We start from the raw sequence: 144179 nt of genomic DNA on the forward strand, positions 1-144179 counted from the left end.
AAGGCAAAGTCACCAATCAACAGCACACCTTGTCCAATTTTTAGGATAGCGCAAGACAACGAAATGAGGTAGGGCAAAGAACAAAACACAACCCCCAGCAGGCCACACCGAAAGGAGCTGGGAAAGCGCGCCTTCCTATTGGACAGTGGTAAGGAGCGTGCACTTATGCCCCGCCCCAGAAGGCAATCCCCCTGCGCGCGGTGCACCGCGGGAGTGGAGTCTGCGGGACTGGCCGCTGTACTCAATCTCCCGGCTGGCAGAGCGCTGAAGACCGCGGCGCGGCGTCTTTGTGGAAGAAGCTGCCGGCGGGGAGGAAGTTCCGGTGTCCGCGGCGCTGGGTCGGTGGCTGCGGCCGAGAAGGAGGAGGAGGAGGAGGAGGAGCGGGCCGCGGAGGCTGAGCTCCTTCGGTAAGGGCCCAGGGCGCGAGAGAAGGTGTGCCGGAGCTTGCGGGGAGAGAGGCAGAGGACTGGGCCGCTCTGGACATAGTGGACCTGAGCGGCCTGGAAGCCGCGGTTTCGGAGTCGTGGGGTGGCCGCTGTCTCGCTCGGTAAGAAGAGAGTCAAGCGGCGGTGTGGTGAGGGAGGCGCCGCCCGCGGCAGGAACGCCCCAGAACGGTCGCGGGCCCTGGGCGGGGCCGGGCGCGGCGGTAGAATTACCGGTCCAACTGCGGAGCGGCCAGCTGTGGAGCTGGGGGCCGGCGCGTGGCGTGGCTCCATACTCCTAGTCAGCGGAACTGCAGGAGAGCTCTTTCTTCCTTTTTTTTCTTCTTGCTACTGATCTAGTTCTGAGGCATCGTTAGAGGATCCCTTCTTGTGCCCAACTCATATATTCGCCCGCAGACCCGGACAGACACTAGTGGGCTCCGTGGGACCGTAGAGCGCGAGAGTTCACGGCCTGGCCTGCCCGGCAGTGGAACCTGGAGGCGGGGGAGTGGCCTGGTGGGTTCTGTGCCCGTTGGACGAACGTGGGAGGGGAGGGATTTTTTTTTGTGGTCACGATTTAGATTCCTTTAGGCATTGTAAATATGTATTTTCCCCCAAACTTTAGAACTGATGTTTTATTAATGGGTTCAACTTTGGGAATTGCATTTTTTTTTTTTTTTTTGCAAGTAGAAAAGGCCTGTTTTGTAGGGTGCATAAACTGTGAGGGTAATTATATTGTTTGTATTTAGGTTGCTTGTGAAGTTCAGAGTAGCTGGATCTAAGTGAAGGAGCAGACTGATGGGTCTGGTGACCTGGTTCATTTTCTGAACTGTGGAGCATGCCCTAACTTTGTTTAGTTTCCAAATTCCTGTTGAGGATGCCATCAGTTTGAATGAGTTAAATATGTCACCGTTACCAAACTTGTGAGGATTGTAGGGAGGGGTGTGAAGAACTTGGTGAGAGACCACAGGACTGGCAGTGTGAAAAGTAACTAGTGATCCGTTGTGTTGGTGAAACACAAATTGAACCTAAGCCTTGTCTCCTTAAGTAGCACGCATCTAGGTATTGGACCATGGATCGGATTGCTCTGGACCGTTGTAGCACCCTTCATTATAATTTTTTCAAGGTGGAGGGACTGAATCTAGGGCCTCTTGCATGCTAGCCAAGTGTTTTGGTACTGAGTTATCCTCCAGCATTCATAGATTTGTTACAAGACACGGACTTATTTTTCTTGTCTTTAATACCATAAATTCTCCTAGCCCCTCAGATCAGGTAGAATTGTCAAGAGGTTACTAAATATTCTCTTCAGACAGAAATATGAGAAAAATTATACTCTTTTGCCAACATGTTTAATTGCATCAACTGATGTAATCTGGTTCAAAGTCGTATAGGGATTAAAATTTTTGGAAAGTTGCAAAATTTTATTTTATTTTATTTTATTTATTTTTTTATTTTTTTAATTTTTTTTTAAATTTTATATTTTGTTTTGGAGAATCAAGTCTTTTTAAAAATATTTTTAATAAGTTGCTGAGACTATCCTTTAACTTGTGGTCCTCTTGTTTCAGCCTTCTGAGTTGTGAGGATTACAGTGTGCACCACCATACCCGTTTTTTTTTTTTTTGTACATGGATTGAACCCCAGAGATGCTTTGCCAGTGGTAAATAAAGGGTAAAACCCCTTTATTTTTATTTTATTTTATTTAAAATTTTGAGGGCTGGGAATATAGCTCAGTTGGTAAAATACTTACCTAGCATTCACCAGGCCCTGGGTTCAATCCACAGAATCACCAAAAGAAAAAAAAAAAAATTGAGTCAGGGTCTTGTTAAGTTGAAAGGCCGTCCTCAAATTTGTGATCTTCCTGCTTTAATCTCCCAAGTAGCTGGGATTATAAGTGTGCACCACCATGCCTGGCAAAGTTGTGAAATTTTAAAAACCATGTTATTGGGCTGGGGATGTAGCTCAGTTGTTAGAGTGCTTGCCTCGCATGCACATGGCCCTGGGTTCAATCCCCAGCACCACACACACACACACACACACACACACACACACACACACAAAACAACAACAACAAGAACATGTTATTCTTTGAAGGAGTCTTATAGCTATAGACCAAGTAAATTTTCTTTTATTGTTTTTTTGGTAACAGGCCTTGAACCCAGGGGTACTTAACCATTGAGCCATATTCCCAGCCCTTTTTATTATTTATTTTGAGACAGGGTCTCACTAAGTTTCCTCTGGTCTTGCTAAGTTGCTGAGGCTGGCTTTGAACTTGAGATCCTCCTACTTCAGCCTCCCGAGCCACTGGGATTACATTGGTGTGTGCCACCATGCCTGGTTTAAAACCAAATTTTCTATTTGGCTCCCACAACACATTCATTTTGTTCACCTTGTTCATTCAGATAACTGACACCTATTGAGTGCCTTTTGTAAATCTGTCACATGTGCCTCTGCATAGCAAGAGTGTATAACTGTAGGGTCTCAGATAATCAGATAGGGATTAAATCCCTGCCTTCTTCACTTCACTAAGTCATTGGCATTGGGCAAATTGCTTAGCTTCTCTAAGCCTCCATTTCCTCACCTGGAATAAGATTAATAAATATTGTCACTTGATAGGTTTTTTGGGGGAGAGTTATGTAATACATGTAATGCCCACAGGACAGTGCCTGGTGCGCAGAAAGCACTTGTTAAATGTTAACTTTTTAAATTCAACTCATAAGCCATAGAATTTACCCATTTAAGGTATTTAATTCAGTAATTTTTGATGTACCAAATTACTTTTTAAAACTGATGTGTGGGTATCTATCTATCTATCTACATATATATAGTAACACAATTTACCTTTTTAACCATTTCAAAGTATACAATTTGTTGGCATTAGTTACATGCACAGTGTAGTGCAACCAGCAATACTATTTCCAAAACTTTTCATCACTGAAAACAGAAACCCTGTAGCCAGGAAGCAAGTAACTCCCTATTTCTCTTAACACCTGGTAACCTCTAATCTACTTTTGTTTCTCTGTGAATTTGCATGTTCTAGGTACAAGTGTAGATGTAGTGATACAATACTTGTCATTTTTGTGTCTGGTTTATTTCATGTGGTGTGATGGTTTCAAAGTTCCTCCATGTCAGTAGAATGTATCAGAACTTCATTCCTTTTTATGACTGAGTAATATTCTATTGAGCATATAGACCACATTTTGTTTATTCAGTCATCTGTAGCATACTGTTGGGTCATTTCTATCTTTTGACTAGTGACTAAATCTGCTGTGAACATTGATATACAAATATCTTTTTGAATCCTAGTTTTTTTTTTTTTTTTAACCCCATTATCTCTCCTACCTCTCCCTACCTTTTGGTGCTGGAGATCACATGGCAGGCAGTTGCTCTACCTCTGAGCTAAACTTCTAGTTCCATTTTAATTACTTTTAAGTTGTATAACTATCATCACCATCTAAGTTCAAAACTTTTTTTTTAATCTTCCCAAACTGATAACTGTATCCATTAAACATTAATTCCTCATTCTCTCTTCCCTTACAACCACCATTCAATTACTTTCTGTCTCTGAATTTGACTAGGTAGCTCATAAGTGGAATCATATATTTGCCTTTTATATATGTCTTACTTTACTTAGTGTAAGTCTTCAGGGTTCATTTATATAGTAGCATATATCAGAATTTCATTTCTTTTTAAGGCTGAATAATATTCCATAATGTATACACCACTTTTTAAAAATCCATGATCCACTGATGGACATTTGAATTGTTTCTACCTTTTGGCTATTGTGAATAATGCTGCTGTGGACATTTCTGTGTGAATATTTGTTCAGTTCCCTGCTTTCATTTCTTTGGGTAAAGACCCAGAAATAGAATCACTGTATTAAATGTTAATTTGTGTGTGTGTTTGTTATTATTATTATTTTTTAAACAATACTGGGGATTAAATCCCAATGTGAAAATACTTGAAGAAAAGACATTTAAGGAAATAAGGCTAAAAGAGGTCATAAAGGTGAGTGAGGCTTTAATATAATAGGAATGGCATCCTTATAATAAGAGAACTAGACACCAGGAGTGTACACACAGACCAAAAAGGCCATGTGAAGACACTGCAAGAAAGTCTGCAATCTAAGTAGAGAGGCCTCACCAGAAACCAACCTTGTGGATACGATAATTTTGGACTTCCAGCCTCCAGAACTGCAAAAAATTTGCCGGCTGCGGTTGTGGCTCAGTGGTAGATCACTTGCCTAGCATGTGTGAGGCACTGGGTTCAATTCTTAGTACCGCATATAAATAAATGAATAAAATGAGGGTCCATCAACAACTAAAAAAATAAATAAATAAATAAATTTTTGTTTAAACCATTCAATCAGTGGTATTTCATTATGGCAGTACTAGTAGACTAACATAGGTTCCACTTTCTTCATGTTCTTTGCCAGCACTTATTTTCTGGCTGTTTGTGTGTGTGTGTGTGTGTCTTTTTTAATATAGTAGGTGTGAGTTGGCCTTTCATTGTGGTTTTAATTTGCATTTTTCTAATGACTGGTGATTTTGAGTATCTTTTTAATGTGCTTATTGGCTGTTTCTTCTTTGGAGAAATGTCTGTTTATATCCTTTGACCTTCCCTACTCTCTATTGGGGATCTAACCCAGGGGCTCCTGAAAGCTGGGTAAGCACTCTACCACTGAACTTACGTTTTTTTTTTTTTTAATTTTGTTTTTTTCAGGGGCGGGGGGAGTATTCTAGAGATTTAACCCAGAGGCACTTTACTACTGAGCTACATCCCCAGTCCCCCTTTTTTTTTAATTAAAATTTTTATTTTTACAGACTGCATTTAGATTCATTGTACACAAATGGGGTATAACTTTTCATTTCTATGGTTATATACAATGTAGATACATACCATTCATATAATGGTTGTTTTTTTATTTTGAGATAGGGTCTTACTAAGTTGCTGATGCTGGTGTTGAGCTTGTGAGCCTCCTACCTCAGCCCCCTGAGCCCCTGGGATGATAGGTGTGCACCACCAGGCCTGGCTACCACTGAGCTTTTTTTTTAATTTGTTTTTTAATTTTTTATTTTTGTGATATTGGGGATTCAACCCAGGGGCACTCTACCACTGAACTATATCCCCAGCCCTTTTTATTTTTTAGACAGGGTCTTGCTAAATTGCCAATTCTGGCCATAAACTTGCAATCCTCTTGCCTCAGCTTCCTAAGTAGCTGGAATTTCAGGTATACACTGCCTGGGTGTGGTACATTTTTAATTAGAAAACTTTTTTCAGTACTGGTGATTGAATTCATGGGTGCTTTACACTGAGTTACATTCCAAGTCCTTTTGTTTTGAGACAGGGTCTTGCTAAATTGTGATCCTTCTGCCTCAGTCTCCCAAATTCCTGGGGTTATAGGCATGTACCCAGCTCATATTTCAGTTTTACACAATGAAAAAAGTTATGGAGGGTCTGCAGTTGTTCTTGCCTGGCCATGTGAGGCATTGGGCTTGATCCTCAGCACCACATAAAAATATAAAAATAAAGCAAAGGTATTGTGTACATCTACAACTGAAAAAAAAAAAATTAAAAAAATTTTTTAAAAAGTTATGGAAGTGGATGGTGATAATGGTTATACAACATTATGAATGTATTTTTTTAAAGAAAATCTTTTTTTAAATAATTTTTTTAGTTGCTGATAGACGTTTATTTTTATTTATTTATATGTGGTGCTGAGAATTGAACCTAGTGCCTCACACATGCTAGGCAAGTGCTCTACCCTTGAGATATACCCCAGTTCATGAATGTATTTAATACCACTGAATTGTATATTCAATAACATTAAGGGTTGTAACATTCAGTAACATAAGTTAAGGGTTGGGGATATAGCTGGGTTTGATTCCCACCACGGCAAGGAGAAAAAAAGTTAAAATGGTAAATATTATGTTATATGTATTTTTACCATAATAAAACAATTAAGAAAACAATGAATGAACCAGGCACAGTGATGTGTACCTGTAATCTCAACTACCCTGAAGGCTGAGGCAGGAGGATTGCAAATTTGAGCTAACCTGGCAATTTATCAAGACCCCATCTCAAAAATAAAAGATAACAAAGGGCTAGGGATGTATTTCAGTGGAAAAGTGCACCTGGGTTCAATCCCTTGTACCAAAGGCGGATGAGGAAAAAAACAAAAAGAATGAGAAATAGTAGAGACTCAAAAAACAATCAGCTACCATCATAATTCCAGTCATAAAGACTGCTGACCTACAATGGGAATGCTTTATTCTTACAATGTGCTGGTCAGCTATCAGGAAACCCAAGTTTATAGGTTCTGGGGTAATGTGGTTGTTGAATTGAAACTTAAAGCAATGGAAGTATCACTGGGATTATAGCCTGTAGCTTATGATGTTTGTCACCTCTCAGGACCAGCTGACCCATATTCAATGTGGAACCATTTTTCACTTAAATCTTCAAAGCTCTTATTTGAATATTTATTTGTCACCAAGATCTGCACATGCAGTGACTTCACCAGGGTCTGCATCCTAGCCTTCAGAACTTGCCACATGAGCCTTTCTGTTCCTTGCAATTGTAGCATTTGTTGAGGTTAAGATTTGGGTAGTGAGGTAGCAGGCTTCCATTTGTGTGTTAGATGACAGCCATAGTCTGCCATATTCTGAGATTGATATTTTAGTTTTTTTTTTTTTTTTTTTTGGTACTGGGGATTGAACCTGGGGTGCTTAACCACCGAGCCACATCTTCAGTCCCACTATACCCCTTTTTTTTTTTGATGATTGAAAATTTAATTCTATAACAAAGTATGATTAAGACTGAGTTGCTAAAAGCACATTTTCTTCACATTTATTCTTCCCTTTTTTTTTTTTTTACATTTTTTAGTTGTAAATGGACACATACCTTTGTTTTATTTATTTACTTTTATGTGGTGCTGAAGATTGAACCCAGTGCCTCACATGTATTTGGCAAGTGCTCTACCACTGAGCCACAACCTCAGCCCTTATTCTGCCCTATTAAAATCATGTTTCTCAAATCCTGCCCCTACTGATTACCAAAATTTCATAGTTTTACCTTGCAAATTATATATAATTAAACAGTAAACATATAGAGATTGAGTACAAATAAGGCCCACAAGGTATAGCTGTGTAATATATCTACAGTTAGGTTGGTCAGACCAGTTATATTTGAGAGCAAGAAAAAAATCAACTGGTTTCTGTTCAGAGCTGAGATAAACAAAGACTGGTTTCTTTGCTTTCAGGTTCTAGGACTAGAGATTCTGATGCATTTTATTTGTAGAAGTTGCTTGGATATGTTTCCAACAACATGGTACTAGAGCCCCTTTAACTAGGAATTTCCCAGCCCTTTTTTATATGTATTTCTTATTAGAGACAAGGTCTGGCTGAGTTGCTTAAGGCCTTGCTGAGTTGCTGAGGTTGTCTTTGAACTCCTGATCCTCTTGCCCCAGCTTCCAGAGCTGCTGGGATTTCATGCATGTGCCATCCAGCCCAGCCAGTGTTGTTTATTTTCAAACTAGTTGATAATAGTAGGTGATTTGTTATCACTCCTTAGTAGATTTCTGACATTATTGAGCTCTGTCCTGCTGTATTAGCCAACACTTTTTTCTGAGGTCTGATTATCTTCAACACTTTTGTTGTTTTTGGTACTGGGGATGGAATCCAGTGGTGTCTTACCACTGAGCCACATCCCACATTCCCATACATTTTGGTATATTATTTTGAGACATGTTCTCACTAAGTTTTTTAGGGCCTGCATAAGTTGCCAAGGCTGGCCTAGAATTTGTGATCCCTCTGCCTCAGCCTCCTGAGTCACTGGGATTACAGGCTTGTGCCATTGCTTCTTGCTGGGTTGTCTTTTGTTATTGAGTTATAATAATTATTTCTATAGTCTACATACAAATCTCTTAACAAATATGTAATTTTTACAAGTTTTCTCCCATTCTGCAGATTGCTTTTTCACTTAAAAAATTTTTTTTTTTTTAAAGATGGGGCTTGGTCTCACCACTGAGTTAGGTACATTCTCAGACCTGTATTATTTTTCTTAATAGTATTTTTTTTTTTTTTTTTGTAGATGGATACAATGCCTTTATATTATTTATTTATTTTTTTATATGCTGAGGATCCAACCCAGGACCTCACACATGCTAGGCAAGCGCTCTACCACTGAGCCACAACCCCAACCCACCTGTATTTTTTTTTTTTTTTTTGTGGTGCTGGGGATCAAACCCACCCACCGCTTTGTGCAGGGCAGGCACTCTACCAACTGAGCTATCTCCCCAGCCCCACCTGTATGTTTTTTAAACTTATACATCCTTATCCCGTATCAGTTAACATAGCTGCCTCATCATTTTCAGAGAGTTGCATAGTATCCCAATTTTACAAATATCCTCTATTGATGTACATTTAGGTTTTATGATCTCTAGTTGTTACAAATGCTATACTATCTACCTTTGTAAACTTGTCACCTTACACCATAAAGTCTAGAGAATGAATTCTAGAAGAGGAACTGGGAAGTCAGGTCATATACATTCAATTTTGTTTGAATTTTCCAGGTCATCTTATGTTATTTAGTTAATTTCTAACTTAATGCCATTTGGGTTGGAGAATATACCTTATATTGTATGTATCTTTTTATATTCGTTAAGATCTTTTTTATGGCCCAACATGTGGTTCATCCTGGAAAATGTCCCGTGTGAACTTGAAAAGAATGTGATTCTGCTATTTGGTGAAGTGTTTCATATATGTCTCTTAGGTCTAATTGATTAATTGTGTTGTTCCAGTTCACTTCTCTCTTCTCTTATATTCTGTCTGTTCAGTCTCTTCATCCTTTTTTTTTTTTTTTTTTTTTTTGTGGTGCTCGTAATTGAACCCAGGGCTAGGCAAGTGTTCTTCCATTGAACTAAATCCCCAGTCCTATTGTGGCGTTTTTGAAGTTTTCAGCTATTATTATAGAAATATTTCATCTTTTGATTTTTTTCAATTTTTGCTTCATATAATTTGAGGTTCCGTTATTAGGTATATTATATTTTTTTATTGCTCCATCTTCTTGCTGCATTGAACCTTTTTCTATTTTTCTTAGTACTGAGGATCAAACCCAGGACTTTGCACATGTTAGTGGGTCAGTACTCTAGTACTGAGGCACATCCCTAACATCATTGCCTCAGCCTTCTGAGTTGCTGAGACTACAGGCAGGTAGGTGGTTGAGACCACTCCACTTGGATCAATTATATTAAACCTTTTATTTTTATTTTGTTGCTGCTGAGGATTGACCTCAAGGCCTCATGCCTGCTAAACACTCTACCACTGAAGTGTACTGTCAGTCTCCCAGAACCTTTTAATTAATATATTATGTCTCTTATTTATTTTTGTGGTACTGGGGTTTGAACCTATGGACTCAGGCTACTAGGCAAGGACTGTATCACTGAACTATGTCTCCAGCCCTACTCTTTTGGATTTAACGTCTGTTTTGGTGCTGGGGATGTAGCTTATTGGTAGATCCCTTCCCTAGCAGAAGGCCTTGTGTAAGGCCTTGGGTTTGATACCCTGCACTGCAAAAGAAAAAGAAGAAATCCTATTTTGGCTAATATAATAGTCACCTTAACTTTCTTTTTTTGGGAGGAGGGGGTACCAGAGATTGAACTCAGGGGCATTCAACCACTGAACCACATCCCCAGCCCTATTTTGTATTTTATTTAGAGACAGAGTCTTACTGAGTAGCTTAGTGCCTAGCTTTTGCTGAGGGTGCTTTGAACTTGCAATCCTGCCTCAGCCTTCTGAGCTGCTGGGATTATAGGCATGTGCCCCATGCCTGGCCACCTTAACTTTCTTCTTTTTTTATTTTTTAATTTTTTTTTAGTTGTTGGTGGACCTTTATTTATATGCAGTGCTTAGAAATGAATCCAGTGCCTCCTCACACATACTAGGCAAGCACTCTACCAACTGAGCCACAACCCTGACTCCCTGGCCATCTTAACTTTCTTCTTTCTTTTGGCTACTGTTTGCATGGAATATTTATCTTGTTCCATCCCTTTTCAACTTATTTGCATCTTTAGAACTAAAGTGAGTCTTTTCTAAACAGTATAAAGTTGGGTGTTTTCTCTCCTTTTTTCCCTTCTGTATCTAGGACCTCATGCATGCTAGGTCCCCACTGAGCTACATTCCCAGTCCCTTTTATTTTTATTGTGAGACAGGATCTTGCTGAATTAGTGAAGCTGATCTCAAATGTGTAGTCCTCTTGCCTCATCCTCCCAAGTAACTAGGATTACAGGTGAACCCCCCATATATGGCCTTGGATCATGTTTTTGTTACTCTATTTTGTCAACAATCTCTCTCTCTCTTTTTTTTTTTTGTACTGGGGATTGAACCCCAAGGGTGCTGAACCACTGAGCTACCTCCCCAGCTCTTTTTTGTATTTTATTTAGAGACAGGGTCTCATTGAGTTGCTTAGGGTCTCACTAAGTTGCTGAGGTGGGTCTTGAACTTGTGATCCTTCTACCTCAGCCTCCGGAACACTGGGATTACAGGCGTGTGCCACCTTGCCCAGCCTGATCTATCTTAATAAGACAGTTTCAACTGTTTACATTTAAAATCACCAAGGGGGAAAGAATAATCACCAAGAGAGCTGGGGATATAGCTCAGTTTGTAGAGTGCTTGCCTCACAAGCACAAGGCCCGGGTTCAATCCCCAGCACCATAAAAATAAAAAAAATCACCAAGAAGCTGGGCGTGCCAGGTGTGGTGGCACATACCTGTAATACTAGCGACTCAGGAACCTGAGGCAGGAGGATCTCGAATTCAAAGCCAGCCTCAGCAAAAGCAAGGTGCTAAGCAACTCAGTGAGACTCTGTCTCTAAATATAATACAAAATAGGGCTGGGGATGTGGTTCAGTGGTTGAGTGCCCGTGAGTTCAGTCCCTGGTACCAAAAAAAAAAAAAGAAGTTGGGCACGATGGTGCTGGCGTGTAATCCCATTGGCTCCAGAGGCTGAGACAAAAAGGACTGAATATAGCTCAGTGTAAAGCACCCCTGGGTTCAATCCCAGTACAAACTAAATAATTAACAACAACAATTATTTTTATTAAATCTTCAAGGGACTTTTGCTATTTTACTATTTGTTTTCTACATGCCTCAAAGATTTTTTTCCTTTATTTCTTCTGTTGCTTCTTTTATATTTACTTTGTTTATTTGCTTTTAAGGCTAAACTTAGAATATATTTGTTAAAGTGATATAACCCTAAATTCTAGAAGAAATCACAGTTTCAAAACTTAGTTCACGAAGTCCAGAATCATGGCTCAGAGAGTTTACTCTGCAGCATAGCATTTACCCAAAACCAGAAATAATGCTTCACTGGGATCCCAAGCCAGGAACTTTGACTATGTTAGACAATCTGTGAAACCCACAAACTAATTAATTAAACCCCCTCTTGGAGGAAAAAAACAATATACTTCCAAATAGAAAGAGCATATTTTTAACCCTGAACACAAAATGGTTAAGAGGCTGACAGAGAAGGAAAAAATCTCTCAGAGTCTAATCGTACTTGTCACTCTCATCACTATATTACTCCTTTGCTCCGTCATTTGCTTCTTTTTCTTCACCATATTTTGATTTCCTTTTGATTTTGTGGTGCTGGAGATTGAAATCAGGGGTGTCCTACTTTTTTTTTGTACCAGAGATTGAACCCAGGGGCTCTGGTTTACCACTGAGCCATATCCCTAGCCCTTTTTAATATTTAATTTAGAGACAGGGTCTCACTGAGTTGCTTAGGACCTCACTAAGTTGTTGAGGTTGACTTGAACTTGCAATCCTCCTAACTCAGTCTCCTAAACTGTTGGGATTACAAGTGTCCACCATTGTGCCCAGCAAGGTGCCCTACTTTTGAATTGTTATTTCGAGACAAGGAGTTGCTAAATTGCCAAGGCTTACCTCAAACTTGCAATTCTTCTGCCTCAGCTTCCCAGGAAGCTGGGATTACTGGATTACTGTGGTTTTAATGTGTATATTCTAAAGATAATGTATATATTCTAAAGATAATTTTGTTACCTTGGAAATCATATATAACATTCTATAATTATAATGTGTTTTGAGTTTATATAAACATTCAGTAGCATATGAGAACTCTGCTGCAACACAACTCCTTCCTCTTCCCTATTATTGATGTTTTAGGTTATATCTTCATAAATTGTGCCACTAATAATCTGCAGTCATAATTTTTATGCATTTGTATGGGTGGTGGGGGGTGGGTACTGACTATTACTGAGCTACATCCCAGCCCTTTTTTTTGGGGGGGTGGGTACCAGGGATTGAACCCAGGGTTGCTCAGTCATTGAGCTACATGCAAGTTCCTTTTATTTTTTGAGGCAGGGTCTTGCTAAGTTACTTCAAAGCCAGCCTCACTTGCTTTGAACTTGGAATGCTCCTGCTTCATCGTCTTGGGCTGCTGGGATTGCAGGTATGCACCACCTTGCCTGGCTTCCCCAAACTTTTTATTTTGAGACAGGGTCTCATGAAGTTGCTGAGAGTCTTGCTAAATTTCTGAGACTGGCACTGAACTTCTGTGATCCTCCTTTCTCAACCTTTGGAGTTGCTTGGATTATAGGCATGTGTCATCACTTCCCGCTATGCATTTCTTTCAAATCATGTAGAAAATAGGGGCTGGGGAGATAGCTCAGTCGGTAGAGTGCTTGCCTTGTAAGCACAAGGCCCTGAGTTCGATCCCCAGCACCCAAAAAAAAAAAAAAAAAAAAAAATGTAAAAAATAAAAAATGAAGCTGTAAATCAAAGTTACTATGATACTAGCTTTTATAATTGCTTCTGTATTTGCCTTTACCAGGGATCTTTTTTATTCATATGGCTTTGAGTTACTATTTAGACCCTGCCCCCTTTTTTTTATTCTAAAGGAAATCCATTAAAAATAGCTTCAACTATTGTTTGTCTGGGACTGTTTAACATTTTTTTGTGACTTTTTTGATGGACAATTTTGTTGGATATATTCCTTCCTGTATTTAGGTTATCATTCCACTGCCTTTTGGCAGCTCCAAGATTTCTGATGAGAAATTGACTGATAATCTTATTGAGGATCTCTTGTATGTGAGGGATGATTTCTTTTTTGCTGCTTTCAAGATCGATCGATTGATTTCTTTCTTTTTTCTTGTGGTATTGGGGATTGAGCCCAGCACCTTTCAAATGCTAAGCAAGTACTCTACCATTGAGCTACATCCCCAGTTCTTTTTATTTTTAGAGTGGTCTAAGTTTCTCAGGCTGGCCTTGAATATGGAATTCTTCGGAGTAGGTAGGATTTTAGATGTATACTCTCTTGCCTGCCTAGGATTCATTCTTCCCTTTCTTTCTGTCATTCTTTTTTTTTTTTTTTGCGGTGCTGGGGATCGAACCCAGGGCCTTGTGCTTGCGAGGCAAGCAGTCTACCAACTGCTTTCTGCCCAGCCCCTTTCTGTCATTCTTTATATCCATTCATTCCTCCCTCCCTCCTGAGGGCTTTGTGCATGCGGTACCACTGAGCCACATATGCACCCTAGGATTCTTTTTCTTTTTTTGGTTTTAACCCAGGGACCTTTTATCACTGAGCAATGTTCCTAGTCCTTTTTTTTTTTTTTTTTTTTTTTTTTTTTTTTTTTAAATTCCTAGTCCTTTTTTATTTTGAGACAGGGTCTCACTAAATTGCTTAGGGCCTTGCTAAGTTACTGAGGCTAACTTTGAACGTGGGATCCTCCTGCCTCAACCTCTTGATGTGTTGGGATCACAGGTGTGTGCTACTGCTCCAGCTGTAGCCCTAGTCTTTCTTTGTCTTGTTGCAGTTTGATTGTGTGTCTTGGTATGAGTTTGTCTTATACTTTGTGAATTTATTGGATTTTCAAGTTCATTTCTTTCATCAGCTTTGGAGAGTTTTTTGCTTTTTATTTTTCATTTAATCAATTTTTAGTGAAAGTTCTATATGAGATTGCTTTATTTCTACATCTTCTCAGTTGTTTTTCCCTTATATCTGTCCTATTCCTACTTGGCAAAATTTGGCTTTCCTTTCAAGGAAACTTTATCTAGTGATAACTTTAACTGAGTGATAGCTCTCCTAGTGATAACCATGTTGCTAGGGTGAATGCCCACACAGATAGTTCTGTTTTTAGCCTTTTCCCTTCTTACCAGTTCAGTGTAGATGTTATATTTCTTCCTGTAAACCTAGACTGCTTTGCCAGTTTACTGACTCATATAATGCCCTTCCACAACCTGAACTTTTGATCTTTTCATATAGGCATGGATCAAACATTGTACTTCTATTGCAGCTCTTTGCAGAGAGAAGACATAATCTTCCTGTGCCTGTGGGAAGGTGCTTTGAAATGCCTTTTATTCTTCTTTCTTTGCTCAGAAATCACAGAAGGATTGAACTTCATTTGGCTGCTGCCACTTTAGCAGTGGCTAGAAAAGAGATGAACCACCATTATGTCTTCACATAATCTTTCTGCCTCCTTTTTTCTCCTTGGAATTTCCATAATGTATATGTGGGTCCATTTGTTGGTGTTCCCCAGCATGTCTTAGGCTTTTTTCACTTTGTTTGTTTGTTTGTTTATTTATTTATTTATTTATTTATATTGACAACTGGGATTGAACCCAGGGGCACTAAACCACTGAGCCACATCTCCAGCCCTTGTAATTTTTTATTTTGAGACAAGGTCTCACTGAATTGCTTAAAGGTTTTGCTGAGTTGCTTAGGCTGGCTTTGAACTTGTAATCCTCCTGCCTCAGCCTCCCCAGCCACTGGGATTATAGTCATGTACCACCATGCCTGGCCTTTATTCACTTTTGTTTATTCTTTCTGCTTCTCTGACTTAGTAATTTAAATTTTCCTATTTTAGCAAGGCACAGTGTCACATATCTATAATCCCAGTAACTTTGGAGACTGAGGCAGGAGGATTGGATCAAAATTTCCTTTGTGTGTGTGTGTGTGTGTGTGTGTGTGTGTGTGTGTGTTGCTGGGGGTTGAACTCAGGACCTCATGCATGCTAGGCAAGCACTCTACCACTGAGCTACATGCCTAGTTTCTTGGAAGATGGAAAGTTTGAGGCCAGATTGGGCAATTTAATAAAACCCTCTCTCAGAATAAGATAAAACAAAATAAAAATGGCTGGAGATATAACTCATTGGTAGAATACTTGCTTTGCATGTGTGAGGTTCTATGTTCAATCCACAGTACCACAAAAAGAAAAAAAAACCAAAAAACACAAAACCAAACCAAATCCCCAAAACTGCACAAAAATAAAACAACCACCTCTCCCCGTCTGCAGATTAGCTTTTTGCTAGAAGATTTTTTCAGCGCTTAGTTATGTTTTCTCTGAGCCCGGGGATCAGCCTGAAATTAAGTGTTAGTGGTGTTCTCATCTTGCTTGGGTTTTGTGTGACTTTCTAAATTTTCCCATCTACATGCTGCTTTTGAATGTCCTAATTTCCGAAGAATTTTATCACAGCTTTTCCACTGTGCCTTTACCAATGTTCTCTTGCCCCAGATATGAGTCTGTAGCCTGCTTTACAGCTTCATTAGCAGTGCCTGAACTTTTTCCTGAGTTAGGTGAAATAGAGAAAAGCATTTTGCATCAGTAGATACTCCCTGTACCCCAAAATAGAATAAGTATACATGATAATTTTGTGAATAAAGTTTGCTTTGCTCTTTAAGAAAGGGAGCTAGGAACTGGGCTACCACTGCTTCAAGACCACAGTCAATGCCTTGCTGGTGAGGAGGTGGGGAAAGGACAAGTAAAAAATGCCACAAAAATTTCTGTTTTGAAGATGACTTTTTTTGTTGTCATTTGTTTGTAGTCCTGGGATCCACCACACCCCTAGTTCTTTTTTTTTTTTTTTTTGAAACAGGTTCTAAGTTGCTGACACTGGCTTTAAACTTGGGCCCTCCTGCCTCAGCCACCCGAGTAGTTGGGATTTATAGGTGCGCACCACCTTGCTCAGCTGAAGGTGGTCATTTACTTAGTTACTCTAAGCCTTTGTTTTCTAAACTCAAAGTATTAGATGTTTTTCGATGTTTCTGTGGAGGAATGAGCATTGGAACTTAGGTATTTTGTTAATTTGTGGGTTTTTTTTTTTTTTTTTTCCCACTGTCTTGCTATCATTTTTTTGTATCAAATGTCTTTGAATTTGCAAAAGTTCTGTAATTTTGAAGTCCACTTTGTCTACTTTTTTGTTTTGTTCATTTTGCTGCTAGTTTCATTTTAGGAAACCTTTGCCAAATACATGAAGAGTTTTCAATTGCTAAAGAAAAAGTCCTGGAGATAACTCCTGAATTTGGGTTATATACATGTCTTTAAAGCAATCACTTTGGTGAAGGTAATAAACGATTCTGATTAGTTAGGTTGAGTGGTGTAGGATTAGCTATATGGACTGAGAATGAGGCTTAATGCTAAGATACTACTTCCAAAAATGAAGGGTATATGGGGCTAGAAAAATTAATAAGTGCTTATTTAATTTAATAAATATGAAATTCTTAGTAGTAATATGCTTTGAGTATATTAAAAAAGTTCAAAATGACTAAAATACATACTTTTCATTGAAAATGTATTTTTTGTCATTATAAATTGATACATAAATAATCAGGAGTGACCTCAAAAATATCCCCACTAATGTGTAGTCCCCCGTATACCACACAGAGATTGACTGGTTTGCTTTATGTTCTCAAGTACTTACTATTTTTGTGGTTTATTTTATACAGGTACTACTCTAAGTAGAGTTTGTTAGAAAAAAGGATCTACTTACTGAGCCCCTCCTGAGATAGAAAGAGATGTGGGGGGATTCTCGATCTGCTAACAGAACAGGACCTTTTCGGTAAGTTCTGAAATTTGAACATTGAAATTGTCAATATTTTAATGATAAATGTATAATATAACATTTTGGCCTACTATAAAGGGAAATGTTTTCTTTGTGGAGAAATAACTCTGCATTTTTAGAAATAGAAGTTATTTAAAAAGTTTCTAGTCATTTCTTTTTCATTTTATGGGTTGTTAGGGAATGAGAATGGAGCCCAGAACTTCCTATATGCTAGGCAAGTACTCTATCACTGAGCTATATCCTCAACCCATTGCTAATTATTTCTAAAGTGATTGTGATTGTGAGACTATGACGCATGCCAAGTGTTTTGTCTTATAACATTTTTTTTTCTTTCTTTTTCTTTTTTTTTGTTCCAGTAGTTGAAGCAGGGGTCCTTAACCACTGAGCCACATCCCCAGCTCAGCACCGCCCCCCCCCACACCCCCCCATTTTAGTTGTAGATGGACATAATACCTTTATTGTATTTTATTTTATTTTGGTACTAGAGATTGAACTTGGGGGCACTTGATCACTGAGCCACATCCTCAGACCTATTTTGTATTTTATTTAGAGACAAGGTCTCAGTGGGTTGCTTAGCACCTTGCTTTTTGCTGAGCTTGGCTTTGAACTCGAACTTGCAATCCTCCTGCCTCAGCCTCCTGAGCTGCTTTCATTACAGGCATGTGCCACCATGCCTGGTTCCTTCATTTAATTTATGTATTTATGTATTTTCATATTTTTACTTATTTAATTCATTATATTTTTATTTAATTCATTTAATTTATGTATTTATGTGTATATATATTTATTTGTGTGTGTGTGTGTGTGTGTGTGTGTGTGTGTGTGTGTGTTTGTGTGTGTGTGTATTGCTGAGGATTGAACCCAGTGCCTCACATGTGCTAGGCAAGCATTCTTGCACTGAGCTACAATCCCATCCTCCAGCCCATTTTATTTTTTATTTTGAGTCAGGGTCTTGTTAAATTGCTTAGAGCCTCAGTAAGTTGCTGAGACTTGCCTCAAACTTGTGATCCTTCTGCTTTGGCCTCCCAAGTCATTGGAATTATAGGCATGTGCCATCACGCCAGGCTCTTACTAACACCCCCCCCCCATTTTAAATTGGTGCATTATTATAGTTGTACATAATCTTAATACTTTTTAAACATTAAAAATGTTGCTACATATTTATTTTTATCTCTTATAGCAAAGTAATGCATACTCGGATAGTAAGGAAAGTTAGCAAAATGTACATAAATTAAAGTTCAATTAAGATCTCTTGGGAGTTACTGGGTATGAGCAAGTGGGGACCATCTTATTTATAAATGGAGGGGTGTGTGTTTGTGCGTGTGTGTGCGTGTGTGGTGTGTATTTTTTGCATGGTACTGGAGATTGAAGAGCCAGGGCACTTTACCACTGAGCTACATCTCTAGCTCTTTTTATTTTTTGTTTTAGGACAAGAGTACACTAAAGTGCCCATGCTGTCCTTGAACTTGTGTTCCTCCTACCTCTGGTTTATATTTTACATTTATAGTGAGTTAATTGTTTTCCTTTATTTTTGAGACAGAATCTTCCTGTGTTGTCCAAGCTGGCCTTGACTATCTGGGCTCAAGTAATGCTCCTTCCTCCGCTCTCTGAGTAGCTGGGATTACAAATATGTGCCCCTAGGCCTAACTCTGGAGTTAATTTTTTTTTCCCCCCAGTACTAGTGGATTCAACCCAAGGCCACTTTACCACTGAACTACATTTTTAGTCCTTTTAATATTTAATTGAGATAGAGTCTTGCCAAGTTGCCTAGTCTGGCCTTGAACTTGTGATTCTCTTGCTTTAACCTCCCAAATTGCTAGAATTACAGGCATGTGCCATGGTACCCAACTGGAATTAATGTTTTTGTGTGTGTGTGTGTGTGTGTGTGTGTGTGGTGCTGGGGATTGAACCCAGGGCCTTGTGCTTGCGAGGCAGGCACTGTACCAACTGAGCCATATCCCCAGCCTGAATTAATGTTTTTATAGCTGGTATAATACACACTGATGCACTGATGATAGTTTTTTTTTGTTCGTTTTTGGTTTTTGGTTTTCTTTTTTTTTTTTTTTGTACTGGGGATTGAACTCAGGGGCACTCAACCTCTAAGCTACATTCCCAGCCCTTTTTTGTATTTTATTTAGAGATAGGGTCTCACTGAGTTGCTTAGGGCCTTGCTGAGTTACTGAGGCTGGCATAGAACTCTCAATCCTCCTGCCTCAACTTCCTGAGCTGCTGGGATTACAGGTGTGTGCCACCTTGCCTGGCTAATTTTTAGTTTTGAGACAGGATCTCACTAAGTTGCTGAGGTCTCACCAAGTTGATGAGGCAGGTTTTGAACTTGTGATTTTCCTGCCTCAGCCTCCCAGTTTCCTGAGATTATATAGTCATGTGTCTCTGGGCCCAACTTTTTTGTATCTTTTTCTTTTTAGGGCCAAGGACCAAACTCAGGGCCTTGTGCATGCTAAGCAAGCACTCTGCCACTGAGCTAAATTCCCAACCCCTGTATCATCTTTAAAACAGATTTTTTTGGGGGTGGTGGGAGGGCTGAAACCTGGGGCTTCAGACATATAGGAAGCGTTCTACCACTGAGCCATTCCCCCAAATCTTATTTTTAAGGTTTCTTTCTTTTTTTTTTTTCCTCCAGTACTGGGCATTGAACCTGGGGTGCTTAACCACTGAGCCACATCTCCAGCCCTTTTTATTTATATTTTATTTAGAGACAGGGTCTCACTGAGTTTCTTAGGTCCTTGATAAGTTGCTGAGGCTGACTTTGAACTTGTGATCTTCCTACATCAGCCCGAGCCACTGAGATAATAGGCATGCGCCACTGTGCCTGGCTTACTTCTAAGATTTTTGACTAGAGGGAGATATAATTTATATAACTTTCTTCTTTTGAGTACTAATTTGAATCAAAAATAGGTATTTTGCCAGATTAGAATCTATAAAATACCGTTATTTATTTATTTATTTATTTTGTATTTTTGTGGTACTAGGGCTTGCACCCAGGGTCTTGTGCATACTAGGCAGGCACTACACCACTGAAGTACTTCCCTAACCCTTAAAATAGTGTTAAGACTCCTATATAGCTGGGCATTGTGGCACATACTTAAAATCACTTCAACTCAAGAGGCTGAGGCAGGACGTTTATAAGTTTGAGGCCAGCCTTGGAAACTTGGGGAGACCCAGTTTCAAAAAATAAAAAGCCTGGGTGCAATGGCACATACCTGTAATCTCAGTGACTCTGGAGAATGAGACGAGAGGATTGCAAGTTCAAGGCCAGCCTCAGCAATTTAATTTAGGCCGTAAACAACTTAGTGAGATTGGTCTCAAAAAATTAAAAGGGGGACTTGGGTTGTAACTCTGTGATAGAGCACTTGCCTAGCATGTGTGAGGTCCTGGGTTCGGTCCTCAGCACCACATTAAAAAATATAATAATAATATAAAGTATTATGTCCATCTACAACAAAAAATATTAAAAAATAAATAAATAAAAAGGGTTGGGGATGTAACTCAGTGGTAAAGCCTCTGGGTTCAATCCTCAGTACCAGAAATAAAATCAATAAAAAGTACTAGAGGTATAGCTTGTTGGTAGAGTGCTCCTCCATTTAATTTCCAATGAGGGGTGTGGGGGTGAATATCTTTATACAATCCCTTACTCTTGATCTACTTTGTCTTAGGAGGATAAAATAATCCTTAGGGCAATACTCAAAGCAGCAGTGTTGGATGTGTTCTGCTCAGAAAATGTTTTGGCACATAAACATACAAATTTTAGGTGCTATCCCTTGTCCCATGAATCTGAGGAGCCTTCAGTCTTTCAGCAGGCTAATTAATAGGACTTGAATGATACATATTTTTCTGTGTTACTAGTGATTGAACCTAGTGGTGCTCTATCACTGAGCTACATCCCCATCCCTTTGTATTTTTTATATTGAGGTGTTCTTGCTATTTTGCCAAGAACTTATAACCTTCCTGCTTCAACCTCCCAGATAGCTGGGATTTCAAGTGTGCATCACTGTACCTGGCTGTTGAATGATTTTTAAGTATAAGAGACACTAAAGCTAATTGTAACATCTTATTTTTGGTGTTAAATTGTGTTTCTTAAGAATACATTTAAACTTGTTCCTCTTATGATGAACATAACTAATGTTAATGGGAGCCAATGGAAGACATTGTGGTCTGAAAATTCATTAAATGTACCTCATTCTTGTGTTTAGGTTAGTGTAGAGTTCTGTTATTACTTTAAAAAGGGGTTGGTAGTGTAACTTTCTTGAACTGAGTAACCCAGAATTAGTTGTTCTTTGGATTTTTTAATAGTGGTATAATCTGAGCTCAGAAGTATCTTAGAATAGAAACTCTGTGTTCTGGAAGGAGAACTGAGTTGGTCTTGATCTCTTAATACTTTTGTTTTACTGCTAAACAGCAGATGACCTTTCAAATAATTTTATGCTTTCCTTTTTCATGTGTCCTTACCCAGGATTCCAAGTGCTTAATTGCTTACTTAAATTCCATAATATCTGACCAAAACCAAAATGAAGGTTAGGGAAAGGGAAGAAGTTGGGTAGTATGAAAGATTGGGCCAGATCTACTGAGTTCTGTAAACTGAGATTGTGAGTTTAATACCATACCTATTTTAAAATACATTTTGTTTCTTTGAAAAGCTAGGCATTGGTATCTGGCATGTCATTTTCTTTGTTTGGGACATGGGAATACTTGTTACTAGGTTGTTTCTAATTTTAAGCTCCTGGAAGCTCTTGCTTAGCTTAGATACCTTACAGATGATTTGTAGCATGATTCTACTTTCTGTGATACCCTTGGGTAGTTATAATACTAAGACCCAGCTGAGAGCACTTTCGGGCAGAGCCACTGTGGAACTGCGATTTAGATGCAGCCAGAGTAATGCTCATCTGATGAACACTGGTTTGCTCCTAATGGTGATGATATATAACCAGTGTTTCTTTGAGGACTGAATCCATTTTAATTGGGTGGTATCCATGCTGTAGTTGTAATAAAATATTTTGGGATGTTACCCCTAGATATAGCAATAGACACTTCCTAAAACTTAGTGTTAAGAAATTTATAGTGCATTGATTTTTCCAATGTATAGGAATCATCATGTTGACCTTGGAATTCTGAGTTCCCTGGCTGTAGGAAATGGACATTTTTGTAGTATGTCACCATTGTTAGCTTATCTGGTATTGCGGATTTTCCCTGTTGCAGGACTGGGTGAAAGCTTTTTCTGCAGCAGTCATGTTGAAAACCTTGTGTTGACTTTCCTCGTGTTCTGAAATGGGAGCATAAAAGTTTACTCCGCCACTTCGTCTTAAAATAGCAAAACTTTGCTGTTTTCTGCAGATCTAGGACCTTGTTACAGAACTCTGAAAAAAAAAAAAATGTTTAAAGAAGAATGTGCTGTGATTAGAGAAGAATATGCTGGTGTGTAGATTTCAAACTCTCTGGACAATATGAATAACACTGTCTTTGTTTCTACAGTGGGAGCCAAGAAGAAAGGTTTGCTCCCGGGTGGAACAGGGATTATCCTCCTCCTCCCCTTAAGAGTCATGCTCAAGAGAGACACTCTGGCAACTTTCCTGGCAGAGATTCACTTCCCTTTGATTTCCAGGGGCATTCGGGGCCTCCCTTTGCAAATGTAGAGGAGCATTCTTTCAGCTATGGAGCTAGAGACGGACCGCATGGTGACTATCGAGGAGGGGAGGGACCTGGACATGATTTCAGGGGGGGAGATTTTTCATCTTCTGATTTCCAGAGCAGAGATTCTTCACAGTTGGACTTCAGGGGTAGGGACATACATTCTGGGGATTTTCGGGATAGAGAAGGGCCACCTATGGACTATAGGGGTGGAGATGGTACTTCTATGGATTATAGAAGTAGGGAGACACCTCATATGAACTACAGAGACAGAGATGCTCACACTGTTGAATTCAGAGGTAGGGATGCTTCTAGGGGCCGGGGCACTTATGATGTAGATTTTAGAGGCCGGGATGGGTCCCATGCAGATTTTAGGGCAAGAGATTTATCAGATTTGGATTTCAGGACCAGAGATCAGTCTCGTTCTGATTTTAGGAATAGAGATATATCTGATTTGGACTTCAGGGATAAAGATGGAACACAGGTGGACTTTAGAGGTCGAGGTTCAGGTACTACTGATCTAGACTTTAGGGACAGGGATACACCACATTCAAATTTCAGAGGTAGACACCGGTCCAGGACTGATCAGGATTTTAGGGGCAGAGAGGTGGGACCTTGTGTGGAATTTAAAGATAGGGAGATGCCTCCTGGGGATCCAAAAATTTTGGATTACATTCAGCCTTCTGCGCAAGATAGAGAACATTCTGGTATCAATGTGAACAAGAGAGAAGAATCCACACATGACCATACAGTAGAAAAGCCTGCTTTTTGTGTTCAGAAGGGAGAATTTGAGCATTCAGAAACAAGAGAAGGAGAAACAAAAGGTGTAGCCTTTGAACATGAATCTCCATCAGACTTTCAGAACAGCCAAAGTCCTATTCAAGACCAAGATAAATCACAGCTTTCTGGAGGTGAACAGAGTTCAGATGCTGGTCTGTTTAAAGAAGGTGATCTGGATTTTCTTGGCCAACAAGACACTGATTACAGAAGCATGGAGTACCGTGATGTGGATCATAGGTTGCCAGGAAGCCAGATATTTGGCTATGGCCAGAGCAAGTCTTTTCCAGAGGGCAAAACTGCCCGAGATGCCCAACGAGACCTTCAGGTATGTTGATGAAGTGGATTGCTTTTTTCCTTTTTCATAAGGCTTTTCTAAAGGACTAAGTATAGAATATAGGACCTTTAGTCCTGATGTCTCATTGTACTACCATTAAAAAGCAAAATTTGTTCAGTCCCCCAGCACTGCAAAACAAAAAGACAAAATTTGGCTGGGCAAGCACCTGTAATCCTAGCAACTGAGGAGGCTGAGGAAGGAGGATTGCAAGTTTGAGACCAGCCTTAGGAACTTATCAAGCCCCTAAGCAATCTGGTCTCAAAATAAAAAATAAAAAGGGCTAAAGTTGTAGCTCAGTGGTAAAGCATTCCTGGGTTCAATTCCTAGTACCCAAAACAAAAACAAACAAACAACAACAATAAAAGGAGACCTTGTCTCAAAATAGAAAAAGTGGATTTTTTATTCACTAGTGAAATGTAGGAATATATATCTCTAAAGAAAGGGACCTTGGTTCAGATAATATTTTTTGAAGTGGGCGGGTACCAGGGATTGAACCCAGGGGCACTTAACCACTGAACCACATTGCCAACCCTTTTTATTTTTTATTTTAAGACAGGGTCTCCCTAAATTGCTTAGGATGTAGCTAAGTTGCAGAGGTTGACTTTGAACTTGTGATCTTGTCTCAACCTCCTAGTTGTGGGATTATAGGTGTGCACCACTGTGCCAAACCATATAATACTTTACATGTGTGTTGATTTATTTTGCTTTATTGTGCTGATTTAAATACCTTGGGACAATTTAGTTTGAAAGTAATTATTTTTGGGAAGTGATTCTCACAATTCTTCTATAGTTAATTATTATGATTTAGGATTCATTTTCTTATTTAAACTTGGACGACCTAGAAGTCTTTCTGCAGTCATGAAGGTGATGTTAAAAATTGTAATTTTGTTTGGGGTTGTGGCTCAGTGGTAGAGTGCTTGCCTAGCACATGTGAGGCACTGGGTTCGATTCTCAGCACCATATAAAAATTAAAAAAAGATATTAAAATTTTTTTAAAGTTGTAATCTGGGCTGGGGTTGTGACTCAGTGGTAAAGTGCTTGCCTAGCATGTGTGAGGCACTGGATTTGATTCTCAGCACTGCATGTGAATAAATTAAAAAAAACAAAAACAAAAACAAAAGAACTGGGCATGGTGCTGCATATCTGTAATCCCAGTGACTTGGGAGGTCAAGAGTATTGTGAGTTCAAAGCCAACCTCAGCAGAAAGTGAGGTGCTAAGACCCTGTCTCTAAATAAAATACAAAATAGGGCTGGAGATGTGTCTCAGTGGTCAAGTGCCACTGAGTTCAATCCCCAGTACCCAAAAAAAAAAAGGTTCATCAACAACTTAAAAAAAAGAAAAGTTATTATAAGTGGTTAACTTAATTAACTTTAAATGTTATGTTTCTAAGCAAGGAAGTTTACTTTTACATTTGCAATTTAATAAGAAAATGTTATCTTTTAAAAATATTTTTAGTTGTAGATGGACACAATACCTTTATTTTGTTTATTTAGCTTTTTTAAAAAAAAATTTTTTTAATGTGGTGCTGGGAATTGAACCTAGTACCTCATGCATGCTAGGTGAGTGCTCTACCACTGAGCCACAACTCAGCCTAGAAAATGTTATCTTTAAAATAGATTTTATCAATTTCTATTTTGGTTTCTGTTATTTTGGACAGTGATCTTAATATTACCTAATAATGAGTTTTGAGAATGTTAGAGTCTGGCGACCACATAATTATTATCTAACTCAGTCTGTTTTCAAAAGTAAAAGAAGACACTGTTGATTTACCTAGGCAATAAGCTTAACTAGGAGATAGGATCATTTAGTTACAGGAGACTTTTTCTCAAAAGTTAAATCCTTTCTATAATTTTTGAAATAGAGTTGGAGCTAAGACTTGTATAAGTATGAAGAGTACAGATTTCTCTGAATTATACTCTTCTATTGTATGGTTTCTACTTACAAAATCTTTTGGCTTTTTCTGAAATTTATTTGTAAGAAGTCATCTTTATTAAATGACATCTGGCTCAAATTTCTCTTTTTGCTATTTGCTCATTCAGGAAAAAAATACAGTTTTGAGAATAGTAGGGTTTGGTTTTTTTTTTTTTTTTTTGTATAAAAGTCCTATTGAGGGTTGTTTCTTTCTCTCTCTTTTTGGTGCTGGGGATTGAAACTCAGAGCCTGTGTACACTGAGCAAGTGCTCTCACTTAAACTCCCAACCCAGTATTGTTTTTCTTTATGTTCTATTTTACAATTTCAAAACTCCTTCACTGAGCCTGGGTTATAATTCACTTGTAATACAAGGATTTGAAGTCAATATTTAGAACTCAGAATAATACAGTCGTATTTTTTCATACCTTCACATGATTAAAGTCATTTTCATTTTTGATCCTGAATACCTATATTTCATGTTACTTCACTTTCACACAGAAATATATTTATTTGTGAAATAATTTTACATTCTGAATTTAAGGATCAAGATTACAGGACTGGCACAAGTGAGGAGAAGAAGCCTAGCAGGTTTATTCGATTAAGTGGGGTGCCTGAAAATGCCACAAAAGAAGAGGTGAGGCATGTGTTTTTTCTGTCTCTGTGTCTCTGTCAATTAAATTTTTAACTTTATTTGAAAAATTATGGATTCACAGGAAAGTACAAAGAAACATACAGGGAGGAAAAACATGTGTATTCTTTACCCAGTCTCCCCCAGTGTTAACATCTTGCATAACTATAGTATGTATAAACCGGGAATTGACTTTGGTATAATCCATAGAGCTTATTCAGATTGTACTAGTTATATATGTATTCACTGAGGCGAGGTTTGTAAAACCATGACAAATGGTAGCTATATTCAGACTGGTAATCATCTGGTAGGACGTATTATTTCAGGAATGCATAGATAGAGATGCTGATAGTGCTTGCCTAGTATTTGTGAGGCACTGGGTTTGATTCTCAGCACCGCATATAAATAAGTAAAATAAAGGTCCATTGACAGCTAAAAAAAAAAAAAAAAAAAAGCTGATTTATAGAGGTAAAAGCTAGAAGCTGCCTATCTGCTCAGTTGTAAAGGGTTGACTGACTAAACTTATGGCAGAACTTATGGAAGAATTGGTCAGAATATTGCAACAGGAGCTAACAGTGCTTATTCTGTGCCAGGCATTGTGTAATGCTTATAAGCATTAATTCTCATAATGTTCATGAATAGGTTTTTTTTTTTTTTTTTTTCTTTTTTTTTGTTGGGGGGGGGCGTGGATATCCTCCTCTTTTTTTCTTCTTTGAGACAAGGTCTTGGCTAAGTTGCTTAGAGCCAAGCTAAGTTGCTGAGGCTAACCTTGAACTTATGGTCCTCGTGCCTCAGCCTCCTAAGTAACTGAGTTTACAGGTGTGTGCCCTCCTGTCCAGTATGAGTAGGTATTCTTAATTCATTTAATGCAAGTGTTAAGTACTACAGGTTGAAGATTCCTTTTCTGAAATGCTTGGAATCAGAAGTATTTCAGATTTAGGGGCTTTGGGTTTGTGAGTTTTGGAGTAGACTTTACTGATTGAGCATCCCTAATATGAAAATCTGAAATCCAAAATGCTGCAAAATCTGAAGCTTTTTGGAATTTTGGATTCCAGATTTTTGGATTAAGGATTCAACCTATATTGTGTTCCAGGCAGGCACTGAATGATACAGCAGTGAATAATATAGAGTCACTGCCTTCATCAATAACACAGAAGCAAACAAAAGATAGGTAACATTTTGAAGCAGTGATACATTTTCTGAAGAAGACTAAAGGTTAGGGCTGGGGATGTAACTAGTAGAGTACTTGCCTAGCATGTACAAGGTCCTGGGTTTGATCCCCAGTACAACAACAACAACAACAAAAAGATATAGAATGTCACTTTAGATTGGGCAGTTAGGGAAGGTATCACTGAAGAAGTGACATTTGTAGTGAGAGAACAGCTCATTTGAATATAAAGAAAAAACTGATCAGACCAAATTACTGTGACTCTGGACTGGTTGAGCTTAGTGCATCATTTTATGTTTAACAGATAAAGTAGGCACTAAAAGATTACACAGCAAGTGAGCAGGAGATGCTTGGAAGGCATCTTGAGCTTGAGCCCTTGAAGGTTATGCTCTTCTTATTTTCTTATACACTTGGGAATTTTTGAATAAGCATGTTCTACTCATTCGGCACTTTTTGAATGTCTTGTGTACATGGTTTAATTTTGCCTTTATAAAATAATCATAACTTTATGTAGAATAAAAACTAGTAGGGAAAATATAAAATTCACTCTTTGAATATGATTTGTATTATTACGTGTAAATGCCAATTTCTTGTAGATTCTTAATGCCTTTCGGACTCCTGATGACATGCCTATAAAGGAGTTGCAGTTAAAGGAGTATAACACAGGTGAGTTTCTTTATCTGCATGTGGCCTTGGGTTAGGAAGGGTCTTTGTCAGATCTCTGCATCATGTGCTACTTAAAATTTTTTTAAAGAAACCACAATTAAGATTTCCAGAAGCTTCCTGTTGGTGCCTTCAAATAATATCCAGCTTTAGTCTTAGCTGGTTCTTTGTGGATGTTTGTCCACACATGGTCGATGAGGATGCATGTTCGAGTTCTTCTGAATTCCTATGAGATATAAAGTGAGTGTTGCAGCATCTGTTCCTGAATATATTTTATATAATTAAATTATTAAACTTTGTTTGTTCTTCATGGTGGTGGAATGCTTACATTTGAGTCTAGGATTTACTAATTTGTTGAATATAAAATTTTACATTTCCTTGCTTCAAAGTGAAATTTACCAGTTTCCACAGAGACTACCAATTAGTGTTTTCTTGAATTTTCATTCTTGCTTTGAGAACAAAATCCTGAAATAGCTGTTTTGTTGAAATCCATGAATAGATCCAGAAGAGCTTTCTCTTTGACCTCTAGTCTATGGTCTGATGAAACTTGACAGAATATACTCATAGTATTTCAGAGTATCAAATTTGGTCAGTTCTTTCAAATCTTATTATAGAAAAAGTAGTCAAAAGTGAAATACTAAGCACTCAAGGTTTTGACCAATATTTTTAGGACTGCATAATATGAAATGGTTTATAAAGTAATCTCTTAAGTGATCTGTTTGTAGAATTCAAAATTGAAGAAAGACATTAATCTCATAAAACATAGAATTACAGTAATCCAGCTAAGGAAATCTTCAAGTTAAAAGGATATATTATTTTTGAGGATATAGTTTATTTTTAAACAATTTACCATTAAATGGAATTTTTGCATTAGGTCGTTATTTCTTTAAATGGGATTCATAGAAGAAATTTATCCACAAAAGTAAATTTTATGCTTGAAAGAATATGGTATTTGTGTTAAGTTCAGTAAGTGTGTTTTTCTGCAGTTTGTGAATAAACTTAGAAATATTATTATCAGAAAGTCAATTATTTCTTTGTTTTAGAAACATCAACCCTGGATTTGAGACACATGACTAAGAGTAGTTACGTTGTTGTTCTTGCACATCTCAATTTCATTGGTTTTATTTATTATTTATTTATTTTTTGCGTGTGTCTCATATGTGCCTTTCTTTGGAAACAAAAGGTAGAATTTACAGGCTAGCGATACTGTTTAACTCTCAGAGTGATAGCCTCAGCTTCAATCTTGTGTCACAAATTGTGCTGTAATTAAGTTTTGATGTATTTGGAAAAAAAGTGTATTAATGTTTAAATAGCAGCAGTTCAAACTTCAGTTTCTTTTGTAGTCATTGACTTTCTATTTAAATTGTCAGATTTGTTAGCACAGTAAATTTTTTTCCTTTGTTTTTTAGATACACATGACAGTATGTTTTGACATATTATACATACATGGAGTATAACTTCCCATTCTTGTGGTTTTCATCATGTGGAAAAATTACATTGATATACAGGGTCTAAAGGGGAGGTTCTTAAATTTGCTGCCTGTAGTAGCTACTAGAATTTTAATTGACAGATAAAAAACATTTTATACATGTGAAATAATCCAGAACAGTGTTTTTTTATTAAAAAAGGCATTTTATTATATGAAGTGATATGTACTTTGTAATTTCTTTCTTTTAATGAAAGAATTGGTCCATGTTACCAATGTTAACATCTTTTTGTGAATGAACTTTTGAAAATTTCAGTCAGATCATGTTACTCCTATGCCTAAAACCCTCTAATGGCTTTCCATCTCACTTGGAAGAAATTCCCAACTCCTTATTCTGACATAACAAAGCCCTGCATGAACTGGCCCTTGGCTATTTGTCTGACTTCACCCTTTACTGCTTTTTACTTGCCCTGTTACACTGTAGCCACACTGAGCTTTACTCTGGCCCTTTACTAGTACATACTTCCTTCTGTGTCAGAGCCTTTGCTCTGCCCTTGATTTTGATCCTCACTTATCTTCTGGGGTTTAGTTCTTGTCTTCAGTTTCACCTTTCTGAAGCCTAACCTCACCATCTAATTTAAACACCCTGTAGTCATTTTTCATTATATTCTTGTGCATTGGTCTATCACTCTGATATTTTGCTTGATGGTTTTGTGTATCTTCATGGCAGCAGGAACCTTTTATGAATTGTTCTCTCCTGTTTCCCCAGTGCCTGGCACTTGGTTGGTTCTTAGTATACATGAAGTAGATAAGTATCTGTGATATATGTGGAGAACAGTTGTGATTTCAGGTGAAGAGCATTAAAGGGTAGTTTAGGTTGCATGGCAATACAACTTAGGTTTTGTATATCTGCCGAAGAATGTGTCTTGGAACAACCAGATGTTCTGAGAATTTTAGCATTTACTCGTTACAAGATCATGTGTAACCCACCAGATGTGGTGGCGCACACCTGTAATCCCAGCAGTTTGGGAGACCGAGGCAGTAGGATCATAAGTTCAAAGCCAGCCTCAGCAACTTAGCAAGTCCTAAGAAACTCAGTGAGACCCTGTCTCTAAATAAAATATTAAAAAAGGGCTGGGAATGTTGCTCAGTGGTTAAGCACCCCGGGTTCAATTCTAGGGTGTATCAGAAAGAAAAGAAGATCATGTGTAAACTCAGTGGTAAAGATGACTTTTATAAAGAAAAATGGCAGTCAGATTTTTAGAATAAAGAGTCCATGCTAGAGGATGTGCTCATAAAAGGGGAATTGTTGGGTAGAGTTCATCCTTTTAGTTGAAGTAATGAGCTCTGTAACAGAAAAGATTAATGACTATTCTCTGACTCTAGTAATGTGTTCATTTTTGTCCCATTTGGAGCTATGTATATATATAGGGTCACTAGGGTCCAGAAGCTGAGGTATTAAATTAATTTACAAATTTTTCTGGTTATAGAAATGAAATGTCGTAGATAGGTCATATATGAATTACTATCGCCTAAGGGGGTGAATACTCAGACATAATACTTGTGGAGCAAAATCTATGGCCATTCTAACAGGACTAAAATGAAGACTGTAAAGAGATTCAATGGGGGCTGGGGAGATAGCTCAGTCGGTGGAGTGCTTGCCTTGTAAGCACAAGGCCCTGGGTTCGATCTCCAGCACCATAAATATATAAATAAATAAATAAATGAATAAATAAATAAATAAATAAATAAGATTCAATGTAGGCCAAGATTTGCCTCAAAACACTTAGCTGAAGAATTAACAAAAACTTGATATCTAAGTGATTTGGGGATTTTGGAATTGTAGATAAGGGATTGTGATCTATATATGTCCTATATATTTGAGTTTTTCATTTGTCATTTGCAAATATATTATAACCCCCCTTAATTATAAATTACCTTGTTATAATTATATTTCTGGAAAAAGTATCAGAAATAAAATGATTTTTGGTGATTGGACTAATAAGCTGTGGTATATCGTATGTATGATGGAATACTCTGCAGCAATAAAATTGAAGAAGCTACTCATGCACATAATAGCATGGTTGGTTCTTGATGTTATTATGCTGAGTGAAAGAAACCAGACTCAAAAGCCTGTATGCAGTGGCATAAGAAGGAGTGAAATGCTGATATGTGTTACAACTTGGATGAGCCTTGAAAACCTTATGAAAGAAGCAGACAGAAAGCCATATATTGTATGGTTCTTGAAATATCCACAAAGAGAGAGAGCATGTGATAAGTGGGTTATAAGAGATATCTCTCCTCTAGGAGAGATAATCCTCTCCCAGAGGCTGGGCAAATGATGAGTGACTGCTTAACAGATATAGAATTTGCTTTGGAGTTATAAAAATGTTCGGAAACCAGATAGTGGTGATGGTTGCACACCCTTTTGAGTGTACTGAATGCTGTTGAATGTAGACATTAAAATGGTGCATTTTGTGTTATGTGTCACTTTTGGGGATGGGGTGTTTTGTTATGTTGCCCAGATTGCTTTCAAATTACTGGGCTCAAGTGATCTTGTTTTAGCCTCCCGGTGTCTGGGACCACAGGCATGTGTCACCTTATCTGGCTGTTTTTTGTTTTTTTCTTTTAAAGACTATACATTATGTGATTCTTCTTGTGATGTTCTGGAAAAGGTAGAATTTTAGGGATAGAAAATAATGGTTGCCAGAATGTTGGTGCTGACTGAGGTAGAAGTATGCGAGAGTTTTTGAGTATAATAGAATTTTTTTTTATCTTGATTGTGGTAGTGGTCTATCAATGTTAAATTCACTGACATTGGTATTACTATGGTTATGTTAGAGAAGTCAAGAACCATGATATATGAACTTTCTTTGGCTTAAAATAAATATTTGCTGTATCTGATAGGAGGGAAGAAGAGAGTAATATTAGAGGGGCAAAATGTTACCAAGTTAAATCTAGATAAAGTGGATTATGTTTTCCTTTTACTATTATTCTTGCAAGTTCTTTGTAATTTGGAAATTCCAATAAAGTGTAAAATGGAGCTAGGCATGGTGATGTACCCTTGTCATCCCAGCATCTTGGGAGACTGAATTAAGAGATCACAAGTTCAAAGCCAGCGTCAGCAACTTAATGAGACCCTGTCTCTAAATAAAATATAAAAAAGGGCTGGGGATGTGACTCAGTGGTTAAGTGCCTCTGGGTTTTAATTCCTGGTACCCCCCCAAAAAAAAAATTTGTAAAATGGACATAAAACTGAAATATCTTATTTTAAAATGTTATTTATTTATTCATTCATTTTGCCGAACTGGTGATTTAGACAGGGTCTCACTAAATCGCTGAGGCTTGCTTCAAACTTGGCAATCCTCCCATCTTGGCCTCCCTTGTAACTGGGATTATAGTTGTGCACCCCCATGCCTCATGCTGATTTATTTTATTTTTATTTTATATTTGGTACTGGGGATAGAATCCCAGGGCCTGGTGTGTGGTAGCAAGCACTCTGCCACTGAACTATAATAACTAAATGATGAGCAGAAACCTTGCAAGCTAAAGACTATAATGAATAGCTTCTATCAACAAGTGATTCTAAGAGTAGGTTCTAGATAGCAGCATCATATCCATTCATTTGTTAGAAATCCATATTCTCAGACTGTACCCTAGATCTACCAAATCACAAACTCGAGGTGGGGCTCAGCAATCTGTGGTTTAAAAAGGCCTCCAATTGATTCTAATGTACCCTGAATTGTGAGAACCACTGCATTTGATAACTGTTTAGATTCTATATTTTTGTACTGAGGATTGAATTTAGGGGTACATTATCACTGACCTACACCCCCAGTCCTTTTTATTTTTTGTGGTGCCGGGGACTGAACCCAGGGCGTTATGCATGCAAGGCAAGCACTCTACCAGCTGAGCTATATCCCCAGCCCTTAGTTTTTATTTTGATACAGGTTCTTGCTAAGTTACATGATAAATTGCCGAAACTGGCATTGACCTTGTGATCTTCCTGGAATTACAGGTGTGTGCCACTGCACTCAGCTAGATTCTTTATTCTAGAATTTTTTGCACACTTTAAAAATGACTCAAGCTGATGTGGTGGTTTAATCCCCAGTACCAAAAGTAAATAAATAAATAAATAACAATTAAAAAGTGGCAGTGCACATTTTGCAGTTTTTTTTTTTTGGCATTTATAGAATAAACAGGTAAACACTTTTAGTTTTAGTTTTTAGGTAGAAACTGACCATAGGCTGATTGGAAAATACTGCATTTACTTGTTGCATCTCTAAAACTTGAAAAGTTTCTGCCTTCCTCCAAGAGCCTTACCCAGTTTTATTACCACATTTGGAACATATGTTAATAGGTAACTTTAAGGAAAGATGGCTAAGCTTAAAAAAATAAAAATGTAAAGATTCCAGGAGGTGGATTTAGGGCCAGGTCAATCTTATGGAGGCAATGGATGGCTGACCTAGAGAAGAATTCCATGATTTGGTGCTGGAGAGATCAGGTAAGCTTGGGGAAGAGGGCCTGGAAGTTGGGTTAAATTTAGTCATTTTTTGGAATGACCTGAGGTTTGTCTTATTTATTTTAAAATCCCCCACCCAAAGACTTTTTTTCAGTAGAAAGTTCTGTTAATGAATTATGAGTATCTTGTGACCCTTAACTTCATTTTAAGGGATTACCTCTCTTATGAAAGATTACCTTTGTATTGATTCTGGGAATGGAAAACTTGTCTACTTTAATATACATACTTTTTGTTTTGTTTTGTTTTGTTTTAAAGGTACTAGGGATGGAACCTAGGGCCTCAAGCATGCCAGGCACATACTCTACCATTGAACTATATCCCCATCCCTTTTTATTTTTATTAATAGGATCTCTCTCAGTTGCTGAGGCTGGCTTTGAACTTGTGATCCTCCTGCCTCAATCTTCTGAGTTGCTGGGATTATTGGTGTGCCCACTGTGCCCAATCTGGTCATAATATATTTTGAACCTCATTAAGTGATATGTTGGCTGCTGCAGAATAGGGGTTTTTTGGACTCTTAAGGAAGTAATAGTTTAAAGTTACTGTGGACTGCAGGAATAATAAGGTACTAAACTTTAGTGTCTAAGGGAAGTGTGAGATTTAGTTCTGTCAGCTAGGGAAGGGAAGGGTGACCTAAGAGGAGTTCAAATGTCTTTTTAGGGCTTGATTAAGACTATTGACTTTTCAGGAATTGCTGATACTTCTTCCTTTCTTTTCCTTTTCTCCTCCTCCTCTTCCTTCCTTTGCCTGTTCCTTTCTTTTTCCCTCTCCTTCATTCTCCTCTTCCTTTTTGCTGTCCTGGGTGTCAAATCCAGGGCTTCATGCATGCTAGGTAAGTGTTCTACACCAAGCTACTTTGCAGCCCAGCTGCTGACTTTAAAGTATAGAATCTTAGTATTATTTGGGAAAGCAAGACTTTAGGATTACTGGTTTAATTTAACAGCCTTTAGTTAACTTTTCTGACATCTAGATGAAATTCACTTTCTTTCCTGGATACTAACTCATTCTTTAGCTTGAGCTCCTTTATTGAAACCCCTTAAGTTAACAGGGATTGGTTAGTTGGCAGTTTTAACACTATCATGGACTTTTATTGGCTCTCTGTATGCTACCTCTCTTTGGGACTTTTACTTGTTCAGTCTCATTCTTGATCTGAGAATGAGACATCTTTAAAACCCTCTTTATTCATAAATAAGGACCACCAGATTGGTGATTTTGAGTTGGTGACTTATGTTACCTTAGAAGTCTTTACCTAAACCACACATAACATCTGGAGTTGGAAAAGGTAGCTCTTTAGAGAATACAGCATGACAGTGATGAGCAGAACATTTCAACTGGTTTTTGCTTTTCTTTTTACTGATAGTGTTAAATTACTATTCTATTTTGGAGGGTAGTCCTTTTCTGAATAGATTTTGAAGTTATCTGTTTGATTTATGTGTAATATGATTTAGAAAAGGGACTGTTCTATGCTCTGCTACTCCTCTCTTCCTTTTTTTTTTTTTCTTATGTCCATCAGGATGTTTCCAGATTCACAGGAGATAATTTGCTTTGGACAGAGTATCTCAAAATACTGCCATACTTCTTATTTCTTTGTTCAGCTTTTTCAGTGGTAAAAAAGAAATGTTTAAAATCACAAAGTTGTGGGCCTGGGGTTGTGACTCAGTGGTAGAGCGCTTGCCTAGCTTATATGAGGCACTGGGTTTGATTCTCAGCACCACATATAAATGAATAAAATAAAGGTCTGTCAACATCTAAAAATGTTTTTTTTTTAAATCATGAAGTCTTTTGGCTTTCAGCAGAGCACAGTTTCCTCCCTCTCAGAGGTCTTATACTTTTATTTATTTATTTTTTCTGGTGCCATGTAAGAAAATCCAGGGGCTGTGGGTGTAGCTTAGTGAATGAGCTCATGCTTAGCATGTGTGAGGCTATGGTTTACATCCTCAATACGCACACAAAAGGAAAAAAAATAACAAAACAAAAAATCTGGGTTCTTAAAGACTGGGTAGTTGGAGTAATGGTAGGAAAGAGGAGCATGTTCAATTGTTGGGTGTTTTTGGTTTTTGTCTTTTCTCAGATTAAATGCTATACCCATGGGCTTTCAATTCCTCTTTAAAGTAATCCCTTTTTAAAGTTTGTATTTGAGACCACACCAGTCTCACCTGAACACAGAATGTGGCCCTAGGGGACATTTTTAGGAGTCTGCTCAGGCTCTGGCTGGGTAGGAGGGAGATGTTTTAGGACAAGTTGTTGCTCCCTTCCTTGTCAAGGGATAAACACAGCAGAGAATCTCATAAATGTAGCAGTTTTTCCTGGGAGAAAATAACCAAGTTCACATGACTGCCAAAGTGTGCATTATTTAAAATAATCAAGGGACTGGAAATATATTCTGTGGTAGAATGCTTGCCTATTATCTGCTACACTAATAAAATAAAAATAAAATAATCAAGGCAGAAACCATGTGGTCAGCCTTACTATTAAAGAAGATGTGGTCCTGAGCACCAAAATCTTGGCAGTTGATAAAGCCAGGAAGGCACCAGTTAAAGAAGTTGCCAGGTTTTGCATATTCTGAAATATCAGTTTTGAGACACAGGCAGATTATAGTCTCTTCCTCAGACCCATTTAGCTGAGGTGGAGTTTGCCTCTCTGAGGTTGAGGAAGGTGTTTGAAACTCTACAGAGTTTACAAACCTCTGTGAGTTCCATTACCTTGTGGATTTCCTTACCCTTCTCTAGGTAGAAATGTTCCTGGCTTCTCTAGTCTGAACTGACCTGTTTTGCCACATGTTCAGGTGTCTTCTGCTTAATGGTCAAGGTTTTATAATTATAAGTGGGATTTCCTGTGCTTTTTTGGTGATTAGAATAATTTACTGAAGTTTCCTCTATTGGAGTGATAAGAAGGGCCATTAATCAGTCCCTTTAGTGCAGGGACCTGTTTAACTCACAGCCTCATCCCAGAGAAGGGAAGTCATTAATATACTTAGATTAAATGAGCAGTGGACACAGAACATCCACAAAAACTATTTACAGGATTTTAAAATGCATTGACTTCTTCCTTTAACCTTCCCTTTTTTTTTTTTTTTTTTTTTTTTGCGGTGCTGGGGATTGAACCCAGAGCCTTGTGCTTGCAAAGGCAAGCAGTCTACCAACTGAGCTATCTCCCCAGCCCTTTGTTTTGTGCTCATACCTTCTAGTTTACCGTCTCTACCCTCAGAATGTGAATTGATTTTTACCTGTTCCTTGTTTCTTGATTAGGTTATCACGTAGTTCTTCTATCTGATTTAAATAAAATCCTTCCTGTAACTAGATAGTAGTGGTAGTTGTGCTACTTTGCAACTATACTGTTGAACTATAAGGTCTTTTTTTTTTTTTTTTTGTACCTGGGATTGAACTTAGAAGTGCTTAACCAATGAGTTTTTTCTGTTTTTTATTTGAGACAAGGTTTTGCTAAGTTGCTGAAGGCCTTGCTAAGTTGCTGAGGCTGGCTTTGAACTTTTGATCTTATGATCCTCTTGCCTTAGCCTCCTGAGTCACTATGATTACAGGCATGTGACATGCACCCAGCAGTGAACTATACACTTTAAAAGGGTGAATCCGTAATGCGTGAATTATGTTTCCATTTAAAACAAAAAACTTTCTTGAAAATTGGCTGACAAGTCACATAAAGGTTGATTGAGTTCTTAAAAGATTTTTTAATGAATAAAGAGAATATTCAGAATTTCAGCTCAGATACTAAAGTATTTATATCATCCTGATAAAGTTCATAAATGATTGTCCCTAGTTTTAGTTGAGTTCATTATTTTATACCTAGAAAATATTATATTTTCATCTTAAAATATAACAGTGCTCTTTAACCTTGAAAAAGATGCAATTTATTCTTTGGTGTTACCCACCAAATAAGTGCCATCTTGATTAGTATGTGGATCCACCTCTGTATTGTTATTTGTTAATTGATTCATTTGTCTAATATCTGGGTGATATTGAGATGCTAGATATATGCTGGTGAACATAGGCACTGCAATATTTGACTGTAAGAATCCTCAGTTTTTGTAGAGAATGGGTATCTGGGATGAATGTTCTGTATTCTTTTTCTGAACAGTTCACAGCATCTTCTGTTTTTGTAAAGGAATCTGGAAATTCTTATGCATCATAGATTCTTTTTGCCTGTAAGTTTGAAGAATTTATTGCTCTAGATAATTATTGATGAAAAGCACTTGGTCTTTTCTAAGCCTACTACAGGATGACAGTAGGACATGTCTTGATTGTTTTTGTGCTGCTATAACAGAATATCATAGACTGGGTAATTTATAAAGAATTTTTTTTTTCTTATAGTTCCGGAGACTGGGAAATACAAGGAACCTATGTCTGACAAAGGTCTTCATGCTGTTTCAGTCCATGGTGAAAGATGGAAGGGCAAGACAGGGAGAAAGTGAGAGGAAGGGGTTCAAACTCATTCTATTAGGAACCCATTCCCAAGATAACTAACCCACTCCACAATAACATTAATCCATTTATAAAGGCAGAACTCTCACGACCTAATTACTTCTTTATATCCTCATCTTCCAACTTTGTTGTTTGGGGCATCAAGTTTACAACACGTGACCTTTGGGGAACACATTAAAAAAAAATTCAGACATTTAGGAGCAACAAAATTTAAAAGAATAAGAGAATAATACCTACATGAGTGCTTGGAGGTAATCATTAGATTAATAAGTATTTAACTTGTGTTAGCCTTTGAATTTTAGAGAGAAAATTTTCTGGAGTCTCATAGAAAATGATCAGAAAATAGAGAAAAATGCATATAGATGGACATAGCTTTTTGGTGTGTTCACTGAAAGAAGGCTCATTTTACCTGTGATCCAATGCATATTTTTGTTTAGGTTTATGAGATGGGGTTTTGCTATGTTGCCCAGGCTGATCTTGCACTACTGAATTCAAGCTGTCTTCTTGCCTTAGCCTTCCAAATAGTTGGGATTGTAGGTGTATGCCATTTTGTCTGACTACAGTGCTTCTCCCCCCCTTTTGTAGTACTAGGCATTGAACCCAGAGTTGCTCAACCACTGAGCTATATTTCCAGTCAATTTTGGTTTTTGTTTTGAAACATGGTCTTGGTAAGTTGCTTTTTTGGCTGACCTTGAACTTGCCATCCTCCTGCCTCAGCATGCTGAGATGCTGGGATTACAGGTACGCATCACTGTACCCACACCAATTCATTTGTTTTTTGAAGGTAATATTTTCAACCTTAAAATGTAGTTGGTTTATAAGAATTGTAAATTCTCAGAGAGGAGCTATTTTATACATAGTAGACCATGGGATACTTTTAAAAGTGTCAGTATTGGGGAAGTGTCGCCCCCCTCCCCCCAATTCTTTGTGGTGCTTGAAAAAACAAAAAAGCAGCTTGAGATGTTTAGAGCAATCTGAAACCTGATTTCCAAAGCCATCTCGAAATATACCTTACTAACTTGAGTTAGGGAAATGATGATATTTCATTTGTAGAACTTAATTCTGTTAAAAGAATGTTGGTTTTGCTGTGGGAGTCCCTGTTCTTAATAAAGCAGGATTTGGCCTGGGAAGAGAAAAAAAATATTCCTTAACTTGGTCTATGTCTTCTGTAATTCATTCAGTGGCTTTAAGGGTAGAAGGAGCAGGGAACTCAGAGTAAAACAAAACAAAATATTCCTTCTCCTGGGCTTACTTTGGACATCCACACATGCTTTTGCATTTATCAAAAGTGAAACATTGGAGGCTTGAAATGTGATTCAGTGGTAATAATGTGCCTTCCCTGGTATGCATGAGGCTGTGGATTCAATCACCAGCACTGCAAAAAAAAAAAAAGATTGTAATTATAATAATACTAGTTGTCATGATTATCAAACACATGATAAAAAATCCGTTGGTATAGAAATTGGGAAAAGGGCTATGGAATAGAACTTCACAACTATGATGAAAAGTATATAGCTTGATAAGGTCATTTAAAAAAAATTAAATTGTCCCCAAATGATAGTGATAAAGTAGGAAATCATCACATCAAACTAAACTTCATTAGTTTTTTCCTAGTGACCTGTATCAACTGGGTTTATGTCACAAACCAAACATTTTCCTTTCTTGTCTCAAGAAGAAATTATCTGTTGTGTTGTCTTTGTAAGGGATCCCATGGAAACCACGCCGGATCACATAAGGGAGTTTATTAAGCAAACAGAGTGTCTCCCTGCAGGGTAAGAGAGAAAAGAGAATGAGAAAGGGTGCGCACAAGAAAGAGTATGAAAGCCAGGAGGATAGAGAAAGTGAGGAGGAGAGACAGAAGGATGAGAAAAGATGGAGGGGTAACTACAGTAAAGCAATTGAATTCCGCCGGGCTCACAGGGGACCAGCATCGGAGAAGGATACTTGCAAGCTGACTGATGAACCAATAGCTCGCTAGGATGTTCACAGATTGACAAGTGGTTGGGAGGCGGGGAAAATGGCTGCACTGGAAAGGTCAGGGGGAGCAGCTTTGTTACATTACAGTGTTTTTGTATTATGTGCTATAGAAATTCCTGGCTGCTATGTGTAGGTTGTGTGTAATTTGTTGGTTAAATACTATTTGTGGTGTGATGATATGTTTATTCATCCCAAAGGATAAACTAACAGGTGTAAAAGGTAGAAATAGAGCATTGAGTGTAGAACCTCCCAAGAAGTTTCTCCTAAAATATTTAATTTTAAAAAATGCAGTGGCTCTCGCTCCTTGCTTTCATGCTCTCTCCTCCTGGCTCTCCGTCTCCCTCTCCCTCTCCCTCTCCCTCTCCCTCTCCCTCTCCCTCTCCCTCTCCCTCTCCCTCTCCCTCTCCCTCTCCCTCTCCCTCTCCCTCTCCCTCTCCCTCTCCCTCTCCCTCTCCCTCTCCCTCTCCCTCTCCCTCTCCCTCTCCCTCTCCCTCTCCCTCTCCCTCTCCCTCTCCTTCTCCCTCTCCCTCTCCCTCTTCCCCTCTCCCTCCCCCCCTCTCTCTCCCCTCCCCCTCCCCCTCTCCTTCCCCGCCCTCTTCCTCTCCCTTTCCCTGCAGGGAGACAGTCTGCCTGTTTGCTTAATAAACTCTCTTATGTGGGGAAAAAAAAAAAAAAAAATGCAGTGACTGGGTTGGGTGGTACATGTCTGTAATCCCAGCAGTTTAGGAGGCTGAGGTAGGAGGATTGTGAGTTCAAAGCCAGCCTTAGCAACTTAGCAAAGCCCTAAGCAACTCAGCAAGACCCTGTTCTAAATAAAATATAAAAAACGGCAGTGCCCCTGAGTTAAGTCTGGTACCAAAACAAAACAAAAAAAAAAAACTCAAAAACCCAAAAAGCAAAAACAAAAAAAACTGTGCCATGCTAATGCTATTGTGTATTATGTTAAGGTAATAGAGTTTTCTCTTTCTCTCTCTTTTTGTGCTAGTCATGGAAATCAGGAGTTTGCTAATAATGAGCTACACCCCTAGCCTGAGAAAAGAATTTTGTGTTGTCATTTTTATCATTATAATTTAAAACACTGTATATTTTATTTATTTTTACAGATTGCATTTTGATTCATTGTACACAAATAGGGTACAGCTTTTCATTTTTATGGTTGTACACGATATAGATTCACACCATTCGTGTAATCGTACACATCCATAGGGTAATGATGTCTGCCTCATTCTACTATCTTTCCCTCCCCTACCTCCTTCCCTCACTCATTTCCCTCTATGAAATCCAAGTTCTTCTCCACCCCCCGTTGTTATGTATCATCATCCACTTACCAGAGAAAACATTCGGCCTTTGGTTTTTTGGGATTGACTTATTTCACTTTGCATGGTATTCTCTAGTTCCATCCATTTACCTCCAAATGCCATAATTTTATTCTTCTTTATGACTGAATAATATTCCATTGTGTATATACACCGCAGTGTCTTTATTCATTCATCTCTTGAAGGGCATCTAGGTTGGTTCTACAATCTAGCTATTGTGAATTGAGCTGCTATGAACTTTGATGTGGCTGCATCACTGTAGTATGCTTATTTTAAGTCCTTTGAGTATAAACTGAGGAGTGGGATAACTGGGTCAAATGGTGATTCCATTCCAAGTTTTCTGAGGAATCTCCATACTGCTTTCCAGAGTGGCTGCACCAATTTGCAACTTCACCAACAATGTATAAGTGTGCCTTCTCCCCCACATCCACGCCAACACCTCATATTGCCTGTGTTCTTGAAAATAGCCATTCTAATCGGAGTTAGATAAAATCTTAAGGTGGTTTTAATTTGCATTTCTCTAATTACTAGGAATGATGAGCACTTTTTCATGTATTTGTTCATCACCAGTATATCTTCTTCTGTGAAGTGTCTGCCCAGTTCCTTAGCCCATTTATTGATTGGGTTCTTTGTATTTTGGGTGTGAAGTTTTTTAAGTTCTTCATAAATTTTGCAGATTAGTACTCTGTCTGAAGTGTGTGTGTGGAAAAGATTTTCTTTCACTCTGTAGACTCTCTTTTCACCTTATTGATTGTTTCTGTTGCTGAGAAAAAGCTTTTTAGTTTGACTCCTTCCCATTTATTGATCTTGCTTTCATTTCTTGTGCTCTGGGAGTCTTGTTAAGGAAGTCTAGTCCTAAGGCAACATGATGAAGATTCGGGCCGTTTTTTTTCTGTTTGGTGCAGAGTCTGTGGTCTAATTCCTAGGTCCTTCATCTATTTTGAGTTGAGTTTTGTGCAGGGTGAGAGACGGGTTTGATTTCATTTTGTTACATATAGATTTCCAGTTTTCCCTGCACCATTTGTTGAAGAAGCTATCTTTTCTCCCTTGTATGTTTTTGACACTTTTGTCTAGCATGGGATAATTGTATGTGGGTTTGTCTCTGTGTCTTCTATTCTGTACCATTGGTCTACCTGTCTATTTTGGTGCCAATACCATGCCCGGTTTTGTTACTGTGGCTCTGTAGTATAGTTTAAGGTCTGGTATTTTGATACCTCTTGCCTCACTCTTCCTGCTCAGGATTGCTTTGGCTATTCTGGGTCTCTTATTCTTCCAGAAGAATTTCATGATTGCTTTCTTTCTTTCTATGAGGAACATCATTGGAACTTCGATTGGAATTGCATTGAATCTGTATAGTGGCCATTTTGACAATATTAATTTTGCCTATCCAAGCACAAGGGAGATCTTTCCATCTTCTAAGGTTTTCTTTAATATCTTTCTTTAGTGTTCTGTAGTTTTCATTGTAGAGGTCTTTGACCTCTTTTGTTAGATTGATTCCCAAGTTTTTTTATTTTTAATTTTTAAAATTTTTTCATTTGAGACTATTGTGAATGGAGTAGTTTTCCTAATTTCTGTTTCAGAGTCTTTATCATTTATGAATAGAAACGCATTAGATTTATGAGTGTTGATTTTATATCCTGCTACTTAGCTGAATTCATTTATTAGTTCTAGGAGTTTTCTGATGGAATTTTTTTTTTTTTTTTAATATTGATAGACCTTTATTTTATTCATTTGTTTATATGTGGTGCTGAGGATCGAACCCAGTGCCTCACACATGCCAGGTAAGTGCTCTACCACTGAGCCACAACCCCAGCCCCTGATGAATTTTTTGAATCCTGTAAATAGAGAATCATGTTGTCAGCAAATAATGATAGCTTGAATTCTTATTTTCCTGTTTGTATCCCTTTAATTTCTTTGGTCTGTCTAATTGCTCTGGCTAGTGTAAAACACTATATTTATTAGAAGATTATTATTTTTTCTTTTTAGTTTCTGGATTAATATGGAACCCTAGAATGTACTCACCTTGTTTATGAGGGAATGGATAAACAAATGTATATATAGATTTGGCGAAATGGAACATTTTGGGGGAAATCTTAACCAAGAATAGGCCTCTATTTATTTAAAAATGGCTACCTGGAGGACAAGTGTTGGTAGTAAGTTACCTAGAAACAGTAGTGTTTGCAATTGAACTTGGGTCTAAAGTAGGGAGAAAATAAATCTCAGGCAAATTGAGAATTAGATATATGAACTTACTTAGGAATGATGTTAGTGGAAAGCAAAGCTTACCTTCTCTGTCATGGAAGCAGAGAGATGGTGAAAGGTTTCTTTCCTCCTCTTGATATCAACCCATTCTTCAGACTCCACAGGTTAAAAACTCTTAAAAACTCTTAAAAACTCAGTCCCTCAGGACTACCTTTATTGGGGATAGGGGATGTAGCTCAGTTTTAGAGTGCTTGTGTGAGGCCCTGTGTTGAATTCTAACAGGGGGAAAAAAAACCTCACCGACAACAAAAAAAACCCTTACTTCGGACACCAGTTGCCAAAGTATCAGGTTTCAGGGCTGTCTGTACTTTTATCTGACTTGGCTACAAAGTTGATGACTCCCATAATTTTCCTTCAGATTCAGAAATTTGCTAGGACTCATCACAGAACTTGGGGAAACATTTAAGTTTAAGATAAGGAAAAGCCAGATGTGGTGGTACATTCTGTAACCCCAGTGACTCCGGAGGCTGAGGCAGGAGGATCACATGCTTGAGGCCAGCCTCAATAACTTAGTGAAGCTCTAAGCAACTTAATGAGACCCTGTCTTAAAAATAAAAATAAAAAGGATGAGGGTGTAACTCAGTGGTAGAAGGCTCTGGGTTCAATTTCCAGTACTGGGGTGGTGGAGCGGGGAAGATGAAGGATACAAATTAGTAGCCATATGAGGAACATAGGAACATAGGACAAGGTTCAGAAGAGTCCTGAGTGTAAAAAAAACCTGTGTTCCCACAGTTAGGGTGCACCATCCTTCCAGTATGTGAGTACATTCATCAGTGTGGAAGCTCTGAACTTTATGTAAAGAAGGTTTTTATGGAGGTTTCATTTCAGTGTGTGGTATGATCAATTAAATCATTGTGGGAATTGACTCAAGTCCCTATCCTTTCTCCCTTCCCTGGTAACCAGTCCTTATTCCAAGTGATAGGGGTCTACTAGGATTGGATTCTAGCAGGGGGGAAAAAAAAAGGTACTTCTATCAACCTGGGAAATTCCAAGGGTTTTAGGAGTTCTGTGCCAGGAACTAGGGACAGGGACCAAATGACAACCACAGATGGGGACCCTAATACTGGATGTGGCTGATACCTAGTGCCTTTAGGAGCATTGGTTATCTGTTGGATATAAGTGGCCCAGTGGGGTTGCTTTATAGCCCATCTGCAATGTTAGTGTTATGTACCTTACTTTGTGGTCTGGTCAAGTTTGAATTCTCAGAGAATGCCGGTTGTCTGATCCCTCTCTGGATGGTAGTTCACTTCGAGAATAGTAAGTAACTAGACCAGTGTGACTTGCCCTTATACTAAGCAAACTACCTTCCTACTAATACCTTTGTACAGTCTTCTCAAGATGTCTTAGGATCGTGTTAAGTTTCCTTTTGTGCTAGGGTGGAGACAATGAGAACTAATGTTTAGGGGTCATATTTTCCTTCCTAGTCAAAATGAAATAGCTTTGTGACCTATGAGGAAAACAGGTACATTATTAGTATATAATAGAAATTGGTAAAGAAATTCATGATGCCTCCCAGCTTCAAATACTAAAACTGGGGCATATTTGAGAAACAATAACACAGAAGTCTGATATTTGGTCCCTGATAGTGCTTTATAATTAGAAGCAATGAGATGCTTAAATATATTATTTTGTTGCACCCCTGAAACCACCCTGCAAAACAGTTGCCACTATTGCTCCTTTATATATGGAATAACTCAGATCCAGAGAGATGTAACTTGACTGACCACCATTGTGTGCTAGGTATTGTGCTAGGGTTAGGGATACAGAAATGAAAAGAAGACCCAGTCCCTAATCTGGGACCTCAGTTGTTTAGGTACCTCTGTATGGGCAATTTGTAGCAATATTGATGGTGTTCTTCAGTGATCCTTCTTCCCTGCCTGTAATATTATTCCTGTCAGGTTGAAGGGTTCTTGACTGGGAAGAAAACAGATTTGCAAGGACTCTTATTCTTCTCTTATTCCTTATGGCTGCTCTACAGGGTTCTGTGTAAGTGTGTGTATCTGAATAAAAGTTGAATGAGGGGGTGCTGGGGTTGTGGCTCAGTGGTGGAATGCTTGCCTAGCATGTGTGAGTCACTGGGTTCAATTCTCAGTACCACACATAAATAAATGAATAAAATAAAGGTCTTAAAAAGTAAGTTGAATGAGATCACTGGCTCTTCAAAGAATACCCACTCTCCCTTCCCCGCCTTTTTGGTGGCAGTGGGGATTGAATCCAGGGCCTTGTGCATTGTAGGCAAATGCTTTCCCACTGAGCTATAGCCTAGCTCATAACTCTCCATTTTTCTTGATGTAGAATAGACACTGCCATTCATTTTGCTACTGCCAAGGAATTGAATAAATTGAATAAAATGAGAATTTCCTAACAAATGTTACCTTGGGCCTAGGAAACTATCATAAGGATGAAATGACCCTAGGATTAATTTGGACTTTGAAATAAAAATAAAAAGCAAACTTTTTTTTTTTTTTTTTTTTTAATACTTTAAACAACACATTGGCAGAGTTTGGAGAACTAAATAACATAGAATCATATGTAGTTTTCAAGTAATCATCAGTTGCTTGTTTTAACTGTTTTATCATTAAGCTAGCAATCCTTATGTACATACTTGAGTGGGAGAAAATTGAAAATGCTTGTAAGATGTTAAAGTGATGGATTTCATGTGTACCAATTCTGTTCTTCCCAGATGATAGTTTGACATATAAATGAGATGTTTTCCTAATTTTTATTATGCAGGCTGCCAGGTTCATGTTTGCTTGAGGTTTTTAAAAAATTGTTTTTAGTTGTAGATGGGCACAGTACCTTTTTATTTATTTATTTATTTATTTATTTATTTATTTATTTATTTATTTATATGTCATGATGAGGATTGAACCCAATACCTCATATTTGCTGGACAAGCACTCCACCACTGAGCCATAACTCCAGCCCCTCACTTGAGGTTTTAACAGAGCAAAGTACCTACTGGAAATCCTGGATACAAGCCTTCTTTCTTGTATTGTTTCCATTGAAGGGAATTCAGATACTTGGATCAGTTTTGTTTTGGTGTTTGCTGAAGTCTCTAACCTGATATTTTACTTTTTTTTAAAAAACCTGTATTATCATTTAAAATAATTAGGAAAATGGAATCTATAGGTTCTTTATTCTCCTAAGACTTTTAATGTGCTTTAAATATTCTAAAGCTTTTTTCCCATAGAAATAATACTCCTTGTTTACAGGATAAAAGTGTTTTCTCCCCATCTTAAAGCTGTCAGTACAATAAATATCATCTCCCTACTGCCTTTGTACTTAAAAATTCTGATTCTTCCTTTACATTTTGTAGTTGATGTGTCTATTTTGGACTTTTTCAAAGTCAACGAATATGCTCTTTTTTTAAAAAAAATTTTTTTTAGATGCTGATGGACCTTTTAATTTTATTTACTTATTTATATGTGGTGCTAAGACTTGAACCCAGTGCCTCACACATACTAGGCAGGCACTCTACCACCGAGCCACAACCCCAGCCCCAACCAATATGCTCTTAATAGGAAATTGAATAGGACTTCTTTATGTTAATTGGGCTTTTCTTGATTTGTTTGAAGTTAGAGCTGTGTGTCTTATTTGCCTAAACAAATATTTCTTATCATTGTTGTGAAAGGTGGCCCTGTTATAGGGTAACAATTAACTCAAGCAATCTGGGTTTATATTTATTAGCATCACTGAATCAGCTTTTCTGTAGGGATATAGACTGAAAAGTTGTTATAGGATTGAATAGTAGTCATCAGGTCTTTGTTTTCTGTACCTTGTTCCTCCTTAACTACTTGATTTGCTTTGATCACAAATATATTTGGGGGGAACAGGCAACCATGGTTAATGAAAATAGAGATTTGAAATTTTAATGTTAGCATTTTAGATTTTCTTTTCCTTGCTTTTTTCTCATCCTTAGCTGCCCCCAAAAAGTATAGGGAACATTCATATTTCTTTTGAGATTTTAAGAAATAGGTTAGAAAATGGAGTAGGGTATGCTTTTTAATAGTCATATAAATAAGCCCAAAGACCCTTTAGCCCACCAGTCTTCTTGCAAGTTACGTTTGAAGGAAAAGGTAGCGTTTGTGGTAAAAATCTGTTTGTGATACTGTCAACACTAAGTTTACCATTTGATGATTTCAAATGGTTCCTAGCAATTTAGAATATAGGGTTGTTTTTAGAATATTTCTCTAGGTGGAATATCTTCTGCCTACTAGAACCTTTTCTGTGAATTATAAAATTACGTTTGGGAAATAAAATCCCTGATTATCCTATTATAGCAATACAATTGTAATCATTTTGGTATACAGTTGTGTTGCATTATATGCATTTTCAGATTTTTACATATTCATTTGTGTTTGCTTAAACCCTATTTACCTCCCTCTACCCGACATCCTGTTTTCCCTCTCATGGAGTGATCATGGAAGGTGGGGATGAGATTTAGCTATGGCTTCCATTGGTTTCCATTTCCAAGTTTCTCTGGGTGTGAGCATTTACTTTGCTTGCTGTGATTCTGTTATTTAAAGCAACATATTTTTCATACATTATGGCCCTTAAATGCAAGCCAGCCACTTCATCTGGTGTCGGCAAAAGAAAAATGATCTGTTGCAACGCTGGAGGAAAAACTGGCAATATTGGACTTACCTATGTTGAAAGATGGTATGTTGTTCTTTACCTTGGGATCTCCAAGTATGATTTGATAGTGCATGGTTTTCATCTCACATGCTGAATTTTGTCTCTAACCTCTGAGTTAGATTTAATTTTCATTGTATGTAATTTCAGTCCTTTAAAAAAAAATACACACTTGAAGTAATTATTCACAAGGATTTATTCATTTGTAAAGCTTTTAAAATATACTATATCAAGTATCTTTCCATAGTGTTATGTAATTTTTATAGCCATCATTTATAACAAGACATTTTAGTTGTCTTTTCAGAAGAATTTGGGAAGCCAATAGACTCATTTTTTTTGTGTGAATACTTTTTAACTTGCTTATTCAGGCGCATTCACACTGGTTCTGCCATATATTCTTTCTTCATTTTTTCCTGTCCTTTTCGGGGGTTTTTTTGTTTTTGTTTTTGTTTTTGTTTTTTGTACTGGGGACTGAGCTCAGGGGCATTTTACTACTGAGTTACATTCCCAGCCTTTTTTTGGGGGAGGGGCAGGGAGAGGGTACCTGGGATTGAGCTCAGGGGCACTTGAGCACTGATCCATATCCCCAGCCCTATGTATTTTATTTAGAGACAGAGTCTCCCTGAATTGCTTAGCACCTCATTTTTGCTGAGGCTGGCTTCAAACGCATGATCCTTCTGCCTCAGCCTCCTGAGCTACTGGGATAATAGGCGTGCGCCACCATACCTGTCCCAGCCATTTTTAATTATTTATTTTGAAACAGGGTCTCACTAAGTTGCTTAGGCTGGTTCAAACTTGCAATCCTCCCTCATTCTGCCAAAATTCTGGAATTACAGGTGCGTACCACCATGCCTGGCCAGCCATTGATATTTTATAATGGGAATGTCTACTGTGTTGCTAATTTCAATATTTCTTAATTATCAACAAGGAGTTTTTCTCGGGCATACGGGACCCTTTCTGTAACTGGGCTCTCACTTTATTTAAATTAATCTAGGACCTTATTAAAAGAATGAGATATCCAGTGTATGGTTAAAAGCATTCATTTGAATCTGGACTGCCTAGATATAAAGCACAGTAATGGTACTTACCATTAAGGTGACTTTGAGCACAATATCCTTTCTTTGCCTGCTTCCCTATCAGTAAAATGAAGTTTATGATATTTACCTCATAAGGTAGTCTCATGAATAGTCTCATCAGTCTGTGTAAAGTGTTCTGAAATTTTCAAGAGCCGTATTCCAACACGTTCTACATAAATATTATTTAATATTTTTGTCTTATGGCAATTCTGAAAGTCTTCATGGAACAACTGTGAGTTTTGAACACATGGAATGGATTCAAGTTTGGGTGCTTTTTTTTGTGGTGCTGGGGATTGAACCCAGGGCTTTGTGCTTGCAAGGCAAGCACTCTACCAACTGAGCTATATCCCCAGCTCTGGGTACTTCATTTTTTAAAAAAGTTTTAGGCAGTATAAATTTTGTTTTGTTTTTTAAAATTTTTTATTAAAAATTTTTTATACATGTATATAGAGTAATATCTATCTCAATCTACCATCCTTCACATTACTACCCACCCCACACCTTCCCTCAATCCCCTCACTCTCCTCTGTACAAGCCAAAGTTCCTTCTTCTTCCCTACACACCCCCACTATGGATCAGCATCCATTTATAAAAGAAAACATTTGGCCTTTGGTTTTTTGGGATTGGTTTATTTCACTTAGCATGATATTCTCCAGTTCCATCCATTTACCTGCAAATTAGGCAGTATAATTAAACCTGAAATTTCTGGTTTTTTAGATAGCTAAAGTTTCAAGCAGAAGAAATTGAGTGGGTGGGCTTATGAATTTAATATTATAATAGGGTTGATGTGCATGTTTTCCTTCACAGCAATTTTAGTTTTTGTTGTTTAGCAAAATGTGAATGTCATCATGGATCTTTTCTCTGTCTCTATTAACAGATTCTTTATTCTTCTGGGCCATAGCAGTCACTTCTTTAAGCATAGGAAGGAAACTTAAGGCTTGGCAATTTGGTGTTAGTTTCTCATGCTTTACATTTTAGTAGCTATGGAGAGGGCTGGTTTCTATTGGCCTGGGCACTCCTTGGAATCACTCTGTAGAGATAAATCAACATGTTCAAGAGCACATCTGTTTGTTCCATAGTTCGCTTTCTCTGGTTGTGGACATGCTTTTGTGTTCACAGTAGATATTTGGTGATAACAGTTATTTTAGTTCTGTCTTCTACCATGTTTCCAAATAATATTCTGAATCCTTTACAAAGTGGAGAATATTTTATGTGTCAGGTGTTCATTGAATTTGGTCAAGATAATTCACTTGAAAGGACTTAAATAACAAAGCAATTTCCGTTCATGACATATGTATAAATATGTACATTGTTTCTTTATTTTATTTCTTCACAGAGTTACTAATCAGAAGAGACTGATTTTATGATAAATTTAAACAAATTGTTAATTTTAATCTGTTGGTCTTAGTTCTAATCTTTTAGCCTAAACTTTGAAATTAGGATAGAAAATCTATCTTTCAGCCTAAGATACTGCTCACATTTCTAGTAGCTTTTGTTTCTTCTTCCTAAATGTCACAGGAAGGATAGTCCTATATCATTATAACATTTCATAGTGAACTTGAAGTGTTTAACAAGTCCAAAAGTGAAAAGTTATCATTATCATAATAAAACATTTTAAGCCATTCATTCCTCATAACAAGGAATCCTACCCATTTCATCAAATTTAATTTTTGTGGGTGGTTGTCCCTGAGATTGACCTTGGGAGTATTCTACCACTAAACTACATCCCCAGCTCTTCGTTTTCTTTTACTTTGAGATAGGTTCTCACCAAATTGACCAGGTTGCCCTCAAATTTATGATTTGAGGATTAAATTATATCCAGCTAAATTTGATATTCTTAAAGTTATACTTTTTTCCCCCTTTTCTTTTTCGGTATGGGGTTTGAACTCAGCACCTCAATGCAGGCTCAGCATGCTCTAGCACTGAGCTGTAACCCCAGCCAAATTATACTTTCTATTGCCCTAGGGTTTTTTTTTCCTTTGATATCTTGATTCAATGATTTCAGTTTCCTATTGTTCATATATACTGTGTGTTCAAAATTGTCATGGGTTTTTTGTTGTTTTACTTTGCCTAAGTTTTATTTCTCATCTGAACAAATCACATCTTTTCCTTGATGTTCCATTTAAACAGTGCCACTCCTAGAAATGAATATCTTTATCCTGTGAGGTAGTGGAGGAACTGTGGAAGCCACTTGTGGAATGTTACAATGACAAATGTATTTTTGTAGTCATATAGAAGGCAGTATTAGGGAAATGATAGGATGAATTAGTATCAGAGTTCAGCAACCTATAAATCCTATGACTTCCCAGTCTCTTGGGTCATGAGAGCTGTAGGCTCATACTACAGATGACACTTCTTCAGGATTAAGGTGAAGGCTGTTTTATAACTCTAATAGTGTATATAATTTTTGAACATGTTTTGATTGCTAGCACCTTTATCTTTCCCCCAGCTGGCCCCACTACTCGTCTTTGTCCATAAGCACAATTTTGGACCCAAGTATTTGTATTTATGCTTGTATACCTCCTTCCTTTCATAAAGATTTTAGCTGAAAGAGTTGTCTGATAGAAGGAAACAAAGAGAAGACCTGACATGGTCTCTCCCCTGCTAACCAGAAACATCCTGTGATATAGTTGCCTCAATCTGTCAGTATTTCTCTTTGAAGGTGGTTTCTGCTTGAAAAGTGGTGATTATTAGCATAACATCCAATTATTGCTTCTCCTTCTCTCTGGATACCTCCCCCTCCCCCGGATAATTTCCTGTTCTTGTTGATTTTGTTTTTTCAGAAGATTCAGCCTGTGGTTAAAATGTTTTGGGTTCCCACATGAACTTTCTGTGGGATTACCCGGTTGTGGGGCACCTTCGCCAGATCGACAGTGCTAAAGAGGGCAAAGATCTTCTTGGTTAATAGAAAAAAGCCAATTTGGGATGAATCAAAGTTCAGAAACATCCAGACTTTCTCCCTTCAGTACTTTTTTCTGTTTGGGGTAGCAGTTTTGCCTAGTGTAGGGGAGGGAGGGGCTAGTTGGGAGGACTTGTGTTTAAGGGGTTCACAAACAGGGGATTTAAGTGTGTCTTTTGTGTTTGCAAGGCACTAACACCACTCCCGTCTGTATTTAAATGCTGTCCCCAGGTTACGACTATGGCTATGTCTGCGTGGAGTTTTCACTCTTGGAAGATGCCATCGGATGCATGGAGGCCAACCAGGTTGCTTTATACTTCGGTCAAATGATGCTGGAAGGATTTTTTTTTTTTTTTTTTTTTTTTTTTTTTTTTTTTTTAATGTATTGGTAGGGAGGGTTTCACATGATTTCATTTTGGAGAGGTACAAGAAATCAAGTATCTTTAGAGCATGCCACGTCCAACCAAAAAGCAGTTATGAGGAGAAACTTTTTAAAAGTCTGGGAATGTTTCTCTAGAAGAGTTAATGGGTACAAAGAGTGTTTTAAAAACTAGAGCCCAATTGTGGTTGGACTGGGTTCCAAAGACTTTAGATGACAGGTCTAGAGTGCTTCCCTCTGAAATGTGGCTGAGATGGGAATCCTGAAGCAAAGAATGAGCCTTGATTATCCCCAAAGAACTGCCTGGCACAGCAATTCTAGGTCAGTGGTCACACCCAGACCAAAGGTGAATTCCACTGATAGTAACTTCTGTGGCACTAAGGTCCTGCCTGTATGTGCTACTTTTGGAAGAAGACCATCGGGAGGAGAGAGGAATGGATTGTGTCCATTGCATTCATCATTGTTCTTTGCCAGTTGGAGTTTCATATTCAAGTCCTTGACTGCATATAGTCAGAGCTGGTGAATCTAAATCTGTACTTAACTTATGTTTGATCCATCTGGAGCTATTCATCTTGTCACCTAGAATTGTAATCTGTATCTTTAATTGAACCCTGCCTGGTAGTTTTGGTGTGGGGATTTGGGTCGGGGTGGGGGAGTGAGGAATTGCTAAATAGATAGAATCTGCCTTGACACAGTGTTTCCTTGGGGGAAAGTAGTTTTCTTTATGGTATCTCAGTTTCTCCATCTGTAAAGTGGGAATAAGAAGCTCAGGAATATTGATTTTTTTATGTACCTACTGCCTTTTCCTAACAGTGGTATTGCATCTTAAAAGAAGGCTCTGCCAGAGAAAAGTAGTTATTACATGAGATTTCTTCCTCTTCTGTAGCCTAATGCCCTTTCATCAGCTTTGCTCCACTCAGCATGACTCATTTCACTGTTTCCTTCTTTGGCTCTATTCTGTCTTTATGGATATAGAAATGACATACTCTGAATGGGTTAAAATCAAGCATTAATTAGAAAACTTGTTAATGTATGCTTACTTCTTATTAGTAGTATAAGCACTGTCAGATCCTTAGAGAATGCCTCATTTAGGACCATATCCTCTTAACAGGGGTTTTTATTGACTTAACAGGATTCTTATTGACTATTCAATGTCCAATCATTGAGCAAATATTAATTTGTATCAAACTGTACTCCATAAAATTTCCTTATGAGGATTTTCTTATATAGTCAGCCCCATTTCCTAGATTTTTCTTCTTCCATTGCTGGCACTGCCACATGAGGGAATCCTCTCTTGCTGAACTGCGTAGGCTTCATGATTAAATCAGTACTCTCCAGGTGTTTTTTTTTTTTTTAAGTTGCCAGTGGATTATTTAATTTAATTTAATTTAATTTTATTTATATGCAGTGCTGAGTATTGAACCCAGGACCTCACACATGCCAGGCAAGTGTTGTACCACTGAGCCACAACTCCAGCCCCAGCACTCTCCGATTTTGAGGAGAATAAAGAAGATTTCAATCTGTATGCTCATGGTTTATTCAGACAGTCTATCCAAATTTGAGGACACTTTTTAAGTCATAAGCATATTATTTGTATCAGTTTTTTGTCACAGTAGTAAATTCTGGGAGTGGTGGAAATATAAATGAGGAGATGCCATCTCTTTTGTATTATTATTCTTTTTTTTCTTTTTTTAGTTGTTGATGGACTTTTATTTTATTTATGTATTTATATGTGGTGCTGATGATCGAACCCAGGGCCTCACACATGCCTGGCAAGTGCTATACCACTGAGCCACAACCCCAGCCCTGTATTATTATTCTTATGTGTTTTTGCTAGAGTGGCATTACTTTGTATCAGCACTATTTAATCTTTGATTTAAAAATATCAATATTTCTTTACCGTCTCTTCTCTCCATTCCAACAAAATATTTCATCTGAAGCATCCAGTTCTCTACACAATAGTATTAAATAGAACTAGGGCAGCCTTTTGTAAAAACAAGCTTTCTTAGGCACATTTTCTGTTGGAACCCCATCTGAGAAAATACTCATTTACAACAATAGCATTGAAAGGTTACTTATTGACATCTTACCCAACCCCCATCATTCTGGGAACACTCTAAGGCTCCCAGATCCCTGATAAATGACCCCTGCTCAGTGAACAAGCAGGAGCAGGGCCAGTAATCTTTCAATAATGAACTAGAGTCTTCTGACAGGTAGCAGTCCTTATGCATAGGATACAAAGTGGTGCTGCAGTATAATTAATTTTTTTTTTTTTTTTTAAATAGGAAACTCAATCCAGGGATGCTTTGTCACTGAGCTACATCCCCAGCCCTTTTCATTTTTTATTTTGAGGCAAGGTCTCACTTAAGTCTGAAACTGGCCTTGAACTTGGTGATCCTTCTTTGGGCTCAGCCTCCCCAAGTCTTGGTGATTGTAGGCATGCATCTAGCCAGGAATACAATTAGGAGGTAGCCTCTACCTTCTCGGACCTTATGGCATCTAGAAAGGAGATGAAAATCCCATAGAGTATTCTCTTAAACTCCAAATTTCTGTCTGATCTCATTTTCAGTATTCACTGGAGTTAATCCCCATTAAGATATCCTCTTCAATATTCTTATATAGTCAACCCCATTTCCTAGACTTTTATTTCTTCATTAATCATAGGACAGATTGCTGACACTGCCACATGATAGAATCCTCTCTTGCTGAACTACATAGATGTCATGTTAAATCAGCCTTTACCACATATCAGGTTGTGTGCATATTGTTTTGAAAGGAAAATTTTTGAGAATGAAATCTGGGAATTTTTCATACTTAGGTAATACAGTATAAAAATAGGGAGACAGGGATAGGGATATATCTCTGTGGTAGAGTGCTTGCCTAACATGCTTGTGGCCCTGGGTTCAATCCTTAGCACTGTCAAAAAAGAAAAGAAAGAAAGGAATGCATGTGGAGTCAAATGTTACTTCCTAGTTGGGCTATTTTTGTGTGTTTCTTAATCTCCTGAGGCCTCAGTTCCCTCTATTCCCAGTGTATCAAGGGGTTCTTGTTAGAATACTAGAGGTGCTGCGGGGAACAAGGCAGAGTATATAACTTTATTTTTAACTGGGGGAATATGGTATAAACAAGTTGATAAATTAAAATAATACAATATCCATAGTATTGAGAGAGAAAATGAAGCAAGGTATTGAAAGAATAGATGAGGTGGTCAGGGAAGCTTCTTGAGGAATGACATTACATTCTAGTAATGACTCTTGGTTAGGTTAATAATGTAGGTATAACACTTACCATAGCACCAGGTACTTAGTGAGCATTTGATATTATATAATTATGTTCTTTTTTTTTCTTCCTTCCTCTTCACATGTCAGGTAATTTGTAATCATAATTCTAGAAAAATAAATTTATATTTGAGGCTTATTAAAACTAATAAAATTGATATAGATTAAGCTCCTTATCACACAGTAGTTAAGGGTCTTGTGAAAGATATATTAGTATGGAGGAAGAAATCCTGACTTCAGAATGAATAAAGTAAGTGTTTATGATAGATGAAGTGTTTTTGTCCACTCATCTATTCTTCTTTCTTCCAAATTTTACTTATAGATCAAATTGGTACAGATCCTGAGTCATCAAAGATTTGCTGGGCATCTCTGAGAAGGGCCCAAGTGTGAGTGTATATACTTCTGAAGTTTCTGTGAAATGCTTTGAGTTTATTCATTTGTTTATTTATTTGTTTGGTCGGGGAGATAGGGTCTCATTGTTGCTTAGGGTCTAGTTAAATTGCTAAAGCCGGCTTTAAACTTGTAATCCTCTTGACTCAGCCTGCTGAGTTGCTGGGATTATTAAGTGTGTACCACTGCACCTGGCCGAGTTTCATTTTTCATAATTTTTCACTGTCCTCTTTGTGTGAAATATCTTTTATGTACCACTTATTGACCCTTACAGGTCTAGGGATGAGAATAAAAGAGACATCTACTAGCTTTCTTTGATGAATATTGTGGGTTCTGTGTGCAGTAGTGAAGTTGCTTAGAATGATAATCAGGGCCCTTGTAGCCCTTTTCCAATGTCTATGTGAAGATGTCAAACAGCAGGACTCTTTACAACAGTACTGAGTATTGTGGCTGGGAGGCATCTCTTAGCCATCAGCTGTCTGTCTGTCTGTGGAAGTAGTTTCCAGTAGGCATGAGGGTATGATTCATTTAGCTAATGCCTTTGTCATCTGTCTGTCTAGGAGAAAGGGGCAATCGGTGAACACTGTGGGGCAGGGACTTTCACCTTTTCTAGGAAATGTATGTCTAAAATTGTCATATGCCTTTGGCTTTCTTTTTGGTCTAAATTTCTGGGGATTGAGGATGAATATCTCTTTTTGCTGTGTATGGCTTTTTACTGGGATTTGGAGAAATGAGTAAGAAGCGTTGATCTCTCTCTCTCTCTTTTTTCTCTTTTGGTATGGGGGATTGAACCCAGGGGTGTTTAACCATTGAGCCATGTCCCCATCCCTTTGTTTTATGTTTTATTTTTAGACAGGGTCTCACTAAGTTGCTTAGAGCCTTGCTAAATTGCTGAAACTGGCTTTCAACTCACAGACCTCCTGCCTCAGCCTCCAGAGCCAGTTATTACAGGCATGCACCACAGTGTCCAGCAGAAGCATTAATCTTTTTCAGTGGATGCTACTTGTACTAGCTCCCTGAAATTGTTGGCAGTTAGGCTATAGGAAATAACATTTCATTTGCAGGTGTGATGCAAATTTTTGTCCAGATATTTACTAAAATACTCTTATTTTAAAAAACTGGGAAAATAATTATTTGGATTTTTTACTTATCTGTGTGTGACACAATCAGCCTGATTTTCTAAAATGCAAGGAAAAGGATGCCGTTATTAACATAAACATTCCTTTAGACACCAGTTTTTTTCTGGTGTGGAGAAAGAAAGCTATGAAATTCATGAAGTTTTATGAAATAGTATTTTTTTGTGTCAAAAAAATTAAAGAGAGTTTGGGTTATTGAAGATACCAGGATGGCCTGGATGTTTATGAAGGTATGTAAAAGGAGGCAAAATCTGAAATGTGGTCTTTTTTTTTTTTTTTATTAAGATTGGAATGCATCAGGGAAAAAGCTTACACTTTTGGGGATGGAAAGAATATTTGTGAGGCCATGATGGAAAAAAATTAGTGAAGAGAGCTGGTGCATGACTAATTCCAGCAACTTGGAATGGTGAGGCAGGAGGATTACAAGTTCAAGATCAGTTGGGGCAACTTGGCGAGACCTTGTCCCAAAATAAAATTAAAAAGGGCTGGGGATGTAACTCAGTGGTAAAACACCCCTGGGGTTAGATTCCCCAGAACACAACCAAAAGCCAGTGAAGACCCAGTTTTTTTGAAACTTACTCAAGGTGTTAACGAGATAATGCTATCTGAAACACTTCAGTACTGTAAGTTGTGTGAATTTCAGGAAACGAAAGTTCCCCACTAATCTGTGTAAATAACCATGTATTAGAGTTCTCTAGAGGAACAGAATCAACAGGAAGTATGATTACGAAAAGGTAATTTAATAGATTGGCTTATTCAACCAGAAACTGGATAGTCCACAATGGCAGTCTGCAGGCTAGAGAAACCAGTAGCTGCACAGTCCAAGAGGCTGAAGCCTCAGAACAGGAAGGATCAACGATTCTACCCTAGTCTGAGACTGAGGCTTCTGGAAACTCCATGGAGAATCACTGGCAGAGTCCACTTTGGAAGAGTGAAGAAGTGAGAGTCTGATATCCTCAGGTGATGGCAGCAGCAATCAAGAACCAATGCAAGAAGAATCAGGCTTGCATTTGCTGCTGCTTCCTTGTTCTTCCAGTTTTTATCCAGGCCACTGTCCTATTGGATGGTGCTGCACATGCTTAGGAAGGGTCTCCACTTCAGTTCGTTATCTTACATGTCAACCATTCCTAGACTCACCCAGAAGCCTCTTAATCATTGGCATCTCTTGATTCAATCAAGTTGACAATTCACATTAATCATCACAAACAAGAAGGTTGTAGTTTTACTTAAACAACTCTTATTCCAAAACTGTTTCACTCAGAACAATGTAGTGTCTAACCAGAACTCTCCTCTACAACTTGTGACTTGAGTCAAGCCATTTTGCCTGGAAACATCAATCCCAGTGCCTTCTGATTGCCCTCAGTAAAAGTATTGACAGGAACATGGGGAAATGCAATCTAAAAGAAGTGCAAACCAAGGGTTATGGAAGATTCTTGTTCTCAGGAGTGGGGTATTCTGGAGAATTAGTAGTGAATTTCAGGATTAGGTATTTGATTATGCATTTTGGTTACTCTCCAATGGGCATGAGACAGTGTAGTGTAATAGTTAAAACAGACTCTGGAAGGAAGCAAATCATGGTTGAGTCGTTCTGTCTCTGTCACCTTCTACTGTGTAACTTGGGCAAGTGGATTAATTTCTCAGTGCCTCAGTGTCCTTCTGTCCTTACTTCTAGGAATTAAATAAGTTAATGTATGTAACTTATTTACATTAGAACTGGTCTTGGCGTGCATTGAATGTTGAATGTGTGCTTTCTGTTAATCACAATTTCTCATCTGATTGACAAGAAAATCTTAGGTTATATCAGTCTGTCTTGGCTTCATGGAGTACATTGCTAAAAGAGGATTTGGTGGAAATGCCCAAGAGGATCTTTTCTTTTCTTTTTCATCAGTAGTACATCTTGTTTAGTCTGTTTATTGAGATTCAGGAGGACTGCTTCCAGGTCCCTTAAGGAACTTCTGCTTTAACTGTCAAGTTTTAAATACTTTCAAGAATAAGAGCTGGGGGCTGGGGATTGCAGCTCAGTAGTAGAGTGCTTGCCTAGCATGTGTGAGCACTGGGTCCAATCTTCAGCACTGCATATAGATAGATAGATAGATAGATAGATAGATAGATAGATAGATAGATAGATGATAGATGATAGATAGATAGATAGATAGATAGTCCATCCACAGCTAAAAAAAGAGTAAGAGCTGGATGCGGTGGTGCACATCTGTAAGCCCAGCAACTCAGAGGCTGAGGCAGGAGGATTGCGAGTTCAAAGCCAACCTCAGCAGATTAGCAACGCACTTAGCAACTCAACAAGAACTTGTCTGTAAATTAAAAAAAAAAAAAAAAAACGGACTGGGGATGTGGTTCAGTGGTTAAGCATCCCTGGGTTCAGTCCCAGGTACCAAAAAAAAAAAAAAAAAGAGAGATTAAAAGCCGGAGATAGATACTACTATATGCAGTATGGTTAGACCATGATGAAATCTAGCCTCTGGCCTTAAAATCCTAAACACATATAGTCAGCCTTTGGCTTTGCCATACCTCAGGTTCTCATTATAACATGTACTTCTCAAACTTGAAAAATAGACAATTATCCATTGACCATTTTAGGGGACCTTCCAGTATGTCTTCTAGTCTAGGATAAGTTTGTTATTTCTGTGGATTGACATAGTTTTATTTATTTTGTGGTACTAGGGATTGAACCCATGGACACTCCACCACTGAGCAGCTACATCTCCTTTTTAACATTTTTAATTTTGAGACAGGGTCTCATTAAGTTACCCAGGCTGGCCTTGAACTTGTGATCCTCCTACCTCAACCTCTCAGGTACTTGGGCATATAGGTATATGCCATCTCACCCAGCATTTAGTTTTTAATTTGTTCTAATTTAGAAATGTGTCTTGTATTTCAGTGTTGTCACGTATCTTTGAACTTGTATTTTTAACTAATGTTTGACTTTTTTATAAAAGTGGGATTGTATGAGGTGCTAATTTTCATTGTCTCATGGTTTTTTAGAACTGGATTATAGATGGTTGTAGAAAAAAAAAGCAGGATATGTTTAATTTTAATGAATTAACTGGAGGTTATTCAAAGGCATAGTTCAGTTTGTGGCCTTGATTATAACTTTGACTTGTGACCTTGAATACAAGGTGCTGTGGAACCTTTAAGAAGTAGGGATTGGTGGGAGGGCCTTAAGTCTTTGGGAGCATTCTCAAAAAATAACTCTCATGAGACCCCCTTGAGTTCTTGAGAGAGGGTTGTTATAAAAGGAACAAGACTGACCTTACTCAGTTCTCTGCTTCTTGGGTCAAGATGTGGCTACTTGATCCTACCATGCTCCCTCCATGATGTGGTACCATCTGTTACCCTCACCAGAGGTTGAACAAATGGGGTTGCCTGATCTTAAATTTTAAATATCCTAAAACTGTGAGCTAAATAAACCTCTTTACTTTATAAGTTAGCCTTTCTCCAGTATTTCACTGTGAGAACAAAAAGCTGACTAATATGGAAAATTGATACTGAGAATACCTCCAGATGATGCTGAGTTAATATTAATAGGACAGAAAAGTTTAGAATTCTGAATTCATTACTCTCTGGCTCTTTTGTAACTCTAAAACTCAAGTTTTCTCATCTGAAGGGATAATCATAGTACTCACTTTAGAGAAATTTTGAAGTTAGAGTATATAATACATATAAAGTAGTTGGCATCTGGTAATTGCTTTATACCAAAGAATGATTCTATAATTCTGAACTCTGGTTATACCAGTTCCTGTTTTTCTTTGGCTCCTATCCACCTCCTGGAATTCAGAAATGCTTGAAAAGCATCATTATTGCTTTGAATATCAGCTGAATCTTTTATAGTTAGTCCATATGGTGCTTTCGTCCAGTGCCTCTCTTATTTCATCTCATCTCAGAAATTGAGATGTCTGGGAGATAATGAGAGATGCTGAGTAGCACCTGCCCTGACAGCATCTGGGGATAAATTCATCCAGCCATGAGAGGGCATGGCTGTGTTATACCTCCTGCAGTAAAGAACCTTGTTTTTTGAAGCTAGCATTGGTAGGTAGTTTTTCTATCATGAAATTCTCATATAGACTGTAGGTGACAGTCATCCAACATGTTGAACTTGGAGGTTACAACACATCTTTGTTTCCCTTTCTCCTCAGTACCGGGTACTTAGGTATTGTCAGTCTAGCCCATAGAATTCTCTATCTCATAGATTATATATTTCTTATAAAGGATATTGATGGACTAATAATCATTTAGAATAATAATTATTTTTAATCTCACATGGTGAAATTAATAATGCTAATATTAGCTCGGCATGGTGGCTCACACCAATAATCCCAGCTACTTGGGAAGCTGAGGCAAGTTCAAAGCCAGATTGAGCACTTTAGCAAGACCCTGTCTCAAAATGAAAAATAAAAAGGACTGGGACTCTGGCTCAGTGGTAAAATGCCGCTGGGTTCAATTTCTGGTACCAAAAACAAACAAAAACAAGTTCAGTGCCAGCCTGGCAATGTAGTGAGATCTTGTATGAAAACAAAAGGGACTGGATTGTAGCTTAGTGGTAGAGTAGTTGGAAGTCTTTACATCTAGCAAATTTCTATATCCCAGCCCTACAGGATTAAATCCAACTAAAATGCAATATAGATTCATTTACCACCCCCACCCACCAAAAGAAGATTGTGTATCATTTGTGAGGAAGCTAGAGATTTAAAACTTGCACGGTAACACACACTTGCAACCTCAATGACTAGGGAGACTGAAGCAGGAGGATTGCAAGTTTGAGGCCAGCCTTGGCAATTTACTGAGATCATCTCAATAAGGAAAGTTCCCATTCCTGGGCACTGTAAAGTTTTTATAGGGACTTTATAAAAAATACAAAGGGTTGAGAATGTAGCGCAGTGGTAGAGTATCTCTTCATTCAAGCTATAGTACCATAAATTGAGGAATAAAAAGGAAATCCATTGGCTAATTTTTTTCATACAGATATTCCTGTAATCGGATGATATGTAGGTGCCAATATAATCTTTCCTGGTTTCCTGTAATTGCTATCCAAAGCTCAGATCCAGGAGAAAAAAGCAGAGCACAAGTGGGGTAGGTGCCTTCCTTATATATATATATATTTTTTTTTTTTAAATTATTTTTACAGACTGCATTTTGATTCATCGTACACAAATGGGGTACTACTTTTCATTTCTGTGATTGCGCATGATGTAGATTCATAGCATTCCTCTAATCATACATGTACATAGGGTAATGATGTTTGTCTCATTCTATCACTTTTCATACCCCTGCCCCCTCCTCCCTCTCAGTTCCCTCTAGAGGAGCCTTTTGTCAACATTGACATTGTGGCTATTATCTTTGACCTTTAGTAGAAGTTATTTTAATAAGGGGGAGACTTTATTAAGTTCATTTACATATATCATTCACCCATTTCAACTATATAGTTCTTTTATTTTTAAATAAATTTATCAAGTTCTGCAACCATCATCATAATCCAGTTTTAAAACATTTTCATGATCCTAATAAGATCCCAGTTCAGAGATGCATTTCCACCAACAATTTCAGACTTACAGGAAAGTTATAAAAATAGTCGAGGGTCAGGCACGATGGCACATTCCTATTATCCTAGTGACTTGGGAGGCTGAGGCAGAAGGATTGCAACTTTGAGGCCAGCTTGGGTAACATAGGAGACCTTTTCTCAAAATAAAGAATAAAATGGGTTGGGAATATAGCTTAGTGGTAGAATGTCCCTGTGCTAGACAGCTTTATAAGAAACAATAGCAACCAGGGGAAAAGGGAAGCAAATTCACTGCCCCTTCCACTGGTCTGAAAATATTTTTTGTATGGTAGTGATTTTGTTTTGTTTTTAGTGCAAATGAGTATTTATTCGAGGGAGAATAAAAGAAACGGGATTATGTAGTAGCAGCATTGCTCAATATTCATGCTAGTCGTGTATCAGAAGAACACTAAGACTGTTGGTCCTAACTTTTTGTAATTAGGTGTCTGGAAGGTGACTTGGTAGGGTCTGTAGCATTCTGATTGGTTGTGCCCTTGTAGCCTTTGAGTTGTAGTTTTCTGTAGCCTTTACTCAGTTCAATCCTTTTTTTCCCTTTTCTCTCCTCTCTGGAACAATGTTTTCCCTTTTCTCTGGGACAAAGGAGTTAACTAGAATTTTTAGAAATGTTTCCACCGGGCAATCCATTTCTATGGAGCAGCCTGTACTTTCCATCTTATTTAGAGAAGCCTTTTTAGGGCCCATTTCCTTAATTGCCTGCCTGTGTTTTACTATCTGACTATCCTACATATTCAAGTTCCTCCTCTGAAGAAGTGGCCCTTAACTGCCATTAGGGAAAAGGGGGACAACCACTCTGGCTACTTCAAGTTGAAAAGGGGCATTAGTAGGGGAAGGGCAGTTAAGGTCTTCCTCTAGAGACCTAGATGTATAAGAGCCCCTATTAGATGTAAGATTCTATTTTGGATTCCGGCTATAGGGCCATTTGTAGCTTGGGTGTCTTGCACATTAAGTTAGTCCAGAGGTTCATGGTTGCAGTGGATGGTGACTGGATAAGGTGTACATAGAGCAAGGATCATGCCTTCCAAAGAAGCTCCAAGTTGGGCACCAAGAGGAAATGAGATTTTCTGCTGTTAAATTGTGATTGGCAGGGCCTATTTCTATTAACAGCTCTTTCCACAGCAGACCACACCTGTTAGTATTACTACTGAGCAGTACCTCTGCCAGCCATTCAAGGCAGGGATTCTTTTTTCTTTGTTTTTTTTTTTTTTTTTTGTACTGAGGTTTGAACCCAGGGGTGCTTAACCATTGAGCCACATTCCTAGCCTTTTATATGTTTTATTTTGAGGCAGATCTTACTAAACTGCTTAGGGCCTCACTAAATTGCTGAGGCTGACTTTGAACTCATAATCCTCTTGCCTTAGCCTTCTGAGTTGCTGTGATTACAGGTGCCCAGCAAGGCAGTAGTTCTTAATGGGAAGGGAGGATGATTTTGACATCCTCTTCTCTCCCCAAAGACTGGACATTTAGTAATGTCTAGAGGCATTTTTAGTTGTCACAATTGGAAGAGGACACTACTGGTATCTAGCCAGGGATGCACTGAGCATTCTGCAATCAAATGATAGCCCTGCAACAAAAAGAATTATCTGATTCAAAATGTATTATTAAGGTTGAGAAATTCTGGTATAAGTGAGTTGTTTCATCAAAGAGAGGATGACCTGACTTGCTTGCTGTGGATTATCATAATGAGTCATCTTTTTCTTCACCTTCTCCCTAGTCCCAGAATGAGGAGTGGTAAGTAGGATTGAGAGTAAAATGAAAGTATAGACACAGCTCTGTTCCCACTCCAGACTGCCATAGTCATAAGCTTAGACCTGTGTCCTTGGGATAGGAGCTGTAGAACAAGACCTATTTTATGTGTGGACCAGAATAAGTTCTTGGAATAACCAAAGGTCATAGACATTTTTAGAACAAGCTTGAGATATCACTGAGGTGTTCTATCATCCAACAGATTTGCAGGGGAGTGGTCAGGAAGGGAACAGTTATCTGAAAAACCAAAGAAGTTAATTCACATTTCATATAGTTGTCCAGGGAAAATTTAAAAAGTGAATACTGATTTTCACAGCTTTTGTTATACTGTATCAAGCATTTGGATCTGTTAGATTATCTTTTCATTGGACTCTATTTTAGAGGAAGGTTACACAGAACCATCTAACCAGGGCCCACAGGCTAGACTATTTATAGAGACTGAACTCAAAGTAAAAGATGGTATTTTCTCTTAAAACCTAGCACTTTTCTATAAAAGGGACCTACTCTGTATAGACTGCTATATATAAGTTTTTGTGTATTTATAATCATGTTAGAAATAACAAAGCAACTAATTTTAACTTCCATTAACTTAATAATTGCTGAGTACCGTCTATGAGGCCCTGGGGCAAGTGGTATACATTTATTAATGAATTAAATAGACATGTCTCCTTACATTCTAGTGGGATAAGTCTTTAAAAATCTAAAAAGTTTTTAATATTTTTTTGTTTTTGTTTTTCTGGTTTTGGTGGTGCTAGGAATCAAATCCAGAGACTGGAACATGTTAAACATGCACTCTACTACTGAGCTACGTCCTCCACCCAAAAAGTTTTTACTTATTTATCTATCAGTTTGTTGGTTTGTTTGTCTGTTAGTTTGTTTATTTATTTTGCAGTGCTGGGAGTCAAACCCAGAGCTTCATGCATGCTAGGCAAGGGCTTTCTTTTCCCACTGACCTATATTCCCAGCCCTACTTTTATTGACAATAATTATGTATATTTATAGGGTACAATGTGCTGTTATGATACATGTATACATTGTAGGATATTGAATATAGCTAGTTAATGTATTCATCCCCTCATATACTTATCAATTCTTTGTGGTAAGAACATTTAAAGTCTACTTTTTTAGGAATTTCAGAATATACATCATTATTTACTATGGCCACCATACCATTCAGTAAATCACTAGAATTTATAACATAAAGTTTACAATTTTAGCCTTTTCTTTTTTCTTTTTCTTTCTTTTCTTTTTCTTTTTTCTTTTTTCTTTTTTTTTTTTTTACAACTCCAGGAATCAAATCCAAGGCCTTTTATTCTAGAACTGAGCTATATCCACAGTCCCCTGTTTAAGCCATTTTTAAGTGTACATTAGGTGGCATTAATTATACTCACATTGTTTTGCAACCGTCATTGCCATCCATCTCTAGACATTTTCATCTTCTGAAACTGAAACTCTGTACCCATTAAACTCCTTTCCCTTAGTCCCTGAGAACCATCATTCTGTGTTCCAATTCTATAAATCTGATTATTCCAGGTACCTCATACAAATGGAATTATACAATATTTATCCTTTTGTGATTAGAGTATTTCATTTAGCATGATGTCTTCAAGACTTATCCCAATCATAGCATGTGTCTGAATTCCCTTCCTTTTTAAGTTTAATAATATTCTATTGTAAGAATAGAACACATTTTGTTTATCCATTCATTCATTGAGTAGTACGAGTACTAGTTCTATAACATGGAGTTACAAATATATCTTCTAGTTCCTGCTTTCATTTCACTTGGGTATATTCCCAGGAGTGGAATTGTTGAATCATATGGTAATTTTATATTTTTTTAGGAGTTACATGTTCTTTTTTATAGCTGCATAGTACTCTGCCATGTGGCTAACCTTTCTTTCTTGGCCAGTGCTCTACTGATGGACATTTGGGTGGTCTTTGATCTCTTGCAATTCAGCAAATGAACCTTGCTAAGTTTATTTCTGTGGGGGTCTATCTGAATCATAAGTCCCCAGAAATGAACTTCTTGTATATGTATTTGTAATTCTGTTTGTGTGTGTGTGTATGTGTGTGTGTTTTTCTCCTTCCCAGTCCTGGGGATCAAATCCAGGGCTTTGGGCTTCTTAGGCAAGCAAGCACTTTACCACTGAGCTATATACCCCCAGATGTTTTAACTATTTTTAAGTTAAGTAGATTATTTTCTTCTTGTTGAGTTTTAAATATTTCTTTGTATATTTTGGATAACAGTCCTATAACAGATAAGTGTTTTGCAAATATTTTCTCCCAGTCTGTGGCTTGTCTTATTATTTTCTTGACAGTCACCCTCTCAACCCCTCACCATCCAATGCTAGGGATCAGAACCAGGTCTTGGTACATGCTGGACAAGTGCTGTACTCTTCATTCTGTGTGTTGTTCCTTTTGGGTTGTGTGTAAAGTCATCAGTAAACCATAGATCATGTAATTTTTCTTATCTATGTTCCCTTCTAAGAGTTTTATAGTTTTGCATTCAAGTATGTGATCTACTTTGAGTTAGTTTTTGTAAAGGATGTAAGATCACCTTTTCCTTCCTCCATGCTGGAGATACAACCCAGGATCACTGACCGACATCCCCATCCCCCTAAGGTCCTTTTTGTAAATGGCTATTCAGTTGTTCCAGTATCCTTTGTTGAATAGCCTATCCTTATTCCATTGAATGACCTTTACTCCTTTGTCTAAGATCATTCAGCTGTTTTTGTGTGAATTTTTCTGGGCTGTTTGTTTTGTTCCTTTTTTCTTTTTTGCATTCTTTTACAGTACCATGCTATCTTATTTACTGTAGCTTTATAGTAAGTCTTGAAGTTGGGTAGTGTCAGTCCTGACTTTGTCCTTCTCCTTCAGTATTGTATTAGCTATTCTGGGTACTTTCCTTTGCCCCATAAACTTTAGAATGAGTTTGTTGGTGTCCACAAAACAAGTTGCTGGAGTTTGATTGCATTGAATCTTTAGATCCAATTAGGAAGAAATCTTATCAATATCAAATCAGTCTTTCTATAAACTTGGATTCATTTATGTAGTTAATAAGTCTTGGATTTCTTTCATCAGAATTTTGTAGTTTCTCTCATATATCTCTTAGGCAAATTGTAAGATTTTTACCCAAGTATTTTCTGTTGTTGTTGCTAATGTAGTACTATTTTGTTTTTAATTTCAAATTCCAGTTACTTTTTCCTGTTATAGGAAAGCATTTGACTTTTGCATATTAATCTTGTGTCTTAGCCCATTTTATATTGCTGTAACAAAATTCCCGATGCTAGGTACTTTAAAGAAAAGAACTTTATTTGGCTCACAATTCTCTTATTTACAAAATCCAAGAAAGCATCATGGCACTGGTGTCTGGTGATAACTTTCCTGGCTGTGTCAAAACATGGTAGAGAAATGGAAAGGGAAAGAGCTGTTTGCGGAAGGAGCCGAGTGTGTGTGGGGGTTACCTTACTTTATAATAACCTCCTCTCTCGGGAATTAATTTACTCTTCTGAGACCCTTCCCAACTCCATGAGATCACCTTTAATCCATTGATAAAGGTGAAATTTCTCATGTCCTGATTCTGTCCCACTAGGCCCCAGATGTTTTAGGTTACCATCTCAAAACTGCCGCTCTAGGGAACCAATCTTCCAGCAGATCTTCCCTTTGGGGGGGACAAACCATATCTAAACCATAGCATCTTGTATCTTACAACCTTGTCATAATCACTTAGCTCCAGGATTCTACCCTGCAACCTTGGCACCCCATATTTGGATATTTTAACTAGATAAGTCATCTGCAAACAAAAACTGTTTATTTGTGGTGCTGGGAATAGAACCCAGGGGTGCTTTACCCCAGAAACAGGGTCTGGCTAAGCTGCTGAGGCTGACCTTGAACTTGAAATCCTCCTGCCTCAACCTCCCGTGTAGCTGGGATTACACTCGTGGGCCACCACACCTGGAAAAGATTGTTTTATGTCTTCCTTCCCACTCTGTGTATGTTTTATTTCCTTTTCTTCTGTTATGGTATTACCTAGGACTTCCAATACAGTGTTGAAATGGGGACATCCCCTCCTGGTTCCTGATCTGGTGGGGAAAGCATCTAGTTTCTTACCATTAAGTATAATGATAGCTGCAAGTTTTTTTTACAGATGTTCTATAGCAAATTGAGGAAGTTTCCACTATTCCTAATTTGCTGAGACTTATCTTGAATGGGTATTGGATTTGTCAAGTGCTCTTCTTCCATCTAATGTTATGCTTGTGTGCTTTACTTCTTTAATCTGTTGATGTGAATTTTTTTTTTTTTTTTTTGGCAGGGGATGGGGTAGTGGGGTTTGAACCCAGGGGCACTTAACTACTGAGTCACATCCCCAGCCTTTTAAAAAATATTTTATCTAGAGACAGGGTCTCACTGAGTTTCTTAGGACTTTACTGAGTAACTGAGAGTGATTGTGAACTCATGATCCTCCTGCCTCAGCCTCCCAAGCTGTTGGGATTACTGGCGAGTGCCACTGTGCCTGGCCACTAATTGATTTTTTAACATTGAACCAACCTTGTATAGCTGGAATACATCCATTTGGTTATGGTGTATAATTCTTTAACTTTGTTGGATTTGACTTGCTAATTTTTGTTAGAGAGTTTTGCATCTATGTTAATGAAACATACTGGTCAGTAGTTTTCTTGTGTTTGGTTTTAGAATTAGTCTTAATATTTGTCTCATAGATTGAGTTAGTATACCAGGCATGGTGGTGTGTGCCTATATTCCCAGTGACTTGAAAGACTTAGGCAGAAGGATCTCAAGTTTAAGGCCAGCCTTGGCAAGTTGGTGAGACCCTTTCTCAAAAAAATTAAAAAGACTGAGGGTATAGCTCAGTGGTGGAGCACCCCTGGAATAAATCCCCAGTACCACCAAAAAAAGTAAGAGAGAAAGAATATTTCCTCTGTTTCTTTTTTCTGAAAAATTTATAGAGAATTGGTGTAAATTCCTCCTTAAATGTTTGATTGGTTTTGTCATCAAACCTATATGGGCATGATGCTTTCTGTTTGGGAAGATTACTAATATTGATCCAGTTTCTTTAATAGATACAGCTCTATTCAGCTCATCTATTTCTTCTTGTGTAAGTTTTGATAAATTGTGTCTTTCTAGGAATTGTTCCATTTCATTTTGGTTATGGAATTTGTTGTGTAGAGTTTTTCAAAATAGTCTTTTTTTCTTATTTTAATATTTGTGAAATCAGTGGTGTTCGTCCCTTTTTTCATTTTGTTTTCTCTTTTTTGGTACCAGGAATTGAACCAAGGGGTGCTTAATCACTGAGTCATATCCCTAAGTCCCAAGGTTGGTGTTTTTTTTTTTTTTTTTTTTGGGGGGGGGGGGGCGTGCTGGGGATCGAACCCAGGGCCTTGTGCTTACAAGGCAAGCACTCTTACCGACTGAGCTATCCCCACAGCCCCAAGTTTGGTGTTTTATTTTGTTTTTTTGGACAGGTTTTTTTAAATTGCTGAGGCTAGCCTTAAACTTGTGGTCCCTGTGCTTCAGCTTCCTGAGTAGCTGGGATTATAGATGTGCTACCACATTTAGCTAATATTTCTTTTTTCTTTTCATGCAGGGGGAGGGAGAGAGGGAACAAAAGCAAGCTCAGCTAGTGTTTCTAAGTCATTAGTTTTTCCTTTATTTGTACCTATAGAAAAGATATGAGATCATAAATGTACTGCTAAGGGAATTAATCACAATTTAAACACACCTGTGTAACTATGTGCCAGATCAAGAAACATTTTTATCACCCTAGAAAGAAACTTTGTCCATTAGTGGTCACTGCCTGTTTTCTCCTACTCCTACCTGTATTACCCCAAGTCCTAGGTAGCTATTAATTTCCTGTTCCTATAGTTTTGTCTGCTCTGGATGTTTCATTTAAATGAAAGTATATACTACATGTCTTTCTTGACTGGCATATTTCACTTAGCATAATATTTTCCATTATATTCCAGTGAAATTCCAGGAATTTCATTCCTATTGTATGAATTAATATTTTAGTTCTTTTAATGTTGAATATTTCATTGTATTGGGTATATCACATTTTCTTTATCTGGTGGTTAATAGACATTTGAGTTAGGTCTACTTTGGACTATTTTGAATAATGCTACTATGAACATGTGTACCAGTTTTTTGTGTGGATACATTTTTTCCATTCTCTCAGGTATACCCAGGAATGAGAATAGTAAGGCTTTCAGTTTCTGATCAGGCACTGTCCCATATGGGTACCTATTAGTCTCTGTCTTAGAGTGATGGGATATTGAAAACATGTAATGCTTATAGATTGGATGGCAACATTTCATTTCTTGTTTAGAAGTCTTCAGGTCTTCAAAGTTACCATTTTGTCACCACATAGCCATCTCTCTTTGGGGTATGTTTTTATTTTGTTTTGTTTCTTTGCTTAACCAAATGTCTTAGGCACTTGCTGCTATGGCCTGGGTCAGTCTTTGTTATTTGTGTTTTGAGCATATCATGGGCTAGGTTTACAAGTGACACTTGAACAGTGAATTTTCTTCCTTTTTTTTTTTTAAAGACAGATTCTCTTGACTGGAGCCAACCATTAAATGACATATTTATTGCCACATAAATATCCCATATCATAATATGGGATGCAATAAACGTCCCATATCATGTTCATGTGGCCTATTGCCTGAGGTATTATAGTAGTTGAAAGGTGTAGCGGTTTCTCATTCTTCCTGTGTTCTATGAATCCAGAACAAGGCAGCATATGTTCAATTCTTCAGAAACAGGGGGATCAGTCATCCCAGAACCACATTTGAATTTGTTTCTGTCACATTTCCAGAATTAAATTAAGGCCAGAGAACACCTGTTTTGGGTACCTTATCCAGGAAAATGTTTCTTGGACTCTTCCTGAATACTTAGAAATTAAGGGGGCATTTCATTGTTAGGCATTTTTGTGTGTGATTTCCAGGTAGCATTTAAGTCCTGAGAAATATTGACTAAAGTAGTAAATAGCTAAACCAGACAGAATGCCTGGGTAGTGTCTAGCAAATATGCTCTTACCAGATAACACAAGATTGAAAAGTCCAGGAGGGTAGAGACTATTTATTTTTTAACTTTTTTTTTTTTTTCTTTACTACTTAACAGGCATAGAACTGGGCCTGGCAGCATATGACATCCTAAATAAATATTTGTTGATTAGGTTAATAAATGCTGGATAAATTATTTTCTGATTCTAAACTCCATCTGCATAAAGCCTTAGTGATTCTTTTAATTTCTGCAATATGTGTGAGACCCTTGTGCTCATAAAATATGCCACCTCCCAATTTGCTGAAAACCTTAGAAATAAGGTTTATGCCTTATTATCTTTAATAAATACTGTTTCTGCTCTGATAGAGCTGGCACATCTTGTTTGTTTTAGCTTCCAAAGTCTTGTCTGATTTTGTTCTTATTCCCTGGGGTGTCACAACTGGAATGACTTGGAAGGTGCAGGGTAGGTCAGGTAAGTTGTCAAGGGCCTTGAATATTTTAGTCTTTCATTTGAAGACCTGGAGAAACCACACGAATGTAACAGAATGAAAATGATACTTTAAAGAGACTCTTCTTTGGTAGTGTATAGATTAAGAGGAAAAACTTGGGAAGAGGAAAAGGCCTCTCAGAATGAAGAACAGCAATTGAGATGTAAGAAGTTGATGGTTTACAGTGGGGAGTAAGGATAAATGTGGAAGGAAAGGGTCAGATTTGAAAGAGATTGAACAGAGCATTTGGTAAAACTGGGTATTGGAGGGAGTTGTAAGGAAGAGGACAGATTTAAAGACCACTCAAAGGTTAGATGAATGTTAGTACCTTGAGCAGAATAAAGCACATGGAAAGAAAAGACATTCAGGAGGGAAAGTATTTGCTGACTGTGAGGTGACAGCAGAACCTTTAGGTCAACAGTAGAGATACAGAACTAGATTCTTTTTCTTTCTTCTTCAAACCTTCATGTTTTGACAGAGAAAACATGAAGATTAGTTTTTTTTTCTGCCAGGCCTACCTTAGCAAGAATAAGACTGTCTTGATTTTTACTTAATTCTGAACTTGTGTAGTTTATAATTTTCTCCCAAGTCACCTCCAGCTTTGTCCATTATATGTACAGTTTGTAATACACTTTATATCTGGGAAAATGTTGACATAGTTGACCTCTCAACATAAAGTTTCTTACTTCTTACCCTCTCTTTTGTCTTTCTTTACTTCTAGTAGTATTAAAGAACTTTTAATTTTTGTATTTCTGATAAGAATTTTAGATAGTGGGTCTGAGGGTATAGCTCAGTGTAAAGCCTCACCACACACACAAAAAGGAAAGGAAAAAAAATAATAATTATTTCAGATAGTGGTTTTGTTTGTCTTAAAATGTATTTATTTTATTATTCTCTTACTTTATTTTTTTATTTTATTTTTGTGGTGCTGGGTATTGAACCCAGGGTCACTATACCATTGCATCTGAAACTGGCCTTGAGCATGTGATCCTCCTGTCTCAGGCTCTCAAGTAGCTGGTATTACAAGAGTGTACCACTGTACCCAGTTTATCCTTCCACTTTAAAACATAATGTTCAAGGTTTTTGCACACTGTTGAAACTCCTGGGCCTAGTTAGTTGCTCAGAAAACATCTGTTGTTTAATAAAGAATATAAATCTTCTGGTGTAGGAGGTAGTAGATAAAAAGTCAGTAGAAATAATCTCTTCAGTGGTGCAACCAAAAGAATAGCTGCTGCTTCTCTTGGGATTCCTGCAAAACACAGCAGCCTTTGTGGTGTGCTTAGCAGTGTGGCCTCCTCAGTGTCTTAGGATGAGTGGGATTTAGTCTGCTCTCTTGTCTGTTCACCACCACGTCCCACAATCAACTCTAAAATAAAAAGAAATGGTTTGATTATGTTTATTCAATAAACAAAGCAAGTTAAGAAACTTTACATTTTCCACATGGATTTCATATACTACCTTTTTACTTCCCCTATGGCAACTCAGTTTAGAGACCTAGACAGTAAAGCATGCTTTTATGTTGAATTTAGAGTCCACCTTTTCTAGGAGAAAAGGGCTAGAGAGCTAAACAATAGTCAGCTCAGAATATAAAAGAGTGTTACAGAGATGATACATATCAGCTGCCCTTCATTCTGTGTGTGTGTGTGTGTGTGTGTGTGTGTGTGTGTGTGTGTGTGTGTATGGGAGAGGGATAGCCTCTCTTTCAGGACTGAAGACCCTTGCCCTGAATACCTCATCATTATTTTAGAGTCAACTGAGAAAATCATTAAGAAAAAACAACCTGTATCTTGTTTCTATGTGTGTTCTTTATGAGTACTGTGATTTAATTCCTGTGTAACTGGAATCAAATGAGAAAAGAGGGGAAAAATGAGATGGAGATTATAAAAACCTAAATTCTGGGGGTTATTCTGAGGACTATCAATGAAATATGTTCAAATGTAATTTTTAACTTCCACTAAGGTCATATCTTTGGAAGTAAAATATTTGTTAACCAGATAAGTAGACATTTGTGAAGAATGCCTTTGTAAATTGTATGTTGTTTTTTGAATGAAGATTACTATCTCTGATAAACAGTACTAGCCCTCAGCCATCAATAACCTCATTTTTCCATCAGTTGAACAAATCAACAAAAAAGGGTTGCTGATTTTTCATTCTGAGTTGTATTCACAGGGCTCACATACTTTTTTTTTCTTTCTGCCTTTTGCTCCTGCTGCCTCTGTCCTTCTGGGCTTTAATGGAAAATCTGTTATGTCACAGAGTAATCATATTCTCATAAAATATAACTGGGACTGAGCTTGTGTTGGCAAGCTTCAACAAAGATGTAAAACTGCTCCCCAGAATAGTTCTTTCCATTGTCTCTTGTACCTCTCAATATCTTAAGAATCCTGGAGGGTTAGTTATGAGCCAAGCGAAGCATATAGTAGAATCTTATTTCTCTGATATGAGTCCTTACTCACTGACCATTATAAAGTGAAATTGTGAAGTCTCTGAGAGCACTGATAAAAAAGGAAATGGGAGCCCAGTTTGGTGGCACATGCTTGTAATCCCAGCAACTGGGGAAACTGAGGCAGGAGGATTACCAATTTGAGGCCAGCCTCCACAGTTTAATGAGCGCTCAGCAATTTAGTGAGACACTGTCTCAAAATTTAAAAATGAGCTAGGTACTGTGGTGCACACCTGTAACCTCAGTGACTCGGGAGGCTGAGGCAGGAGGATCACGAGTTCAAAGCCAGCGTCAGCAACAACGAGGTGCTAAGCAGCTCAGTGAGACCGTCTTTAAATAAAATACAGATATAGGACTGAGGATGTGACTCAGTGGTCGAGTGTCCCTGAGTTCAGTCCCCAGTACCCAAATAAATAAAAAATAAATACAATAAAAAGTGGGTTGGGGATATAGCTCAGTTGGTAGAGTACTTTCCTCGAGGCCCTGGGTTCAAATCCCCAGCACCGCAAAAAAGAAAAAATATAATAATAAATTAAAAAATAAAAATTAAATGAACTGGGACTGTAGCTTCATGGGTTCAGTTTCTAGTACAAAAAAAAAAAAAAGTGTACTTAGAAATACCTCTTAGCTACTTTGACAAGTGAGGGATTTGGGCTTGAGAGGATTTTAACAGGCTTTAGTTTAATTTAAGATTAACACTGCTGATGCTGGTTGTGGTGGTGCATGCTTATAATCCCAGGGACTTGGGAAGCTGAGGCAGGAGGACCATGAGTTCAAAGCCAGCCCCAGCAATTTAGTGAAGCCCTAAACAACTTAAGAAGTCCCTGTCTCAAAATAAAAAAGGTGGAGGATGTGACTCAGTGATAAAGCACCCCTGGGTTAAATCCCCAGGACCAAAACAATAATAACAGCAAAAAACAATCCAGTATTTCAAATGATGTGGGGAAATTCCAATCTGCAAAAATGTTAGATAATAGAATATTAAGTGTGGACAGGCACCAGACACAGTGGCACAAACCTATAATCCCAGCTGAGGGAGGAATCTTAAAAGTTCCAGGCCAGCCTGGGTTAAAGGGGGGAAAAAAAAAAAAGGAATGTACTTCAGTGTTAGAGTTCTTGCCTAGCATGTGTGAGGCCCTCCATTCAATCCCCCGTACTACAAAAAAAGAATGGACAGCCACTAAAATAGGATTGCATCTTTCTACCTATTCATTAGTTTATCTCCCCACAGGTTACTTTCATAGGAAACACTGGCAGATCTCTGTTCGGTGATATCTGGAGAAAGAATGTGATAGAGATTGGGAGGGGTACAGTGTATATATGTCACACCTGTGCTTAGAACATCTACCTGTGTTTGACAACAGCTGAGAAATCAAATCAGATAAACTTGATGACTTTTATTCAAGTTTTTTTCTTTGTTCATATTGGACAATTGGCTATTTTTCATCAGTGATGTTAAAACCTTTTCATATTCTATAGCAGTCACTGGCAGCCTGATGTCTGTCTGTATGCCAGTTAAGAAGGATGACTGCCTGAGTTGAAGGGGATTCTGTAAAAATAAATAATTGCCTTTGTAATATATGAGGTAAAAGGAATCTCAAAGTTGACATGCCTATAGATTCTGCTGGTAGGGGGTGTTCCCTACCCTCTATTAAAGGTCATCCATCCACAGCTATTGAAATAGTATATTTGTTGTCTGTGAAGTACAAAGTGCTCCTTGCCTTAGAAATTCCTAAACCTGCAGATACCTCCAAGTGGTGAAGTCAGAGTTTACATAGTGAAATTTAACATTGCCTGGTTTTGATTCCTACTACTGTTCACTGTTCAAATGGCAACTTACGTGTTTTATGGATTGGGTGTATAGATGGATGCTATGACAGCAATATTTCAATCCAGAGCCACTGTGTGCTAAGTACTCTTGTCCTATGGACATAGTTGCTTCTATTCAGTCTTCCAGTCAGTCAATAAAAACTTATTTATTAATTAATCAGATACTGTGTTTGGTGCTAATAATAAAAGACCAACAAGATTTAGCCTGCACTCTTTTAATATCTGGACCAGCAGTTTGAAAACTAACACAAATATGCAGGTTCTGCTGTACATGGTGACTATTAGCCTTTAAGGAGTTTGAAGTGTGATGTGAAATGTTCCCATCTGGCAAGCAAGTAAGGTGAAATGAGTGACTGTCTGAATCCTGTATAGTCTCACCTGCTGATGATTATTGTCTTTTTGAGTACTTAGGGCTTGAAATAATCAACATTGCTGGGTGTGGTAGCACATGCCTGTAATTCAGGACCCAAGAGGCTGAAGCAGGAGGATTACAACAGGGCCTTGGCAATTTAGCAAGGCCCTGCCTCAAAACAAAACAAAACAATAATAACATTCATAGAGCCTTCATTATATCTTCCATGCTAAGCTTTTAATGTGTAATAATTTATATAATCTTTACTGCTACCCTATGAAATAGATACTGTAATCTCCACTTGACAGATAAGGACACTGAAACACAAAGAAGTTCATGATAGTGCTAAAGGTCATGGAGTGGAAGCAGGATTCAAATTTAGAGAACCTGGACCAGAGTCCATGCTCTTAAATGATTAAATGGGTTTGGAAGGGGACCATCTTAACCAACCTTTTGCATGGGTAGAGCTTGAAAAAATGGTGCTGCAGTGATCCTCCCTGCCTGAAGAACTTACTTTTCCTGCTTGTCTCCTGAGAACTACATTACCTGTTCTAATACTGAGCACAAACTGGTGAATAAGACTTAAGCTCCATTCTCTATAGTCCCGGATCAATCCAGCTCTGACCTTTGCCAGCTGGATGATCTGGCCTCTCTGAACATGTTTCCTTATCTGTAAAGTGGAAATGTTACTTCGTGGGATCAAGGGATTAAATAAGACTATGTACTTAGTGGTTTCTGGCCTCTGGGTAAGCACTTAATAAATGCTAGCAATTTTTATTATCGTTGTCCTTCAGCCTTGAGAGCAAGCCAGCAAGTAGTTTGTCAAAGACCAGTTTCTTAAGACCTATGTAGGTGGGAAAATCTACCCAGATTCCTTTGGTTTGACAAGACAATAATCTTATTCTGTGTATTTCTCTTGACTCTTTTGGTGTGAAAAGCAGAGAGGTAAAGCATTATTTGACAGATGTATGGATTCAAGCAAGAAACTGAGGTCCAATTGCAGAGAAATGACTTGTATAACTCAGAGCCCTGTCTGAGGAGACACAGAGGACCCTAGAGGGCGGAGAATGAACACAGCGCAGGGGCTAGTTCCAGAGTCGCATCCTCGGTTAGTTCGCTTACAAGTGTGGGTGACGGTTCCTTGTTAGTAGGCAGAGATTTTTTTCCTTTTGCTCCAATACATGTATGCTGGCTCATGTTTATTAAATCACATTTTTCCTGATGTTAAATAGAATTTGAGACATCCAAAATGGAAAGGCAAGGGAGCTCTGTAACTACAGGCTTGTTGAGCCCCTTTCCCACCTGTTCCTTTGCCACACTTTCCCAAAGGCTTATGTGCCAATGGTTGCTCCTCAGATGTCAGGGATGGCTAACTCTGTAAGTGCCAAGCCAGAGTGATGATGCTGCCGCCACCACTACCACCACCACCACCACCACCACCACCACCACCACCACCACCACCACCACCTTTACTGCTGCCGTCAGCCATTCACAGAATCCTGCTATAAGAAAATAATCTGCTGTGAAGCTTTCACCTTCCTCCTTTCTTCCTGTCTTCGGTGTTATACCTCTTTCTCCTAGTGTTTTTGCCATGCAGCCAGTGTTCTAAAGATAATTTTTAGGCACCAAAGTTACAGACCTTACTGCCTCTCTGAGGAGATGCAAGTTAGTGGTAGAAAAGAAGACAATTGAGAGGAGAGGGTTCCTACACCTCTGTGCTACAGAAGGGAGAGTTTGCTTCTTGATATTGTGCTAGCTCCTGAGCCAGGTAGGGGATTTGCTGGGGCTGGTGAGTGTGACTTCTGGATGAATAGTCTGGATCTAGCCTGCCCAAGGACAGCACCCCAGCCCACTGGAGCCAAGGCTGAAGACCGATTTCACTTCTCCCACTTGCCTTCCCTAAGCTTAAGCTTCCTCTGCCACACTGCCCCAAGTCTGTGGCTTAAAACAGCTATCTCCTTTTGCTGATGAATGAACACACACTTTATAAAATGTTTCATCTTGGGGACTGGAAAGGCTCTCTTGCCATCCTGTCTCTCTGTCTTTTTCTCTGAGGGTTAATGTTAATGACTTCTGTCTTTTTCTTTACAGGGAACTCTAATGATCCATGACAAAGAGGTCACCCTTGAATATTTACCAAGCACGGAATTTTGGTACTGCAAACGAGTAAGTACCAAGAATTGCTTTCTTTAAAAGGAAGCAGCCCACATAGCAGCTCTTCCATATCTCCAGGAATGCTGCCTGTTATCATGTATTACCAAGGACAAAACTCTGTTCCCTCTTTTCACTTCAGTTGAACTGAATGCAGGTCAGGGCAAGATCATCCATAATTTTTGTTTTTCAGCTGCTGCATGTGACTGGTGTTATGTTTGGGCTGCCCTGTAGAAACTTTCCCAAGGACATATCTGTTAATTATGAAAACCGTAACAATACCTTTATAGCCCCTATTCAGTTACACTTCCTGAGGGTGGACATAGGGAATTGGTTTTTGGAAAAGTAGATTTGAAGAAGGATGGTTCTGTGGGACTGGTACATTTTTGGGGTTTTCTGAGATTTCCAAGGGTATAGAACTTAACCATGGCATTTTATCTCCATTATGTACCATATTCCTTTAGAATGGCATATTAAATTTTTTAGGGTTATTCTTTTATTAGCAGTTCAGTTTGATTGTAGTGAACACTAAAATATAATTTTAGTTTCATTGTTACAGATTAGCTTAAAAAATAGAATGATTGTAAAAAGTTTAAAAGTTTCTGAACCATGATTCATTAAGAGTTTTACAGAACTTGGCAAAATTCAGTGAAAACTTTAGATTGACATTTTCAGTAGTCTGAATCAAATACAAACTTGGATAGCTATGATAATCATTAGCCTTAAATTATCATTTTTTAAAAAATTATTTTTTTTATTATTAAATACACAGAACATAAAATTTACCATTTTTACCACTTAAGTATATATTCCTACTCGGGTTGGGAGTTAAGGTATGAGGATTGTTTGAGCCCAGGAGTTCAAGGGCAACCTAGGTAACATAGCAAGATTCCTTCTTTAAAAAAAAGAAAAAAAGAAAAATCATTAGCATTGAGCACCTTCACAGTGTTGTGCAACTATCAACACTACCTAATTCTTAAAAAAAAAATTTTTTTTATCTCTCCTACAGGAATGGGAGGGGTGGTGGTGCTGAGGATTAAACCCAGAACCTCATACATGCTAGATCAACACTCTACCACTGATCCACACCACCAACCTCCGGTGTTTGTTTTGTTTTGTTTTTAATGTTCGTAAATAGTATTATTTATAATAGCCCAAAAGTAGAAACAGCTCAGATGTCTATCAACTGATGAATGGACAAATAAAATTGGTATATCCACAAAATAAAATGTTATTTGGCAATAAAAGAGAATGAAGTATTAATACGTGCTACAACCTTGGATAAACCTTAAAAACACTGTGCCATCCAAATATAGTGGTTCATGCTTATAATCCTAGCAACTTGGGATCCTGAAACAGGAGGATTGTAAGTTGGGGCCAACCTCAGCAACTCAGTGAGGCCCTCAGGATGTAGGGAGACTGTCTCAAAATAAAACAAACAAAAAAAGGGATGGGGATGTGACTCGGTGGTTAAGTGACCCTGGGTTCAATTCCTGGTAACAAAAACAAAACAAAGAACACTATGCCAGAAAAACTATTTCATAGTTTCATAGGGCCCAGTGGTAAGAATGGGAAGTCACTCCTGGGTTTCTTTTGGGGATGATGAAAATGTTCTATGGTGATAATTGCTTTATGCATTTACCAAAAATCATTGAATTTTATATTAAATATATGAGTTTTATAGTTTTTTTTTTTTTTTTTTTAGTATTTAAATTATATCTACTAAAGTTAGGATCCTGACTATGCTGTGTACCAGCTGAAGTACATGCTACAGTTGCTTTCATTTAGTAACAAACATCCCCCAAATTCCATCAGTTAAAAACAACAAACATTTTTTAACTCATATTACCTATGGGGGCCATGGTTCATTCACTTTGCTTCTATGCCACATAGCTTCTCAATCTAGGACCCAGGCCATTGGAATAGGCCCAATGTAGGACTGTGTTCTCCTGGCAGAGGGAAGGAGCAAGAGGTTCATTCATATAAGCAGTGAATCCCAAAGCTTCTGCCAGGTTTGGTGTAGGTCATGTTCATTCACATGCTACTGGCCAAAGCAAGACACAGTGGAGAAGGAAGTACACTTAGCCTATAAGGAGGCACTGAAGTCTTCTTGACAATGGATCAGCGTGTGTATGATTCATTTATAGGGAGGGAGCAATGAAATAACCAACTGTAATGACATTACTGAAGTTATTTAACCTCTCTAGACCTATTTATTACCTCATCTGTAAAATGGAGAGATAATAGTGCCTGTTTTGTGGGGGTTATGGGATTGTTGGAATCAGTAAGTAATAATGTGAGGTAGGTATGTGCTATTTAAGCACTAAATAGTACCTAGTATGTGGTGTTTAAGCATTATTTATCCACTGCTGCTACTATTATTGTTCTCACCTCTCTCCCATCTGGCAAACTCCTATACTACAAGGCCCTATTTGAATTGTACCCTCTTCATGGTTCCTTTTTGCTTCCTTGCTCACTTGATTATCTACTTATTTATAGTATTGGGGATTGAACCCTCGGGCACTTTACCACTGAGCTACACCCCCAGCCCTTTTTATTTTTTGAGACAGGTTCCCCCTAAGTTTCTGAAGGAGAATCTTGCTAAGTTATTGAGGTTAACCTCAAACTTGCAATCCTCCTGCCTCAGCCACCTGAGTAGGTGGAATAAGGCATGCAGCACAAGAGTGTTCCTGCCAGCAAATGCTCTGCCCTTCATAGCACTTAAAGCTCAATGGTGAAAGATCAGGGTTTTGGTGGTGGGGCATTGTAGTTGACTTTTTGTTCATAGACTCAGACAAGAAGAATTATGTTCACAGTACAAATGTCTTTCCTTCTTCTGGGCTACTAAATGTTCCCTTTCCATTAATGTCTTTTATATAACTGCTAGAGGCACTACCTGTATGTCTTCCTTTTTCCTTTCTTGCTCCTCATTATCAGTTTCACTTTCAATTCCTGCCAAAATATGAATGGGGGACTCCTTATCAGTCCAGAACCAAGTTTTGGGTACAGGCTATAAATGGACATGGTTTGGGGACAGTAGTATTCTTTAACCCATTTAGTAGTCGTGTTTATTCCTATAAAAATCTCTGTCCAGGGCAAACATCATGGGCTGCTTCAAAGTTTAGATGCTCTGTTAGACAAGCATCTCTTAAACAGTAGCTCATCAGATCTTTCCTGGCAACTTTGATAAGTGGGGCAATATCAGATTCTTTTTCAGCGGTATGCTTTATTTCTTTCATTTTTAGCAGGTGTTATTGTGTTGGATATTTATAAAGTTTTTAAAAATGTTTTTGGTCAGTTGAATTCTTTCCTTTTTCCTTACAGTGTAAAGCTAGCACTGGTGGGCATCGATTTTCATGTTCATTCTGCAAGTGCCCAAGGGAAGGTGAGCAGTAGACATGGTGGTTTTTATCTTACACACTGAACAAGACAAATATCATATTTTCTTGACTTTAAAGAATTGACATTCCTAAATACAGTTGATTTGTAATGCGTGTGTGTATGTCTGTGTGTGTGTGAACTGAGGATGAGCCCAGGACCTCAAGTATGTTAGCCAAATACTCTACCACTGAGGTAGACCCTCAGCCCTTTTTATTTTAAGACAGGGTCTTGCTGAGTTGCCCAGGCTAAACTTAAACTTGTGATCCTCTTGCCTCAGCTTTCCAAGAAGCTGAGATATAGGCATGAACTACCACATACAAATGTAAAGTGGAATTCAACTTCCAACTTCATGTGACCTGTTGAGTAAATGACATTGAATTTCAGAGTTCCGCCAGAGGGAACAGATGGGGTTGTAGACTTCTCAGTCTTTAGTGGCTAAGTGGGCAGCTGACTAGAGTTGGTAGTATTCTAATTTAGAATACATTTAAGGATTAGTTTTGAAAAAGAGTGTATATGGATTTGAATACAGTGGCACATGCCTGTAATCCAGGCTACTTGGGAAGCTGAAGCAAGTCTGAGGCTACTGTGGGCAACTTAGTGAGACCCTATCTCAAATTTTTTTTAATAAAAAGGTTAGGAATGTAGTTCAGGGGCAGAACACTTGCCTGGCATGTGTAAGGTCCTGGATTCAATCCCCCCCAGCACTACAAAACAACAACAAAAACTACATGGCATCAGTCTGTTTGACCAGATACACAAACACACACACACACTTCTTTGAAGTTCTTGAGAATCAATTGCTGTATTATTTTCTAATTTACATTTTTCATAAGCATTTCAGGATTATCAACAGAAAAACAGTAAATAACAATAAAAATATAAACATGAGAAAATAATTGGGACTGGGGGTGATATGTTTTTATTATAGAGGAATTAACCTACCAGCTTTACTGGGCAAGGTGATACACACCCAACAGCTTGGGAGACTGAGGCAGGTGGATCAAAAGTTCAGTCTGCCTAAGCAACTTGGCAACAAAACTTTGTCTTAAAATAAAAGATTAAAATGGTTTGGGATGTTTGTAGTTCAGTGGCAGAGTGGTAGAGTGTCCTTGGTACTGTGAGATACATAGATAGACTTGATTGATTAAAAAGCACTTCAATCCCCAGTACTACCAAAAACAATCAAACCTACCAGTTTCTCAGGCAATTACCCTTTTTTAAGATCAATTTTTATTGCCACATAGTATATATGAGATACAGTATGAAGAATTCAATACACGTATCTAGTATATGTGCACTTAAATTTTTTTCAGAGAACCTTTAGGTAAACAACTTTCAAGAAAATTATCAAAGGTTTCCTATACTCATAACTATTATATGCCTGTTTCTGATATTACCCCAAAGGTAAACCTCATAAAATCAGTTCAGTGCTGGGATTCAGTAGCCTTCTGAAGGACCTGTTCTGAGGTTACAGTTTACTCTGACTCCAAAGAGTTTCTTAATTAGACTTTTGACCCATAGCATATTCTGCTTACTAGTGAGAACCATAAAGCAGGTATTCTGAAAATTTGGGGGGAAAGATTCTACTTCCTTTGGATACCAAACCAACATGTGGGAAATGAAATAAACAACTGACATTTTTAGCTTGTTAGGTCACTTCAGATTGGGCAGAGTTGTGGTTTTTTTCTTAAAAACTTCCTAAGCTGTTTTTTATTCGTTTGTTTGTGGTATAGGGATTGAACCCAAGGCCTCACCATGCAGGACAAGTTCTGTACCTCTGAGTTACATCCCTTTTACATTATTTTTTAAGTTCTATTTTGAAACAGGGTCTTGCTAAGTGGCCCAAGCTGGTCTCAAACTTGTGATATTAAGCTGTTTTAACACATTAGTAGATGGTTTATGAAAACCTGTGGGCACCTTATGCATTAAGATGGTAGAGACAACTTTAACCTGGAAACAAGGTAGATATTCACTAGCTACCTGTCACTGCTATTAAATAATCTCTATATTATCCCCCATAGAATATCTTTTTTTGAGCCACGTGGCCTCTAGTAAACCCTCTAAGAATGAATTAATTACAAAAATATGCCCTAAGTAGACAAAAATTTTAAGTGAATCATTCATATTTTAAAGGATATCTGCTCATTGTAATAACTTACATATAAGTGAGCTATATGCAGGTAGGTTTATTCCTAGCTTTGCTGGAGAGGTGGAGCCTGTGATCTTTTTTTTTTTTTTTTTTTTGGTAGTGCTGGGAATTGAACTCAAGAGGCTTTATGCTTTTGAGGCAAGCACTCTACCAACTGAGCTACATCCCCAGCCTGCTGTGATCTTAATAGAATTTGAGATAGTTGTTTTAGTACTATAACACCAAAAGAAGTAAGGCTCCTAGCCAGGTGCAATGGTGCATGCCAGTAATCCCAGCAGTTCGGGAGGCTGAGGCAAGAGGATCATGAGTTCAAAGCCAGCCTCAGCAACTTAGCAAGGACCTAATAAGCAACTCAGTGAGACTGTCTCTCTAAATAAAATACAAACTATGACTGGGGATGTGGCTCAGTGGTAGAACACCCCTGGGTTCAATCCCCAGTCCAGGAAAAAAAAAAAAAAAAAAAGTAAGGTTCCTAGACATATCTTCAGGACATATACTTTAACCAAACCTCTAGCAATGGCCATGTATCTGATAATTTTGTCCCTAAATCTCTTCTTATTGGCTATAATAGTCAGACGGAGGGTGTCATGATGGATTTGTTATATTAAAGTATTGGTAAGTGATAGAAAGTTCATGAGTCTAAATATTTTAAATGCTTGGATTGTTTCTCCTATGAATTATTTCTCCTATGTCTTATTAGCATTACTGAAAGTCTTCCTAGGAACTGTTAGAGGGCTTTTGTATGAATTTCTGAGACAATATTAAAAGTATTCCAGTATTAGTATTTGGTAGCAGGTAAAAAAGAATCAAAGTAGTAGTGTTATTTGATAAAGTCTTCAAGGGAATTTCCTTCTGTTTTCTGTTCTATTGACAGAGACCAAGCAAGAATTAATAACCTACCCTCAGCCTCAGAAAACATCCATACCACCATCACTGGAAAAACAACCCAGCCAGTCCCCAAGGCCAGCTGATAAGGAACCTGAATCCAGGAAGCAAGAAGAAGGACAAGAACCACGCATGGGACATCAAAAGAGAGAAACAGAAAGATATGTGCCACATTCTCGAAGGGAAGGATTCACTTTCCGCAGAGACCGAGAGAAGGAGCCATGGTCTGGAGAGACTCGGCAAGATGGAGAAAGCAAAAGTAAGTATTTTGTCAGAGAGTGTACCAGACTGTGACAACCTCAGCTGCTTCCCGATACCTTAGGAGAACTGTGCACAACCTGGTTACAGAGGTGTTGCTTTCTGTTAACCTTACCGTACTAGGTGAAGAAATCTACATCCTTCAAAATAGCAAATTGCTGTACAAATGCAGTAAGGTGTGAGTTTAGATTTCCAAATATTGGTGAAGAAATATAGCATTTGTCTAGCATTTCTTTATAGAACCATCCTTGCTAGAACAAAGTAACATATGCTGTAAAAAAATGATCATCGAGGGCTGGGGAGATAGCTCAGCTGGTAGAGAGCTTGCTTTGCAAGCACAAAGCCCTGAGTTCGATCCCCAGTACCGCAAAAAAAAAAAAAAAAAAAAAAAAAAAAAAAAAAGATCATCGGGCTATTTGGGACTTATGATTTTCATCTTTTTCTCTCTTTCCTTGCGCCTCTCCCATCTGTGTGTGGTTCACTCAGCAATAATGCTAAAACGCATCTATCGTTCCACTCCACCTGAGGTGATAGTGGAAGTGCTGGAGCCCTACGTCCACCTCACTACTGCCAATGTCCGTATCATCAAGAACAGAACTGGCCCCATGGGCCACACCTATGGCTTTATAGACCTCGACTCCCATGCAGTGAGTTTCCCTTACACCTTGAAACGGTCTAGGGAAGGATGACTAAAAAACACTCTAAGAAGGTTTGATAAAGATGGGACTTCTGTATCCTTTTAATTTTCTTGTGCTACCTGCTATCTTAACCCCTCTTAAGAATTTTCTCCTTTGAGTTTAATGTATATTCAAGTGAGATGACTGACCTCAAAAGTTAGAACTTGGGCTGGGGTTGTGACTCAGTGGTAGAGCACTTGCCTAGCATGTGTGAGGCGCTGGGTTTGATCCTCAGCACCACAGAAAAATAAATAAAAATAAAGGTCCATCAACAACTAAAAAAAAAAAAGTTAGAACTTTGTGCTTTTCTGGTTTTCATAGTCAGTTTCTCCCTTGTGGCATGTTTATCGTTTCTAGCCTATTTGCTTGTGAAGAATATGAATTTTGATTCTTCTGAACCCTTTAAGGTTTTAGTGATTTAAAAAAAAGAAAGAAATTGTAGACTTGTTATGTCCAGTTACAAAATAGTTTTATACTTGATAACAGGATATTTTCTATTCAAAGTATGTATCAGATCTCATGCTTGAATTCTTTTTCCTATGGAAATAGTGTGAAAATAGTAATAAAAGTCTGATATTTCTCAGATTTAGTGCTCAAAAATCACAAGGGCCTTTTAAACTGGATCTGATGTGATGACTTTGCAACCTGTATTTCTAAAATTTATATCAGAAAATGATGTCTACTCTGATCACTATTCTAGTCCTTCATTGAGAGTTGCCTGGTTTGCCAATGTGCTCTTATGGTAAAATTATGACTAGAACAGAATGCTTAGTAAATTTCAGAGAAGGAAAATCCATGTTCAAGTCTCTTTCTAGGGATATAGTCTTTCCTTTCTTTGGGTTCAAGTGTGTCTTTGGTTCCCTAGGAAGCTCTTCGTGTAGTGAAGATCTTACAGAACCTTGATCCACCATTTAGCATTGATGGGAAGATGGTAGCTGTAAACTTGGCCACTGGAAAACGAAGGTATGGCAGAGGGCTGAAGATACCTTCTACTGCCCCCTCTTCTGTTTCTGGGAAGAAACTCCTCTTCCTGGCTGGAGAAAAGTAAGGCATGGTGCCTTCCTAGTGTGGGTTGCTTCAGATATGTGCTTATACGTTTTCTTTTTCTGAAGCCTGCCTTGTTCTGGCTGTAAAATCATATTCATTCTTAAATAGTATTTCTAGGTACTTGAGGCTTTTTGCTTTTGACTACCTGGTATCTTTGGGTCCCGAATGATGGTACAATCTTGGATGTGCAGAAAAAAAGTCTTCATATATCTTTGTTGTTTGGAATCCTAAGTAAAAACTGTCCTGATACCCCACTCTCCTGACCTTGATCATATCCGCATAGAATTAGGAAATCTAATTCCTCTTTATTCCTTCGCTCATCTTGACAGAGGAGTGGTAGCTGGGAAATGGCCATATCAAGAGACAGGCTTACAGAGATGGGACAGATCTTGTTCTTTCATCCTCTACTCAGTCACTGTTCTGTTTTAGCCAGTAGCTTTACAGGTATCCCACTGCTCTTCCCCTCAAGACTGTCTGGGTTAGTTCCTTTCCCTTCAAAAAAGGGAAGAAGAGTTTCTTACTAAATCTGCAGGATTAGGCACTTCTCAGGTGCCTTTTGATAACAGCCTTTGACATGTTATGTTATTTGTTGCAGAAATGACTCTGGGGACCATTCTGACCACATGCATTACTATCAGGTAGGCTTTAATATGGGGGAGTGCTCTTTTAAAATCTTCAGGTGATGAGCCAGGCACAGTGACGCATACCGGTGATCCCAGTGACTCAGGAGACTAAGGAGAAAGGAGGATCTCAACTGTGAAATACCAACCCTTGCAACTTAGCAAGACCCTGTCTCAGAAAAATAAAAAGAACTGCAGTTATAACTCAGTGGTAGAGCACCCTTGAGTTCAATCCTCAGTACTACAAAAAAACCCAAAAAAAGAAAAACAAAAAATACTCGGGTGGTTGAAAGGATGATTTCATGCAGTGGGTGACTGTTAAGGTGTGTGGTTCTTGGATAGTTCCATAATTTTAACTTGCCTTTCTGTGATAGGGTAAAAAATATTTCCGAGATAGGAGGGGAGGTGGCAGAAATTCAGACTGGTCTTCAGATACAAATCGACAAGGACAGCAGTGTAAGTAGCCTTTATTTTATTTATTTTATTCTTTTTTGCTCAACTTGCTACTCATTACTTAAAATCTATGTGGTCACAAAGTTAGCAAGAAAGGCTAGTGATTGGGGGAACTCATCCGGTGAGAGTACTATCTAAAGATTCTATACCTGTTTGGATTGACCACCCTAATTTTAGGTTATTCCTTAGTAGGGGCTTCATTGGACATTGACTAACTTTGGCTCTGATTTTATTCCTTGTAGCATCATCTGACTGTTACATATATGATTCTGCTACTGGCTACTATTACGACCCCTTGGCAGGAACTTATTATGACCCCAACACCCAGGTGAGTTTTTGGCTTTGTTTATTCTGCCAGCAGTCCTTTTATGAAAAACACCCATAATTTGTCATTTTGAGGAATTTATATTCTGGATTCTCTGGATGCTTATTGCATGAAAAGTGGAAAGGTTTAAATCTATGGAAACTGAAATCTTACCTAAATGGAAAAATCAGTGCCTTGTGGCATTACAGGTAAGATCAGTGCTGCTCTTGGAAAAAGTGGATGATGGGGTGGTATGTATGTATCTTGACCTCTGGAAGGACTGATATAGGCTGTTAGGTTTGTGAGTAAGAGAGATTATCTTCCATCGAGGGGAACTAGGCTCCTTAGACCTGAAATTGCAGGAAAGTAAACTATTCCTTAGATTTACCTCTTTCCCACCATATTGCAGCAAGAAGTCTATGTGCCCCAGGACCCTGGGTCACCTGAAGAAGAAGAGATCAAAGAAAAGAAACCCACCAGTCAAGGGAAGTCAAGTAGCAAAAAGGAAATGCCTAAAAAAGATAGCAAGGAGAAAAAAGACAGAGGAGTAACAAGGGTAAGAGGACTTGTGTATCTGCTTTTACCACATGATTACAGATTTAAATATAAGATTTATGGACAGTGATCCAGGTTTGAGGTATAAAGTTCCTTAAAAATTAAGCTGAGCACAGTGGCATTCACATATAATCCTAGCAACTCTGAAGACCCAGGCAGGAGGATCACAAGTTTGAGGATGGCCTGGGCAACTTAGTGAGACCACCCTGTCTCAGGGGGGGAAAAAAAATTAAAAAGGGCCGTGAATGTAGCTTAGTGGTATAGTGCTTACCTAGCATGTGCAGGGCCCTGAGTTCAATCCCCAGTACGGAAAGAAAAACAGAAAGAATGAACTCTGGTGTAGGCAATGCCTTCTTCTCACATGTCTTATAGCCCCACAGTACTACTCTCTCCTTTTTACAAATGGAAAAATTGGATGGTAGAACAAAATGATTCAGTTCAAATCCCCATGCCTCAGCTAAACAAATGTTTACCTTTCTGCCTGCCTTTTTTAGTGCTTGACTCAGTATACACATTTTTCTCTAGGTATAATTGTAGCAGGATATACCGTTCTGTGTTTTTTTTTTCTTTATTAACTTTGGGTTTTATCATAAGTATTTTTCATGTTTATATCATGAAAATAATCCTTTATTTTCAATGTTTCTATACTTAAAATTCACAATAAACTATTCCTTCATTTTCTTGAGAAGTCCTTCATTATCTCTTTCTAATCTTAAACTATTATAATATGCAGCATTTATCATTTTATTTTTCCTTTTTTAAAAAATATTTTTACTTGTAGATCAACATAATACCTTTATTTTATTATTTAGTTTTATGTGGTGCTGGGGATGAAACCCAGTACCTCACATGTGCTAGGAAAGCATCTACCACTGAGCTATAACCCCAGCCCCTATTTTTCCTTTTGAATTACTTCTTTAGAATAAATTTTCAGAATCAAAGATGATAATGCATTTTCACATGCAATATAAAGTCATATTATTTTCTGAAACATTATATTGATTTATCCTCATACCAGTTACATATTAGTGAAAATAGATTAATTTTCTTGTGGTATAATTCATAACACCTTTTTCTTTTCCTTCTAATACTGCTAGTCATTTAGTGAAACAGAGAAAGAGAAGAAAGTATGTATGTATGTTTGTTTATCTAAGAATTTAAACTTCATAGCTTAATGTTTGGATTCTTCTTTTGCCATTAATCTTTCTAATTGTATTCTCAGTCATTTGTAAAATGAGAATATTTATGCCTATCTAGAAAGGTTGTAGTAAAAGGTGAAAAAGATAATAAATATACATGTAGTAGTCATATAATATATGTAAATGTTATATTTTTTAACATATTTATTTTTGTAGTTGTAGATGCACACATTCTACCACTGAACCATACCCCCACCTTTAAATGTTTTATTTGTAAAGGCTCTATATTTCAAAATCACTATAGCAACATTACAGAGGTTTGGAGGTTCAGAAAATATGCCCAATTTCAACAGGTTTGACTCTTAACCCTTTTTTTCTTTTTGAGTGAGTATCATATAAGACTTCAGAGAATGGGAATGTAGCTCAATAGTAAAGCTAGCTTACCTTGCATGCTCCAGGCCCTGGGTTCAATCCCCAGTCCTGAGAGGTGCAAAAATTACCTCAAGGTTTGGTCAGTTTCAGGAAAATGCCAGCGAGGGAAAGGCCCCTCCAGAGGACGTCTTTAAGAAGCCCCTGCCTCCCACTGTGAAGAAGGAAGAAAGCCCTCCTCCAGTAAGGCTAATGTGGATGCCCTAGGGGTAGGGCTGGGTCTGGTTCTTCGTGGGAAAGGAAACAAAGGCTGATGCTTCACTCTGGGGTTGGTCCTGCCACTCTCTGTGTCTCAGAAATAAGGATTACCCTTGAGGTATGAGGTAAAATTTCTAGTCTGTTAATAAGGGTGTCTGTCTTCTTTCTTTCTACTCTGCACCGTTTTTACCTAATCAGATGTCTGTCCTTTTTAGTTAAAATCTTGTTCTTGTTAGTTCTTTTCTAAATCCCCAAGGAAACCCATTTTCCTGGTATCTATGTTTTATTCTTTTTGGTGTCACTTATTAAGGATCTTAGATGTGGAGTACACTTGTGGTCATTTTCATAGTTGGCCTGACTGGCTAAGATGCTAATATATTGGTACCCATTTTTAAATACCTTGAGGTGAGTGGTAGTCTCAATCTAATCACTAATGATTCCAATTGAGTATAAATATATATCAGTAGTGGCCATGTTTTGTTTTTTTTTTTTTTTTTCCAATTGATGATAGGCCAGTGACCACGCATCATTATTAAGCAGTTCCTATAAGGTACTCTTTGCCTACTCCACATTATTAATTCAGCTCATTATGGCATCTCTCCTAACCATGTCTTTACCTTACTCAGGAGCCAGATCCATCTAGCTGAGTGCTTATGACTAAAGTTGTTTCTAGTCCACCTCCTAAATCTCCTTCACTAGAGCCTTGGTGAAATTCATCTTTCCTTTTTCCATGGGTTACAGTGACTTGGAGATGTTCATCACTTCCTCTTTGTAATTTTTAAATTCTTCTGCTATTTTCTATGCCACTTCCCTTCTGTCTCCCTCAGTGATCAAGGAACAAGGAAGGTCAAGCTCTAGGCATGTTGCTGCCACCTGGGAAGTGAACAGCACAGTCATTGGGCCTAGTTTGAACCCAGTTCAAACTTTACTTTAACTAAAAGAGAAAAAAAGACAGGAAATACCCATATTGAAACATCCAAAAAATAGGCCCCCAAAATGTAGCTTGAGTTTGGTGTTGATCCCTGGCCACCTTCTTTCAGCCGAAGGTGGTAAACCCACTGATTGGCCTCCTGGGTGAATATGGAGGAGACAGTGACTATGAAGAAGAAGAGGAGGAGGAACAGACCCCTCCTCTACAGCCCCGCCCAACACAGCCCCAGTCACGGGAACTGATGACTAAGAAGGAGAATGAAGAAGACAAACTTACTGACTGGAATAAACTGGCTTGTCTGCTGTGCAGAAGACAGTTTCCCAATAAAGAAGTTCTAATCAAACACCAGCAGCTGTCAGATCTGCACAAGGTATTCAAGGAAGGAGCCATGACCTTTCAAGTTTTTGATTCTTTGCATTGATGGGTATTACAGAGAAGCTTATACTGTCCTTCCTTAGCCTGTGATATCCCCAGTTTCTATTATTCAGTCAGTTCAGTTCAAGAATTAATTATCTTCTACATTTTGTTCATGTGAATTAATGCATAGTTCACATCTGTGCACAGTTGACCTCAGATAAGACCCTTCTCTTTGACACTTACCTGGTTCTATCCAGCTGTGATGGTGTGCAGTTTTCCCCATAAGTGAGTCAGATTCTGCCATCTCTTCATGTAGTGACTATTATTATAAGCCACAACAAAAAGAGCTATGTGGGGGTATTAAACTGACATACATTGGTCCTTTCCTGCAGTCTTCCCATTTGCTTGTACTTACTAAGGAGCTAGCCAAATTATAAACAAACCCCTGGATAAACACATGTTCTCAGAATAATTTCTTTTATACTCCTTTTCTAGCAAACATTGAAAGAAAAGATGTGAGGGGAATAGATTTAGGTTTTTTCTCAACTTAAAACCCAGAATCATACATAATTAAAAGCTGAAAAGTTCTTCTTTTGGTATAAGTATGCCAAACACTTTTCCCAACCTGTGCCCCCCAACCCCCAAGGCTATGCAAAACTCCTAGGACTCTGAGAAGCTCCTAAAAATCTCTGGAACACACTATCTCCCACGTACCTTTGATCTTCTGGAATTCTGAGTTGTCTCATTGACACATTTGAATTTCAGTTCTCTGCTAAAAATGCCAATGAATGGGAAAAGAGATGAAAAGTAGTGGTCAGGACAGAGGATGAGTCCACAAATTAAACCAGCCCTAGGACAGTGGACTGTATTACTTTTCCTTTTCTTGAGGTCATCCAGTATAAAGAACCACCTGTTCATTCAAGAGCTGTTTTGGACTCCCTACAATTCATATATATGCCCGCATTCTTGTATAATGGCACTATGCTTGAGAAGTATGTTTGTTCCTTCAGGACCCTGGTGCTCCTTTTCATGCTTCTCTGGGGCCTTGAAAGAGTGACTTGTGTCTAGGGATACTGGATGATAGAGGTGTTAGGCAGTGTGTGGGCATGTAGTTTTCTTCACTGGTGCACTTGGATCTCCTCTCCCATTAATTTTCACATTAGTTGGAGAAGAAAACCAAATTTGTCTTCCATATCTTGGAGAAAGGTACAATGACATTCCCTTATGTGTCACTCCATTTAACCAATCTGTGCAACAATCCTGCATTAGAATCTGGGTTCCCCATTGATGAGACCACCATAAGACCAGGTAGGGCTTGTTGCTTGCATGGTACAGCGATCATTTAGAAGAATCCGCAAATGAGAAGAGGTACAATTCTAAAACAGATATTAAGAAAGGCCTAGAGTCATTTCTCAGACCATTTTCCCCTAGACCTATATTCTTAGATTCCCTTCTTTTCTCAGCAAAACCTGGAAATTCACCGGAAGATAAAACAGTCTGAGCAGGAGCTAGCCTACCTGGAGAGGAGAGAACGGGAGGTAAACTTTGGTGACATGTTACCTTAACCCCAGTTGTTTTTTGTTCTCTGGTATAGACTTTATAAGCTATACTGATCCCCCCTTACAAGAAGACAGAAAACAAGGAGGCCCCAAAACATGTTGTATATGTTCATTAAAATTCATTAAATCCTAAATTAAAATGGATTCATTTTGTTGTTTATAAATTATATATATATATATATATATATATATGAATAAAGTTGTGTGTGTTTTTTTTTTTTGAAAGATGGTGTTAGATTCTCACATAGGTCAATAAATAGCATTCTTTCTTGCCCAAATTTTAAATCAATTGGGAAACTAAAGGAATATTAGCACCATTGAAATAGAATTTTTTATTGTTAAAGGCTAAGTTGCAGTACGTAGTTTAGTATGAGAGCCACTTAGACTTGCTATCTAGACCACACAATTAAGTAGTGTCATGACCTCAGGCATAAGTTCCACCAGCTCAGGGCAGATCATATGTGGTGGTTAAGAATCCTTCTCTGGAGAGACCTCTGGGAGATTATCTCCTTCTTGGAAGGGAAAAAGACAGCTGAGCCAAGCATGCCAGTTAATTCTTTTCAAATTTGCCAGCCAAAGAAGTCACTGTATTCTCTATAAGAATGTGAAGGAGTGAGAGATTACGGGAGTTCACATTAAAAGAAGTGTTAGAGCTGGGTGTGGTGGCATATATCTGTAGTACTAGCATTTGGGAGACTAAGGCAGAACGATGACTTGAGTCCAGCCTGAGCAGCATAGCAAGTCCCCTTTCAAAGAAAGAAAAAGGAAAAAAAAAAATGTTATCAGGTTCTCCACTTCCCAGCCTCCTTAAGTGGAAATCTCAGGTCTGCTTTTCTGCTCAACTACAGGGACGGTTTAAAGAGAAGGGAAACGATCGCAGGGAAAAGCTCCAGTCTTTTGACTCTCCAGAAAGGAAACGGATTAAATACTCTAGAGAAACAGACAGGTAAGACAAACTCTTGACTCAGCTATGGCCTCAAGACCTAATTGTAAAACCATCTGCTTCTCTTAAGTGTACCACTGCTATCTCTCTCAAGGAAGTGAGGCTATTAAAAACAAGTTTTGTCTGATTTCCCTGAGCCTGAGATCCACCCTGGCCTTTTGACTACATGTGTTTACACCAGAAATATGTGTTTATGTGAAAGGTTGGCTGGCTTCTTCAACTGCTCAAAGCCAGGGCTGGAGTGGCTACAGTCAGGCACCTGTAATCTCAGCAACTTAATGAGACCCTTTCTCAAAATTTAAAAATACAGATAGTTCCTAAGTTATAAGCCCAAAGTTACATGGAATCTGTTGATAATCCATTGTATACAGGTACTATGTAAGTACAGGTATACTCAAGTGGACAACACATGTAACGTCTGACAGTGTGAACACATAATAGAGAAGGTTTAGAGATGGTATGTCAAGGAGAGCATTTCACTTAGCGGGAATGACATATAGCAGGGATGGAAAAGTTCATGCTGCATTTGAGGAGTTACAAGGAGTTTGATGAGGCTAACCATTGGTAGCATGTTATTGACTGACAGGAAATAAAGCAGATGCAACAGATAAAAGCCAGTTCATGAAGTTTGTACTCCCTAAACACCACACACGTTAAGGTTTGTTTCCATAAAGACAGTGGGAAAGCAAGGCATGGTGGTATACACTTTAATCCCAGTGACTAGGGAGGCTAAGGCAGAAGGGTCAAAATAAAAGGGACTGAGAATGTAGTTCACTGGTAGAGTGTCCTGGGTTTAATTACTGCCAAAAAAAAAAAAAGTATTGGGACATCTTGGAATGATTTTAAGTACTGTGTTCATTTACCTTTGCATTTTAGAGAGATCGTTGAGTGAGTGGAAGATGAATTCATAGAAAAACTAATGCTGAGAGCAGGCAGTGAGTATGGCAAGGAAAATGAGTTAGAGGTATCAAATCCATCAGTGTTTGTGATCAGTAGATTATCTGGGGAGTGGGAAAAGTTACTGATGATGCTCAAGTTTCCATCGTGTGTTTACCGGGAGAAGGGGCAGTTACGACCTTGAAAGGGAGAAAAGGGTGACAAGAGGATGCATGAGCAGAGAGGAGTAGTCATTTTTAACGAGAGACTTGAGCAGGTCTCTTTGTTGGTAAGCTAAAAAATCAGCAGCTGGAGATTGTTACTATCTATTTCCTTACTATAGTAAGGAAAGGAAATGATTGACAGAGCAAACCCCAGAGGCGGCAGACAGGGTCTGAGGTCTTGATAGTTCAGCTTAATTTGAGCACAGTCCGCAATAAGAGAGACCAATGTGTGTGTGTGTGTGTGTGTGTGTGTGTGTGTGACTGAAGGTTGAACCCAGGGACACTTAACCACTGAGTCACATCCCCAACCCTTTTTAATTTTTGAGATAGGGTATCATTAAGTTGCTTAGGGCCTCACTAAATTACTGAGTCTCTCTTTGAATTCACGATCCTCCTGCTTCAGCCCTCTGAATCACTGGGATTACAGATATGCGCCACTGTGTCCAGCTTATATTTTTGTATTATGACCCAATAATCGAGAGAGAGAGAAAGAACTGAATAAGAAGCCTTCATGTAAAATACTTCCTATTATGTGTAGTGAACTCTGATATTTCTTTTTTTGTTGTTGTTGGGGGGGATTGAACTCAGGGGCACTCAACCACTGAGCCACATTTTGTGTTTTATTTAGAGGCAGGGTCTCACTGAGTTGCTTAGCACCTCGCTTTTGCTGAGGCTGACTTTGAACTCACAATCCTCCTGCCTCAGCCTCCCTAGCCACCTATTCTTTAATTTTTTAATTTTTTTATTTTAATTTAAATTTTTTTTTGGCGGTGCTGGGGATCAAACCCAGGGTCTTATACTTGTGAGGCAAGCACTCTACCAACTAAGCTATATCCCCAACCCTTTAATTCATTGTTTACCACCAAAATGACTTTTGTAAACAGAAATCTGTTCTTTTAAAACTTGCCCTTTTGTGAACATTGCCTAGTAAGAGACCTGAGTTCCATTCCTGACGGATGAGGTGCAGAGGCCTAAATTAACTTAATTTCCAAGCCTTTTTACAGTCTGGGCCTCAGGTTCCTACCAGTTTTCTGGACAAATTGTGTTCTAGCCTCAGGTTTCTACTAGTCTTCTCCTGGACAAATTGTGTTCTTCCACTTTTCCTTGCTTGTGTCTTCTTTTACTCTCATATTTTTTCTAGATCATTAATCATTTGTCAAGACCCAATTCAGAATGTACAACCCTTCAGAGATTGTGCCCCATTTTGTTTCTCTAACAGATATCCACATCCATTGTCAAACCCTTCAGTATTCTGTAAGCATTTGTTGTCATAATTCTCACATCTTTTTCCATGAACAGGGCCAAATCATGGTCATCTCTGAATCCCCAGGCACCCAAAGGTGTTGTTTCATACATTTTATAAAAGACAGATCTGAACCAAAAGAACAGAGGATTTTGTTAGACTCACTAGCAAGTCAGCTTGAAATGATTGTGTATGTCTGCTTCTCTTAACAGTGATCGTAAACCTGCTGATAAAGAAGACCTTGACACTAGCAGCAAAGGAGGCTGTGTCCAGCAGGCCACTGGCTGGAGGAAAGGGGCAGGTTTGGGATATGGCCATCCTGGATTGGGTTCGTCAGAGGAGGTAAAATGGTTTTTATCTTGTTGGAGACTACTTTAGCCTAAAATCATAACTTTCTCTTACTTTCTGGCCCAGCGAGGTATCCTTTCAGCTAGGATTTTTCTACTGCTGACCTAAGATATGAGAGCTCAGGAACCCAGTTTTGATCACTGGGTTATAGCTTGGCATGCCGGGTCCTTGATGGTTTGATTGCAGTGGGAAGGGGAGGGAAAAGTTGGAATGAAGTTTGTACTCTTACAGCGAGCATGTGGTAGCGCAGTATGGGAACCTGATCGTTTGAAATTGAGGGTCATTTGGTACAAAGAACCAGGGAATCAGCAATAAAAAGTACAAGGTGCTGGGCATGGTGGCACATGCCTGTAATTCCAGCAACTTAGAAGACTGAGGCAGGAGGATTGCAAGTTCAAAGTCAGCTTCAGCAATTTAGCGAGATTTTGTCTCAAAATTAAAAAATAAAAAAGGCTGGGGATGTGACTTAGTGGTTAAGCACCCCTGGGCTCAGTCCCTGGTACAAAACAAAACAAAAACAGAGGCGGCTTCTAGAGGGATTGTAAGTAGTCTTTGATGACTAAAATTTGAGGAGCATAAAGTCAGTCCTGGTTTCCAGAAAGGACTTTGCTTCTCATATCTCAGTGACAGCCTCGAGAAAAGAATAAGAGGAAACATTGTCCATTATTTATTGACTTGGTTCCTCTCTGAAAATGCCAACCATAGAAGATTGACTTATCTCTTTCCTACAGAGCTTCTCATGTCTCTGATATTGAAGCCTGTACCAGCAGCCATGTTATCACCATCCTTATTTGTTTTATAATGAAATTTTCTTTTAAAAGTCCCCTATAACCTTCTCCTTTCTGAAATGCTTGTGGTCAGAGATCAACCCTGAGACTGATTAATTCATAGACCCCCACCTTACTGTCTTGTTTTGCAGACCGAAGGCCGGATGAGGGGATCTGGAGTTGGCACTCCAGGAAGAACCAGCAAGAGACAGTCCAATGAGACTTACCGAGATGCTGTTCGAAGAGTCATGTTTGCTCGGTATAAAGAACTTGATTAAGAATGGAGACAAGTCCCAGAGGACACACCTCCTTTTTTGTCTGTCTGTCTCTCCTTTTGTTTTGTTACTGTTCTTGCTGCTAGAACTTTTTTAAATAAACTTTTTTTCAATGTGATTACTTTTTGTTAAAATTTTCTCCCAAAGATAGGTAGAGGGTGAACCTAATGGTAGGAGAAAGAGAATGCCCATCTGAAGTGTGGGCCCATCTGAAGTGATGTTGAAATGGTGACTAGGGCTGCAGTGATCCCTGGAATGCTGCATGCTATCATTGTGAGTGGGCAGGTGGTTGTGACCTTCAAACGGCTTGTGTAAATACTGTCAGATTTCTAGACTTTTGTTTTGTTTTGTTTTTAATCTAATCAGTGAAATAGCGTTTCATTATTTGTTTTTTTTTGTTTGTTTGTTTTGTTTTTGTTTTTTTTAACTGCTGAGGCAGAACATATTTCCATATGTTGGCTTACAACTCATTAGAGGTTTTTTTGTTTGTTTGTTTTTTTTGTTTGTTTTTTTTTTTTTTTTTTTGGTACCAAGGATTGAACTCAGTGGTACTCAACCACTGAGCTATATCCCCAGTCCTATTTATTTGTATTATATTTAGAGACAGGGTCTCACTGAGTTGCTTCTAGCACGTTGCTTTTTTGCTGAGGTTAGCTTTGAATTTGTGATCCTCCTGCCTCAGCCTCCTGAGCTGCTGGGTTTACGGCATGCACCACGGCACCCAGCTCATTAGAGCTTTGAAACAAAGCTCTGAGTTCCATCCCCAGCATTTAAAAACATAAAAGTTCTCTTCTGCCAAACACAGTGGTACATGCCTATAATCCCAGGGACTTGAGAGGCTGAGGCAGGAGGATTACAAGCTTAAGGCCGGCCTGAACAACTTAGCGATATCTGCAGCAACTTAGCAAGAACCTGTCTCAAAATGAAAAAAAAAAAAGGACTGGGGTGTAGCTCAGTGGTAAAGCACCTCTAGATTCAATCCTCAGTACCAAAAAAAGTCCTCTTCTGACGTCTCCATGGTTATGGGGAAAAGGACAGGCAATATGAGAGCTCATTTTCTGAGTACCTGCTGGGTACTCGGTGCTTAACACTGATAACAAAATGTTGGCCTAATAAGTACCACCATTCCTTTCAAGCCACTGCCCTAACTCTCCTCTGTAGAGCTAAAACTCTTCAAAGAGTTATCTGTTCTCTTCTAGATCCTTTTCAAGTTTCCCATCATAGCATTTCACAAAAGGTTTGCTTCAAAAGTGAGCTTGAAAAACAAAACAAGACAAAAACTTTGTAGTTTAAAGGCCAAGTCTATGAGGCTATTAGAACTTTTAAAAATAATTATTCAAGGTAATATAATAGTGCTAAGAATTGTACGTTGCACATGTCTTGGGAAGAATGTTAAGAGAACTGAAAGTTTTAAATAGCACTTTTACGGTATGAGGCAGGAGTCTATACACTTTTTGGAAAAAGCAGAGATTCGCTGCTTTAGGCTGTATGGATAAGATGATCTCTGCTGCCAACTATTTAGCACTGCTGTTGTTGTAGAGAAAAAGCAGCCATACAAGAGTGACTATGAGTCAATAAAACTATTTCTTTACTCACAAAAATAGGTCACCGGGGGCTCAGTGGTAGAGCACTTGCCTAGCATGTGTGAGGCACTGGGTTGGATACTCAGCAAAACATATACATTTAAAAAAAAATCCATTGACAACTAAAAAAAAATATTAAAAAAAAATAGAACGTGGGCTACAATTAGTCTGCAAATTGTAGTTTGCCAGTTCTTGGTCTGAGGGCATAATCTGTATGCATAAAGTAGGACCAAGAAGAGCTGAAGTGTACTCTAAAAGGTGGGGGATTGAGCAGTGAGGACTGGGAGATGTAAAGGGGGTTGTAAGCTAAGGAGAAAACATTACCAGCAACAGAAATTATAAATATGAATTAAATTGTTTGCCATATTATTTCCAGATGTTATTCCCCTCTCTCATATTGGAGATCAAACCCAGGGCCTCACACATAAGACACAAGCTCTCTACCACTGAGGTATATTTCCATCCCTTTTTTAAATTTAATTTTATGTTTTAGATGGTCTCAGTTACCCAGGTTAACTTCAAGCTTATAATCTTCTTGCCTCAGCCTCCAAAGCAGCTGAGATTACAGGCATGTGCCACTGTGCCTTACCCCAACTTCTCTTTATCTTTAATAAATCTGTTAAGCCTCCAAAAAGGAAAGCAAAAAATAAAATCAGGAACAACGCATTAGCTTAGAAGTTGAAAACTGCAGTTTCTGGGACTTGTTTCCACAAGTGCTGCATTACAGAAGATAGGCCATCTGAATCTTTTAGCCCTAAACACATAGTACTCAGTACTCAGAGCCCTCTGGTCAAACTGATGGTCTGTAAGTTCATACGTGATGCTTTTCAGTACTCCATATTGGTCCCTTTTTGGAAACTGGTTCAGTTTTATCCTGGATAGGCTAAACCAGATTTTCCTTCTAAACTTGTGATTTACCTCACTGGAACTGGGAATACAATCTTTTTTTTTTTTTTTTTTTTTTTCTTTTTCTTTTCAGTTGTCAACGGACTTTATTTTATTTGTTTATATGTGGTGCTGAGAATCAAACCCAGTGCCTCACACATGCTAGGAAAGTACTCTACCACTGAGCCATGACTCCAGCCCAAACACAAGCTTTAGAACCCATCAAATGCTTCACTATTGAAATTGTTAACCCCAGTTATTGACTGCTCAGTAGAGGCACTATCTAGTTATTAAATAATTGATTTTGAGAACTTAATCTGCTTACCACTGGGGCTTATAACAAGAGTAGTGTTGGTCTCTGCTCATGGGACTCAGACCACTGGTAAAAATGAATATTGAACAGTGACTGATGTGATAAATACCTCAAGGGAGAAGTACAATGAACTATCGGGATGATATGACATGGACTTAATCCTTGTTTGGTAACAGCAACATCTTCCCTGAAGGAAATAGTTTAAGTTCCAAATTTCAGAGACTAGGGCTGGGGATATAGCTTAATTGGTGGAGTGCTTGCTTCATATGTGCAAGACCCTGGGTTCAATCCCCAGTACCACAAAACAAAAAATCAGACTAGTCTGACCCATTGCTTAGGTGTTTGTTTAAATTCTTTCCTCATTTGAGTTTACAATTGGAGATTTTGAAGATAAGGCCTAAAACTTTTAATACATTTTGAAAAACAGTACCTTAGGTACTGATGAAAGTAGGAATGGGGTGTAAAAAATGTCATCCTGTGGTGTCCCTCAGAAGTTCCCTAAGGCTTTTAATCAGTGCTGGAGCAGGGATCTTGGGTAACTTTCTTTACTACTATTTCTCTAAGGCCTACGTAACACAGTTTGCACTCAATAAATTTACAATATTTTTCATAGATCTATGGGAAATGTTGGATTAAATTTTGATCATATATTTTAGTTTGTCAAAGCCCATCTCTGACAAAAGAAATTATCTTAGTTTTAATTGCCAGAAACCTCTCCCCTCCAACAAAAAATGCTTGTTGGAACTACTATGGGGACAAGGTAGTCAGCTGCGAGTGGCCATTAAGTCTAGAGGGGGCCCCAATTCTTGACATCTGCATCATCCATTGTAACATTTGCAATTACTCATCTATGGGTTTGTTTTGGAACTGGGGATTGAACCCAGGTGTTTTACCACTGAGCAACATCCTCATCCCCATCCCTTTATATTTTTTAATTTTAAGAGAGGGTCTCACAAAGTTGGTGAGGCTGGTCTCAAATTTGAGATCCTCCTGCCTCAATCTCCTGAGTTGCCGGGATTATGGAATTACAGTGCATGCCACCATGCCCAGGCTATGTATAATTTTTAATTTTGTTAAATACAGTATTTGAGTGCCTTCTATGGATTAGGTACATGTACTTTTTTCCTGATGATTAAAGTTTTAAATATGTGCTTCCCTTTAAACTGGACACTGGATATGTACACAATACATACATACAGATGAGGTGGAAATATCTCACTGGCCAAAAGAGTCCAAAATATCCTCCTTTGAATTTCCCAAAGTTCCTTGCTTCTTTCTACTACAAATGTTATGCTTTGGTAGCAGGTTGACTTGTTCATTCAATGAATACTAACTGATGGTGCACCATTTGTGCATCAATAGAGGCACTAGGGATGTTGCAGTGAACTAAACAGACAAGTGTCTTTCCTGGAGTTTACATTCTAGTGGTTGAGGGCATGTACTCTAAAACCCAATTAGTTCAATTCCCAGTTCCACCACTATTATTAGCTCTGTATAACCTACTATGTCTGAAAAACAAGGACAGTGATGCCTTTGACTAGGACAGCAGTAGAGACAGAAGTGAATGGACTCTGAATACACTCTGAAGATAGATATTACAGAATTTGCCGACAGATTAGGTGCAAGTAAACGAGAGAAGTCATGGGTGACTACTACTACCAAGGTTTTGTCCTCAACAATGGAAAGTGGAGAATTGCAGTGAACAAGCTAGGGAAGTTTGTAAAGGAGACAATATTAAGTTTTTCCATAAGTTTGACAATATTAATAATTGTCCATATTAAGTTTGACATGCCAGTTTGATGTCCAGGTAATAATTCTGGAAAATGACTTCTGAGACTTCGCTTTTAGAGAATATCAATGGAAAGAAACTGAAAACCTGCCTATAAGAATTCGCTAAATTTCCATAATCCTCAATTACCCCATCTGAAAAATAGATTTAATACCATCTCAAAGTTTATGAAGACAAAAAAAAAATGTAAAGTATCTCGCACAGTAATCTAGCATCTAGTAAAGTGATCGATAACGTTCCTTCTTTTGACAAGACGTGTTTTATATGGTGTCAGGCGCTTGTAGGAAGGGCAAATAATTATGCCTAACAGAAGCCGTAAAAGCTCTCATTCCGGTCCTCAAAGGCAGATTGACAACTCTGTCCGGTGTTACAATAAAGAAAAATACGCAAGAAATTGTTGGGCGTAGTGACAGGGGCTGCCCAGGAGACCACATTTCCCGGCAACCTTTGCGCGCCTGGGAGCTTTCGCGGATTGGACGCCTCTGGGTGACGGGGGTAGGGGATAGGCGCGAGGTACTGTGGGTAGGAGACGGCCGTCGGCCGAGGCGCCATTTTGTGGAGCGGCCAAATACTGCAAGAGGTTCTGGGGCGCAGAACCGCTATTGCTGCTGCTTCGGTTCCTCCTTGGGGTGAGTGTGGTGGCCGTCCATAACTACTCCGGATTCTTGCCGTTGAGGCCGTCCCTTGAATCTTCCTGTCAGCTGCTAGAGGCTGCCGCCAAACCCAGCCGGGTCTCTTCAGGAGCTAAAGTATCCAAGGCGTTGGAGGGCCGCACCCCTCCTCGTCGCTAGCTCTGTCAGCTTTAGGGGGTCGGCCCGCAGTTCAGCCTGCGGTCCGTTTCTTTTGGGCTGTGAGTTTCCCTCTTGCTGGGACGTGTTCCCCAATCCCCTGCCCAACGGAGCGGTGAAGCCGTCACTTTTCTTGAGGGCACTCCTTGGGAGAGCCCTGTGGCAGTCGCTAGCCGCCATCGCCTGGCAGCTGCAACTGATTGCCCACTCCAAAAAGCTGTTTGGTGATAGCAATCTGAGGGCTGGGAACTTATTGAAAGACGGGAGGGGCGTGTGCAATGGGGAAAGCCGGACATCCAGTCGATCGCTCGGTCCGTGGCGCCGCCATCTCGGTCGCGATACTCCTTGGAGGTGGGTGCGGGCACCGCCCGGGAGATGAAGGGCCCACTAGCTATGTTTCCCCGGGACTTGTTTCCCTCAGATGGAGCTTTCATTAATTATTCAACAAATGTTCGTTGACTAGTGCCTACCCTAAACCAGACGCTAGAGATGGCCCTAACTGGTTTCTCAGACCTCGCACGCATCGAACGTGGTCCAGCTGTGTGATGTTTTATTACGGCCCAGGGGCCCCAGAGTGGGCAGGGAGTTCATCACTCAATGGCCTGTTAAAGTACTGGCCAAAGGCTCCGTGGTGGTTATTGCCACTGAGGTTCGAGTTTGGGTTACAAATGCATAAATCTGATTTCAATCTGATCGGCATTCCAGCTTCTAAGAGAATTATTTCATCAGAAATTTTCATGTTCCATGAATTTAATGTTGAATTTCATATTAATGGAGATACTTGGATTAATGTTTTGTCAGTCAGCTGCCCCACTGAAGTTGCTTTGGTTCAGCATACAAGAAACTGATTGCATATCTGCCCTTTTTGCTTTGTAATCCTAAAGTAGGAGCAGGCAAGGAGTTTTCTGTTTGCTTCCCTTCATGAGTTTCATATGAAATTTAATATTTTATAGTATTTTTCGTCTTCCTGCTCTGTTCATTTTTAACAGTTTAGCATGATTTTAGTGTTGACAGTTGATCCTCCTCCCCCCACCTTAGATAATCACTGTTAATGATTTGATGGTTTGATGAAATCCCAACCTCAGTAGTGACCTAGTTTGTAGAGCAGTTAGCTTAAGTGATCCCTTAATTTCACAGCAATTAATCTCTCTTGTCTTCTAGAAAAAAATAAAATTTGAACCTTTTGGAGCCCTGTGCTAGAGCTTCAGTGAAACAATGGGTTCAGACAAACGGTAAGTTCCTATATTACATATCTGTGATAACATTTCAGTAAAGATCATACTATTTATTTAAAATTGCTTATTTATCAAACAAATATTTGACCATCTGTTTTGTGCCAGACATTGCTAATGAACACCTTCATGATCCTGCTATCACAAACTACTGCCTAGTGAGAGGTTTAAAGTACTCTGTATACCATGTTATGATAAAAGAAATTTAGGGTACTGTTAGAACTCATAAAATTGATTTTTTTTTTTTTTTTTTTTTTTTTTTTTTTTTTTCTTGTACACAGCTAGAAAAACTTTCTGGAGAAAGTATTCTTATGGTGAAGCTTGAAAGCTGAGTAGTAAGTAGGCAAAGGAAGCCAGAATGGAATGGGTCACTGAGAGTTCCAAGAGTGAACAAGCGCCCATTCAGAAGCCAAGAGATTATAGAATCTGACATTTTGCTTAGTGCCACTGTGGCGAACAATCAGAAAATGTTATTTCTCATTATTGTCCCCTAAATAGCAAGATGATCTAAACAAAGAAAGATGAGAATCTTGGGACATGTGTTACATGAAGGAAGGAAGAGCTAAAGAATTAGTGGAGAATTAAGATGAGAGCATTTCACTGTTGTGTCAACAGCTGGGGATATTCCATCTCAGACCATTTGACTTAAATATATAAAATATATAAACTTCCTTATTCAGTCACTGGCCTTCTTAGTATTAAGGCAGTTCCCTAAGATAGATCACATTGATAGCCCAAAGGGCTTTGGTATTTATTTTTTATCTTTCTGGTACCAGGACTTGGACCCAGGGGCACTTAACCACTGAACCACATCCCCAACCCTTTCTAAATTTTGAGACAGGGTCTTTCTAAGTTGCTCAGGGCCTTGCTAAATTGCTGAGGCTGGTCTTGTGATCCTTTCAGCTTGTGATCCTCCTGCCTCAGCTCCCTGAGCTGATTGGATCACAGGCATGTACCACCATGCCTGGCTCTAAAGGGATTTATTTGTGTCACTCACTTTTAAATTTTTATTTTATTTATTTTTTTGGTACCAGGGATTGAACCCAGGGGTGCTTAACAGAGCCACATCACCAGCCCTTTTTTTTTTCTATTTTATTTAGAGACAGGGTCTCACTAAATTTCTTAGGGCCTCACTAAGTTGCTGAGGCTGGCTTTGAACTTTCAATTCTTCTGCCTCTGTCTCCCAAGCTGCTGGGATTACAGGTGTACACCACTGTGCCTTACTGTATACTCACATCAAAATTGTTCCTTAAAAGTTTTGGCTTTCTCTTGTGATTTTATAGTAATTTTATGTAGCTGGTAAATAACTTATGAAAACTATTTTGTCTGTGATCAGATGGGTATAAGCTTCCTATATTTTACCATGAAACTCAGGGTTCCAAATGACCAAAAATAAACCAGATAGTACAAGAAATAAATGTTCTCTGAGGATGATACTAGTTTTGAGTAATCCTCTTATATGAAACTTGGTCAATAAACTGATTGGTGGGGAGGACTGACTTACCTCATCTAAGTTATTGCTCCATTTCTTGGTAGGTGTGGTACATTGAGAGTAGATGAGCTAGTTTGTATTCTTTGAAATTTGAGTAATTGCTTTCTTCTTATCTTAGGTTACTGGGATATGAATTTTAAGTGAAAGGGGTCATTTGTACTCAGTAGGCTTGAAAAAGCATAAGACTGTGTTTTGAGAATGTAACCCTTTCTCCAAAAATTCAACCTAAATATTTGATATATTTTATAATTTAGTGTAAATTCCTAAAAATTGTCTTTACATTTAGGATGTAGGTATTCTCAGTGGTTATCTTTGTAAATTGGAATTTGGTAGTAAATGTAGAGGAATACATTAAATATTTGGACATAGCTTATAAACTGATCTCTGTGTATGTTTCCTGAAGGTAAAAAATTATTTACTTTAAATTAAATATAAATTACTTTTTCTGGCAGAGTGAGTAGAACAGAGCGTAGTGGAAGATACGGTTCCATCATAGACAGAGATGACCGTGATGAACGTGAATCCAGAAGCAGACGGAGGGACTCAGATTACAAAAGATCTAGTGATGATCGGAGGGGTGATAGATATGATGACTACCGTGACTATGACAGTCCAGAGGTGAGTGACCAGCAAATGTTTATGGAGTTGTTAGAATTATGAATAGTGTGTACAGCATTCTTGAAAAGTATTCTAAGTATGAAAATTTCTCCTCTTGAGTATTACAAACCTTCTATTATTCTGAAATACATTTGATGTAACTATACCCCACAAAGACAACCTGAGCCTTATAATAATAGAAATAATAGCCAACGTTTGTTTACATAGGACTCACTGTGTATTCTTTAGAGCACTTGATTTCATGGACTCATTTAATAAGTCTCACTATAACTCTACATGGTAGGTGTTATTTCCATTTTAAAAGTGAGGCAAGTTATAATAATAATATAAGCTCTGTGCCTTGGACAGTTTTGAAATGAATAATGTAAGTTGTAGTTTTGGTCATCTTTCTTTCACATTTCTTTCCATATGAATATGTAGCTTTGTTTAGAAGTAATCATGCTATTCAAATAGTTTTGTACCTTTTCCTTCTTTATACTTTTTGTGTGCATTTAATTTTCATATTATAACAATTTCATTGTGTTTGCTTCATTATGTGTTGGTGTACTACATTAAACATCCTTCCTGAACTAAATAAATGATTGTCCTTGTTCTAGAAAACACTGCAGTGAACATCAACATGGAATACTCTTTATTATCGCTTTTGACTTATTTTTTTTTAAGAGCAAATTCTGTGAGTGGAGGGACTTGATCAAAGGATGCAGGGTGATTTTAATTATAATTTTATTTTACTGTGAATCAGAGAGAGCGTGAAAGAAGAAACAGTGACCGATCAGAAGATGGCTACCATTCAGATGGTGACTATGGCGAGCATGACTATAGGCATGACATCAGCGATGAAAGGGAGAGCAAGACCATCATGCTGCGCGGCCTTCCCATCACCATCACAGAGAGCGATGTAAGAAGAACTCACAATTCTAATGAGTAGCAGGCACAACAAACTTGGAGCTTCTACCATTATTGTCTCATTACTGTTTTATCTTAAGCTGATATCTTAACTATTGAAATCTATTTCCATCTATAGGGTAGAAAAAAGTAAATTACTATTTGTATTTAGACTTTGAAGCTTAGTGTAGAGTTTTCAGGAGTGCCTTAAATACAAGGAGCAGGTCTTATTCCTTCATTACCTCTTGGAAAGTAATCAATACATTTTTAATGAGTTGATTATTTATTAGGTGAGGATATGTCAATAAAAACAATTTTCTCCATAATATGGCCACCCTTTGATTTGTTGAAAGTTATACTATCCATTTGAAATCTCAGAGAAGCCTTTTGAAAAGGAGGATTTGTTTCGTGGCTCATTCCTCAGGCAGGGCAATGAGGGCCTTTGTGTACTTGACATTGCTTGATTTCCAACAATATCCCTGGCTTCACCCTTTCTTTCAGCCATATCTATCACCTGGATCCTTTTTTCTATCAGTGTGACTTTTGCTGCTTGGAGACTCCTTTATGTGAAGCCATTTCTGATCTACCAGGCAGAATTTCTTTTTACTCTATTCTCAAGGCACTGTATTTGTGACTTTAATGTAGTATCTATACTGTAGCTATTGACATATATGTCTCATTTCTACCATAATATAGTAGATCTCTTACTGTAAACCAGTCATCTCCGTGTTCCCAGGAGTAGCTGGTGAAAGGTTTGGAAACATGTTTTTAAAAAGAAGTAAATGCATAGCCATTGTGCTAGTACCTGTTGTCCTAAAGTAGACCAAGTAATATGCTGACAAATGGTTAGTTGAATTTTAGACAAAGCTGAAGATAAACATTGGATCACAGAAGTGTAGTTTCTAAACACTGGAAGTAATGATTATAATGACTGTGAGACCACATGTTTTAGTTAACAGTGGGTAGGTAGTTATTGTATTATGTGTAATCTGCATACCTGATATACTACGTGTGTTGTGTTAGATGTCACACTGAGCCATGAATCCTGTCTGTATGGATGAATATTTGAGATTAGCCCATGATGGTGATATGAAGAATAGAAGGCTGGGCTGTGGATGTAGCTCAGTTGGTAGAGTGCTTTCTTTGCATGTACTAGGCCCTGGGTTCTAATCCCCAGCACCACTGGAAAAAAAAAAAAAAATGGGTTTTGGTGCAGTCTTCTAGGAGGCTGTCAGGGGTGGATGACTGAGCCCAGAAACTCAAGGCCAGTTCCTGGGCAACATAGTGAGACCCCATCTCTTTCTTAAAAAAAGAAGAAAAAAAAAAAAAAAGGTGGGTCAGGCATGGTGGTGCACACCTGTAATCCCAGCAACTCAGGAAGCTGAAGTAGGGGGAACATAAATTCAAGGCTAGTCTTGAGCTATTTAGCCAGGCCCTAAGCAACTTAGTGTGACCTTGCCTCAAAATTTAAAAACGGCTGGGAATGTGGCTCAGTGGTTAAGCACCCCTGGGTTCAGTCCCTCTATATATTATTATATAAATAATAATATATAATAAATATATATATATTTCTTTTTTAATTAAAAAAGGGGTTGGGAGTTGGTGTTGGAAGAGCTCCTATTGAAAGAGATGCTACTGAAGAGCTCTGGAAGCTTATTTAAGGGAGAATATTACTGGTGGAAAATAAGGAATAACTCCATGGAGACATTAGTTGTGCTAATTCTAAAGTATTTTTTTTTAGTTATTGATGGACCTTTATTTATTTATATGCAGTGCTGAGACTTGAACCCAGTGCCTCACACATGGTAGGTGAGTGCTCTACCACTGAGCCACAACCCCAGCCCCTGGGCTAATTCTTAAGGAATAGAAATGTTTTGGTCTGGTAGAAAACTGGGAGAAAGTTGTGGTAAATGACCTTCTAGGCAAGAGAATCTTATAAAGCAGACCTGGAAACAGGGAGGTACTGAATTTAAATAAGGGCTTAAAACTGATTTGATTTGGCAAGAGGTAGAAGATCTTCTCAGGGGAGAGGTAGGTGGGAAGGTTCTGTTGGGCTGGTGGCTAGGGTCTTCATAAAAGAAAGTTAACGGAGTTTGCCTGGCAGCAGAGGCTGCATAGCTTAGAGTGATAAGAGCTGGGGATATAACTCATTGGTAAACACCCCTGGATTCAATCCCCAGTACAAAAAAATAAACTTGTTGGGTGTGGTGGCACACACCTGTCATCCCAGCATCTCAGGAGCCTGGAGCAGGAAGATGCAAAGTTGATTCAGGAAGGCTTGCTGATTTATCATATATGACCCCTAGGAACCCACAGAGGAAGTTGACAGTATGGGGGAAGCAATCAATGCTTTAGCTACTTGGGGGCTGTCCTTCTGATAACAAGACAGGCGTAAGATAACTATATTTCACACATCTTTAAACAAACAGAAATGGATCCCATAAGTTTGTTTTGTTGTTGTTTGAATGCTGGGAATTATCCCAAGGGGCACTTCACCTCTGAGCTATATCCCCAGCCCTTTTTTATTTTGAGACAGGGTCTTTCTAAATTGTTTAAGTCCTCATTTAGTTGCTCTGATTGACCTTGAAATTGGGATCCTCCTGCCTCAGCCTCCCAAATTGGGATTACAGGTGTACACCTCTGTATCCAGCTATTATCTTGTAGTTTTAACTTGCATGTCTTTATTATCCATGTGAGCATTTTCTCTTATACTTTTTGGCTCTCTCAATTTTATTTTCCTTTTTGTGAATTGTTCTTATTACGTACTCAATTTTCCATTGTTTTCCTTCTTTAATTGGTGTGTAGGAAGTCTTTGCCATATACGTTGCAAGCATTTTTCTTGTCTTTGTGTTTAATGTACATCACAGAATCCTTAAGAACAATTTCAGAATTGAAGTTAAAATTGCTGAATTCATCTCTGACAACACTTAGCCTTGCACATGAAAAGCAACTTTATGGAGATATAATCAGTTGGAAGTATTTTTGGAAACCTCATTGTAATTTAGATTTTAGCTCAAAAGTTCACCTTTCCAGAGAGACTTTCTCTGTTAGCCAAATCCACAGTAGCTGCTCTGACTCTATCCCTTTATTCCTCCAGAGGTTGTTTTTCAAAGTAGAATTTTTTGTTTTAGTTGCAGGTGGACACAATACCTTTATTTTTATGTGGTGCTAAGGATTGAACCCAGGGCCTCACCATGCTAGGCAAATGTTCTAGTACTGAGCCACACCCCAGCCCCCTCAAAGTAGAATTTCTGAGGTTCCCAAATATTGTACAGTGTTCTTCAAATAATTAGGATCTTGATATTTGTTGGGATGGTAGATTTTTTGTTTTTTCCCAGTACTGAGGATACAACCCAGGGCTTCATGAATGCTAGGGAAGAGGTCTACCACTGAACTACATCCCTATTCCTTTTATTTCATTTTGAGACAGGATCTTGCTAACTTGCCCAGGCTCACTTTGAACTTGTGATCTTGCCTCAGCCTCCCAAGTCTCTCAGGATTGCAGGCTTGCCACGCTGTGCCCAGCACAGTCACTCCCCCCCGCCCCCCCCAATTTTAGATGTTTTAGATGGAAGTTGTCATTGTTTTGTCCTTTAAGCTGTTTATATCTGCTTTATATCATTAACTCTGTGTTCCCAAGGTAAAATCTTAATGAAAAATAAACAAATGTTCTTTAGTTATAGTTCCCTTCCATAAATTTCATTAGAAAGGTTATTTAGTCTCCTGAACTTTAATACATCCTGTATGTCATTCTGTTTCCTTTTTTAATGTAGCCCCCTTCACCTTGCAACATGCAAACTCTTGAGGATAACTGTCTTTGGTTACTTTACTGTATGTGTAAGGAATGGACTTTGTTTAGTAACTATGTTTACTCTGGTGACTCTTTTTACTTATTCTGTTACTAAGTATAATTCTGAGTCTTATGGTATTAGTGTAGCACTTTGATGTGAAAAAACAGATACTTTCTATTCCCCCCCCATTCTTGGTTATTACTTTCCATAAAGTCACCACAAACACTACACCATTGCTCCTAGAGGAAATAAAAGGTTCTTAAAAGTGGGAGGGGGGCACATTTTTTTGTCACCCAATCAATATAGAAACTTGTTTGTGGAATGGGGATAGTAAGGATCAAACCCAGGGGTGCTTACCTCTGAGCTGCATCCCTAGCCTTGAACTTTTTTGGTCTTTCTGCCCTCATGAGTAGCCGGGATTATAGACATGTGCCACCACACTCAGCTGGAAACTTGTTTTTTGTTGCTGTTTTATTGATGTTGAGTTTTTTGGTTTATTTTTGTTTTGTTTTTGTTTTTGGTACTGGGACTTAAACCCAGAGGTGCTTTTCTATTGAGCCACATCCCTAGCCCATCTTTTTATTATTATTATTTTCAGACAGTCTCACTAAGTTGCTGAAGCTGGCTTTGAATTTGTGATCCTCCTATCTCAGCCTCCCAAGTTTTGGGGATCACAGGCCTGTGCCACCTGGAAGCTCGTTTTATGTGTTCTTGTTTAGAAAGGCCTATATGTTGTTGATTAACTAACATTGAACTTGGGACTGGGGCTGTATCTCAGTGACGAGTGACAAGAGTGCTTGTCACATGTAAGGCACTGGGTTCAATCCTTAGCCCCAGAAAATAAATAAAATAAAGCTATTCTGTCCATCTACAACTACAAAAATTTTTTTTAAATTGAACTCAGCCCATCAATACCTGAATAACTAATACCTGAATAAAACTTAACTAATACACACATTTTCTCCATAATGTACATTATAGTCTTCTTGTGCTTTCACAGGTGGCATTTTAGTATTGTGCTTGGGGAATCATTTTAAACAGCAAAATAACACACACACACACACACAAAAAAAAAAAACATGAAAAACATTGGGCTAGAAATGTGTGAAAGTTCAAACAGGACAAAGCATCCCAGATGTCAGCTGGGAACATGTGCTTGGGCAACTCAGATTTCTCACTCATCTCTATACGCACACAAATATCCATAGGAGTATTGCAAGTATTGATTTGGGGGTTACAAATTTTGGTGTATAGGTAAATTCACAAATAGGGATCTGTGAATAATAAAATTTTACTATATGTAACCCTGCTGGCTAACTGGAAAATAGGGCCCACTGGGAATCTCAGTTTCCCAAATTTGACCATATTTTTCCTGGAAGTGTTATTGTCTTATATAATTGATGAAGAAACCAATTGCATTTTTTATCATTGCCTTTTTTATTTGGGGCAGTTCTGGAGATTGAATACAGGAGCATTCTGCCATTAAACTGCATCTCTGGCTGTTGGTTTGGTTTGGTTTGGTTTGGTTTGGTTTGGTTTGGTTTTGGTTTTTGAAATCGTTTCCCTAAATTGCTCGTTCTGGTCTTGAACTTGAGGCAGTCTTCCTACCTCAGCTTCCCAGGTAGCTAGAATTATAGGCATCCACCACCACACCTGGTTTATCATTGCCTTTTGCAATAAAGAATTAGTTTGCCATCCAGAACTGCTATCCAGAATATTTCCTGTAGGTCTAATTAATGTTTATTAGGAATCTAAGAATGTTGTGAGCCTTGTTACTTTTCACCATTAATATAAATTTAAGATTATTTATTTATTTACTTATTTATTTATTGTGGTTCTGGGGATCCAAACCCAGGGCCTTGTGTGTGTGAGGCAAGCACTCTACCAACTGAGCTATATCCCTAGCCCAAGATTATTTAATTTTAAGACATTGTAAAGAACATGTTTACCTTGAGCAGGCTCCACTTTTTCTAGTTATTTATTCTTGAATAGTCATACTTCAGCAGATATTCTCTCCTATTTTATTTTTTATTTATTTAGTTTTACTTTTTGTTACAGGGGATTGAACCCAGGGGTGCTTAACAACTAAGTCACATCCCCAGCCCTTTTTTACATTTTATTTAGAAACAGGTCTTGCTAAGTTGCTAAGGCTGGCTTGAACACACGATCATCCTGCTTCAACCTTCGGAGCCGCTGGGATTACAGGGGTGCGCCATCACACTTGGCCTCTGCCTTTTTCAATCTCATTTTCTGTCTGCATCCTTTAAAACAGGATATTGGGGTAGTCTTAAGGGCACCATACAATGAGCAAGGCCTATATCATAGATATAGATAAATAATTGTGCCTAGAGGAAATTTCTAGGCAGCATGCGTGCTGTTTAGGAAATTTGCATTTTGGTGTGATATAAGTTAAAAACTTGGGTAATTGACACATTATCTAATCCCTACTCCTTAAACTTCCTTTGATGTAAAATAGTGTGTGGCAAAAACTTTAACTGTAAATGTGTAAAACTCTGCAGATTCGAGAAATGATGGAGTCCTTTGAAGGCCCTCAGCCTGCAGATGTGAGGCTGATGAAGAGGAAAACAGGTGAGAGCTTGCTTAGTTCCTACTGTTCTGGTTCTCTTCCCCATCCCCACCTCAGTCCCTAAAGAACATCCTGATACCCCCAATCTTCAAGCACATGAATTCAGAATGAAAGGTTTGCCATGGCTAAGGAATGTGACTCTTTGAAAACGATGTTAGCATCTGAGGAACTTTTTTAAAACGTTGTTTTTAGGGGCTTTTTTTTTTCCTTCGGTAAGTAGTGATTTATAAACTCCTTGTTTGACTGTAGTCGGTTGCATGGTTACTTTAAGCGTGGAATCAAATGGAGTGGCATTTAGTTCAGGCGGCTTGTTCCTTGCCATGGCAAAGTATCAAGAAGATCCCCAAGTCAAGTCACATTTGTAAAGCTGCTTCCCAATTGGCTTTGTCACGCAGTGTTGAAGCAGTGGGAGAGAGATTCACCTGTTATAAAGGAACTGACTAACACGAGTATCCCGTCTATATCTGAATGCTGTCTCTAGGTGTAAGCCGTGGTTTCGCCTTCGTGGAGTTTTATCACTTGCAAGATGCTACCAGCTGGATGGAAGCCAATCAGGTTGCTTCACTCACCAAGTCTAGATATTCATGAAAATGGAACAAGTCTGTACAATTAAAAAAAAAAAAAAAGGTTGAAGGAGTGGTTTGTTCCAAAGGAGTGACTTTAAAAAGAAAAAAAAAGAGCTTTGTATATATTAAAATTAACATGAGTAGAATAAATATAGTTCCAGCTACTACATTGCAGAATTTGTTTTGCTTTTAAACATGGCTACCTGGCAGAACTTTAACTACAGAGTACCTGTCTGGTAATTACCACAATATCTTTATATTTCATTTTTCCTATTCATAATATCCAGTGAGAATAAACTTAGAATATCAAATGCTCCATTTGACAGTGAAGAAGACATAACGGAAGGCTGTTGCAGGCATTTTTATAAGTAATTTCTTATTTCTGCCTGGATACCATAAGCCTCCTGGAGGTATAACTACTTAGATGGGTCTTTAGGGACCATTTTTATTTAAGAACCTAGTGGTATTTATGAATACCAATATGTCTGAAATTAGAATGGGAGTGGTGTCTTACTGCCATCTAATGTGGTTAGAATGGCATTAACATTTCTAATCTCCCTGTGAATGCCTTTTGCAGTCTGTTCAAATCTTTTATGGTTTTTTAATGTAGCATTAACTGAAGTATTCTTCAGTTTGTCAAGATACAATATTCAGTGCTTGGCACTTAAAATTTTTGCATGAACTCCAAAGCACAATATTGAATGCCTTTAACCAAGTGCATTCTGGGAAGTTTGCTTTACTCATGTTGCTTTTCTGCAGCATTTTGACTGGAGTCATCCATGAAAAGATTTATATTCTTTGGTAATACAATTGTTTATTACAAGATTTACTAACAAGGGTATCACTTTGATGATTTGTTAAAATTTTTAATAAGACTCAGTTTCTTAACCCAAAAGTCACAATCTATTCTTATAAAAGTACAACTTAATTCATTTCATACTGTGAATACCATCCTAGTAAATCCAGAATATACAGCAAGCCTCATGTGAGTCCACTTGTCAGTATCTTTTGTTGCAGTGGATGTATCACAGTGACTAATTTAGGAGTTTAAAACTCCTAAAAAATTTAAGCCTATAGGACAGTTATTTAAAAGTCTCCACAATTTTAATGTATACAAAGCTATATTAATGTCTGATACTTTGTTACAGTTCAAAATCACTCCAGAAATAAAAAAACAATAGGATTAGGGACCCAGTGGTAGTTTGGAGTCTCCCCTAACATACATCCCTCCTAGTGGGATGCTCTGTTGACATATCTCCCAGCTTATATTTGCTTCTGTACTTCACAGTGAATGGATGACCCTTTAACTCTTTCCCTCTAGGCCAGACATGTAGTCTTGCCTTTAGATATTGCAGAGACAACATTTATAGAATGTCTTAAACATTCCAGAATTTGTGACAACCAAATTGCTCAACAGTACGTGTAGTTAGAGGGGTTAGACTCCTTTTAAAAATCTGGATATCTAACCTCCTACTTAAATCTGTTCTAATAGCGTCAGTTACCCCCAATCCCACCATTTCCCCCACCTCCAAAAAAAAGGAAAAACAAAAAAAAACGTGCTCCTATTAAATGAAGGCTCTTTGGGGGCAGGTGCTAGGTGTACTCTTAGCTAGACTGATTGAGCTCAGAGTTTGACCTTTTAAAGTTAAGTGCCTTTTAGTCACATGGTTGACTTGAAGGATGAGGTTGTGTACACTTTTGTGAAACTTTCCTACCCCCCTGAAGAAACTTCATTGGCCTCCTGGTTACTCATCCTGAAGCAAGTACCATCCATTCAGTGAAAAAAACACATCTGTCACCTAGGACATGACATGGTTGCATTTGACAGGAAGAAATCTGATTTAGATGTTTTAGAGTTGGTGGCATTCAGAATAGTCCTTCCTGAGAAAGACTTAAAATCAGAATCCCTTTAAAAATGAGTTCCCCTCCTTTTGTCTCCCCAAAGGACACATCCTGAAGCTTGAGTTTGGGGGAAGGGGAAATATAAAAGCTACTTTGCTTAAGGATGGGAATTGGGAAAAAGTGAAGCAAAGCCCAAGGACATCATGCTAAGGGCTAATGCAGGAGACAGTCTCAACTGGGAGAGGTCTGTTTTCTGCTTTTTGAAATAAACTGTCACTCTCAGGCAGCCTGTCATTGCTGAATGTTAGGACTTCTGTCTCTGCTGGAGACACGGCCTGGTGCATGTCAGCGTTTAGCGTTTGGCAGCTTTCTCAGCACTCCCTGACTCCGTTTACCTTTACTCCGCATCCCATTCTCTTACTGCCTATCTGAAGGATTGGATGGGCAGAGTATAGGTGGCGGTGGTTGGTCCTCCCCGTATGTTGTCCATTTAATTCCAGAGCACTGATTTTTCCGAAGTGTGCTCTGCCCTGGGAAAATGGACACATGTTCCTCACAATGGGAATAACTAATTACTTTTTTTCTTACAGAAAAAGTTGGTGATTCAAGGAAAGCACATCGCAATGCATTATAGCAATCCCAGACCTAAGTTTGAAGATTGGCTTTGTAACAAGGTAAGCATGTGTACTTCCCAAATAAACAAAACTACTTTAAGGTTTTGCTATTTTTCTGTTGTTCGATGTCCAAACAAGGAAAATAGTTGTGTATAATCACCAGCTCTTATTATATATCATGTACCTCTCATTATATATCATATATTGTCTTTTATTATATATCATAAGGTAATTTTTGTGCTTTATGACTTTCCTTGGTTCCTCCTGTGCTAGTATTAGAGGACAGAATCCCCAGAACTTTAATAAAGATTTTGTTAGATGAAGATGCAGGTTTTTAAGCCCAGAGTTTCAGTTAAGATTTTAGGCCCGGCACAGTGGTGCATGCCTGTAATCCCAGCAGCTCAGAAGGCTGAGGCAGGAAGATCACAAGTTCACAGCCAGGCTTAGCAACTTATTGAGATCCTCAGCAACTTAGACCATCTCTGAATAAAATTTAAAAAAAAAAAAAAAAAAAAAGACTTTATGTGTTTCACTTTACTGTAATTTGTTGAAATCTGGAGCTCTCAACTTTTAACATGGTCACTCTTGTTTTTTGTTTTTCAAGTACTGGAGATTAAACCCAGTTCTATCACTGAACTACATCCTCAGTCCATTTTGTTTCTTTATTTTGAGACATGGTCTTGCTCAGTTGTCTAGGTAGGCCTTGAACTTGTGATCCTCCTGCCTTGGAGGTATTATTGTCATATGCCACTGTGCTTGTCTTGCTTAGTCTCTTTTTTGCAGGGGGCAGATTGAACTCAGGGCACTTAACCACTGAGCCATATCCCTATTTCTTTTTATATTTTATTTAGGGACAGAGTCTCACCAAGTTGCTTAGAGCCTCACTAAGTGTGAGGCTGGCTTTGAACTCACAGTCTTCTTGCCACAGTCTCTCCAGCCCTGGGATTACAGGTGTGCGCCACTGTACTTGGCTTAGTCTCTTAATTTTATTAATGAAGCTAGGCACGGTGGCACACACCTTTAATACAAGCTAATCAAAAGACTGAGATAGGATTGCAAGTTCAAGGCCCATCTGAACAACTTTAGTAAGACCCTGCCTCAAATTTAAATTTTTTTTTTTTTTTTTTTTTTTCTTAATTTAAAGAGGACTTGGAAGGCAACTCAGTGGTAGAATACCCTCTGGGTTCAATCCCCAGTACCCCTTAACCACCAAAATTTTATTAACAAAAATCCTTGAGAACCTTGATATAAGGTCTGTTAATGGATCTGACACCAGTACATTTTGAACTTTTTGGTGGAGGCGGGGGGTACTGAGGATTGAACTCATGGGCACTCGACCACTGAGCCATATCCCCAGTCCTTATTTTGTATTTATTTAGAGACAGTCTCACTGAGTTGCTTAGCTCCTTACCATTGCTGAGCCTGGCTTTGAACTCTCCATCCTCCTGCCTCAGCTTCCCAAACCACTGGAATTACAGGCATACACCACTGCACCCAGCTAACATTTTGAACTTAGACATAATTTTTTTTTTTTTTTTTTTTTTTTTTTGTGGTGGTGGTGGTGGTAGTACTAGGGATTAGCCTAGGGGAGCTCTTCCATTGAGCTACCCCTTCCACACACACCATTTTTTCCCCCCTCAATGCAAGAGATTGAACCCAGGGACTCACAAGGATGTGGTCAGACAAGAGCCACATCCTCAGCCCTTTTTTATTTATATTTTGAGACAGGATCTTGCTAAATTGCCCAGGCTGACCTCAGATTTGTGATCCTCCTGCCTCAGCTACCTGTTACTGGGATTATAGGTGTTTGCCACTGCACCAAGCATACTGCTGTTTTGAGAGTAGTCAAATTCTTTTTCCTGCACATACCCAGCAGGGGACTAGATAGTGTTCAGTCTACACTGTGTTTGCATGTATACAGTGCTCTTTCAATTTAAAAAAGAAACTGAGGGCAGTAGCACACATTGGTCGTTCAGCAGCTAGAAAGTCTGGAGGATTGCCAACATCAGCATTTTAGGGAAGACCTTATCTCAAAATGGAAAATAAAAGGGGCTGGTTGGGTAGTTCAGTGGTAGAGTGTCTCTAGGTTAAATCTCCAGTACCATAAATATACAAATAGAATTCTACTTCAAAAGATAACCAAACTTGTTTGTCTTGGAAGTATTTACATGGTCTAACATTCTAACTTTGGGTATTAAGTAGACATGGTGGCACATACCTACAATCCTAGCGATTCAGGAAACTGAGGCAAGAGGATCACAGATTTGAGGCCAGCCTTAGCAACTTAGCAAGACCCTTCTCAAAATAAAAAACAAAAATCACTGGGATGTATCTCAGTGAAAAAGCATTCCTGTGTTTAATCCTGAATACCATAAAATAAATAAATAAATTTTTAGGTTATGCACCCTTGTCTCAGCTGCATTATCAACTTCCGCTTTTTTTTTGTATTACTGAACTTACCTATGGCCTCATTGCTTTAACCCACATTGTTGGTAGAAAGTTTGGCCTAATGTAAGAAATAATTACAGATTAAACTTTTCTTTTTCAGTGCTGCCTTAACAATTTCCGGAAAAGACTAAAATGCTTCCGATGTGGAGCAGACAAGTTTGGTAAGCATGGATTCAGCTCTTTGGAAAATGTAAAACTTGACTCTGAAATTATCTGAACCTAAGGAAAAGAATAGATTTTAGGACGTTTAAACAAGTAACTTGTATCTTTTCCTTAAGCCTTTTACCGTAGGTTAGGTAAATGCTGATGACGGTGAGAGCACAGAAAATTCCTTTTTTTGCTTATTGGTTCTTCTCCCAGGTGCCGGGGATCCTAACTCAGGTCCGTGCACACGCTCAGCGAGTGCTCTACAGGATGAGCTGTTCGCCCAGAAAATTCCTTTTTTGTTTTCCAGAATTAAGTCTGCTCAGTATGTTTGCATCCTACATCTGCTTTTTGTTAGTACGATTCCTGTTCTGCAGTGGCTCAATGTTTGCATTCCACATCAAGCATGTCAAAATTACGGTGTTTTACTATAGCCACAAATCATTTGAAGAAAAAAAAAAAAAGACTATTAGGTGTACTTAAAATAAAATAAAAGTTTGGGGGTTTTAATGTATCTTTGTTTTCAATGTGGTTTGTTTTTCTTTTAGACTCTGAACAGGAAGTGCCCCCCGGAACCACAGAGTCAGTTCAGTCTGTTGATTACTACTGTGACAGTAAGTTCAAGCATAATCTTCTGATTTTTGTATTAAAAGTTGACCTCAGTTGGAAATTTCAGTTCTTTTATTTTAATGAGCAACAGCTGCTTTAGGTTGTCTCAAAGATTTGCTTTTAATTTTCTCCCCATAAGGGAGAAAAATTCACCAAAACTCCCCAAAATGGATTTTGTTTGTACTTAAACCTGTCTTGAAAACAAGCATTGGTGGTGGGAATACACGTTTATGCCATTTGTCTCATTTGCCCCCAGCAATCATTCTTCGGAACATAGCTCCGCACACTGTGGTGGATTCCATCATGACAGCACTGTCTCCCTATGCATCCTTAGCAGTCAATAACATTCGTCTCATAAAAGACAAACAGACCCAACAGAACAGAGGCTTTGCATTTGTGCAGCTATCTTCAGCAATGGTGAGGTTCTTATTGAATCTTTGATTTTTAAAAGAATAAATTTTGGGTCTCTGCAGCAGCGGTGCAAGAGCAGAGTCCTAACTGCGGCGGCAAGAGTCAGGACCAGACAAGCATTTAGAAAGTTTCTTCCACTCTTTGACCTGGTATTGGTCAAAAGGAGTGCAGCCGAAACTGTAACCAAAGGAGGCATTATGCTTCTAGAAAAATCTCAAGGAAAAGTATTGTAAGCATCAGTAGTAGCTGTGGGATCAGGCTCTAAAGGAAAGAGTGGAGAGATTCAGCCAGTTAGTGTGAAAGTTGGAGATAAAGTTGTTTTCCCAGAGTATGGAGGCACTAAAGTAATTCTAGATGACAAGGATTATTTCTTATTTAGAGATGGTGACTTTCTTGGAAAGTATATAGACTGAAACAAATCACTGTTGAAATGGCATCGTGTGAAGCTGCTCATTCCACTGAACTTCTGAAATATTTCCTCATGTAAATAATTTCCATGTCTCTTTTATAATAAACTGATGATAATCTAAAAATAAAACAAAAAAAAAGAATAAATTTTGCCCTTGGAGTGGAGCTTAGTGGTAGAATCTGTGCTTACATGTGGAAGCCCTGGGTTTGATCCCCAGCACCAAAAAAGAACAGTTTTAAGAGGCAGACCTAGTGGCACACACCTTTAATCCCAGTGACTCAGGAGACTGAGGCAGGAGGATTGTGAGTTCAAAGCCAACCTCCGCAACTTAGCAAGGTCCTAAACACCTCAGCAAGATCCTATCTCTAAATAAATTCAAAAAAGGCCTGGGGTTGTGGCTCAGTGGTTACACTCCTGGGTTCAGTTCCTGGTACCAATAAAAAAGAGGCAAGCAGTTTACCCAATTTTGATTATTTTGTATATGAGGCTCCCAGAGACAAGGTTTATACTTATATATTAACAGTTTTGCAGTGCTAAATTAAGAAACTTATTTCTTTGATAAGTAGCAAAAATAATGCATTTGCCTTTAGAGAACTAAAGTTTGAGCCACAGTTTAGTCCTTCATACTTTGTTTTATGATAATTTCGTTCCTTTACTAATACTGGATATCTTCATGTCCTGGAGGTATTTCATTCCTCAAGATTTCATATCTGCAAACACAGTAGGAAATCACTGGCCATGTGCAATGGTGCACACCTCTAATCCCAGTGACTTGGGAGGGCTAAAGCAGGAGAATCACAGGTGTGAAGACAGCCTCAGCAACTTAGTGAGAGATTCAAAATTTAAAAAGAACTGGGATGTAACTCATTGGTGAAAAGAAAAGAAATAACTGTTGTTGGTGGTTTGGTTTGGTTTTTCCTTTTTGTTTCGGTAATATTGGAGATTGAACCCCCAGGGTCTTGCTTAGTTGTGGAGGCTAGCCTCGAACATAAGATCTCCCTGCCTCGACCTCCCCCAAGTAGCTGGAATCATAGGCAGGCACCACCATACCCAGCTAATTGCTTTGTTTATTTCTTGTATGTGGTAGAGGATAGAAAGAGACTTAATTATGTGACAAAATTGTTTTTCTTCACATTCTCCTCTAGGATGCTTCTCAGCTGCTTCAGATATTACAGAGTCTGCATCCTCCTTTGAAAATTGATGGGAAAACTATTGGGGTTGATTTTGCAAAAAGTGCCAGAAAGTGAGTGACTTCACTATCCTTATTTCAAACTACTGCATCTGCACATTTGTCAAGATGCTTCACCAACTGTACTTCAAGTTCCATGCTCATAACACTGAGATACTCTTCTCGCTAGTTGAAGGCTAAGAGGGAGTAGATTTTCTTTCTTAGAGCTTATTCCAGTTAATAGTGGTTGCCAGAAATGGTTTCAAAACAGGATAAAGGCAAAGCTTGGCAGATGGATTGAGAACATGTTCTGTGCAAACTGCAGCAGTATAGTGCAAGCCCATCTGGAAATAATCCTTTCCTGCATAACTGCATGCTTGTAGCTTCATGTATATAGAGCTTCGGTCTAGTGCTCTTTTCTAGTATCATTATTCATCCAACAGATATTTTTTTAGGTGACACTTTGAAGTAGAGCAGTGATATATAACAAAGACACTTGCCTACTAAGAAATTGGCCCACCAAGACCCTTCCCCCTGTGAAATGTGACCTTGGCCACATTTGAGGGCTGACAAAAGACTGGTGTCAATTACTGCTCCTTTGGTAGTATGGGGACACTAATTGGGGACAAACTGAGATAGAATCACCTGATTGGATCTTTGTGGTTTCAGAGACTTGGTCCTCCCAGATGGCAACCGGGTCAGCGCCTTCTCTGTGGCAAGTACAGCTATTGCTGCTGCTCAGTGGTCATCTACCCAGGTAAGAGAAAGTATCTTTTTGCTTGGAGTAGTGTATTCATGGCTCCCAAATGACCTCTCCTGTGATACTTGAAATAGAAACTCTGGATATTTTTACAGGGTGCTTCCTAGCTTTTTTACTTGATATTCACTAAATTTGTCTTTGGTTGCTTTTCATTTAATATTTTGCAGTCTCAAAGTGGCGAAGGAGGCAGTGTTGACTACAGTTACCTACAGCCAGGACAAGATGGTTATGCCCAGTATGCTCAGGTAGGTGGATTTGAACAGCTTTCAGCATCTACTCTGTAGAGTATGTCTGAGAATAGCAACTTTAATGGTGGACTTTCCTTCAGTACTCACAGGATTACCAGCAGTTTTATCAGCAACAAGCTGGAGGATTGGAATCTGATGCAACATCTGCATCAGGTAATAAGCTTCATCTCCTTTTTGCCTTTTGTTTAAGCAATTTAAGGTTGAGGAAATATGACAAGGTATCTTACTTAACTAAACCCAAAGCTTCAAGTTCATATCCCTACAAGAATATGGAGGGTACATCCATGACTGTCACCATATACCCAAGGTTCTGGGGAAGGTTAGGGTTGTTAGTGTATATCAAGAGCCAATGTGTTATAAGGAGTTTTATTCTTGAAATTCAGCTCTGTGTTAGAAGTCATAAGTTCAGGTGAGCAGAGAGGGCAGAGAGGCTTTAGAGTTGTGCTCACATACCAATCAAAAGGGTCAGGAAGCCTCTCCTCAAGTTTTCATTCCAGAATTATAAAAGCCTTGTATACCAGTCTTTTCTCAACCCAGAGCAAATACAGCTTTTTTTCCCCTCCACTTCCTTCTTAGCCATCATACAGAATCCTTAACTTCGCATATCACATTTAAGTAGGATTATAAGAAGATGAAAGTGTCATAGATTCCAGATCCCGAGTGGGAACTAAGTTAAGAACTGTTGGGATTGGGGTTGTAACTCAGTGGCAGAGTGCTTGCCCAACATGTGGGAGGCATTGGGTTTGATTCTCATCACCACATATAAAAATAAATAAAGGTCCATTGACAACTGAAAAAATTAAAAAAAAAGGAACTTATATACAAGGACAGAAGACTGTGCTGGGTATGGTTGTGCACATCTATGATCCTAGCTACTCAGGAGGCTAAGTTAGAGACCAGCTTCAGCAACTTAGGAAGACCCTGTCTCAAAATAAAATAAACTATGAAATAGGGCTGGGGATATAGCTCACTGGTGAAGTGCCCAGGTTCAGCCCCTAGTACTAAGGGAAGATAAAGACAGAAGACTAGATTGGGCTTTACAGATATAAATGGTTCGCTTGAAGTTTAATGCCTAAGCTCTCTTAACCTCTTTATCACCAGGCACAGCAGTGAACACCACCTCAGCAGCTGTGGTATCCCAGAGTCCCCAGTTGTATAATCAGACTTCCAATCCACCTGGCTCTCCGGTAATCTTGTTCTCTTAAATGCAGACTGCAAGACTGTTGGGGAAACTTCGTGTTGCTGTACAAATACTATCTTTCCTGCTGTATAAACCAGGATTGAGTAATACACATTCCAGCACGTTTATCTGTCTTATAGTATTAGATAGTAAAATAATTTTATTGTATGTATGTGCATATATTTTAAAAATAAAACTCCAAATGGAGTGTGCATGCTTCAACTTGACCTTTAGGAAAAAAGTTATCAATATATATTATGCTGAAGGATTGCCTTCAATCCTTGTTGCAGAATATCTTGTCAGGGGAGCCCTTCCTCCTAGATTATTGCAGTGGTTTAGTTCTCTTAAAAGACTTTACAGTTGAAATTATATTGAAGCTGCTGTTCTTTCCAGACTGAGGAAGCACAGCCTAGCACTAGCACAAGTACACAGGCCCCAGCTGCTTCCCCCACTGGTGTAGTTCCTGGTACCAAATATGGTAAGCCAAACCTCATGGGACTGTTGACAGTTGGAAGGTCCTAGTTGTGTCTTTGTTTAATAAAAGTTCCTCTCCCTTTGTGGGTGTCAGAGGGACACTTGGGGATGTGAGAAAAAGAATATTAAGGCCTGCTTCATCTTACTGGCTTAGAAATAAAGCTAGTTTCTTACCTGGAATGACTGTGCTGACTTTTGTCTTTGTAGCAGTACCTGACACATCCACTTACCAGTATGATGAATCTTCAGGATATTATTATGATCCAATAACAGGGCTCTACTATGACCCCAACTCACAAGTAAGTGTGCTATTTTACTCCTCAGCTTCAGTAGCATCTTTGTTTCACTTATTTTATTTCTGAAGTATGAGATAAAATATTCCCTGGTTTATAACCCAAATAAGTTGTTTTTGTTGTTTGGGTGTTTTTGTGTGGTGCTGGGGATGAAATCTCTAGGGCCTTGAGCATGCTGTATCACTGCTCTGTATACCCAGTGCGCAGGTAAGTTTTAATTTCTTCAAAGCCACCAAGGTGTAATTTTTATTTAGGATTTAAATTTTTAAATTTAAGGTCAAAAAAATGTTTTGAAGACTGGGGATATAGCTTACTGGTAGATTGCTTGCCTAGCGTGTGCAAGGTCCTAGTTCCCCAGTACCACCAAAAAAAAAAAAAAAAAAAAAAAGGAAAAGTTTTGAGGTATAATGTTCATGTAAAGAAATGCTTAAGATTCAAGTGTGGCCAGGATAGTGACACATGCCTATAATAATCCCAGCTACTTGGGAAGCTGAAGCAGGAGGATTTCAAGTCCAAGGCCACCCTGGACAACTTGGATCCAGTCTCAAAAGTGACTGAACCTGACACAGTGACACATACCTATAATTCCAGGGACTCTGAGGTCCGAGGCAGGAGGATTGTAAATTCAAGGCCAACCTCAACAACTTAGTGAGACCCTGTCTCAAAATGAAAAAAGGATGGGATATAGTTCAGTGACAAAGTGCCAGAGAGTTCATAAATAAATAAATAAATTTTTTCAGAAATTAAACTGGCTAGGGATGAAGTTTAGTAGTAAAGCACCTCTGAGTTTGGTCCCTAGTTCCACACACATAAAAAGACTGAAGTGTGCAATTCTTCCAAACTTTGCATGGATAACATATTTATATTTATACCATCACTCAGAACATTCTCACCCTACCTGAAAGGTCCCTCAGACCTCTTGCTAGTCAGCACCTTCCCCCATTAGTAACCACTATTCTGGTTTTTGTTATCAGAGATAATTTTGTCAAGATTCATGCAAAGACCTAGCTAGAAGATTTTAATTGTGGTTTTTTCTGTTTTTTTTTTTTTTTTTTTTTTTAATTGAGAAAAAATCCACATAACAGAATTCACCATTTTAACCAATTAGAGTATATAATGCAGTAGTTTTTACTATATTCCCACTGTCATGCCTGTGTCACCACTGTCTAATCCCAGAATATTTTCATCATCCCAAGGAGAAACCCTGTACCCATTAAATAGTTACTGTATATTCTCTCCCCACCTCTACCCAGTAATCACTAATCTATTTTTTGTCTCTATGGATTTATCTGTTTTAGACATTTCATATAAATGGAATCAGACAATATGTGTCCTTCTGTGTACAGTGTCTTTCAATATTTTTCCAGGGAGGAGCAGGTACCAGGGATTGAACCCAGGGGTGCTTTACCACTGAGCCACATCCCCAGCCCTTTTTATTTTCTTTTTTTTGCGGTACTGGGGATTGAACCCAGCGCCTTGTGCTTACGAGGCAGACACTCTACCAACTGAGCCATATCCCAGCCGTTTATTTTCTATTTTAAGACAGGTTCTCACTAAGTTGCTTAGGACTTCACTAAGGTGCTTGAGGCTGGCCTCAAACTTGAGATCCTCCTGCCTTAGCTTGCTGAGATGCTGGGATTATAGCACCACCATACCCAACTGCATCTTCTTTTACTTAGCGTGCCCCTCTGTATTGAGGATAAAATTTAGCAGATCTGTGTAGTGGTGCTTTATTTTAGTGGTATATATAACTCCTGAAAACGAAAAGCAACTTTAACACTCCATAAATAAATATTTATGACTAGCAGCTATATAGAGAGAATAGTAAAATAAATACTTTTTTTTTTTTTTTTTTTTTTTTTTTTTTTAAAGCAAGCACTCTACCAATTGAGCTATATCCCCAGCCCCTAAAATAAATACTCTTAGCAAGAACTTGGCATTGACAACTAGTGGATTCTGAGAAGGGAAATATGGAGCTGTGTGCCACTAGTCTGCAGTTTTTCCACTCTAATTTGTGCAGTCTGGCCATTTCCCTAGCAATCTCTTCTTGGTGTACTTCTGTATCTGTTGCCCACCCTGCATTCCCCCGAGGAAACATAACAGATACTGTCTTGTATCCCTGTTGAGCAGGTAGTGAGTGACAGAAATAAAGGAGAGAAAACTGTCACCTGTCCTATTACAATTCCTGTTGAGCCTGGGTTCCTTCACCGTACCTCCTCCTAGGCTCCCTAGCTAATGTTCACAACTCTGGTTTCCTGGAAATCTGAAGGGTTCTATATGACTGAACCTGGTGAAGAGCTGTTAACTGCTTTTCACAGAGGATGCGGGTCTCATGACATGTCCATCTGGCCACCTGGCTTGTGTAATTTTTTTTGGGGGGGGGGTGGTACCAGAGATTGAACCCAGGGGCACTTTCCCATTGAGCCACTTCCCCATCCCTTTTTTTTTTTTTTTAAGACAGGTCTCTATAAGTTGCTTAGGGCCTCACTAAGTTGCTGGTGCTGGCTTTGAACTTGTGATCCTCCTACCTTAGCCTCCCAAGTCGTTATGGGCGTGTACCACCATGCCACCTTTTGTTTTGTTTTGTTTTTTTGACAAAAACGACTTTGACCTGCTTTTTTTGACAGAATATTTCTTTTTTTGATATAGCAGGGACATAACTCAGTGGTAGAGCGCTTGCTTCGTGGATACAGTGCTCTGAGTTCAATCCTCCATACCATTTTTTTAAAAGTTTGACATAGTGGAAAGCCTGCATTAATTGTATTTTTTTATTTGTTTGTTTTTTTCCTTCTAGTACTACTATAATTCCTTAACACAGCAGTATCTTTACTGGGATGGTGAGAAAGAGACCTATGTGCCAGCTGCAGAGTCTACCTCCCACCAGCAGACAGGTCTGCCTCCCACAAAAGAGGGGAAGGAGAAAAAGGAAAAACCCAAGAGTAAAACAGCCCAGCAGGTGAGAATATGACCAGCCAGGGACCCTTAATTCTCTCCTTAGGGTATTCGAACAGCTTAATTCTTCATTTTTGTGTTGTAGCACTTTCATCAGCTTTATTTAGATACCTAAAAACTGGACTGAGCCAGGGGTGATGCTGCACAGCTGTAATCCCAGCAACTCAGGAAGCTGAGGCAGAAGGATCACAAGTTCAAGGAGTCAGCCTCAGCAACTTAGCAAGGCTCTCAGAAGCTTAGTGAGACCCTGTCTCTAAATAAAAACGGATTCAGTTCCCGGTACCAAAAAAAAAACTGCAGAGATGTAGCTTAGTGGTAGAACACTTGCCTGACATGTGCAAGACCCTGGGTTTGAAGCCCAGCCATAACAAAACGAAACAGTCCTGAAAGTTTCATGTAGTTGTATGTGATAGCATCTATGGAAATATTTGTATGAAGAGGTAAAAGAAGGTTTGTTATACCCCATGTGATTGAGATAAGATCCTTAATGGTTCATTGCAATGGTACAGGGTACTGAAATGTTTTTTGATGGTGTTTGTTGTTTGACATTAGATTGCCAAAGACATGGAACGCTGGGCTAAGAGTTTAAACAAGCAAAAAGAAAATTTTAAAAACAGCTTTCAACCTGTCAGTTCCTTGAGGGAAGAAGAAAGGAGAGAATCTGCTGCAGCAGATGCTGGCTTTGCTCTCTTTGAGAAGAAGGTAATGGTAGTAGCAATGGTCTCACTTCATAATGGGAGCCTTTGTAAAACTAGAGGCTTATGACTTGTTCTGTTTCCCAGGGAGCCTTAGCTGAAAGGCAGCAGCTCATCCCAGAATTGGTACGAAATGGAGATGAGGAGAATCCACTCAAAGTAAGAAAATATCACTTGTATTTTTAAAGACCATATCTGTAATTTGTGTGTGGCTTTGAATTTCAACTACATGTTGGCTATTGTGATTTCTACTTAAAACTATATGTGGTCTTTCTGGGTGTTTGGAGCACACACAGAATCCACGACCAGGAATTTGTTTTCTATACTTGAAAATGGGTGAGCTTGAGCAGTAATGAAGCCTGAATTCCTAAACTTGGTTAACTGAGATTTGTTGCATCTGTAAATAGAAGTTTTAATGGTCTGAAAAGAGAAAATTAAATAAGAAAACCCTGTACGTGATAGATACTGGTCCAATTGAGCTGTTTACTCTTGATCTATTGCTATCTTGGGGGTTTTTATACATGGTTGATGGTTTGAAAACACTCATCCAAGAGCACATTTCTTGGGTTCCAAGAGGGTTAGTACCACAAGGCTCTCAGGCCCAATACTCAAGAACTTGACTGCTTCATACAGTTAATGAATAAAATGTGATTCATTACTAAAGGATGACACAGTAATGAGAATTCACTCACATTTTGGATTAGGCATCACTTTATCCACATACATAGCCATTACTGTCTTCCTGTTGTGCATTTCCAGTGACCTGTTCTTGTGTCCCCAGAGGGGTCTGGTTGCTGCTTACAGTGGTGACAGTGACAATGAGGAAGAACTGGTAGAGAGACTTGAGAGTGAGGAAGAGAAGCTGGCTGACTGGAAGAAGATGGCCTGCCTGCTCTGCCGTCGCCAGTTCCCAAACAAAGATGCCCTGGTCAGGCACCAGCAGCTCTCAGACTTACACAAGGTGGCCTTGCTTGTTTCCCTAAGCCGATTGGAGGTGGGAAAGGGAGGCAGGGAGATGATAAGTGTACCCTGACGATGGTGAAGGTTCAGTAAGTTTCTCCTGTTGAATGGTTGTGTTTTAGGAAGTATAGAATGGAGGGGAACATTACATCTCCACACTCTCCAGGTGCTGGTTTTGATGCCATAGTGTATTGAATTAGGTTTTGGCTTTTAGAACACAATGCTAATGTTAGGTCATCTCACATTAGGATGGCCTGAATTCTAACTGTATCTATAAAATCTCTTACATAGCAAAACATGGACATCTACCGACGATCCAGGTTGAGTGAACAGGAGCTGGAAGCCTTGGAGCTGAGGGAGAGAGAGGTGAATCAGAAACTGTGCCAAAAGGAGGACTTATCTCAGGATATCTGCCTTTAGCAGTTTTTGTTTTGATTTTGCTTTGATTTTGCTTTGGTTGGTTGGTTGAGACACAGAGCCTTGCTGTGTTACCCAGGCTGTGTCTGAACTCTTGGTCTTAAGCAATCTTTTTTTCCTCAGCCTCCCGAGTAACTGGGACTATGGGTGTGCACCACCATACCCAGGTTGCCTTTCACTTTTATTTGTAGCATTTAGTTTCAGGTTCCTGGAGCAGGATAGAAGGATTTCTAATACACTTGTCACCCAGCCATTATAGCTTATGTAGACTAGACCCAGGTATATTTGTGAGCCCCACACTGTCCCTTCATGGGGGTACACAAAACTAGCACAATTTCAAGACTGCTCATAGGTACTGAATGTCAAACTCTTACTGGTGACAAACACTGGGTTTTATCAAGGGGAGAATGTTCTTTGGCCTGGCCAGGGAACCCTTCATGGGCCATAAGGGAGGTACAAATGAGGCCTAGGAGCTAGCAGGGCATGATATTGCAGATGATGTGGAAGGAAGGGATAGGCAGGGCATGACATTCCGGGCTAAAGACAAAGGTAGAAGACTGTGATGCCAATAATGGGCAAGCAGTTGGTGCTGGTGGTTGATGAGGCAGGTTGGGGACTAAGCAGGCTAGGGTTGTTTGTTCTATTTAGTTTTGCTTTCTCCCAGTACTGAGTATACAACTCACGGACACTTTACTTTTGAGCTATATCCCCAGCCCCATTCTTGAATTATTTTGAGACAGACTCTTGGTACATTGCTGAGGCTGGCTTCAGACTTGGAATTCTCCTGGTTTGGTCTCCACAGTTGCTGGAATTACAAGTGTGCACCACCCTGCCTGCTTCAGATAGGATTTTAAATGCAAATGAATACTGTGGGTTAGGCTGGGCATTTTGGCGCATGCCTATAATCCCAGTGGCTTGGGAGGCTGAGGTAGGAGGATCATGAGTTCAAAGCTAGCCTCAGCAAAAAAAGCAAGGTACTAAACTCAGTGAGACCCTGTCTCTAAATAAAATACAAAATAGGACTGGGAATGTGGCTCAGTGGATGAGTGCCTGTGAGTTTAATTCCTAGTATCAAGTTAAAAAGACTGGGTTAGAAATTCCCTACCCTGAGATAATTCTGAGGTGTCTGTATTTTAAGGCCTTTGCTTTTCCCTTCTTCCCACTGGTTATGGTGCCATCTTCCCCAGGGACTGCTGGGTAAATCTCTGGAAGCCTCCTTGACGCTATCTGTCTTTGGAGGTAGGCCTGTCCAAATGCTGAGGGGGGGACTGGCAACTCTGCCTCTTGCCTTAGGACCTTGACAGGCAATGTGACTAAGTGAGGTGAGAGAAGCAAGAGAATTTGGTACTTAAAACCAGGCCCAAGAACTGGGAATAGCTTGGTTTTAGAGTACTTTCCTAGCACATGTGAGGCACTGGGTTCAGCACCACATTAAAAATAATAATAATAAGTAAAATAAAAATATTATATCCAGCTACAACTAAAAATACCTATTTTTTTTGAAAAGCAGGCTCAAAACCAAGCTCCGTAGCTGGGCATGGTAGCACACGCCTGTAATCCCAGTAACTCAGGAGGCTGAGGCAGGAGGATCTCCAGGTCAAGGCCAGCCTCAGCAATATAGTGAGGTCCTGGGCAACTTGGAGAGACCCGTCTCAAAAATAAAAAGGACTGGAGTTGTGATTCACTACTGAGCACTCCTGAGTTCAATCCCCAGTACCTAAAAAATATAAATAAATAAATAATAAAATAAAAACTTTAAAAAGCCATACTCCAGGTTAAAAATAGTATAGGTACATTCAATAGGCTAGAGTCTGAATTTTTTCTAGCAGTGTTTTTTCTTCCACATAGATGAAATATCGAGATCGAGCTGCAGAAAGACGAGAGAAGTATGGCATTCCAGAACCTCCAGAGCCCAAGCGCAAGAAGCAGTTTGATGCTGGCACTGTGTATGTGATGTGCACCATTTTCCAGTTCATTAGCTGGGGCTTTGGCTGTTTTAAGTAACTGTGTGTTTGCCACTGGCAGGAATTACGAGCAGCCCACCAAAGATGGCATTGACCACAGTAACATTGGCAACAAGATGCTGCAGGCCATGGGCTGGCGGGAAGGCTCGGGCTTGGGAAGAAAGTGTCAAGGCATCACAGCTCCCATTGAGGTAAGCAGTAGGAATGGGGTCTGTGGATGCTGGGTTACAGGCCTTCTTGAAAAAGATGGGAGAGAAAATGGCTGAGAAAGTCTGGAACGGATAGCAGCTTTACCTTAGCACAGACTTGCTGGTCATACCCTCATCCCTAACTGGGTTTGTTCCCCGCAGCCCTCCCTCATTTCACCCTCCTTATTTTTGTTAATTGTTGATGAAACTTTATTTTTTTGTATGTGGTGCTGAGAATCAAACCCAGTGCCTCATGCATGCCAGGCAAGTGCTCTACTACTGAGCCACAACCCCAGCCCCACCCTCCTTTGTATCTTTTTCTGTTTTTTTTCTTTCAGTGCCGGGGATTGAACCCAGGGCCTTATGCTTGCAAGGCAAGCACTCTACCAACTGAGTTATATCCCCAGCCCCCCTCCTTTATATCTTTAAAAATTAAAATTTAAGCTGAATGTGCTGTCACACACCAGCAATTTGGGAGGCTGAAGGAGGATCACAAGTTTGAGGCCATCCTGGAATGTATCTCAGTGATTGAGCACTTCTAGGTTCAGTCCTCAGTACTGCCCCCACCTCCAGTCCTTAATTGGTCAGAGCCCAGATTGAGGCATAATTTCAGGATCAGAGGCCCTCATGCACTGGCCTCGGCAAGAGCTCCACCCACCAATGATTGCTTCCACGCTGTCTTGACACAGTATAGCTTAGATCAGACATTTACAGACCATGTTTATCCTTTGCATGTGAGTTATGCTGACATTGGCTGTCCTGTGGTAATTTGTGCCTGTAATTATCAGGCCTTCCCCGGGCTTCAGTGGAATGCTTTGGGGTCCTTACTAAGCATGAATACTTGTTTAAGCAGTCATGAGGAAGGATACAGCTTCACCTGACTGTCTTCTTTAGCCCACTTTTGCTCCAGTCTTTAAACCTACCCCAGGTCTCTAGCCTTGAATCTTGCCTTCACATAAACTTGGCATCTCCTGGTGGGTGGTCCTGCTTGGTAAGGAATGGGCTGGATGAGAGATGGGAATAATCTACACTGTACCTGCCAGCTGCTAACAGTCTTTTTTGTTTCCCCAGGCTCAAGTCCGGCTAAAAGGAGCTGGCCTGGGAGCCAAAGGCAGTGCATATGGGTTGTCAGGTGCTGATTCCTACAAAGATGCTGTCCGGAAAGCCATGTTTGCCCGATTCACTGAAATGGAGTGAGATTGTAAGAGAGAGAGAGATGACGAGGAGCTCCAAGGAGTGCAAGGAGTGGGCCATGTCCTCAATTCACTCTTATGCCTAAGGGCATGCCTTGTGCTGTTAATAGTTTTTTAGGGTGAACCACTTCATTCTTCAGGGTTCTCCCTCCCCACTTAAAAGGAGCTCCCTTATGTGGGTTATCTGGTAAATGGCCTTCCTTCCCATCCTAGGGCTTGTGAATAGACCAGAGGGGACAGTGGGCTTTTTATACTTCCGTGTACATAGTGTAATGTAGTGTGTTTTACATGTGTAATCTATGTTGTGGTCCCTCCTTCCTGAGGGTTTGAGATGCCCTAGGTGGTAAGTGACACTGAAGCCACCTCTGTCATTTGTCCTTGTGATGTCTTTTCTTGGCAGAAGCCTTGTGTATATTTGTATATTACACATTTGTACAGAATTTTGGAAGATTTTCAGTCTAGTTGCCAAATCTGGCTCCTTTACAAAAGAAATACCTTGAAAAAATGGGTGTATGGTGTCTCTTTTTTCTTAGGTGAGTGAGTGGGTAAAGCATGTCTGAGCTAGTCAGGTCTGGTGGTTTTTTACAAGGAGTATTTTTTATTCACTTTCCTTGCCCCCATCATTCATGTCTACCACTGAACCACACTTCCAGCATCATGTTCAGATTTTTTTTTTTAAGTTTCAGAGTTTAATTTTTTTTTTTTTTTTTTTTTTTTGGGTGGGGCTAGGGGCTGGGGATTGAACCCAGGGCCTTGTACTTGCCAGGCAGGCACTCTGCCAACTGAGCTATATCCCCAGCCCAACATGTTTTAAAACTACATGGAAATCAACCATAACTCCACTTACTTTCTGTCTTCTCAACTGCTGAGAGGGTTCTCCAGGGTATTGCAGGGTTTTCCATTCTAGATGGTGTCATCCCATCCTTGTCTCCAGCACCAGGAAAGAGACCATGTTTGAGGGTAGAAAGTATGCTTGGTGACAGAGGTTTTTCTGAGGACCAGGTGACTTGATAGGTTTTCATATTGCCTTATCTGGCCAAACAGATTTGGAACTCCATAGATTGTGTATATAATCAGGAAAGGCAGCCTTTTCTTGAAACTTGTTCTAGACTTCATGACTTTGGTGGATGGCCACATATTCCTAAGGTAAGCCTGACCCTTATATAGTTGAAAGTAGGAACTTTCAAGACACAGGTCCACCTCTAGGCACCTGGGTGGTGCCTTGGAGTGGTTGAGCCTACCTTTTGCTTTGCTAGGGAGAGATAGAAACAAATGCAAAACTCCCAAGTATAGGTTTTCAGAAAGCCTTGAGAACCTCACAAATGAGGCCCCAAGTTTCCAAAGCCCAGACAGGGAATGTATATGCCAGACCAGTGTCTACCAGGATAGGTACTCCTGAGAACAGATTGGCCCCACCACCGATGCCTCAGGGGAGATGCTGATGCTCCAGCACCTGAGCAGCAATCACAAGCAACCTAATTAACTGCATCTGACAGGCAGCATGGACAGCTAGCTCTTCAGGTGAACACAGGCATAATGGGATCTGGGAAGCTCTTAATTATGTACACTCAATGCATTAAAGCCTGGCTGAAAGCTTTTCCTAGGGGAGCTTGCCCCACCATCAGTCATCTTCTGCCTTGGGTTGGTTTCCCCACACTGGGAAAGGCACTTGAATCCTTCCCACTCTCCTTGTTGCTATTCTCTATGCCTCCATACAGACTACTCTGGACCATAGCATCTACTATCAGCAATCTGTGGCCTTTCTTACAATATAAAATTGAGGGTTCCTGTTGGCTGCGGTGGCATACACCTGCAGGCTGAGGCAGGAATGGCTCAAGTGTGAGGCCAGCCTCTGCAGTTTGGCAAGAACCTAACCAAATTGACAAGATATTGTTTCAAATTTTTAAAAAGCTGGGCATGGTGGCACATGGCTATAATCCCAGTGACTCAAGGCAGAGACAGAAGGATCACAAGTTCAAGGCCAGCCTCAGCAATCTAGTGAGGTCCTAAGCAACTTAGAAGAACCTGTCTCAATACAAAATAAAATGTGCCAAGATTGTGGTTCAGTGATGAAGTGCCTCTGAGTTAAATCCCCGGTACAAAAAATAAAAGACAGAATGTAGCTCAGTGGTAAAAAAAAAAAAAAAGGGGGGGGGGGTGCTTCAGTGAATATGTGAGGACCTGAGCCAGCTTCTCAGAGAAGCTGGAGACTCCCTCTGACTTTTCAACCTGTTCTACAGCCACACCTGTCACTAACCTATCTAGCCAAGTGACTATAGCTATCATCCCTATTTATTTTGTGGTACTGGGGATTGAACCTAGAAGTGCTTTACCACTGAGCCACATCTCCAACCCCTTTAGTTTTTGAGGTGAGGTCTTGCTAAGTTACCTAGGTTGGCTTCAAACTTAAGATCCTCCTGTCTCAGCTTCCTGAATAGCTGAGATTACAAGCTTCTGCCACCATGCCCAACTCCAAAATTCTTTTTTTGTTTTTGGTGTTTTGTGGTACTGGAACCCTGAGGTATTCTACCACTGAGCTACACCCCCAGTACTTTTTATTTATTTATTTTTGTTTATTTTAAAATTTTTAGTTCCAGATGGACACAATGCCTTTATTTTGTTCATTTAATTTTATGTGGTACTGAGAATTGAACCCAGTGCCTCACACATGCTAGGCAAACGCTCTACCACTGAGTCAACCCAGCCCCAGGTTTTTTTATTTTGAGGCAGCATCTCACTAAATTGCCAAGGCAGACCTCAAACTTGGGATCCTCCTGCCTCAGCCTCCTGAATTAGGAATTACAGGGGTGTGCCATTGTGCCCGGCTGGTCCCAGTTCTTTAGGTTTTGGCAGGCTGTATCTTGGGGCCCAGATCCCTGAGAACCTGAGATTGAAGCATAGGACAGGCATTCTCCATCAAGATTATCTTCAACCCCAGGTCCTGGGAAGGGTATGCTCAGTTCTGCCCACAGAACTGCCATATCTCCCAACCATGCCTGAGATTTTGCTGACCTAGAGAGAACTTCCAGGGTTCCCAAAGTCCAGACTGCCCTTGGCTGGGACAGCTGCTGCAATGTGCAGACCTTTGAGGGCCATCCAGGAGCAGCTGTCATGGCTATGCATCAAACAAGTTGCAAAGCCCAGATGAGCAGCCAGGCCTGAGCTAAGCTCCCCAGGCATGCATAGTCTGGCTGGGGGTCTTCAGGGTGCCTGGAGCCCAGTCACCCTTATTCGGGGAGGAGGGTGGATAACAAATGCCTTCAGGTGGGGCATGGTGGGGGAGATTACTGGAGACAGGGCCCTGGAGGGGAGTACTGTAGTGCTAGTGGCCACCAGGTGGCAGCACTCCATAATCTATCGGGCCAGGCTCATTTTGATGGTGGTAGTGGGAGGGTGTCCCACCAATTCTTGGGGTACTGGAGGTTCCCAAAGCCTCTTCCCAGGTCTCTCAATTCTTGGGGTACTGGAGGTTCCCAAAGCCTCTTCCCAGGTCTCTCAATTCTTGGGGTACTGGAGGTTCCCAAAGCCTCTTCCCAGGTCTCTCAGATTCAGGAAGACATGACAAGAATTTGTGCCTTAAAGCTTCTTGTGTGGAACCAGTAAGCCCCAAGGCTACTAGCACTATTTTTTTTTTTGGGGGGGGGGGCAGGGATCGAACCCAGGGCCTTGTGCTTACAAGGCCAGCACTCTACCGACTGAGCTATCTCCCCAGCCCCTACTAGCATTATTTCCTGAGGCTCCCTTATCTCTCTCCACCAAGGATCCCTACTGGTTAAAAGGGGAAGTTGTTCCCGTAGTACCCAGATGAGGGCAAGAGCCAGGCTGGCCATGTGCACACTAAGTGCTTCAGTCTCTTAGCAATTCTTGCCAACCTAGATAATTTCTTGAGTCGATAAAATGCATTTGTGCCTCTCACACTCCCTTCACCCAACTGTGTAATTATTGACTCACAGAAATACTCTTGACAGAACTCACATCAGACCTGCAGTTTCCATCTCTGCAGTCTATGGAGCTGGGAGAAAATTTGCCCAGGGCTCCCAGATAGAAGCAGGGAATGGCCAAGGTCCTCACCACAGCCTCCCAAAAGGTGGCAGGAGGGGGTGGACCCTGGAACTTGGATTAAGATCAGAGTCCCATGTGGAGTTGGTCACACCTAACCAGAAAGTTTTCCAGCAGGACAGACAAACCAAGGATATAGGGTCCTGCTTAGTCCAAGCACCACTTTCATTCAGTTTAAAGTAGAAAAGCAGTTGCTGAAGGTTACTAGGTTGGACCCCGCAGGTGAACACAAACTGGATTCCAACCTGGATGGCCCACCCAGTTGATTGGGGTCCTAAGAGTTCAGTGGAAATGGGTCCTCCTATATGGACAAGGTCAAGCACTGATGCACTCCAATTCTGAAGTGAACAGAGCCTTAGGAATTCCCTAACACCCTGGAAAGAAGACAGAAAAGGAGAAGCAGGAAAATAAACAAAGAACAATTCCTACATGATGCTGGGAATAGGAACTGAAAAAGTCTGCAGGGCTTCAAGGGGTGGGAGGCTGATGGGGTAAGAGGGGAGGAGTGGGTAGCACATAGGGGTCCAGGGGAGTCTGTTGCACTGCTGAGATAGACGCCGAACTATGAGTAAATTCTCCATACGGATGGGGGAGGCCATAGCAAGTGGGAAAAGGAGGAACACTTTCCTACATGACAAGTCAGGTTCCGATCTTTGGGATCCAAGTTCCAGATGGGCATCACCACTCTCTGTGTCCTCCTGGAAAAAAGGCTATTTGAGAATGATTCATGGGAGCAATTAAGTTCCCCACCATCTCCTGGCTTGGGCTAGAGGCAGGGTGGGTGAAGGTGTGGGAGCCCAGACCAGTCTGCCCTGCAGGGTTGGTTTTAGCCTAAGGTTCCCCAACCCAACACAACCAACCACCAGAAGATGCCCAATCCACAGGACCAGAAAAGACAGGCTGAGCCCAAATCCTGAAGGATACCAGAACTGGGGCTTCTTCCCCTTCATTCCACTCTTCCCCTACTTCTTGGCTAGGCTGAGGGGCCATGCATTCACAAGTAAAAAACATGCCTGCCTCCTCATGCACAGGCTCAGAGAGTTACCCAAGAACTTATCCAACTGCAGCAAGCAGTGTACATATTTCCCCCAGCACCCTGGGGGTGTGTAAAGCCACTACATGCAGATGTGCTGCAGGCCACAGCACACGCCAATCCAAAGCCCTGGCCACTGGCACACAAGACAATCCAAGTTTACCCTGCATAGAAGTGTGGCCTGGGTCCTGCCACAGTGTGCAGGAATCAGATGTTCTTGCTACCCTTTATTTTAATTTTTTTTAAGTTGTAAATATTACCAATGCCTTTATTTTATTTCCTTTATTTTATGTGGTGCTGAGGATCAGAACCCAGTTCCTTACTCATGTGAGGCAAGTACTCTACCACTGAACTACAGCCCCAGCCCCTTGCTACCCTTGAAGGGAGGAACCTACTCTAGCAGCTGGCTGGAAGCTGGGAAGGGCCCTCAGGGCTACAACATGACTACAACACAAGCCACCACCTAGCTTATACACTCTTGTGTACTTACTCAATTACTCTGTGGCTCCCCCTTTTCCAGGTAGGTGGATCTTGGGGGTTTTCATCTGAAACAGGTTCCTGAACTCATGGAACAGATTCAAAAGGACCAGTTGCTGCTCAGCTCTAGGGTCGAAAGAGGGCTAGAGCAGTAGGTGTCTGAAGAAGGGGCATCATGTCCTTAAGTAGATGAGCTCAAGACAGCATCTCCCCTTCCAATACAGCAGCCACACCTCATGGGCAGGAGAGGGAGTGGCAACGGATTGGTAAACTGAGGTTCAGAGATGAATCTCAGCATGCCCAATTGAGAGAGCTCATCAACAACCCATGCAAACCCACCAAAAGTTCTTGCTATCCCTGCCCAGATATCTCCATGGGTTAGTGTCCTATCTCCCCCAAAACTGGGCTCTGTTTCCCCTCTTGGGCAAGGAGTCTCCAGGATCAGCTGAGTGCTGCCTCTTCCCTCAGAGAAGGCTCTCCCAGGGTGGGGTAGGCCCTAACTCTCCCCAGCACCTCAGTCTTGGCTAGACTGGGCCCTTTCTTTAAGACCAGGAGCCCCCGCTTGAGCCTCTTCACAGCCCTCTTCCAGATTCAAAAGCAAACTGTGAGAAGCAGCCCCAAGCCTGAACCACCACCATACCCACCCCCCGCCCTGCAGATTTTTCTGGTTCTTATTAATGTAAATGAAATCTGCTCTGAGAGTCCTTAATGGAAAGCGTTCCTGGAATTCGACTGTGCACACGTGGGGTGGGGGAAACCCTGAGATTAACTCTTGTGCAGCTGAACCCAGAGTAGTCAGACTGCAGTGACCCTGAGCCTGGGGTGAGCTTGCTGGGGACCAGGTCAATCACTTAGCCCCTCCCAGAATTTTATCCTCACATCGAGGATGGCAGGGAAGCACCCACATTCAACCCTTTGTCCTGCAGCCAGTTGAGAATGTTCAGAGGTTTCTCAGAGCCTGGAAGGTGGCCTGGACAGAAATGGGGAGCTCTGGAAAGTCCTTGATCAAGGAAGGGCCCCACCAAAGACCAGAGAGGCAAAAGGGGACTACAAGGTTGAGTCGCTGACAGACTATGTGTCTTGTCCTCATCCAGCTCTCTCCTAATTTGAGAGAGGCACCCTGCACAGAGATGTTGCCTCAGATTTCTCTTCCTCCCCCTACACCACCTCATTCCTGATAGATCTGCCAGCACCATTATCTTTGTGACTATTAAGGGCAAAGTGGGAGTTTGGGAGTCCAGACTGGATGCCCAAGACCAGTTGGCATCAGGGGTGGGAGCAGAAAATCCCTGGCTTGGAGCCTATAACATGCCCTGCTTGCTCCTTCACTGAATCTGGAGGCTTGTTCTGGCACAGCCCTTGAGCCTGGCCCCAGTGGATCCCTGTTTTACTGCCTTTCCTGGCCAGAACGGGGATGTCTGCTTCATTGGCGGGGGTAGGAAGAGTCTAAGATTTCAATTTCTCCCAGGTGTGGCTCAGTCTGGAGGATGCCTTGGGGAGGCTGGCTAAAGGGCCGGCACCTGGAGGTGGGGGCTGCAGAGACAGGGAGGAACTCAGGAGAGGGGGCGCAGGAAAGGGCGGGTTAGAGGGGGTCTCAGAGAAAAAAGGGAACTCAGAGGGGGAGGTCCCTTCAAGGAAGTAGGGGCTCTATGAAGTGTGAGGGCTAAGGGAGGGGGATTAGAGAGGCAGAGAACTTAGAGGGGGCTAGGGGCAGAGGCTCAGAGGGAGGGGTTGGAGGAACAGGGAAATGAGGGTGATTGGAGGCAGGGGCTCTGAATAGGACTGACTTCCTTGGGGGACTATAAACTGAGGATCCTCCTCACCCACACCTGGCAGGCAGCTGGGGAGGGGACTGACCCACTTAGCTGCCTCTCCCCCTAGGCTTCCACTAATGAGAGCTCTGGGCTTTGGTAGGCAGACTTGCCCCCAGGCTTCCTGAAGGCCATCCATACTCCATGGCCCTTCATTATCTACTGGGGTGTTCACTGGCTCAGTCTGTCCCCCTTATCTGCAGCTGTGCTTGCCTGTGGTGGTGAGGAGGCAGCTCTGGGTCCCAAAATATGCCCTCTCTGCCCCTACTTCCCCAGACTAGGGAAACAAAGGCTCCCAGACCCCTGCTGTGCAGCTCAGCTCTGAGCAGAGAGCTTTGATTCCACCTGTGGTCCCCACCAGCATGCCAATGAGGAGGCAGCAGGGTGCCTGCCCATGCACAGCACATAGGAGAGCTGGCTGGTGTGCTAGCAGGATCCTGGGGGTGGACAGTGTGCTCAGATCATGGAAAGGTTTGCTGTTCCTGTGGTCAGCAAGGAAAGGGATTCATAGTGGATGAAGGAGGACCCCTGAATGCAGGGAAGAACAGGTCTGGAGGATGAAGAACAGGAAGATGCTTCAGGGGCATACTTCTGGGAAGATGGGAGAATGGGGGCCCCTAGAGCAGTTCTAGGAGAAAGGAGTGGGGTAGAAAAGGAGAGAAGTTTGCAAGGACACAGTTCCTTGTGGATAGTATGGGAAACATGGTTCTGGGAGCAAGGCTGGGACAATGTGGGTGCTGGGAAGCACTGTCCTGAGATTGTGTGGGGAACACTATAAGAGTGAGGACACAATTTGAGAACAATAAGATTGGGAGCCAGCTCTCAAGGATGTCCCATGGGAGGACAGTTCAGGGAGGAGGCTGCAATGTCTCCGATAGCCTTGACCTCTGTGGATGACTCCTCCCCACATTCCTAGGGTGCATGGGGAGGTCTGGATTATGCCCAAGTCCCTGAAGCTCTCCCTAACTCTGTCCCGCTGTCCATCTGTCCTCTTCCTCCCAGAGGATCCCAAGGCCCAGGTGGCACTCTGTCCTCTCAACACCCTCATTAGGGAAGGGCTTTGAGATCCTTCTGCAGCATCTGCCCCACCCCACCCCCACCCCCCTCCCAGCCAGCTGCAGACTCTGGCCCCAGGAGCCTTATAAATATTTATGAGGAGATAAGCAAGATCTGCCAGGTCCCAGTCCAAACCTTTGTCCTGGGAGCAAGAGAGAGAGAAGCAGCCTTAAACCCAGGACTTGGAGCTTCCTGGGGCAGAGCCAAGTCTCAAGGTACTGGGTCAGGGTAGACCTCTCTAGGTAAGTCTCCTGGGTTCCATGCTAGGGAGGGGGCTGGGTAGCCACAGGGAAAGCCCCTGACTTAGAACAGGGCCCAGGAACAGAAGCTGATGAAGGATTTGCCTCCAAGGTGTCATACTGGCAAGACCTGACCCCTGCATCCCTCACCACATTGGCTGTCCTCACAGCCAGATTGAGTGGGTCCAGACTAAGCTGACTGGCCTTTTATATAGGAGTTCCTACCTACTGATGCTGTCACCTTGCCTTCTGACTTCCTTGGAGACTTTATGGCTTCACAACCCCCAAGTTAAGGCAATACTGACGTGGGGGTCTGGAAGGAGGGCCACTCAGTATCCCGCTGAGGGGAATGTGTCAGGGAAGAAAATCCAGCCTCCTGTCATAGGTCATAGATCCCCAGGCTTCTCAGGCCCCCAGCCCAAGATATGCTCTTCTGGGCTGGCCCACCCTCCCCTTCCTTCCTATCTCCCCATATGTCTTCCCATGTGGGTGCTAGGACCAACAGCAGGAGGGGCTGAACATTTCATGAGCAAGAGAGCGGAACACTGTTGGAGGGAATGCGAGATACTGTACCCAGTGCACATGCAGGTTATTAAATACTGTACCCCATTTACAGGCTAAATACTGGATCTGAATGACATCAGATACCAGGCTGGAGAGAAA

General features: G+C 39.5%; 2 protein-coding genes and 1 pseudogene across 6 annotated transcripts; all 3 read left to right on the forward strand.

The window, feature by feature from the left end:
- The first annotated feature begins 242 nt into the window (after positions 1-242).
- On the forward strand, positions 243-99461 carry RBM6 (RNA binding motif protein 6). Of its 4 annotated transcripts, none has more exons than XM_079155466.1 (21): positions 243-407; positions 17156-17268; positions 22759-24019; positions 26483-26575; positions 28334-28403; positions 53178-53251; positions 79666-79740; positions 83050-83110; positions 86130-86399; positions 86885-87045; positions 87941-88119; positions 88718-88760; positions 89117-89198; positions 89438-89523; positions 89909-90055; positions 91710-91805; positions 92861-93121; positions 94572-94646; positions 95516-95613; positions 98166-98295; positions 99221-99461. In XM_079155466.1, exons 2-21 carry the CDS (start codon positions 17225-17227, stop codon positions 99344-99346), a joined length of 3432 nt encoding a protein of 1143 aa, XP_079011592.1. In that variant the 5' UTR covers positions 243-407; positions 17156-17224; the 3' UTR covers positions 99347-99461. The 4 variants fall into 4 exon arrangements, with proteins under 4 accessions (XP_079011592.1, XP_079011591.1, XP_079011593.1 ...); XM_079155465.1 differs by lacking the exon at positions 243-407 and adding an exon at positions 414-547; XM_079155467.1 differs by lacking the exon at positions 243-407 and adding an exon at positions 414-547 and having other exon boundaries at positions 87941-88038.
- A 4940-nt stretch (positions 99462-104401) lies between these two features.
- On the forward strand, positions 104402-135498 carry RBM5 (RNA binding motif protein 5). Its single transcript, XM_079155488.1, has 25 exons — positions 104402-104542; positions 105863-105933; positions 107878-108043; positions 108786-108941; positions 115239-115308; positions 115788-115861; positions 118305-118388; positions 120877-120937; positions 121469-121534; positions 121786-121946; positions 123495-123592; positions 124187-124274; positions 124445-124522; positions 124606-124678; positions 125627-125712; positions 126099-126183; positions 126387-126478; positions 129267-129428; positions 129977-130126; positions 130207-130278; positions 130901-131080; positions 131371-131445; positions 133345-133442; positions 133522-133651; positions 134720-135498. The coding sequence occupies exons 2-25, from the start codon at positions 105917-105919 to the stop codon at positions 134843-134845; spliced, it is 2448 nt and encodes an 815-aa protein (XP_079011614.1). The 5' UTR covers positions 104402-104542; positions 105863-105916; the 3' UTR covers positions 134846-135498.
- LOC306670425 (10 kDa heat shock protein, mitochondrial-like) lies at positions 121952-123488 on the forward strand (annotated as a pseudogene). The gene has a single exon. The product of its transcript is annotated as a 10 kDa heat shock protein, mitochondrial-like (transcript).
- Positions 135499-144179: the final 8681 nt, after the last annotated feature.

Source organism: Sciurus vulgaris (assembly GCF_902686455.1).
Source record: "Sciurus vulgaris genome assembly, chromosome: 10".
Lineage (NCBI taxonomy): Eukaryota > Metazoa > Chordata > Mammalia > Rodentia > Sciuridae > Sciurus > Sciurus vulgaris.

Bases quoted from the DNA above. Each gene is read 5' to 3' on its own strand.
- RBM6 (XM_079155466.1), top strand. From the start codon at position 17,225: ATGTGGGGGGATTCTCGATCTGCTAACAGAACAGGACCTTTTCG. The intron at 17,269-22,758 runs GTAAGTTCTGAA...TTGTTTCTACAG, and splicing joins AACAGAACAGGACCTTTTCG to TGGGAGCCAAGAAGAAAGGT. The intron at 88,120-88,717 runs GTAAGGCATGGT...TATTTGTTGCAG, and splicing joins CTCTTCCTGGCTGGAGAAAA to AAATGACTCTGGGGACCATT.
- RBM5 (XM_079155488.1), top strand. The intron at 123,593-124,186 runs GTGAGTGACTTC...TTGTGGTTTCAG, and splicing joins TTTGCAAAAAGTGCCAGAAA to AGACTTGGTCCTCCCAGATG. The intron at 125,713-126,098 runs GTAATCTTGTTC...TGTTCTTTCCAG, and splicing joins CCAATCCACCTGGCTCTCCG to ACTGAGGAAGCACAGCCTAG.